The sequence below is a fragment of the Microtus oregoni genome, unplaced genomic scaffold, assembly GCF_018167655.1.
Source record: "Microtus oregoni isolate MIOR12 unplaced genomic scaffold, Mior012 000007F_ref0000211, whole genome shotgun sequence".
Taxonomy (NCBI): Eukaryota; Metazoa; Chordata; class Mammalia; order Rodentia; family Cricetidae; genus Microtus; species Microtus oregoni.
Window position 1 is genome coordinate 57,352,884 of NW_024543066.1, and position 143,319 is coordinate 57,496,202.

Genomic DNA, 143,319 nt, shown 5'->3' on the forward strand with positions numbered 1-143,319 from the left:
GAGTGGTGGCTTACACCTGTAATCATAGCACTCAAAAGCGTGAAGCAAGAGGAACACCACAGACCCAGGGTGAGATCTTGCTTCAAAAAAGAATAATTAATTTTAGAAAAGTTTAAACTGAAAGAAGAGGTCCTCAGATCACACAAACTAGAAAGTAAGGGCAGAGGAGATGGCCCCGTGGATAAAGGAGCCCATGGTCAGTCCAAGGAGTCAACTCCCAAGTGTGTGTGTGGGGGGGGGGGGGAGAGGAAGGGAGAGAGAGAGAGAGAGAGAGAGAGAGAGAGAGAGAGAGAATAAGTTGTTAAGCCCATGCAATGGTGCATGCCTGTGTTCCAAACACTGAAGAAGTAGATGAAGGGTTTCAAGGTCAGCCTCAGCTACATACTAAGTTCAGGGCCAACCTGGGCTACATGAAACAAATGTCTCCAACACTCATAGTCTAACAGTCAAGAGAGCAAAAGACAAAACAATACTAACAATTAAATCACAATGAGAGATGAGCCAGAGGCCTGCACAAGCTGCTAGGAGAAGCCTTCAAGCACCTGGACGTAAGGACATAGGGAAGATGTGGCTATTCACCAGATGAGTTCACAACACAGAGCATGATGGTGGGGGACACTGAGGTCTGCAAGACCATCAGTGTGGGGTGAGAATGTGCAGCTCCGTAGGACTGGAGCAGAGCACACAGGGCAGGAGGACAGGAGAGTCAGATGGGGGGGGGGCGCTCTGGAGACGATATTGTTTGTGCCTGGGAACTGGAGTTTCAGTCCTCGGAACGTAGGGGGTCTTTGAATGCCTCTTTGAGCAGATTATCCAAAGGTTCTCCCACTTGCCCTTCAGGACGTTCATGCTGCAGGACTTACAAGAAAAGAACTGGGTAGATCATTCAGAAGCAATCGCAGGAATGCAGGAGAATTAATGGGATTCAAACTAGGGCCATAGCAGTGGGGATATAAGGAAGGGGACATGGGAGAGGAAAGACTCGGAGCCTGGGAGGATATCGGGTGCCCTGGAACAGGGAGGAAGCAATGGTCCTCAGTCCCCTGAGACGAGGCACAAGGAAGAGGAGGTGTGCAGAAGACAGTTTTCTTGGAGCCAGGTAGACCTGAGGGGCTTGTGATAGGTCCAAGAGGAGCTGTCTAGCCTTTGTTTGGACACGGCCACAGCACAGGTTTGCGAGCCTTTGGCTCTGGGTGGCAACAAATCACCGATGACAAAGGGAGAGCGTCCAGTGAGCTGAGTGCTGATAGCAGAGCCCAGGAAATCCGCCCTTGAAGTAGCAGGCTCAAAGAGGAAAGAGAGCAATGAACAGCTAAGAGAAGTCAGAGACTTGGGGCACCTAGACAGAGTGGAGCCTGGGTAGTCGGCGAAGCCGTCTTCGGCATCGGATATGGGCCGTTCATTGTTTGCAGAGTATGGCCCACCTCAGAGCTCAGTTTACCCTCACAGTAAGAGTGTAAACAGAAATCATCCCGAGAAACTAGGTTCAGATAACAGCAGACTACGGACTCACTGCTAATTAACCCAAGAATTGAACCTTGAACCCAAATGTTCTGACCAAAGCCGGGCCCCTCTCTTTCCTCTGTCGATCAAGTTCTCCCTACCTTCTGGGCCCGGCAGAGGCAGCGGTTCCCATAGCCCAAGAGGCAGCATACTTAGGTGGGAAACCCCTCTGCACGTCTGCTCGCACAGCCTTTCCGTCTTGTGAAAAGCTGAAGCTTTTCGCTGCTCTGAATTCTCCTCGTCCAAGCCCTAGCTGGAGTCTTCCTCCAGTGTCCCTGAAGATTCCAACTAGAACTAACATTTCCCTTTTCTAAATTCCTGAGACCAACGCAGTTCCAGAGGACTCCTGATGAGTCACGCGCTTGTGTAACCCCCCCCCCCCCCTCGATGTGAGTAGAACCTGTGACTTGCTTCTGGGCAATAAAATACGCCAAAGGTGATGGTTGTGTCACACCCATGGTTCTGCTGAGTTATGTAATGTTCCTTCTTAGCAAGACTGGCCCTTCTGGCTTTTTGGAAGGCTGAGAGCCACCTAGGGAGAAAGCCACACATGTGAAGCCTCAGAGAACTCCAGGACCCGAGCGGCTCTTGGGGACAGCACGAATAAATAAATAAATAAATAAATAAATAAATAGGCCCCTCCATCTTATACGTTTATGAAAGTCTGCTAACAAGCACACGAACACGTAGAAGAGGATCCAAGCTCCACAAAGCAACCTTGACTATAGCCAAGTGAGATCTGAGTAGAGGGCCCATGTGCTTTAAGCTGCTGAATCTGTAGTAACTGGTTACACAGCAAAAGAAAAATCAATCTAACCCCTACTGCATTTATGGTCAGCCCAACTCGGTTTAGGACACAACAGCAAGTATTTCGCTGTGTTCTACTTTCCCAAGCCGATGGTAGGCTTCTGGGAAGTAATGAACTGGCCCCGTGCGGTTAGAGCATTTGTTCTTGCAGAGGACCCGGGTTTGATGGCCAGCACCCACGTAGTGCCCCATAACCATCTATAACCCCAGTTCCAGAGGATCCCAAACCTTCTTCTGACATCCAAGGGCTCCAGACACGAGAGCGCTGTACAGACAGACCTACAGGAGAAACTCAGATACAGGAAGGAAAGCGAGCAAGCTTTCTTCAGCGTTCTCCTGTCTCACACCTAATATGCCAACCCAACCATTGACAAAACAAAGCAAACAAACACACAAAAACAACTACCTTGACTAGGCTTTTTGAAGTTTTTGTTTCTTGGGGTTTGTTTGGTTGTTTGGTGCTTTGAGACAGGGTTTCTCTATGTAGCTTTGGAACCTGTCCTGGAACTTGCTCTGTAGACCAGGCTGGCCTCAAACTTGCAAAGATCCCCCTGCCTCTGCCTCCCAAGTGCTGGGATTAAAGGCGTGCACCACCATCACCCGGCTTTACCACAACTAGTTTTAGTCAAGACTTTCTTCTGGGACTTAGAGAAGACCTGACACTGTATGTACAGCTTCCAGTGAATACCAGAGTCGAATTGAAGCTCTGCAAATACAAAGGGTAACGGCAAGAAGGGTGGATTTGGGTAAGCTGCCATATGGTGCCACCTCATCTTCATGTAGAAGCTTCAATTTGCAGGACACTTACAAAAAAATAGCTTAATTTTTAAAAATGAAGTACATATTACAACAGGGTAGCTTTGCTCAGGCTTTCCTCAGTCGACTTCCTGTTGCCTCCGAGTCAAGATGTAAGGACTGTCAGCTCCAGCACCACATCTGCCTGCATGCCGCCATGCTCCCTGATGTGATGAAGCCACCCCAATTAAATGTTTCCTTTATAAGAGTTGCCAAGGTCATGGTGTCTCTTCACAGCAATAAAAACCCTAAGACAGAAATTGGTACCAGAAGTGGGGTACAGCTGTGATAGGCCTGACCATGTGTGTGGAATTTGGATTTCGGTACTTTTGGGAAAGTAGTGGAATGCTTTAAGTGCTGCTTAAAGGACCATATTAGTCGGAGTATGGAAGACAGTGGCGCTGTTAATGATTTGAACTGTCAGGAGCAAGCTCAAGAGGTTTCAGAGGAGAATTTTAGTATGTTGCCTAGAAATCGTTTTTGTGATATTTGGGTGAAGATAATGACTGCCTTTTGCTCTTGTACAAAAAGTCTGCCTGTGGCTAAAGTGAAGAGTTTTAGATTAATTCCCATGGCAGAAGAAATCTCAAAACAGCTCAGTGCAATCTCTGTCGTGTGGTTTTAGTGGTAACTCTAACTAAGTAGAGCCAGCTGAGCAGGGTAAATTACAAGATATAAATTTTAAGGAGAAAAAGTAGAATGGTTCAAGGAGATAAACAGATGAAATGAAATACAGGGAACAGTGGCCTAAAGGCCAGATCCCACCCAGGGAAACTTCTAACTTGTGGAATGAAATATAGAAGAGTTTGGAGCCAGGTGTGTTGGCACACCTTTAATCCCAGCGCTAGGAAGGCAGAGGCTGGCAGATCTCTGAGTTTGAGGACTGCCTGGTCTAAATAGCAAGTTCAAGGACAGCCAAGTTTAGGCAGTGAAGGGCAACAGAAAGCTGTGAAGATGTAGTTAAACAGCCCCAGCAAGCAGTAGAACTTGGCAGCTTCAGCCATGTGGTTCTGACTTTAGAGTTAAGGACAAAGAAAGGAGTTATGGAATAAAGCCCCTGAGGCCAGGCACCTGTCAGTGGTATTCTTGAATGAAGGCCTAGCAGAGAGGCCATTTTGTGAAACTGTGAAGGTGAAGCCTGGATCACCTGGGAGAACCTAAGATGTTAGAGATTCCCATCGTGGGATACCTGACGAGGAGAGCTGCTAACAGGAAGTGGAGCCAGCTCAAGGGAAAGAAGTGTGTTCCAGGACAGGCTCCAAAGCTACCCAGAGAAACTCTATCTCAAAAATAAACAAATAAGTAAATAAAATTAGAGAGCCTTTATCAGAAGGCAGAGGCAGGTGGATCTCAGTAAGTTTGAACCAGCCTGGTCTATATAGCAAAATTCAGGACAACCTGGGCTACACAGAGAAAACAGTGAAAATATCCAGATCTAAAACAAAAAAAAAAATTTGCTAAACTTGAAAACTGTGTTAGTTCATGGTTGTTTCTAACAGCCATTTATGCTGAATTTCACCCACCTTTATCTGAGAATGATAACTGTTTACCAGCATCAGCCATTGCTTGCTTTCCACCTTGTGCCATCTTTCCCTTTACTCAGATCCTCAGTTGGGTTTCATGGGCTTTCTAATGTCTTATTTATTTATTTATTTATTTATTTATTGGTTTTCCAGACAAGGTTTCTCTGTGAAACAGCTTTTGTTGTTCTAGAATTCACTCTGTAGACCAAGTTGGCCTCATACTCACAGAGAGCCACCTGCCTCTGCCTCCTAATTGCTGGAGTTAAAGACTTGTGCCACCATGCCCAGCCTTATTTATTCTTTTAATGTATTTACTGGCAGTAGACCTGGCTGGCCTGGAACTGACTGTGTGGACCAGGTTGATCTCAAACTCATGTTGAATCTCCTACCTCTACCTCTTGAGTGCTAGGATGTTGTGGTCTGAATAAGAATGATCCCCAGAAACTCATATGTTTAAATACTTGGTCCCCAGTTGGTGGAACTGTTTGGGAAAGATTAGGAGGTGTGGCTTTGTTAGAGGAAGTGAGTCACTGGGGGTGGGCTTTGAGATTCTAGTTCCTAGTTCTCTTTCTGCCTTGAGGTTGTGTCTCAAGAGTGCTTGCTGGATGGTGGTGGTGCATGCCTTTAATTCCAACACTTAGGAGGCAGAGACAGGAGGATCTCTGTGAGTTCAAGGCCATTCTGGTCTACAGAGCAAGTGCCAGGGCAGTCAAGGCTACACAGAGAAACCCTATCTCAAAAAACAAAACAAAAAACAAGATGTAAGGGCTGGAGAGATGGCTCAGAGGTTAGGAGCATTGCCTGCTCTTCCAAAGGTCCTTAGTTCAGTTCCCGGCAACCACATGGTGGCTCACAACCATCTGTAATGAGATCTGTGCCCTCTTCTGGCCTGCGGGCATATACACTGACAGAATATTGTATACATAATAAATAAATATTAAAAAAAAAACAAGATGTAAGCTCTCAGCCATTATACCAGTGCTGGTGTAGGAGGTCCTTCTGTTTATGTGTTGCTTTCATTGGTTGAATAAAGAAACTGCCTTGGCCTTTTGATAGGGCAGAACTTAGGTAGACGGAGTAGACAGAACTGAACGCTGGGAAGAAGAGCAGACAGAGAGCCGCCATGGAGCTGCCAGGTCAGACATGCTGAATCTTTCTTGGTAAGCCAAGACTTCATGGTGATATACAGATTATTAGAAATGGGTTAAATCAAGATGTGAGAGTTAGCCAACAAGAGGCTAGAGATAATGGGCCAGGTAGTGATTTAATCAATACAATTTCTGTATGGTTATTTCGGATGTAAGCTAGCAGGGTGGTCAGGACCAAAAAAAGGCCCTCTCTCCTTGTAACACAGTGCCATGCCTGCCTGCCTGCTGTCATGCTCTCCACTATCATGGTCATGGACTCCAACCCTCTGAAACTGTAAGCCTCAAATAAACTCTTTTATGAGTTGTCTTTGTCATGGTGTTTTGTCATAACAGTAGAAAAGTAACCAAGACATGTGGTGTATTATTATTATGATTATTATACATTTATTCTATTTTGACTTATGTGTATTTGTGTGAATCTCTACGTGACTATATGCATGGATACAGTGCCAACAGAGACCAGAGTCATTAAATATCCCTGTAGCTAGAGTTACAAGTGATTGTGAGTCACATGACATGAGTGGTAGGAATTGAATCCAGATCCTCTGTAAGAACATATGCATCTTAACCACTGAGTCATCTCTCTAGCCCTAGGGTTGTTTATTATTATTACTGTTGTTGTTAATCTTATTTGAGATGGGTTCTCAATGGCTTCACATTCTTTGGCTGAAATCAATCTCCTGCCTCAGCCTCCCAGGTGCTGGGATTACAAGTGAGTGATAACATACCCAGTTACATTTCCAAAGTTGTTTTGACTAAAATGCAATTCAAGTTAAAAAAAAAACTAATAAAAGCACTGTAAGAGAATGTTGTACGCAGAATGGAATCAAATTCCCCTTGAAGATCACCTGCTCATTTATTCCTTTGTTTTTTTGTCCTCTTTCAACACAGCTGACTCACTTCATATCTATGCCAAAAAGTCATTGGGACAGGGAGGCAGAGAAGAAGTCTTGGAGCCGTAGAGAAGCCCAGGCACAAAGCCTGGTGGCTGTTCACAACTCTGGAAAAGTTTATTTACTGACAACATATATGTACTAATGTTTACAGTCCCTTAGAAGTGTGCACATGAGGCAAAGCTGTGTGTAGATGGAGCAGCGGGCTGCGTTTCCACTCGGCTCCCAGCTGCCTGGCTAGCTTATGCCCCGAAATAATTACACACAAATTGTATTCTTTTAAACACTGCTTGGCCCATTAGCTCTAGCTTCTTACTGGCTAATTCTCACATCTTGATTAACCCATTTCTAATAATGAGTGTAGCACCACGAGGTGGTGGCTTACTGGGAAGGATCTTAACCTGCATCCATCTTGGAGAGGAGAGCTATGGCGTCTGCCTCACTGCCTTCTTCCTCCCAGGATTCTGTTCTGTTTACTCTGCCTACCTAATTTTCTGTCCTATCAAAGGGCCAAGGCAGTTTCTTTATTAACCAATGAAAGTAACACATAGAAAGAAGACCCACCTACATCAGCTGTGAGAGCCACACTTTGAATAGCAGTGAGGATCTGACCCGACACACTCAGGGACCTTGATAACACTCCAGACGACACTACTGAAACCAGCTTGTGCCCCATACCCAGGGCTGGGCAAAAGGCCTATCCGGCTCCAGTCTATAAACCTGGAATAAGAGATTGTCTATTTACTTCAATCCAGTAATTCCAGGCAATTTTCCTAGAAAATACCATTGACTAAGTCCTCCCCAACCCCTTAAACCCAAGCCCGGGAGCTCACTAAGTTCTTTTGGTTGTTGTTTGTTTGTTTTTTGAGACAGGGTTTCTCTGTGTAGCCCTGGCTGTCCTGGAACGCACTTTGTAGATCATGCTGGCCTCAAACTCACAGAGATCCGCCTACCTCTGCCTCTCAAGTGCTAGGATTAAAGGCATGCACCTCTACTGCCCAGTTTTTGGTTGTGAGCCACCTCATGGGTTCTGGACATTGAATGCAGGTCTTCAGGAGGTGCAGCCAGTGCTTTTAACCACTGAGCCATCTCTGCAGCCCCTGAAAGTTCATTCAGCCCTCTTCTGGAGTTGAAATAGGTTTCAATTAGCTTGTTTGGCTTTCCGAGGCCATGTGGCCCTGGCTGGCCCGGAAATCACTATGTCACCACTAATCCGGCGCTTGGCTTTGGTTCGTGAGACAGATTCTTACTACATAGCGTAGGCTGACTCTGAACTCATAATCAAGGCATCTCCCAGCTGCCTGGGATTACAGGTGCCAGACACCCTACCCAGCTCCGTCATTTCTAAATGACATGTGCCCTCCAGTGCACAGACACTAAATATCAGCACCCAGTTCTCTCCATTCAGCTCCGGGTGCCAGGCAAGTGCCCCAGGGCTCGCTCCAGGAGTGATTATCTTTTTTTCAGTGATCCAGGACAGCCACCTTGTAAAACATTCTGCTAGTCCAGAGGAGCTCACTGCAGTTCCTCCACCGGCCTCTAGGTGTGGACCAATGCTGGGACGAGGAGACTAATAGCCCCTGCCATTTAGGACTTCTCTGCCTAGGCTAGAGGCAAACAGGGACCCAGAATCGGAGACTGGGTACCAGGCTGAGGGAGCATCGAAGAGGATGATTAGCACTGTCTGGCAGACTCGGGGGTTGGGGCGGGGATTCACCAACAGGTATCAGCTTTTTTGTTTTTGAAACAAAGTCTCACATATACCAGGCTAGCATCAAGCTCACGGAGTTTGGCTTTATGCAGTACTGGGGACTGAACCCAGGGCTTTGTGCATGCCAGGCAAGCACTCTCTCATCTCAGTTGAACTGCATCCACAGCCCCTTGTTTTCTGAGACAGGGTTTCCTGTTGCCCAAGCTAGCCTCCAACTTAGTACGTAGCCAAGACTCACTATGAAATCCCGATTCTACCGCCTTCGCTTCTCAAGTGCTGGGATTACAGGCATGCATCACTATTGAGTAGGATTGTTTGTTTTTAACATTAGTTACTCACTTGGTAGGGGGTATTCCTGCCATGTGCATCTGTGGAGGTCAGAAGGCAACCTTTGAGAATCGCTTCTCTCTACCATCTGGGTCCCAGGAATTGAGCCCAAGTTGGCAGCCTTGGCAGCACTTGCCCTGCTAGCTGCCTTGCTGGCCCAGGGTTTTAAAGGTCGACTTTCAGAGTCAGTTCTGTCCATCATAAGGGTACCCAGGATCACACTCAGGTCACTAGCCTTGGCCACAGATTTCTCACCCTGCCCCCACCCCAACCCTGAACCACCTCTCCTGGCCTCTGATTATGGGTTGGAAAAGACAAAAAACAAATGGCAGAAAAAGGTGTGGGGAGGTATATGGTGTATCCTAAAACAGCCTGCACAGTAGCAGAAGTCCAGAAATCAGAGCTAGTGAGGTTTATTCTCAGCTGTTGCATCTCCATGGCCTGCGGGTGTGTGTGTGTGTGTGTGTGTGTGTGTGTGTGTGTGTGTGTGTGTGAGACACTCAGCCCTGTTGCTGAGTGAGCAACATTATCTCTCAATACAGCTGTCACATTCTTAAGGCTGTTCTGTGGGTCTCTACGAAATCCCAAGTCTACCAAGGCCGTGTAGCCGTGGACAACTTCGTGGAGTTGAATCTCTCTGCTTTTACATGGGCTCCAGGCATTGAACGCAGGTGGTTTTGAACAGGTGCTTATGATTTCTTCCTTTATTTGGGAAGGGACATGCACATGTGGAGGGCATTTGTGATTTGACCCACTATCTCAACCTGGACCTCCCTTTTCAAAAAAACGTAGTTTTGTTTTGTTTTGTTTTGTTTTGTTTTTAAGATGGGGTTTCTCTGTGTAGCCGTGGCTGTCCTGGAACTTACTATGTAAGCCAGGCTGGCCTCAAATTCACAGAGATCCGCCTGCCTCTGCCTCCTGAGTGCTGGGATTAAAGGTGTGCACTGCTACCACCCGACTTAAGAAAAACAAAGTATTTTATTTTTATGTGTTTTTTTTGTTTTCCTTATTATTTATTATGTGTACAGTTTTTTTCTGACTACATGTACACTTGCAGGCCAGAAGAGGGAATTACAGATGGTTGTGAGCCACCATGTGGTTGCTGGGAACTGAACTCAGGACGTCTGGAAGAGCAGTCAGTGCTCTTAACCTCTGAGCCATTTCTCTAGCCCTTTTATGTGTGTTTTTTGGGGTATGTGTGTGTGTGTGCATGTGTGTTTGCACACATGAGTGTGACTGCCCATGGAGGCCACTAGAAGGTGTTGGATCCCCTAGCGCTGCCGTTACAGGCAGTTGTGAGCCACCCTACATGGATGCTCTCGACCTCTGGGTCACCACTCCAGCCCCCAACCTTAATCTCTCAACCCTCTGACCTTCACTCCCTCCCGTGCTGGTGCAAGTGTTACAATTATGTGTGTGCCACGGTGCCACCACGTCCCGCTTGAATCCTCAGGCCACCTGTGATTACACAGAATGTGATAGTTGGTGATTGGAACTCAGACAACCTGCTATTTGAGAGAAGTGGAACCTAGGGTTCAGTTAGTGAAATGGCCGACCCACATCCCCGGGTGAGCCACGCCAACACCCAGCCCTCCTTAGCACCCACACTGAGCATGCTCGGGCTGTGATCTTCATCCGGTGAGCACATGAGACTCCCGGCCACACCATCCTCTCTAGAGAAAAGGGGGAGAGAGTGTGGCTTGACAGAGCTTTCTGGAAAACTCCAAAACAGAGTCTTTCCTGAGCAATAATTTTTTTGTTTTGTTTTGTGTTTTTTCAAGACAGGGTTTCTCTGTAGCTTTGGAGCTTGTCCTGGAACTAGCTCTTGTAGACCAGGCTGGCCTTGAACTCAAAGACCTGCCTGCCTCTCGAGTGCTAGGATCAAAGGTGTGCGCCACCACCGCCCAGCAACCAAGAACTTATTTAACGTGATCAAATGAAATGACATTCCTCCAGAATCCCTAAGAAGAGGAGATTAAACACCAAGCCTTATAAAAGAAAATTTTTCTTTTCTTTTTTTCCTACTGTGTAGCCTTAGCTGCCTTGGAACTCGCCTCTGCCTTCTTAGTGCTGGAATTACAGGCGTGTGCCACCACCGCCTGGCATATATGAGATTTTTAGTTGCTCTTTTGAGACAGGGTATCATATAACCCAGCTCTCTTCAGACCTGCTACATAGCTGGGGGTGTCCTTGAATTGCATGTCCTCCTGCCTCTGTCTCAACAACCCACCTGGTAGTAGGGCTACAGGCCTGTCCCATCCTGTCTAGCTATAAATGAGATCTTAAAATCAGCTTTCGTTTTTACCGAAATGTTTACCAGCCTCAAGAATGTTCCAGCAGTCTACCTCTGGTGACACAAATAAGCAATCAAACCAAGGGCAGGGAGACTTGTTCAGTTTGTAAACAATATTTACTCTCCTATAATCCAATTTCTTCTCAGGCCTGGCCTTTGTTCTTCTGGTAATGGACCTAATTTGCAAAAAAAAATCCCTCATTTAATCTTAATTCAACTGCTGCCCTTTGCTTAAAAATAAAATATAAAAAATTAAATTAGGTATTTACAGCATGGAAGCTCCTGAGACCTCTCGTTTGTTCTACAGGGCTCACAGGGATCACCTGCACAGGTGCTCAATGGCATGCTGCCCTCTGCTGGTTTCAACCTGGAGGTGCAGAGTCCCACTTGGCTCACAAAACTCTTAATGGCAAGGGACTTTAGTCAGCAACACCAACCCACCAGGAGTCCAGAGGGCTATGGACTTTCAAGAAAGGACACACTGAGGTTAGAGAGTGAGCCAGGCAAAAAGCAGCACTCACTAGAGGGTAGGGAAGGTGAAATGGTCACCTCTTCGAATTAGGAAAAGCACAATGACACTTAAGATCTTGGGACTTGAGGGCTGGAGAAATGGTTCACTGGGTAAGAGTGCTTCCTGCCTTGGCAGAGTGCGGGGAGTTGGGTTCTCAGCATCCATGTCAGGGGATCATAGCCGCGTGTAACTCCAGTTCCAAGGAGATCCAATGTCCCCTTCTGGCCGCACCTGCACACACACACACACACACGCACGCACGCACGTACGCACGCATGCACGCATACACGCACACAATCTTCAAAAAGACAAAATGCAGGGCTGGAGAGATGGCTCAGTGGTTAAGAGCATTGCCTGCTCTTCCAAAGGTTCTGAGTTCAATTCCCAGCAACCACATGATGGCTCACAACCATCTGTAATGAGGTCCGGTGCCCTCTTCTGGCCTGCAGACATACACACAGACAGAATATTGTATACAGAATAAATAAATAAAAATAAATAAATAAATAAATATTTTTAAAAAAGACAAAACGCAAGGGACTGGAGAGATGACTCTTCCAGCGCACCCAGGCTCCATCGGGTCCGAAGGGATCTGTCATCCTCTTCTGGCCTCTGAGGACACCGCAGACATGCATGCAAGCAAAACACTAACACACATAAAATGGAAATAAATATAACCTCAAAGGAAAAAAATTTAATGTGGACTCTCTGGGGATGCAGTTTGGTACTAAAGCCCCGCCCAGAATGTGTGAAGTCTGGGTTCAGTCTCCAGCACCCCCACACCTCCACACCTCCCACACAAAGAATTGTGAACTCAGGTGAGTCAGGTGATCCGAGAGGCTCAGGAGGGACTTGGGGAAAGCAGAGTGCCTGTGCCCTCGCTCCATCCATACTGTCTACCTGTGCACCCTTCTGCCTGTGCCCTAGTTCCATCCATACTGTCTATCTACCTGTGCACCCTTCGACATGAGACCTGCTCTCTTATGCCTCGATTTCTTCATCTGCTTCCAAGGGAAGGTACTCCAAGCTACACTAGCTCAAGGTCGGGACTTTTCTCCAGCTCATTCTAGGATACTCTTCCTAGAACAAGAACAAAGCCCAAGCCCGGCGGTGGTGGCACACGCCTTTAATCCCAGCACTTGGCAGGCAGAGGCAGGCGGATCTCTGTGAGTTCGAGACCAGCCTGGTCTACAAGAGCTAGTTCCAGGACAGGCTCCAAAACCACAGAGAAACCCTGTCTCCGGAAAAAAAAAAAAAGCCCATACTGTGGATCTTGATTCTGTCCCAACTCTAACCTAAAGTAGCACACACCTGCCCATGCCCACCTGTACCCACACCCACCCTTACCTGCACCCACCTTTGTGCCCCATTTCCTTAAAATTAGATTATTTGTTTCCTCAGTTTTGAAAAATAATGTGTGACTACTTGCCTGACGGCACACAAATATCTCCTGGCACTGCTTAGATTAATAGCAATTTAGGGACATATTCTCTGAATTTCCCTTCTAAGCCTACAGCCAAGCCATATATATATATATATATATATATATATATATATATATATATATTTTGGTTTTTCGAGACAGGGTTTCTCTGTGGTTTTGGAGCCTGTCCTGGAACTAGCTCTTGTAGACCAGGCTGGTCTCGAACTCACAGAGATCCGCCTGCCTCTGCCTCCCGAGTGCTGGGATTAAAGGCGTGCGCCACCACTGCCCGGCCAAGCCCTATATATTAAATGCCCAGAAATATTTATTCACCATAAATCATATAGTGTCCATAGTGTGCCAGACATGCCCCATGCTACACATATTCCTTGCATATGAATTTTTTGAATATTTTTATGTTTTTTTAACTTTATGTGCATTGGTGTGAAGGTGTCAGATCCCCTGCAACTGGATCTTCATACGGTTGTGAGCTGCCATGTGGGTGCTGGGAATTGAACCCGGATCCTCTGGAAGAGCAGTCAGTACTCTTAACCACTAAGCCATCTCTCCAGCCCCTATGAATTTTTTAAAAAAGATTTATTTATATGTGTGGGTGCTTTTGCCTACATGTTTACTTGTGTTCACATGTGTGCAGTACCCACAGGAGCCAAAAAAAAAAGGCATCAGATAATCTGAACTGGAGTTACAGATGACTGTGAGCCTCCATGTGGGCTCTAGGAACTGAACACTGGCCCTCTGCAAGAGCAAGTGCTATGAACCACAGAGGCATCTCTTTGTTCAGACCATTGCTTCAGCTATGAGGGAGGAAAGCAAGGACTGCACGCACGGGTAGGGCCAGACTGCTTGTGCCCTCGCTCCATCCATACTGTCTACCTGTGCACCCTTCTGCCTGTGCCCTCGCTCCATCCATACTATCTATCTGTGCACCCTTCTGCCTGTGCCCTAGCTCCATCCATACTATCTATCTGTGCACCCTTCTGCCTGTGCCCTAGCTCCATCCATACTGTCTACCTGTGCACCCTTCTGCCTGTGCCCTAGTTCCATCCATACTGTCTACCTGTGCACCCTTCTGCCTGTGCCCTAGTTCCATCCATACTGTCTACCTGTGCACCCTTCTGCCTGTGCCCTCGCTCCATCCATACTGTCTACCTGTGCACCCTTCTGCCTGTGCCCTCGCTCCATCCATACTGTCTACCTGTGCACCCTTCTGCCTGTGCCCTCGCTCCATCCATACTGTCTATCTACCTGTGCACCCTTCGACATGAGACCTGCTCTCTTATGCCTCGATTTCTTCATCTGTCGAATGAGAAACGATGGTGCCTACTTCACTGTAAGCACAGAGTACATGTTCTTACTGAGAGAGCATTGTCATCTTGGTTTTACAGATGGAGAAATTAAAGCTTAGAGTTTAAATAACTTTTCCAACCAGCATGGCTAGTAACGAAGATATTGGATGATAAATAAGAGCCGAAGCCCATGACAGCTCTCTGAGCTCCATGCTACAAGATCTCACTGTTGCTGGATGACCAAATGCAAGGACGAGTGACAGAAAAGACCTTTATTGCTGGTGCCTGCCTTTTGACTCTTGCATAAGGAGGATATTGGGACACACAATTTACCTGTTTCTCATTCCCTGCAATTAACTAAGAGAGTAGACAAAAATTCTTTATCACTTTTTTATGTGTATTACATGTATGTGCACTATCTGCATGTCTAGTACCCTCAGAGGCCAGAAGAGGGCGTGAGATCCCCTGGAACTGGAGCTGCAGACAGTTGAAAGCCACCATGTGATTGCTGGGACTCAAACTCAGGTCCTCTTGAAGAGCAGCCAGTACTCTTAACTAGTTAGCCACATTTCCAGTCCAACAACATTTTTTAAGATAATCTATTTTTATTTTATGTGCATTGACCACATGTGAGATTTTTCAAAATTTAAAGATTTTTCAATTTATCAACTTTGGCATGTTGACAAACCAGACATAATTAGATTATGAAATGGAAAGAGGAGTTGAAAATGTCTGGTTTGATGAGCAGAGAAACTGAAGTCTGATGCGATAGCCCACACCTATTGTCTCAGCACATAGGAGATTGACACGGAAGAATGGGGAGGGAGGAGAGAAGGGGAAGGAGTAAGGAGGAACTATAAAAAGGGACAGAATAGATGAAAGATGATTACAGATTTCCTGACCCCAAGATTCTACAGCCAAGAAGAGAAGTCCACTTTTTTTTTAAGATTTATTTATTTATTATGTATACAGTATTGTCTGTCTGCAGGCCAGAAGAGGGCACCAGATCTTATTACAGATGGTTGTGAGCCACCATCTGGTTGCTGGGAATTGAACTCAGGACCTTTGGAAGAGCAGGCAGTACTCTTAATCACTGAGCCATCTCTCCAGCCCCGAAGTCCACTTTTTTTACTGACCAATGTTTTGCAAGAATTTTCCCCAATAACATAGTTTACATAGCATGTCAGTTAAAACATAAACCACACTGAAAGTTACAGGTCAGACAGAAGGGTCAGGCTGGGCCAAGAACCCCAGTGACAGGGAGGACAGGGCTGGCCCTGCGACAGCTCAAGTCGTAAGGACTCTGATTCCCTTTCCTTCAGTGCTCTGAGGACCAATGCCCTGTTGGGAAATGAATTATCCTGCCACCATCAATCCTCAATCTCTTCTTCCACAGGGCTCCAGGGAAAGAGATCTAGCAGAAGGCCACACATCTTAGAGCCCAAAGTCGGCCTCAGTGAGTCAGGAAGTGCTTACCTTTAAAGGCCCACCTCTTCCATCCTCAGCCTGGAGAAGCATTTCCCTTGGGAAAGGGGATATAGTTGCCTCTCCAACTTTTTAGTTCCAAGGTCGTGTGCTTATAATCGGGACAGAAGAAACAATTGCTCCCTGTGAAGCTGGAGTTCTAAATCAAAGCGTGGAAAAGAGGCCAAGGGCCCTAGGCGAACATCTGTCATTGAGTCATAGCCTGAACAGACTCAGGGCCTAGCTCAACAGCCTGGTTCTGAGGAATGGGAGAACTTGGATCACACCAGCCCCCCACACAACTGCTGCTCAGAGCCAGAGGCTGACTTGAGAGGGGACACTGCTTCTCCATTCCAGAGGGCGCTAGCCTCCTCTGGTAAAGTGAGTCACCCTGTCAAGCAGAGTGTCCTCACAATGTGGAAACACTTCATGTGTGGAATGCGGAACAGCGAACGGCTGACAGTGATTTAAAACAAGGACAAAGCCAGGCGTGGGGTGCACACCTGAAATCCCAGCACTTGGAGTGGGGGCGCTAAGGCAGGAAGATGGCAACTTTGAGGCTAGCCTCAGCTACATAATGAGATCCAAGAGAGACAGAGATGAAGACACACAAAGAAAAATGGACAAATCATCTTTGAACCTTAGAAACCTGTCTGGCCTGGAAGTCACTATGTAGACCAGGCTGGCCTTAAACCCACAGAAATCAACCTGCCTCTGCCTCCCAAGTGCTGGGGCTAAAGGTATGCACCACTACGCTCTGGGGTCTTCTCCTTTATTTAGTTTGGTAAACTTGTATTTTGAGACAGGTCTTCCTAAGTTGCTGAGGCCGCCCTTACATTTCCAGTCCTCCCGCCACATCACCAGGCAGCTGAGGTTATCCTGCTCCGTGGGGTGAAACAGTGCGTGCGCCGGGCACTTTTCTTCTCAGACAGAAAAATGAAGACCTGGAATACGGGCAGCTGTTGTGAAGGCTGGGAACGAGCGCTCCCGTGAGCTTCTTTCCCACACCAGGTCTGCAGTCCACATTTATAGGAGGCTGGCAATGACGGCTGCATGTCTGGGCAGCTCTTACCGCCCTCATGGTAAAAGTCCTGGAGAGGCAGAACTCGCCTCCCTCCGGCAGCACACAGGAGTTGGCTTAAAACACCGCAAAACACAGGCAATAAAAGTGGCTGAACTCAGGAGCTTGCCATCTCCTCAGCCCTGACATCTCTAATTGGAAGCTGTCAAGATGCTGAGTGGCTGCCCTGCCATACTCCAGCATCCTGTTTGGCCTTTCAGCAGCAGCCCACAGTGGCATACAAAGCCAAAGACGTCCCCAACACTTTATTTGTATAAATAAATCGTAGAGCCTTGCTCTTGATCTCCAGAACGTCTTCTTCCCAGCTCCTATCTGCACGCCACATCTCTGCTCCTCCCTGCGGGAGAGCCTCCCTTTCCTGCAGGCAGCACACTCATTCAGCACCTCCAATCCAGGCCAGTCTTCTTGGCACCCTTGCCAACCCCACCCTGCTTCCAGCCTGTTCATATTCTGGGACAAGCAGTCTGGATATACCTGTGCCAAGCAAGACTGCCAGGGCAAGAGCAACCCGGGAGTCAGGAGCAAATCCAGATGTGGGGTGGAATGTTTCCAGGGCCTTTGGGTACCCGTGTGGTCAATCGGCTGAGGAAGCAGGGGAAGAAAAGTTACATTCTCAACTGAAAAAGAAAGGGGAACCAGAGGGGCCAGGCAACAGGAGGGTGTTGTTTCCCATTTCCTTGGCCCAGAAGGGTTTGTGTAAATTCAGCTATGTCTTATTTGGCCCTGCAGCCAACTGGCTTCCTGACAGAAGGGGTGGGAGGGAGTCACTATACTAACCCAGTGCTATCCAGAGATTGCCAGAAACGAATAAGCCCTTGCAGAGCTGCAGTCAGTCTTTCCAGGGATCTGCTCACCTCTGCAAAGGCGCAGGTTGCTCATGTTCCTCTGCCGTGACTGGCATCCCCCATAACCCTGTGCAGTGCTGTTTCAAATCAGGGCACAGAATGGCTAAGTTCAGGGATCCCACAAGGTCATTGCCCCCAAACGGGGTCAAAGCTAGGGTTAGGTCAAAACGGGGCCTGGTGACTGTAGCTTTTCTAAATACCACACCACCCATACATCAGAGTCTGAGGGAGCTGTATTACATCTTTCAGATGGTGACAACAGGATACCACCTTCTTTCATCCTCTCCAAGGCGTAGGAGACCAGGCCAGGCCCATGGGGCAAAGAGATATGTTAGCATAATTTATTGAAGTCACCAGACAATGACTGTGTCACAGACAGGAAAAGAATTTGAAGGGGCATGGAGATGGTGTTCAACACCCTCATTCTGTAGAGACTGAAGTCTCAGGACACTGTAGAGACCACACCAGGCCCTGGGCCTGGTCCTGACACATAGAAACACACAGACTTAAGGCTCCTGGTTGTGAGCTAAGGAGATTTAAGACTAAAGCTGTCCCAGTGGTCCCACGTTCAGGTGCTGGAGTGCTGTTGACACTACTGGAGGACACTACAGGAAACACACTGAGCTGCAGGGACACTCGGGACTGGAATTGAAACTGTTCTGGGTGGAGAGATTAGAAGATCCCACCCCTGCCCCTGAAACAGTCATGATTCCCCTGTTCCCCGGGCAGCACACACTTGGGGACAGACACTAGCCTCCTGAATTACAAACTGACTCAGGAGGGAGAAATGAAAAGCAGCAGCTAGAGGGAAGGAGCCAACAGAATGCTCTCCCCACGTTCAGGTATGCCCAAACACCTCTGCAGAAGACTGCGGAACACTGGTATTAAATCAGCTATGAGATGCAAGCAAAACCAATAATAACTTAGCAAAATAAATACAGTGACAGTTTTGCTGGGACTGATGAAGAAGTGGTTCTTAGCTCCAGGTCAGGAAGACTGAGGTGTGCCTTTTGGGACACCACAGGGGAAAACCTGAAGACTGGGAGCTTCCACAGGGGAGTGAGGTCGCAAGAACTATTCATGGTCCTTAAGAACCTGCTAAAACCTGCTCCCTGAGGGTAGATTACTTTGTCCCTAGAAAGGCAAGGCTGTCTAGTTTCGGCTCTCTGGTTAAGACTGGGCCTGGCCAGCTACCCCACACTGGCTGTCAGTGGGAGGCCCAGGAGAGCGTGGCACAGGGTGGAGCCGAGTAGAAAAACAAACAGTTTGTTGCTAAGAACTGAGCCTTGTTTGCAGAAGGAACTTCATTCCCTCAGGACACTCTCCAGTCGCTGTACAGCTGTGCTTCCAACTTTTGGGGGCTGAGACAAATTTTGTCACTTCTCTGGAGGTGATGAGGGCCTGGCTTCGGGGCAGCGAGACTCCAGTGTACACAGCAGGGAAGCGGTTACCCAGAAAGACAGTAACTGGGAGAAAGAATATTGTCCTGTTCCTGCTAGCAGGAGAATGTCTTCCCAAGGCCTGCAGTGTCCCGAGGAGACAGACACTTCTGTTCCATCTGCCAGCAAGCAGAGGATAGGAGCCTGGGGCATGAGCCCAAGACCTGGGGCTACCAGGGTTCGGTCGGGAAGTCAGTCGGTATCAATGGCCTACAGAGGTGGTGGGCTTCTCTGCAGGTCTGAGCGACAGCAAGGGCATCCCAGCGTCTCCCGCAGCTCAGGTTTCCACCACTCGGATGAGAGGCATAGGCTTAGGGCTGGGGGGCTTGGATATCCTGACACTGGAGAGAGAGGAGTGAACACTGAGGCGGCGCTATTGCCTCCCACCCCACAGCCGCCCTCCCCCGACCCAAGGCACCTCTGGTGCTGGCTCATCTCCCGAGGTCTACCTGGAGGAGCAGCTGTGACACAACATATCTATCTGACATGATGGCTGATAAGGATGGATAAGGATGGGTAGTTAAACAACCGAGGGTGGACACAGCTGACATTCTTTTTTTTTTTTTTTTTTTTTTTTTTCTGGTTTTTTTCGAGACAGGGTTTCTCTGTGGCTTTGGAGCCTGTCCTGGAACTAGCTCTGTAGACCAGGCTGGTCTCGAAATCGCAGAGATCCGCCTGCCTCTGCCTCCCGAGTGCTGGGATTAAAGGTGTGCGCCACCATCGCCCGGCACAGCTGACATTCTTGATCTTCTTCCTAGACTGGGGCCTTTCTGTGAATCTCTTAGGAACAAAAGACCCTCCTCTAGAAATGTACAAATATATGTACAAATTTGCAATACGTAAATATTATAAATAAATTTTACTCGCACTCTTAGGGGCTCATATACTTCCACAAGCCATGCGTGGTCCTGGGCTAGAGAGTGGCCTGCCGGATGATGTCAGATTGGAGACTGGGGCAGAAGGCTGGGTTTCTGTCTTCCTTGCCTCAGCACTGAAGGCTTTACAAAGCTCCTCCTCTCTCTCCATCCTGCCTGGGCCCACGCTCAGCATGTACTCACCTGCCCAGATTCTCCGTCTTGGCGCGGGTCTGCGTGCTGAAGTTCCCATGACTGACCTGCTTCTCTATTAGATGCTCCATGCGGTCATGCATCTCCAGGTTCTGAAAGGCGAGCATGGTTACAGCGGGCCTCTCTGGCTTGCCACATGCCCCCATTAATTTGCATGGATGCTCCCGCTAACTCCATGACTACCAGCACCTCTCTCTTCATCTTCATCACAAGACACCACTCTCTGTCTCCAATGCTGGCTCCTCACTAAGGCAGCAACACTGCTCACTTCTGGCTTCTCCTCCGTATACATTTCCTATCCAGAGTTTGTCTCCAGCTGACATAGTCATATGCCTTCAACAACAGCCTAGTTTTTAAATATCTGTAGTTTCTTTGCTATTGTTTTGACTTCTCCTTTTTATTTCTCTGTATGTCTGTGTGAGTGCACACCACATGCACACAGGTAGGTGCCTTCGGAGTCTAGAAGGAAGTGCCAGATGCCCAGTGCTGAATGTACAGGTGGCTGTGGCTTGCCAGATGTGGGTGCTAGGAACTAAACTTAAGTCCAAGCTCTTAACCCCGGAACCATCTCTCCAGTCCTTACAATTTTGTTTTTCTCCAACATATTTTATCTTAACTCTAGACGATACTTTCTCTAAATATCGTTTCCCATCTGCCTTCCCTATTACAGGGACATCACACAGTGGACTGCAAAGTGATCTGCAGGTGGTCAACAGACGGGAAGGGCTTAGCAGCCAAGTGGAAATAGACCAGGAAGTCACCCTGATGCTGACTGAGCCCATCACCAGAACTGTGAGGAGATGCTAACTATAGAACGTGCCCTCTTCCTTCAAAGCCCGGCTCCACTGTCAGCGAAGTTCTTATGGTCAAGATGTGCCACGGTGGGTGGTTTGTACCATGAGGCTCTGCCCTTCGGCAGGGACAGGTCTTGCCACTGTTAGCTGCTTACAATCCAACTGACCATAGAGCAACACTCTCAGATACTCGGTTCAAAGCAGCTGCTAGATAGAACCAAGCCCCTTCCTGTGCCCAGGCTTCTCCATAACTCAATTCCATATTGGGGCTCTCCCACACACAGACCTCAGCCTATCCTGTTGGAGCTCCTCTATACACAGACCTCAGCCTGTCCTCTCCCACACACAGAGCTCAGTCTGTCCTGTTGGGGTCTTTCCCATATACAAACCTCAGCCTCCAAATAGGCAATTTTCTCCTTGAGTTCTTGAATGGTGGCGTCCTTGGACTGGATCACAGCTTTTGAATTCTGGAGCTGCAAAGACATAAGAAACATGGAGTTTTTTTTCTGCAGAAACTCAGTTCACACTCACCAAACTCCACCCTGGCTAGAGGAAAGCCAGCAGAGTCAAAAGGACAGCTTGCTCCACTCAAGGCTTCACTGATGTTTCTCTAAGAATGAACACAGAAGCAAGGATGGCAGAGTGAGAAGTGCCATCCTTAAATCCAAAGTGCACAGCAGATGATGCAAAACCTAGTCCTTTGAGTTCTGCAGAGTGAAATTATTTATTCATTCGTCTAGGAAACATTCTTTGAGTGCTTATCATATCATAGCTGCTGTTCAGGACAATAAGAAATGGCAGAAAACAAGACACATGTAAAAGGAGCTGACCCAAAGGGAGGAAATGACCTTACACTAAAAAGGAGAACCTTATGCTAAAACTCAGGCAGAAGAGTGAGGCCGGGAGCTGCAGGAGGTATGAGACGGTGATCTTCACAGATAACTGGTTTGTTAGGACTCCATTACTCATTTGCCAGCAAAGAGTTAGAGCGTAGGTGAGAGCAGCTTCTTACCTTTCGCAGTGGGAAACGAGATGCAAATACAATGTCAGGGAAGGACAGGAGCGCAATACCTGAACTCTATGTGCGTCCCATGCTGCTCACGGGATGCACAATTTTAAACTCAGCTGCTCAGGGGACAGGTAATGAAAGCACAAGCTTGGGGTGAACACAGGACAGGTAAAATGGGACACCCCCCCTTACCTGCTCTATCATCTGCCGAACTTTCCGCTGCTGGCTCTTGAGCATGTCATCCAAGTGGTGGATCTTCTCCCGAAACCCAGCCACTTCCTTTTCAAGAGCAGCAGTCCTGGGGACAAAGACCAGGAGGCGAGGTGAAGTCACACTGCCACCAAGTGTGAACCCCTCTGGCCTCCGTGGCCTGCCCTTTAGAGATGTCTAGTCCAAGGACGAGGCAGTATAGGTCATGTGCACGCCACTAGGGGGCAGAGTGCTGTGCTTCGGCTGTTCTGTTTTCCGAGACCATGACCACACTGAGTAGCCTGAAACCTGTCAGGCTAGCTCTGCACTCACAGGTGTTGTCTTGCCTCAGTCTCCCAAGGTGCGAGGATTACAGACACGCATCAGCATGCCTTATCAGAGGTAGGTTTCTGGTTTTTTATTAACATTATTACTAAACTTTTTCAGTATTAAAGTCAGGAGAAAGTTGGCTGCCCTGCGTGTTATAAGTTTCTGATTGCCCTAAAAATTTAAGTAGGAACTTACATTATTCTAATCAAACAAAGTTAAGATCCTCAATAAGAAATATTTGCTCTTATTACATTTTTAAAAAATTTCTAAGAATTTTTAAAAATTCTATGTGCAGTAGTGTTTTACCTACATGTATGTCTGTCGGATCCCCTGGAATTGGAGTTACAGACAGGTGTGAGGAGCCATGTGGTTGCTGGGAACTGAACCCAGGTCCTCTGGAAGAAGTCAGTGTCTGAGCCACTTCTCCAGCTCCTCGGTCAATTTTGTTTGTTTGTTTTTGTTTTTTCAAGACAAGGTTTCTCTGTGTAGCCCTGCTGTCCTGGAACTTGCTCTGTAGGCCAGGCTGGCCTCGAACTCATGATCCTCCTGCCTCTGCCTCCTTCAGCAAATCCTACTGGCGTGTGCCACCACAACTGGCTGTTCTTAATTCTTAACAGAGTATTCCTCAAATCCTTATAAATTTCCAAGCCCAGGAGCAATGGGCCATGTTTCACTATACAGTATTTGGCCATGTGTTCCTAGCTCCTGACAAGATGCCTAGAATCTCCAGAAACACCAAGTGTGTCTTAGGTACAATAAGGGAATGTTGGCTGGGGTTTGTACATAGTTGCAGGATGGGGCTAGTTAAACTTCAATCCTTCTCCAACCTCAGGGGGAGAGACCAACCCTGCCTGCATGCTGGACAAAGTGTTCAAAGACCTCCTGGGTCCAGAAACTCATAGGCACGCACGTCAAGAGGACAGCGTATGCTAACTCCCTGGGAACAGGTGCGGCGCACTCTGGACCTCAACGCATGTGCCGCTTCATCCGTTCACCTGAACCCTTTACAAACCTGACAGCATTGTTTTTCGTCAGCTCCAGGAGCCACTACAACAAATTCCTGACCTGAGGAAGCAACTGGGAAGCACCCCACCTGATGCATAGGTAATGGGAAGGTGGTACATGGTGTCCTTGAGCATGCTCATTTTGACTGTCAGCTGAGGGAGGTAGAACTGAGCTCTTGACGCGTGGGGCCCAAATCAACTCTGGATAGTCTTAGACTAGGATTAGATTGTGGGACCCATGATCAGTGTCAAGAGAGAGGTAGAAAATTGCCTGATGTCGCAATGCTGTGAGCAGAGGGAATTTTCCTTAGTTTTAAGAATGCCCAGAGGATCCAGAAGAGCCACAGGCACTGGCTACCCCAAGTTCTGCCCGAAGACAAGTGCACACTGCTGGAAAGTGGGGAGTACTCGGGCTGAGGTGGAGCCACCACGCACCTGTGCCCCATAGCCTTCTAAGTCCCACTCTCGGTTCTCCACACTAGGGCACGCAGAGGTCAAACACCATTCCAGAGCCTTAGTCTGGGATTACCTCACGCTGTTTCTCTTGTTCTTCTCTTAGTCTGCCCTGAGTATGTCCCACACAAGGTGGAATGGTTATAGAAGTCCACCTCATGGGCTTCCGATCCTCGTTAGTATTTGCATATGTCCTCTGCATCCTCCCTTACACTTTACCTATACATCACTTAGGATACCTAATACAACCACTGCACATTGTTGGTTTGGGGGACCAATGGCAACCAAGTAGAACATTATGCCATGTTTGCTTGATGCTCCTGGGAGGCCTGCTCTTTTCTGAGGGGAGACAGAGAGGGGGTTGGATCTGGGGGAGGGGGAGGTAGGAAGAGGAGAGACTCGGCAAAGGAAGTCAGGATGTAATATATGTGAGAATAGAAAAAAATATAAAAAAAGATTTGATAGGAGAAAAAAACTGATGTAGAAAATTTTAGCAAAAAAAAAAAAAGACTCAATATTCAGTAGACACGATTTCCAATTTCCCATTTTTTGCTTTTGTTTTTTTTCCCTTGAGACAGGGTCTTACTATGTAGTCCTGGGTGACCTAGATCTTCCTATGTAGACCTTGTTGGCCTCGACTTAATAGAGATCCACCTGTACCTACCTCCTGAGTGCTAGGATCAAAGGCGTGAGCCACCACTCCCAGCTTCAACTGTTCTTCTAAAGTTACTTTGCTATGAACGCAAACCAGAAAGGGCGCTACAATAAAAAGATGCCCGAATTTTCCATGCTGGGAAGGTTGTCCAGCATGTCTTTAGGACAGCCCAGGTTGTCCTAAAGAAGAGAAAATATCCCTATTTTCAGATGGGGGCTGTGACTCTGCTGATCTTGGCCCTTCAGGTTATGTCTGTTGAGTCTGAAAAGGGTCACTTACACAAGGGTGATCAGACCTGAGATCTAACTGTTTTTGTTTATTGTTCATTTATTTTTGAGCCAAACCTTGTTACAATGCCCAGGCTGGCCAAGATCTCATGGTCCTTCCTCCTCTGCCTCCTGAGAACCTGGGGTAACAGGTACAGACCACACCACTACTGCACCCAGAAAGAGTTTAGTTAGAGACAGAATTTACTCTGCAGCACAAGCTGGCCTTGAACTCCCAGCAATCCTCCTCAGTCTTCCAAGTGCTAGGATTATGGGCATGTGCCACCATGCCCTGTCAACATCTTACCGGTCCTGATGATTCAGGAGGCAGTCTTTGCTCTGTGGGTCCTACTGACCTGACGCCTCTGAGCCCCTCTCCTCAGAGGACATTTGTCAAACCCTCTAACCTTGGAGGCAGAAAACTCTCAGTAATCCCTACAGCTCTCCAAGGACAGCAGGTAGTTCTTAGTTTCTATCTGAACTGCTTAGAGCAACAGTAAGTCCTCATGGAGCTATCCGTTCTGTCACTGAAAGACTGGAGAAACTACAGGATCTTCCGGAGCTTCCCGTGTGTCTGCTCTAGGAGTGAGAAACCTGGAGTGGCTCACAGTGAAAACCCCTCTAGTGGCGCTGCAACAGCCATGCTTCTTCAGCTCTGCCTGACCTTAGCTCTAAAGCCATAAAACCCTTTTCTTTAGGTCACTGCCCACATGTTAAATGAGCTCCCCGAAGAAGGCAGCCTTCCGAACAGTATCTGCCTGGGTGGGGCTCCAGCCTATGTGAGCACACTGAGTTGGAACTGGAAGATCTGACCTCAGCGCCAGCTTCCTCCTAGCCCTGGCAGCAGGCTGCACCACCCGCCCTCTCTTTCCTACACCCAACCTTACAGTGAGCAAGGGCCCTTACTTTTCTTTTTCTGCTTGGCAGTCGGAGTTCTTGGTTCGCAGCTCCTCTAGGGCCAGCTCCCCTTCCCTGACTCTTGATAGTAAGGCTTGATGCTCCTAGAGGGGAACAAAAGAGGCATGTAGCAGGAAAGGACAGCAACAGAATCTGTGCTTGGGGTGAAATGGGTACCTGAACAGCAACTTGGCTGCCACTGGACCTGGGCCTGCTGCCAAAGAGCAGCAAGCCAGGCTGGTTTGCTGGGTGCCCTCCCCTGTCAAGGACAGCCTTTCCCACTTTCAGCACAGAAACTTCCCAGCCTCACCCAGCCGCTGTAGGGAGAACTAGGCCTGTGTTGTGCAAACCCACCTGCCAGCCCTGGCGGCCAGTCCTGGGTGAACCAGGTAGAGCGACTGGCTGCTAAGAAGCGTCTTCAGAAACCCAAAGGGGGCATCTGTATAAGAACAGGTCTAAAGTGGGAACAGTTCTCCTGCAGTGGAAGAAGACGGAGGCTGGATGTCCGACTTTCCATTCTTAAAGTGCTGGAAGGGATGGGAGGGGGTGTGCACGGCTGCTGGAAAGGGACACCACTGAGCTACTGAGCTAACGGGAAAAGAAGCCTTACGTCCATTTCGGCCCCAAACATCACCATTACCGTCTCCATCCCCAACAAGCGCCTCTGTAGCTCCCCGACTTCTGCCGACTTCTGTTCCACTCTGTCTTCTTCTCTCTGAAGGGCCACATTACTCTGCTCTGCCTCTCGCTGATACTGGCTGAGTGTAACCTGTGATGTGTGTTGAAGGGCAGAAGAGAAAAGGTAAACACAGATAAGCCTCAGAAAGAGAACCTGGGGAGGCTTCAGAGCCCTGATGGGACAAAGGAAGCCACTATGGAGCATGTTGTCACTCCCATCTCCACCAGGACTACCGTGGAGAGTACCTGGCCCTCACACACGGTTCATCAAGATCCCCTGGCTGACCCCTTCAACACCTCCATGGCCCTCCAGTGCTGACCAGCTTAACCCAAAGCTATGACTTCCCTGCTAATCAGAAGCAAACAGCCCAGGAGATACACTTCTAGCCTGCCATTTCCCCACATCTCCGCCTCCACACCAAGGCCAACACGCTGCCTGCACAGGTGCTGCAATGCAGCATGCAGAATCTGCCTAGCAGATGAGAAGTCTCACAGATATCCCTTCTAAACACCCTCCTAGCCCCAAGCAGGTTTTCAGGTTCGGCATGGCCCCGAGCACAGTGCGAGTTCACATCGCACAGACCTGGGGTCCTTCCACATTTCCAAAGAGCCATGGAGTTCCTTGCATGCAGCAAGTTCATTTAGTCCAATACTCGCCCTGGCACAAACAAAGCTAGAGAATGCCAGGGCCCGTGCTACCACCGGGAACTTCAGCATCCATTTCTCTGCTTCCCTTCACCCAGGATGCCTCACTACTTGGTAAAAGAGGATCTAGATAACCTCTGGAGGACCCGGTGAGTCAGGGAAGAGAAAGCCCAATGCAGAAGTGTGTGACGGGACCTGTCCGCATAACTCACCTGCCCTAACCAAGAAAATTCACTGCAAATTCCTCCTGAAGCAGGCAGCCAGTAGACCAGGAGTCCATACTCCACGACAGGCAATACTTATGAAAATGGTCAGTCTTGCCCTTCATACCCCCAGGTTCAGAAAAGCAGACTGGACAAATAGTCTTCATCAGGAGAGGTTAAGAAACACCCTCAAAAATAAGAATTAGCCTGAAACAGGCCAGCTTCTTGAGCAGGAGCTTAGAAAAAGGGCTCTCTTCTCAGTACATAAGCACCATGCTCAGACTGATGTGTGCCAGAGCACAGATAACACAGCCATGATCTAAACCTCCAATGTCCATCACAGAATCACAAAGATGCAAAAACAAACCTACAAAAACCAACAGGCCCAAAAGGGGGAAACCAAACAAATCAGACTTGTTTTCCAAATCTGTCACAGCAGCTCAGCCTGCCCTGTTCATGTAGGAGGAACCTGACCTAAGGGGCACCTGCTGTACTGGGTGAAGAACTATCCACTATCCCAAACTGGCTGCTACTGTCTCAGGCCGGCCTTTGGAGCAGTAGGCTCCACCATGCAGTCAGAAATCACAAGCTTGTCTGGAATGCCACAACTTCTCACGGTCTCCCAAGTCCTAAACCTGCTTAGGGCTACAGCTTCAGCCTCCTTTCCAGAGAATAGAGGAAATGGGTGGTCATCAACTGATACATAAATAACCAGATTATCTAAACTGGCTCACAGGACAGAGACTGGGAACCCCTTTACCAAAGGGCTGCTTTGCTCATAAACTGGTCTTAAAATTGCCCTAAGTCAAACTATGTTTAACAGGAAAGTCTGCTTAGAAACTCAGCACTGAGAAACACTAAGTCTGTCTCCCTCTTCTAAACCCATTGTAGCAAGCACTCGCAAACACCCCACACGGTCATTCATGAATCCATCCAACAGAACCTGAACCCAGCTCTAAGGAAAGCTATGTCATGGCTCAGTTTCCTTAACCCCAAGACAAGTCATCATCCTCAGTGCTGTTCTCCTTCATCCTCGATCTTCTTCTCAAAACCCCCCGAGTTTAGGGTCGGTAGATGGCTCAGAAGGTAAAGGTGGCTGCCATCGAGCCTGGAGATTTGAGTTTGATGCCAGGGATCTATGTGGTGGAAGGGAAGAACCAACTCCAGCAAAGAGAAACCCAATTTCCATGTATGCACTGTGACAACCACCCATCCACAATATAAAAAAACAACTCTTTTTCTCTATGGAAAAGCTCCCAGTGTGCCTGCAGCAAACACAATCCTATCATACCATATCTATCTGTGAGCAGTAACAGGTAACAGAAGGGAGACTGCACACAGAATAGACAGAGAGCTGCCCAGCACACAGCATTCTACACCCCAAGGATTTTCCACATTGAACTGAAGACTCACACACTCTTACTAGAAAGGGGCTTTTCCTGTTCATAGATTTTGTATTTTTTTAATCCTCTAAAACAATCTAGATTATTTGGGAGGGGCTGATGAGATGGCTCAGCAGGGCAAACGTAGTTCAGTCCCCAGGACCCACATGGAAGAAAGAGAAAACTGACTCCTATAAGCTGTTCTCTGACCTCCATACACAAGCCAGGACAGCAAAGTGTCCTCTGCTTGCTGCGCAAATCAACAGCTGGCTGACCAAACAAATAACACACACACACACACACACAATGTTCCTCACTGATACCACGCCTGCCTAGTGTGCATTCAATCTCCAGGACCACACACACACACACATCCAGCACTTGGGAAGGTAAAGAATCAGGAATTTAACCTGGGCTACATGAGATTTGTCTCAAAAACAACAGCGGCTGGAGATAGCTCAGTGGATTAAAGAGCTTGCTGCTCTTCCAGAGGACCCAGGCTCGATTCCCATCACCCATCTGGTAGCTCAGAACCATCTAAAACTCCAGTTCCAGGGGCTCTATTCTCGCTTCTGACCTCCTCAAGCATCAGGCATGAATGTGGCAGACATACATGCAGACAAAACAGCCAAACACATAAAATAAATAAGAAAAGAATTAACTATAACAATAATAAAGGTGGCAAAGCCCTGTGTGTCCACCAGCCTGGTTATCTTCTTGACAACCCAGACTTATTCACTCAGCCTCCACTTATAAAAGACCTACCTTATGCCATGTATTACACCAGGCACTGGAGTTCTGTGAACAGGACAGCAACAGTGCCTGCCAACAAGGAGCCTCGGAAGCTGTGATTCTTATTATGGTACACACAGCAATGACTCTTGCTGGCCCCCATCCGGGACTACTACTCCACTTCAGTAGAACAGAGAATCAAGAGCCAACCTTCAAGGGCTAGCCATGTGGCCCCGAGGTAGAGCATTGCCTAACAAGCAGAAGGAAGGCATAGGCCTCAGCACAGAAGGGAAAGAAAAAGAAAAGACCTGACCTTTAAACTACGGCCAGATGTGGACAGCAAACACTTTAACTAACATCCAGGGAAAGCAGAGGCAGACAGGAGGTGAGCAAGGCTTCAAAGCATTGCATTGTTGGCTGCCGTTCACCCAGAGAAACAAACTCCATGCTGAGAAAGTCGCTGGCACTTCATCCAGGAGCCAGTCCTGAGGGCACCTTCTCTCCAGATCCCACATCTTACCTCGAAAGCCACACGGTCTGACTGGTGTCGCTGCTCGGCCTCCTGCAGCTTGGCAAGCAATTCCCGCACGGTCTTCTTCAAGCTCTCGACATCTTCGCTCATGCAGGTGTCAGCCTAGAACAGGAACAGAGAAAGGAAAGGAAGCTGCCCATCTATGACTTGGTAAGAGAAGGCCGCCTTCCTGCCCAACGCTGGGATTTGCACCACCTGCAGGGACCACCCTGACAAAAGAAGGAGCATCACACAGGGTCCACAAAAACATTCTCCCTTAACCCCTAAGAGACTTGGCCAGGCTCAAATCACTCAAGGATTTAAGATAAAGTTATTTTTAAACACATTAAGGGAATAGTTTCTTCTCAAACGCTTACTTTTTAAACACGTATCTTGTATGTTGGGGTGGCGGTGTATGTGTGGAGCACTGAACACATACAGAAGTTGGAAGACCACTTGTTGGAGGTGTTCCCTCCTTCCTCCCTGTGGGTCTCAGTGACTTCAGGGCAGAGTTACCTGATCATCTCACTGGCTTGGGAATGACTTCTCAGAGGTGGGGGGAGGGGTGCTGTCTTTATGGACATGCCTTCCTCCCGATTAGACTGCTTTGCTGTTGCTCTGACTTAAGGTTTCATTCGGTAGTCCAGGTTGATCTGGAACTCACTATATACAGCCCAGTCTGACCTCAGTTTCGTGGCATTCCAGCCTCAGCCTTCCTTGGCTAGGATTAAAGGTATAAACTACCAGTCCTGGGTTCAGAGTAAAGCTCTCTGAGAACAATGACCTTGCTCCCAAGGACAGCCCCAAAGCCCAAGGGCACATCTTTAGCCGCACCGGCACCATGACTCACACAGAATCAGCACAGAAAGGGCTTACTGCTGCATAGGCAGGTTTAGAGAAAAGCGTGAAGCGCATGGATCTGATGCGATGAAGAAAGGCGGCCCTCTGAGGTGACGGCTAGCTGTCCCTCCCAGACACACCCAGCCGTGGGCTGCTGGTGAGGCTGAGCAGGCGTGCAGGGTCTCGCTCTCACTTCTGCTGCTCCTGAGTCTGACAGACTCTCCCAGTCTTAAACACTAGGAAGCAGCAAGACCTTCATCCTGGCACAGAACTCTCAGCCGGGTGCAGGGAGGTATCCCCTGCCTTTTCATTCTTCCTGGCTCCTGCAGGCCTCCATTTCTACGTGTGAGAGTGGGGAAGACTCCTCACCACACCCTGCCTCACAGGCTGTCTCCAGAGCTGGCAAGGCAGTACCTGGTGGGGGTTGGAGCTTCTAAGAAGAATATAGGCAGCTATTGCTAGGTGTTACTATAATTATTACCAGTAACTTATTTGTCAAATACGGTGACCCATGGGGAAGGAACAGTCTGGACATTAATTAAGTCACTTTGTCGAGTCCTCACTAGCCTTACCAACAGGCTCCTGGGATACAACCCTGACACATTTACTTCAACTATCTTCTCAGAAGACCTTTTCAATGACATGGAGATTTTTTTACATTAGTTAAAACATGTCAGAGGTTCAGCTCTGTAGCAGGCTGCTTGCTTAACATGTGTAAGAGGTTAAGTACTAGAGAGAGAAAGAAAGAGGGGGAGGAAGGGAGAAAGAGAGATTTTATCATGTAATACAATATAAAACAACAATAAAAGGCAGTTATAAAACTACACATGAGAGGAACAAATAACAAACTACGCTTCAAGCTGACATTGTTCCTCCTGCTTCGGTCTCCCATGTCCTGAGATTACAGGAATGTGCTATCATGTGCTATCATCATGTGCCATCATCATGTGCCATCATGCGCTATCATGTGCCATTATCATGCGCCATTATCATGCGCCATTATCATGTGCTATCATCATGTGCCATCATCATGTGCCATCACGTGCCATCATCATATGCTATCATCATGTGCCATCATGTACTATCATGTGCTATCATCATATGCCATCATCATGTGCCATCATCATATGCTATCATCATATGCTATCATCATGTGCCATCATCATGTGCCATCATCATGTGCCATCACATGCCATCATCATATGCTATCATCATGTGCCATCATGTACTATCATATGCTATCATCATGTGCCATCATCATATGCTATCATCATGTGCCATCATGTACTATCATATGCTATCATCATGTGCCATCATCATGTGCCATCATCATATGCTATCATCATGTGCCATAATGTGTCATGCATGGCTCAACACATCAGATTTTCATATAGTAATACAAACAGACCCTAAAAATGCATTTTGAGCAAAATGATTTAAAAGACATAAGTCCATCATGTAAACTGAAATCACTTTACAGTAATTTTATTTAAAGTCATATAATAAGTATTTTCTAGTTAGTGGGAAAAGAAGAAAAAACAGTACAATCAGCGAGAGGCCTCGATGGGCCTGATATGCGGTGAGTAATGGATGAATGTCATTCATTTCTATACGCGAAGGCCAAAGAGCCCAACCCCAAAAAACTGTTCTTGGGGCTGGGTGTGCACTTTAGTGGTAGAGGCCATGACTGTTGAAGAGACCCAGGTGCAAGCCTCAGTATCAAACAGACAGAAGCCCCTAAAAACAGGACAAACAAAGAAAAGCCACCACCACAGAAACAGAAGCAAACAAGGAAATGCAGAGTGCCATGCAATCTCAAAACTGTAACTGAGTATTTGCATGACTGAGAAGGCAGAGAACGTTTCACGAAAGTATAACTTTTCCCCTTTGGAGATGAGACTGGACAGAGAGACAGGAAAAGTGAGGGGTCAGGGGAAGAGAAAGAAACCCCATATTTCTGGAATCTGGCGGGGAGACAAAACTGTGAACACTGATAAAGCCAGGAGTGGTTAGACACACTGGTTTTCCTAAGAGGAGTTAAACAAAGATGCTAACAATAGCAAATGAACTGAGCTCACTTGGGGACAAAACATTTGTAAACATGACCACATTATCACTCCTCTGTCATCCCAAACACCCAGACAATATCCCTCATAAATCTCCTCACAGGAGAGAACCATCTCCTCCCAGCTGTCTTCTGACCTTCACGCACATGTGGGGGCATTCACATGTTCGTGCACACACACACTCGAGTGCACACACACAACAAATAAATAAATGTTAAAAAAAACTGTTTTAAACCACTTGACAATTTCATTAACAAAAAGAAATTCTTTCAGACTAGAAATAAATCAGCTCATATATTTTTATTTAATTTTTAAACTTAAAACTTAAGTTTTGCTTAGTCTTCAAACCGTGTTGTAAGTTAAGTCTTTCTAGCAGTGTAATCTAGAAAGCCGCAAGATCACAAACCGCCACTGTAAAGACGGTGATGGCCCCTCTAGCGAAACCCGTGTGCAGCCGTTTCCCTAAGCTCTCCCTCTTTTGTGGCCCACACGGAATCTGAAACGTGTACTATCCCTTATCTTTATTAATAAACTGCCAACTTTGCTTCACTCTGACCCGCCCTAGAGTTAGTGTAGTCAAGAATCTGGCTTTCTTCCTTGTGGCAATCCCTAAGGTGAGGTGAAGCCCTCAGGATGCTCACAGGCTACTGCTGCCACTGATGCAGAGACTAAAACTCTGAAAAATTTCTCCTTTACTTTTCTGTTTCTGAATTCCCAGATTTTCTATAGTTAGCATATCTTATTGTGGTAGTTTGAATGTAACTGACCCCATAAACTCATAGGGAGTGCACTACTAGGAGGTGTGGCTTTGTGAGAGTGGGTGTGGCCTTGCTGGAGGAAGTGTGTCACTGAGGGGAAGGCTTTGAGGGCTCATATATGCCCAAGCCATGCCCAGTGCCTCAGTCTACTTCCTGCTGCCTTCTGATCAAGATGTAGCCAGCACCATGTCTGCCTGCAGGTCATGTTGGTAATGGATTGAACCTGAGAAATTATAAGTCACCACCTCAGTTAAATGTTTTCCTTACAAGAGTTGCTGTGGTCATGGTGCCTCTTCATGGCAACAGAAACCCTAACTAAGACACAAGGTACAAGTCTCGTTTTTTAAAAAGCACAGCAGCTGAGGAGAATGAAGCTCATGAAATAACATGGAAAAACTTAAATAAAACCAGGTGGTGTGGTGCACACCTTTAATTCCAGCACTCAGGATGCAGAGGCAGGAGGATCTCTGTGAGTTCCAGGACAGCCTATCTACAGTGTGAGTTCCAGGGCCACTACACAGAGAAACCCTGCCTCAAAAACAAAAAACAACAACAAAAGGCTTAAATAAAAAGCCAGGAGGCTGGGAAAATGCCTCAGGAGTAAGAGCGCTTTACATAGCATATAAGAGGAGAAGTGAACAGAAGTAATGTCTAACATGATCCTAGATTTGAGAAATATAGGTACATGTTTGCTTATGCATGTGCATTTATTTAAATGAGTGTCTGTGCACAGAAAATAATGGTACTTATGCCCAGAAGTAATGGTGCATGCATGCCTTTACTCTTAGTACTTGGGAGGTAGAGGCAGGTGGATCTCTGTGAGTTCGAGGCCAGCCTGGTCTACAAGAGCTAGTTCCAGGACAGGCTCCAAAGCTACAGAGAAACCCTGTCTTGGGAAAAAAAGAAGAGAAAGAAAAAGAAAGAAAAGAATGGTACTCAACTTTAGATAAATATTAGATTCACTTAAAAAAACATGATGCTCGGAGCTAGAGAGCTATTCCAGCTCAGAGGTTACAAGCACTGACTGCTCTTCAAGAGGTCCTGAGTTCAATTCCCAGCAACCACATGGTGGCTCACAACCATCTGAAATGAGATCTGGTGCCCTCTTCTGGTGTGCATGCATAAATGGAGGCAGAATGTTGTATACATAAGAAATAAATCTTAAAAAAAAAAAAAAAACCAGAAACATGATGCTGGCACTACGGAGATGGCTCAGCAGTTAAGAGATCCTCCTGCTCTACCAGAGGATCCAAGTTCAGTTCCCAGCACCCACATGATGGCTCAAAACTGTAACACTAAGTCCAGGGGATCCAACAGCCTCCTCTGCCCTACAGGGCACCAGGTACACATGTGGTATACATATACACATGCTTGCAAAACACTCATGAACATTTAAAAACAATTACTCTACATCTCCAGGAATGGGACCCAGGCATCACCTCCTTTAAAGCTTGTAAGTCTCACCCAAGGGGCAGCCAAGCAAAGTCATTCTCTTGGAGGACCCGCCCGCTCCAGTCTGCTGGCAGTGGCTACTCCTAAGCAGCCAGCTTGCAGAACTTCCACTTTTCCTGTCTCTGTTAGATTTTTATACCAAATGAGGTATGAGGTGGAACGGCTGGGGGCAGGAAATGCTCCCTGCCGGTTAAGCTCAGTTCACCATGGTCTCCCCTGCTACCTACCTCAGGTGGGCTGCTGTAGAGAGACGTGGGACCATTTGGCTTTTCTAGTACCACCTGTGTAGAGAAGAAAAAAATCCAGATTAAAAACAATTGAGCAACCTGGCAAACAATTCTGATGCATTACATTTCTAAGATGTCAAACCCTACAGAGCAGTGAGGTGGACCACAGTCTACAGAGCAGTGAGGTGGACCACAGTCTACAGAGCAGTGAGGAGGCTCAGAGTCTACAGAGCAGTGAGGTGGACCACAGTCTACAGAGCAGTGAGGTGGACCACAGTCTACAGAGCAGTGAGGTGGACCACAGTCTACAGAGCAGTGAGGAGGCTCAGGGTCTACAGAGCAGTGAGGAGGCTCAGGGTCACTTGCCACCAAACCACCTGAGTTCAGTCCCCAGAAACACCTGGCAGGAGAGAACTGACTCCAGAAATTTGTCCCGACATCCACATGTGTGTCATGGCATGAGTGCATGCATACACACACATACACACACTCAACATGTGTGCAGGTTCACATGCAAAATAAATGTAAAAATATTCTTTTTATCTTTTATGGAAGAGAAGGGAAAGGGAGAAGGGAAAGAAATAGGAAAAAGAAGAGAAGGAGGGAGCCTGGGAGGGGAAAGATTCCTGGTGCTCCAAGGCAAACAGAAAGTAGAGGGTGGGCTGCAAGATGGCCTTGAGAGGGAACTGTAACATGTAGGGTGGGTGAGACAGACCTCAGGCTAAAGCCTGCAAGGACTGGAAAAGGTCTGAGGTGCATCCCTCCCAGGAATACAAGTTGCTGCTTGCCATGCACACTGAGGTTTCCTTTCCATGGAGATTCTGACAAGTTTTGACAAAGACTAACCAAGAGAGGAAAAGCTTTTGCTACTGCTCATCACATGATCTCAACAAGGGGCCTGGGATTGGGGTCTAGCTCTGACTGTGCACAAAAATTCTGGTGGCACTGGACAAGGTGCCTCCCACCAGCCAGGTGTGATATCAGGCCTCGATGGTGCTGCCTTTAGCCAAAAAAAAAAAAAAAAAAAAAAAAAAAAAAGGAAACCTGGAAACATCCAGCCCAGCCCGTGAAATCAGTGGAAACAAGGAGGAGCCCTTTTGGCACCAGCGGCTCAGAATAAGGAGGGGGCTGCTGCTGGAGAAAGATCATCTGACCCAAACTCAGGTCTCAGGAGCCAGAGTGAGACCTCAAGAGGAGCTCGCTCTGCTTCTGAGGCCACTCCTGTTCTGGAGCTTTGAGAAAGCTGGATAGCAGAATCCCACACTACTCTCCCAGAGAAGATTTACAGTGTTTGCTCCTAGATTGCTGATGTCTCTGCTTCCTACATCTTGGTCAGGCTAAGGATACAGGGACAGGATGGAGTTTCCTAGCCCAGCGTTGAGATAACTGCATACACAAATAGCAGACTGGATCAAGACTTCCACTTTGGGACTGGAGAGACCCACAAGTCCCAGCACCCCTATGGCAGCTCATAACCACCTGTGACTTCAGTCCCAGGGATCTGACACTCTTGGCCTTCCGGAACACTGGGTGAAGACATGGTACATATACACACAGACAGGCAAAGACTCACACACATAAAATAAAAATAATAAATGTTAGTTGGGTGTGGTAGTTCACACCTTTAATCCCAGCACTTGGGAGCCAGAGGCTAGAGGATCTCTGTGAGTTCCAGGCCATCTTGGTCTACATAGTGAGTTCTAAGACAGCTAGGGCTGCATAGAAAAATCTTGGCTCAAAATAAAAAAAATACAGAAATAATAAATATATATATATATATATATATATATATATATATATGACTTCCATTTCTACTTAGGCTCACCCAAATTTGGCAAGAGCAACTTACAAGAAGTTTGGATACCTAGGATGTCCAAGGCTACATGCTGGAGCCCTATTTCTGTGAGTTCTCAGGAAGCCAGAGCCTCTCTGCGCTCTCCCTTCCTGGTCATGCCTGAGAGTCAGCACCATTCCCAAGTACCTGGATCTCCTGCCGCTGTAGAGGGTCTCCTGGACTCCTGTCAAGCTTGCTACTTATATCCTCCCGGAGCTTCTGCAGGCAGTTCCTGGCCTGGGGAAAAGAAGGCCAAGACACTTGAGGCTCAGGGCAGGGAAAGCAAACCTTGGTCACATCCCCGACCCATACTACTTCAGTCTGACATTGTGATACACAGTGCCTGCGGACAGGAATTGTGCTTGGGTGAGGTGACAACCCAGTCTCTCCAGTGCAAGCAACAAGATAAATTAACTCCTCCCCTGGCAGCACTGGCATGCTGGCTGAAGAGACAAGTAAGATGCACAGTGTGGAATCCAGCGATGAGTGCTAAGGAGGAGACCAGCCAGGCAGGGGCTGGGAAACACTGGGGAAGGTGGTGGACCACACAGCCAAACAGCCATACAGTTGGCGTGGTGAGGGATACTTGATTATTTGTTGATTAATGGATTAGATCCAAAGGTCAAGAGTGCTATTTGATAGCACTAGGGAAACAGAGGCCTGCATAAAGAGTTCCAGGACAGCCAGGGCTCCACAGAGCTCCTGTCTCAGAAAACAAATAACAAGTAAAAATAAATAGATAATACATAGACACACAGGAGGCCATGGGCACTGCAGTGACACAACGGGAGCAGGAATGAAGGGAGCCCCCAGATTTCAGGCTCAGGGACTCTGGGTGTCCCTCCCTCCCAGGAATCGGGCCGCACCTCCTGGATGTACTGGACCTCACTCTTCAGCTGGTCGATGTTCTTCTCGTGGATCATCTTGTCTCCAGGCCTCCCTTTCAGGTACACCTGCAATGAGGACGGCACTGTTTAGCTAAGAAACACGCAGCCGCACTCCCAGGAAGAAGGAGCATACTGTGAGCACCAGCTTACCCAGAGACAAATTGGTGACTCAGCTCAGAAGAGTTGGAAATGCATTTCCACTACTCTGTGTAGGCAGAGCTGGGGACCAGACTCAGGTCTTCATACAAGCTAGACAAGCACTACCAACTCAGCTACAGCCCAGCCCCAAAATGTAGTGCTCTTGGACCTATTTAATCTGCTTCTAGGAATTTATCCTAACAACAAAGTCAGCTAAATGACACACAACCATACCAGCACACACACAATCACACCATGTGACTTGATGGAAAAGTGGCCAGAAGGATGCACGCTGAGCCAGTCACTCAGTCCCCACAGGAAGAGGTCTGAAGAAGGACTGAAGGCTCTGCTCGGCACAGCCTTTTCCAGCAGTGAAACAGCTCTGACCGCTAGCATACGTACACTCAGTGGCATCTATGCTCAGCCAAGTATTAGACATGGATACAAAAGAAAAACAGACAAAATGTGCAACAATGGATAATGAATTCAATAAGTCATAGCGTTTAGTGGAATATTATGCTGCCATTAAAATGCTGATAGGTCTAGACACAGAAGGTGTTACAATGTGTCATTCAGTGTGGGAGGAGGAGGAGATGATGGAACAGCGCTTACTAACATTCTCTTTTTTTAAGAGATACATGTATGTATCGAGGAGGGTATACAGTAAGATGTTTACAATGGTTATCCTGCTAGACTATGAGGTAGCTTCGTCTTCTTCAAGAGGCATGCAATTACTCTGGGTAAGGAAAATAAATAAAGTAATTAAAGGCATTCCGTTTGGAAGGGAAGAAGTGAAGCAATGCCTATTTGCAGATGACATAACCTAGCGTAGAGAGCCGTCTAAAATCCCCAGGGAACGCTGCAGCTAGAGCAGCGAGGCTGAAGGACACCACCTCAATGTACAAACAGGTCGTCTTCCTACATCCTAGCAGTCAGCAATCCAAAGATGAAACCTTGGCAGGGGCTGGAGAGTTGTGGCTCAATGGTTAGGAGCACTTCTCTGAAACCATGAGGACAAGATTCAGGTTCCAGCCCCAGGTAGCACACTGGCTTTGCCATAAGTGCTGTGACCCCAGCTTCAAGTGAGGCAGAGACGGAAAGGTCTCCAGGGCTCGGGAGCTTCCAGAGTAGCTGAGAAAGGACAGGCCTCGGGGGGGAAAAGGCCAACAGTGACAGTGACTTTGGCCTTTGCACATGCACACAGCACACATGTACACACATAACTCTCCCCCAACATGTACACACAAATAAATATAGTAATAAACAAAATTCCATTTGCAGCTGGCTGTGGCAGCACACACTTGTAATTCTAGTACCTGAGAGGTTGAGGCAGGAGTTCCAGGCTAGTCCAAACTACAAAGTGAAATCCTATCTTAAAAATAAAAATAGGGGGCTGGAGAGATGGCTCAGAGGTTAAGAGCACTGACTGCTCTTCCAGAGGGCCTGAGTTCAATTCCCAGCAACCACATGGTGGCTCACAGTTATCTGTACTGAGATCTGGTGCCCTCTTCTGGCATGCGGGCATACATGGAGGCAGAATGTTGTATACATAATAAATAAATAAGTAAAAAAAAAAAAAGAAAAAGAAAAAAGAAATGGTTTCATAAATAAATAAATAAAAATAGGGGTGCTGAAGAGATGGTTCAGAGGTAAAGAGCACTGGCTCAACTCTATATTATGTTCTAAAGTTATTTTTAATTTTTTAAATACATTTTTAATTTAAAAACTATTTATTTATTTATATGTGCATTGGAGTTTTGCCAGCAAGCATGTCTGTCTGTACACCACATGTGCCTGGTACCCTGCAAGGTATTAGATTCCCTGACATGAAGTTACAGACAATTGTAAGCTACCAAGCAGGTTCTGGGACTCAAACCCGGGTCCTTGGGAAGAGCACCCTATGCTTTTAACCTCTAAGCCAGTTCCCTAGCCACACATCTTTAAACTTTTAATTATGTGTATTATGTATATCTGTATAGGAAACTGTTGTGAGAAATTTGTTTGCACTGAAACTCTGCGACTGCCCATAAAGTTTACTTTGAACCAGAGTGCAAAGTTAGCCATCAGCTGACCAGAATTAGCCATTGGAGAACCCAGGACACATATAGGGAGACACAGGAAGTAGGAGGGAGTGGCTTAAAAGATTCACAGGCCCTGTTGGATCAGAGAAGGAGAGAAAGAGGAGGCCACTGGTCACTTCTCTACCAATCAGGTTTTTATCCCAATATTTAACTCCCGAGTTTTTATTAATAATAGAACAATGTAAGTCTGGAGACTGTGCACACGAGTGCAGTTGCCTGTGGAGGCCCAGAAGAGGGCATCAGACTCCCTGGTGAGGAGTAACAGGCAGTTTTGAGTCACCCGACATGGGTGCTGGGAACCCAACTCAGGTCCTATACAAGCACAGCAAGTGCTTTTAACCACTGAGTCAACTCCCCAGCCTCTAATAAAGTTATTTTTAAAAAAGAAGGAAAACTGTTCGTGCCCATGCCTGGGGCCAGGCTCAGCCAAAGCCACTGCAAGGGTGTACTCTGGTGGTAGAACCGCTGCAGGAGATGACCAGGAGCTAGCTAGCATCTCCCTGATCTCTCCAGCCGGTGTATGAGCTGTTAATCACATACCTGCAGGATGGGGGAGCAGAGAGGAAAAGGGGACGTGAACAAAGCTCACCTTAATAATCTCTTCGTGCCCATCATGGGACTCCACCAGTTCTGAAGCCAAAGCATGCCCAGAGGAGCGATCAGACACCATGGCGTAAGTCTTCCTGCCCGCCTGCCAGAGAGACAGAAGTGACTCAGAAACCACACAGCAACCAGGACCTTCTGCCTTCAACCCACACAGAGACCTACAGGAAGCTTCAGTCTGATTTCTTTGCCCCCCAAGAGCAGCCACACAGCAACAAGGACACAGGGCAGGGGACGTTAGTAGAAAACTTGGGTTAGCTTTTATTTTACAGGGGTCTCCCACTTCCCAAAGCACAAGGCTGGGTTAGCTGGGTGTGTCTGCAGGAGATGCTTGCAGGCTTGCAGCAACAGATGTGGCTCCAGGCAACACCAGGGTGAAGGAAGGGTCAGGAGCAATGAAGAGCTGGCTGAGAGGAGGCCTTGCCCCAGCAGACACCGTGATACCTTCTGGGCTATGTGCTCAAGTTCATCTCCTGTCAGTTCACCCTGGAGGGTCAGCCTGAGAACGTCCACACTGCCCTAGTAATGACAACAGCAACAGAGACCCCTTAGTGGAGAGGCCTTGACAAAGACAAGTCCAGAGAAATGCTCTCGACTTGTCCAGTATCAGGTCTCCCTGGGTGCTGGCATGTCTCTGACCTGAGAAAGACGATAGGCACATGGTTCCACAGATCACAGGAGCACAGGGTATTGATTCTCCTTCCCCAGAGAACAGAGAAATTATCCCCAGACTATCATCTCCAAGCCAAAATTCTTGCTTGTTTGTTTGTTCGGAGACTGGGTCTCATCCTGTCCAGGATAGCCTTGAACTGCTGATTTTCCTGCTGTCCCCTGTGCTTAGATTACAGGTGGACACCAATGCACTCTGCTCTTGAACCCAGAACTTCAACCCCTGATAAACAGCCAGAAACTTTTGAAGCCTAGGATATCCTTCTGAAACCAAACAATAAGTCAGACCCTGAATCTCAATTTGGGAGTGGACACACACACATGTACATACACAAACATACAAAAAGACCCACATGCGCACACACATATATACACACATATACACACGCACACACACAGACACACACTCACTCACACTCAATTCCAGCACTTAACAGGCGGAGGCAGGAAGATTGTCAATTTGAGGCTAGCCTAGAGTACACAAGTGAGACATTTCCAAAAAACAAAACAAGCAAACGACAAACAAAGAAACAAAAACCTGAATACAACCAAGCCTCTATTAGCCATATGGAAATGATCCAAATTACAGAAGGCAAGATAACAGGCATTTACTCTGAGATCACAGTAATTTCAAAGGACGAAGGCGACTTTGCTAACTCAGGATGGATTAAACACCTGTGAGGACAACTAAAAACCTCAGAGAGGAAAACAAAAGTGAGAGAAAAGCAGGCGGCTAGAAATTTAGGATGCATGGGGACTTAGCCACTCTGGGCCTCAGTTCAAATGGGGAAAGACAGGGGCTGACAGTCAGAGGGAGACAGCGTGAGGGTGGAGAATAGAGATGGAAACTCCTATTCTCTTCCTTTCTGATTTTCTTGTAGTGCTGGGATGGAACCCAGGCTACTTGCCCATGTTAGACTCCACCCAGCTACACCACAGACCCCAAGAGAAGATGGGGGTGCTGGGCATCCCAAGGAGGAAAGTGACCTTGAGCTAGTGCCAGAAGGCACAAACAGCTAGATCTGCGTTTGAGGCCAGACTGGTCTACATAGCAAGCTTCAGGCCACAGAGGTAGAGGGTAAGACCCTGTCTCAAAATAAATAAATTAAACCAATATGAAAAACAACAAAGAAGCAGACACATCAAGACGGCTCTGCAAGTAAAGGCCATTTGCCACCAAGCCTGGTGACCATGATAAATGGAAAAAAAAGATTAAGAGTGTAGATTATAGTGTTGTGTGTGTGCAGGTCGAAGCCCAGGGTTAACATCAGGTATTTTCCTCGCCCCCTCCCGTCTGGCAAGGTCTTACTACATAGCTCTGGCTGTCTTGAAACTCACTATATAGAGCGGGCTGTTCTTGAACTCACAGGGGTCTGCCTAAATCCACTTTATTTCTTTTAATTAATTAATTTATTTATTTATTAAAGATTTCTGCCTCCTCCCCGCCACCGCCTCCCATTTCCACTTTATTTCTTGAGACAAAGTTACTCACTGAACCTGAGCTCACCAATTTGGCTAGGCTGGAAAGCCAGCAAAGCGCTCCCACATCCTCCTGTCTCTGTCCTAGTACTGAGATTACAGGCACGTGCTGCCACCAAGAGTCAAACTCGGGTCCTCAAGATTGCACTTTACCCCAGCCCCAGAAGTCTGTTTGCTTAGAAAGGATTTCTTCATTTTTATTTTATATGAATAAGTGCTTTTCTTGTAGATATGGAAGTGCAGCATTTGTGTGCAATGCCCTTGAGGGCCAGAAGAGGGCACCAAATCATCGGAACTGGAGTTACAGACAGTTGAGTCTCCATGTGGGTGGTGGGAACCAAAGCAGTCAGTGCTCTTAGACTCTGAGCATCTCTCCTGCCTCCCTGCCCACTCTCACCACAAAAATGGTAACTGTGTGAAGCCATGCATAAGCTGCTTAGCTAGATCGCATTGTTCCACACTAAACACATACTTCAAATAATACAATTTTATCTGTTCTTTTAAAAAAGGTATGTTAGGTGTGGTGACACATACCTTTTTGAGACTAGTTCTCATTATGTAACATAGAATTTGCTATGTAGACCAAGCTGGCCTTGGCCTCAGAGATCTGCCTGTCTTTGTACTAGGATTAGAGGCATGCACCACCAATCTTAGTCAAGAAAATTAAGACAATTGTTAGGTACATGTTAATCTTAGCAGTTAGTAAGGAGGAGAGTGGACTGTAAACTGTGATGGTTCTAATTAGGGTCTAATCAGCTTGACACAATCCAGAATCACCTGGGAAAGGAGGCTCACTGAGAAACTGTCTAGATTATGCCAGGCAATGGTGGCATATGCCTTTGGTCCCAGCACTCAGGAGGCAGAGGCAAGAAGATCTCTGAATTTGAGGCCAGCCTGGTCTTCGAAGTGAGTTCTACGATAGCCAGGGATACACAGAGAAGCCTTGTTTCAAAGAAGCCCAAAACAATGAGAACAGCAACACTATGGTACTTATGTGCTGGAGAAGAAGCCACCTTGGTAGGATGCTGACTAGGATGGATGAAGTTCCAAGTCAGTTTTCAACACTTCATAAGACCTGGTAGGGTTGCGGACACCTGTAATCCTAGCACCCGAGAAGTAGAGGCAAGAGGATCACAAGCTCCACCCTGGGCTACACAGTAAAATCTTGTTTCAAACGACCCCCTACCAAAAGATAATGAAACAGATATCCCTAAAATCCCCATAGCTATCAAAAGAAAAAACTAATACTATGAACAACTCTAAATATAAATTTGATCATTTATAATAAATAGACCAATTCCTAAAATAGAGAAAAAGAACATCTATCACTACAAGTCACTCACTCCCAAATGAATGGAGACTGTAGCTCATAAGGAAATCAGGTTTATAGTCTGAACTCTCCAGGCCTGGACGGCTCCACTGAATCAGCTCATGGACTGGAGAGGCAGTGCCAGGTCTATGCAATCTCACCCAGAGAATGGAAGACTGTTCTGCTGTGGGAGCTCCTTCTGCTCCTTCAGCCAATAGCCTTTAAGATACCAGTCCACGTGGGCGTGTCTCTTATACTGTAAATGCAGCCGTAAAGCATGCCCTTGCTCTCTGACAGGAATCTTAAAGGCTATTGGCTGAAGGAGGGGAAGGAGCTCCCACAGCACTGCTCACTTGATGAAGCTAGTGTAACCGAGTACAGACAAAGACAGAAATCGATGTGCCTGTGTGCATGCGGGGGGGGGGGGGGGGGGGGGAGATACAAACACACAACACAGGACGACTTACGGACACCAGTATCTTTCACAAATATAATTTATTCTCTAATATTTTGTTATAGGCAGGACAAGAACATGAAGAGGCATTTTACTAATGAAGGGATACAGATGGTAAATAAGTACATATAAATAATTGTAAGCACATGTAAATTAAGATCACACTGAGCACCACTACATACCCGCCAGAATTACTGAAATAGCACCCATTTTGACAGTACATATACTAAAATCGGATCAGGGCCCGTGAGGTGGCTCAGGAGTAAGGGTGCTTGCTGCCAAGCCTGAAGGCCCGAGTTCAGTCCCCAGCACTCACGTGGTAGAGACAAAGAAACCACTCTAGCAAGCTGATCTCTGTATTTGCATACACTGTGGCATATCTGTGCACAGACTCATACAAAAATCTCAAGTTCAAGGCCAGCCTGGACTACAATAAGACTGTGTCTCAATATAACAAGGGAAAAATCCTTAAGAGTTATGGAAGATCTTGTCTGGCATGGTCAAGGCCTTGCATCCAATCTCCAGCATCACCCACTCCCCAAAGCCTCCCTTCAACAGGCAAATTGTTACATTTGGTGGGTTTTTGCTTATTAAAAAAAACTTAAGTTATGGGTATGGGTGTCCTACCTGCCTACATCTGTGCACCATGTGCATGCCCAGTGACCAAGGAGGCCAGAGAGGCTGTTGGGTCTCCGTGAACAGGACTTACAGGTGATTGAGAGCCACCATGTAGGTGCTGGGAATCAAACCCAGGTCCTCTGGAAGAGCAGCCAGTGTTCTAACTGCTGTGAACTGCTAATTTTGTAAATCTATTAAATTAGAACATTACTTCGCAATAAAAGGGGACAAGTACTGATACCTATACTAGCAATCTCCAGAGAATTATGAGTAGGAACAAAAACAATAAAAAGGTAGATGCTGGGCCGGAGAGATTGCTCAGTGGTTAAGAGCATTGCCTGCTCTTCCAAAGGTCCTGAGTTCAATTCCCGGCAACCACATGGTGGCTCACAACCATCTGTAATGAGGTCTGGTGCCCTCTTCTGTCCTGCAGACATACGCACAGACAGAATATTGTATAAATAATAATAAATATTTTTTTTAAAAAAGGTAGACGCCATACAACTCCATTTATGTAATATTCTCGAATGAACAGGAAAGAAACGAAGACACCCTCTCCCTGTAAGCAGCCTGAGGTGACCTATGAAAATGGTTCACTATTTTCTTGACCCAGAAAACCCTACACAATTATACAATTCAAGAGTTTTAAATCTTTGAATTCCCTTTTTTTTTTTTTTTTTTTTTTGGTTTTTCAAGACAGGGTTTCTCTGTAGCTTTAGAGCCTGTCCTGGAACTAGCTCTTGTAGACCAGGCTGGCCTCGAACTCACAGAGATTCACCTACCTCTGCCTCCCAAGTGCTGGGATTAAAGATGTGCGCCACCACCGCCTGGCTTTATATTCACTTTAAGAACATCCATGTAAGCTGGGCAATGTGTGAGCAGGGAAAGCTCAGGTGGTTTCCACGCCCGTATCCTGCAATACAGTGTACTGGGGTCTGAGCTGAGGTATACGGATAGGGAATCCTATCTATTTTTTATATTTATTTTTATTTTATGTGCATTGGGGTTTTGCCTGCGTGTATGTCTCTGTGAGGGTGTCAGATCTTAGAGTTACAGACAGTTGTGAGCTGCCCTGTGGGTGATGGGGATTGAACCCAGGTCCTCCGGGAGAGCAGTCAGTGATCTTAATTGCTGAGCCATCTCTCCAGCCCCCCATCATCTATTTTTTTAAGGCAGGATCTCACCTGGTGGCCTACCCTGTCTTTGAACTTGTAGTCCTGTTGCCTCAGCCAAAACCGTATTTAATGCTCACTAACACTCTATTTAATGGATAGACTAATTTATTCAGACCAACCCCTATGTAGGTTGTCAGTTTACAGCTTATTCTCCATCTCTGTCTCTCTCTCTCTCACACACACACACATAAACACAAACAGGTTTTTTTTTTTTTTAAGAAAATATTGGGGCTGGAGAGAAGGCTCAGTGATTAAGAGCACTGGTTTGGTTCTTAGCACGCACATGGCAGCTCACAACCACTCGTACATAACTCTAGTTCCAGGGATCCAAGGCCTTCTTCTGGCCTCCATGGTAGTCATTCAGATACATGGTGCAATACATACACATACGTACATATATACATATATATACACATACACATACATAAGCACGCAGTCAAAACACATATGCATGATATAAAGTAAGTAAGCCATAAAGAAATCTTTATTTGATAGATCAAAATGATCTGTAACAGTCCCTGGGTCACTCTTACATCTCCTTAGAGAAAAGGAATAGCATTTGGGACAGTTGCAACGATACCCCACCCCACTTCAATCTCTTTGGAGAATTCCTACTCAGCCTTCAAGGATCAACTTGAAAGTTAGGGTTATATTTCAGTTGGCAGAATGCTTGCCTTCCATGCACAAGGCCCCGGGTTCAATTCCCAGCACCATATACACCAGGTGTAAAGGTGCACACTTGTAACTCCAGCATTTGGGGGGCTGAACAGAGTAAGATTAGAAGTTCAAGGTCAACTACACAGTAAACCCAAGGCCCAGCTGGGCCACATGAGACCCTGTCTTTAAAATAAAATAAAATTAATTAATAGGCTGGGTGAGATGGCGTATGTCTTTAACTTTTGTTTTGTTTTTTAGAGACAGGGTTTCTCTGTGTGGCCCTGGCTGCCCTGGAATTCGCTCTGTAAACCAGGCTGTCCTCAAACTCAGAGGTTCTCCTGCTTCTGCCCTCCCCCCTCCACCCCAAGTGCTGAGAAAAAAGGCATGCATTAGCACTGCCTGGCCTACATTTTTATTTTTAATCATTTTTAATTTTTATTTAATGTTATGGATGAGTGTTTTGCCTACATGTATGCAAGTATATCATCTGTATGCAGTGCCCAAGCAGGCCAGAAAAGGGTGTCAGATCCTCTGGAACTGTAATTACAGAGGCTGGCGAGCGGCTATGTGGATGATAAGAATCAAGCCCAGGTCCTCTAGAAGTGCTCCTAACTACAGAGCCATCTTTCTAGACTAGGTACCGGCTGGAATCCCAGTACTCAGGAAACAGAGGCAAACAGATCTCTGTGAGTTTAAAGTGAGCGTTCCAGGCCATCCAAAGCTGTAGAGTAAAACCTTGTCTCAAAAATTAAAATAAACTGGGTGGTGGTAGCACATGCCTTTAATCCCAGCACTCAGGAGACAGAGGCAGGTGGATCTCTCTGAGTTTGAGGCCAGCCTGGTCTACAAGAGCTAGTTCCAGGAGAGACTCCAAAACTACAGAGAAACCCTGTCTTGAAAAACCAAAAATAAAATAAAATATAAATTTAGAATAAAATAACCACAGAAAGGGCAGCAGAATGTAGCACCAGGACTGGGAGGAAGCTGTGAGGTGCTGTCTTCAGGACACGACAAGGCCTTTGCGCTCATGAACGCCCTGCAACCACAAGATCAGTCAGCAATCCACCAGGCAGCAGGCAGTATTACTCAGGTTCACTCATCTGCAGGATGGGGGGCTTGAAAGTAGGGGGAGAAGGCTGGAGAGATGGATGGCTCAGAGGTTAGAGCATTGGCTGCTCTTCCAGAGGACACAGTTAAATTCCCAGCACCTACATGGCAGCTCATAACTGTCTATAAGTCCAGTTCCGGGGGAAACTGACACCCTCACACAGACATTCATGCAGACAAAACACCAATGCACATCAAATAAAAAGAAAACATAATAAAAGAGTGGGGGAAGACCATGTTAGGTCTTATTTATATAACCCTTTTATACCCTTTCCTTTGCTCCTCTTCTCTCAGAGACCTTGAATACATGAACAGCTGATTAGGCAGTGACCGGCTCAGAGTACCTGATGTGAAGACACATTGAGAGAATTCAGGTGATCCAGCCAGGGATCTTCCCAAGTCTCTTTCTTTTGAGAAACACAGACCCCTTACCTTCACCCTCACCCCTAACAGAGTTTCTCTGTGGAGCCCTGCCTGTCTTGGAACTCACTCTATAAACCAGGCTGGCCTTGAACTCTGAGATCCACCTGCCTCTGCTTTTTGAGTGCTGGGATTAAAAGTGTTCGCCACCACAACCTGGCCAGACTCTCTGATCTGGAAAAAGCAGTCAGGCACACTAGACAAAGTCAACAGAGAATGGCGGAGGAGTATCATGAGAAAGATCAGCAACAGCCCAGGAAGGCGGGCCTAAGAAGAAAACGGCCCGTGGATATACAAAGGATGCTCAGTTGGGCACACCTGCAAGCCAGAAAAGCAGCGGGGTCAGGGCCAGCCTGGCTACATAATGAGACTCAAAGTACATGGGAAGGGGCATGCTAGAGAGGTGGCTCAGAGGTTAGAGCACTGGCTGCTCCTGGTTCAGTTCCCAGCACCCTCAGAGGGGCTCACAAATGTCTATAACCTCACTTCCAGGACATCCGACGCCCTCTTCTGACCTCCATAGGTACTGCAAGCATGTGGTACACAGTCTACACATAAGGCAAAACACCTACCTACATAAAATAAAATAAAAATTTTAGAAAATGTTAAACTACAAAAAGGCCACAAAGCAGTTCACACTTATGATCCTGTGATGGTCTGAATAAGTATGATTCCCACAGTGTCTGAATGCTTGGTCCAGAGGGAAAGAGCACTATTAGGAGGTGTGGTCTTGTTGGAGGAAGTAGGCTTTGAGGTCTCCTATGCTCAAGCTACGCCCAGTGTGGTTCTCCTGCTGCCTGCAGATCAACAGAACTCTCAGCTCCCTCTCCAGCACCATGTCTGAACCTCTGAACTGTAAGCAAGCCCCAGTTAAATGTTTTCCTTTCTAAGAGGTGCCGTGGTCATGATGTCTCACAGCAAATAAAACCCCAACTACGACAGATTCCCTAACCCTTGAGAGACTAACAAGAATTTAAATCCAGCCTGGGCTATACAGTGTGTTCAAGGAAGCTTGGGCTCTTAAATTAAAAAGAAAAAAAAATAGACACTAATTCACAAAACATGGCTTTTCATTTAAGTACACGAACACACAGTAATTGTCAACTCCTACACACAGCAATTACTATGAGTGGGACCCTACTGGGCTCTAGGCCAAGGACTTTACATGTGCTAACTCATTTAAGCCTAACAACAGCATGCAGTAGGCACCACGGTTCCAATTTTACAAACAGGTTCACAAGTGAAGAGTCTCGTCATGCAACTACTCAGAGACAAATCCCAAGACCTGAGGCTCCTGTCTGGGCTTCTAACCAAGAGGCCACACGGCATTCGTTCTAAGCAAACACACATTTGTTCTGAACACACACAGTGGGGGGGGGGGGCGAGGAGGAGCAGAGGCTCAAGGTCATCCTGACTACACACAAGTTTGAGGCTAGCCTGGACTATGAGACCCTGGAAGGGAAAGGAGAGTGGGGGAGGGGCACGAGGGCCTTTTTCCCCATATATTTCTGTGGTTTTGGGTTTACATGTGTGCGCGTCTATTGTGTGTGTTCGCGTAGGTGAGCATGGAGGCTGAAGGTCAACCTCAGGTGTCACTCCTCAGTAGCCATTATTCTTTCTAGACAGAGTCTGTCCTTGACCTGGATCTCACAGAGTAGGCCAGACTGCTGACCAGTGAAGTGTAGGAACCCTTCTGTCTCTCCCTCCCAGCATGGGGATTTCAAGGACCCCGCCACCAGGTCCTCATTGTGCCCAGCAAGCAATTTACTGCCTGAGCCATCTCCCCAACCCCTCTGTGGAAATGTTGCCTAACACCCCCATAGTAAAATTATAGTGAGAAGAAGGGAAGCAAGGTCCTAAGGCTAGTTAGAATTGAGCCATGTGAATCCCATCTGGCGTCCGCTCATCCTGCAAGCGCTCGCTCTCTGGACCCTGATTACAGTCTGTAGACCGCAGGTGACCATACCCACGCTGCTCAGTTTGGGCAGAGTAGGAGCTGTGTGAGGGCAATGCACAGGCACTCAGTGTATGGAGGCAGCACGGTACCCAAGCAGTCAAGGGAGGAGGGCATCTAACAGACGGTCTACACAATCCTGGAGGGAGAGGCCCAGGGTTCTCTGCGGACGCTACAGAGCCACAGACCTCATCCCACAACTCCAAAACAGTGCCAAGGATGGAAACCCTAGGGCTCCTCTCTGCTTGCTGAGAACAGCTGTCCTCTGGAACTACAGTGACCACAGGGCTGCGTTCAGGCAGAAAAGACCTTTAGAAACCACCCCAAAGTGTTGGGTAGGATGGAGGATGGTCCCCTCTGGGGCCTCTGCAAGGCTACAGGGGAATTGGGAGTCTTCTCGAGGGGCAAAAGCAGGACTAATCATAAGGTGAGCAGGCCTCTAACCTCATAAACACTTTCCGGAGAAGCCCAGCGACCTCCAATTACAACAGCCTCTGAGCCCTGTTCAAACAAACCTGCGGTGTGACTCACTCCTCAGAGCAGGGAGGGGGTAAACACATAGCTAAGGGCTTAGCAGATCAAGAGGCTCAGAGAGGTGATAGGAGATAAACAGGGGGGGCCCCAGGGGTTCTCACACCACAAGCTTACTGAGTGGGAAAAGATCCATGGGAACAGCCTGCTTTCCTAGAACCCACTCTTCAGGCGGCTACGGAGCCACTAGTTCTGGGAGTGGGGAGGTCCAGGGTAAAATGCCTGGGTCAGAAAGGGAAGGGAAACAGAAATGGTCTCTGAGCTGAAAACCTCGAAGTCACCTTCACCTTGTACCCAACTCCTGCAGGCTGATGTAATCTCACAAGCTGCTGCTGCAGCGGCCATCTTAGCCACTGCTATCCCCATCTGTGGATTGTCCAGCTTATGTCCACCCGAAAACTGAGAATGCCACCTTCTCCTAACACTGGCTCCTGAGAGGCCAACAAGAGGGAAGAGGGAAGAGGGAAGAGGACGGGATGGAATGGGATGGCTGGGTGCCCACACTCTCTCAGGGAAGGTCGCCAATTCACTGGGTGAGTAGGCTTGGTGTGCCTAGTCCTCCAGGAGACAGACTCCCTTCCCTCCTCCTCACAGGTAAACCAACAAAACAGGAGGGGAGCACCTCTCATCTGGCAGCCTACCCGCAGCATGGACTGGACAAGCGCCACAATGGGACTCACCTGACTGGGGAAAGAAAATGAGGACACTTGGAGCAACACATTTCTCATGATCTGCAGCCCCACACCGGTGCCTGGCAGTGACAGTATGGGACACCTGCCTCAAGTGCAGCCAGGCCGGGTAAAGGGGGACTCCCCAGACCGGATACCAAAGGCTGAGGCTTCCCTGGTCTGGACGCCTTGCTTGTGATTGGTTTCCTGCTCTCACAGGCTTCTTTCATTCATCATCTCCACCCTGCTCTACCCACCCCACATTCTCCTCTCTTCCTGCTTCTGCTGCCCAGCCTTAAATCTGGGCCAAGTCTTCCTGGCACACATCCATTCTCCCAACGAAGCCTGCCACCCCTAAGAAACAGGTGTTTCACAAGACTGCACCGTGACCCAAAGAGGCACATGCCATAATTACCAGCAGGCGGGGAAGCTTGTCCCACCCGATCGGAGCACTAGCCCTGGAACCGAAACCATCTGGTGCACGCTCCACCCCGGAGAAATGCGGGCAAGGTTGGTGCCACATGCCTACTGGTTAAGTAACCTTCCTCTCTCACATCTTCCCCTCCCAAACCAGGCAAGAAAGCCAAGCTCTCCCCGAATCCTTGTTGGGCTTGGGGACTCACTGAAAAGGTACAGCGGGCAGCAAAAGGAGTAGGAAATGGTGTGAGGAGAAACTCACACTGGAGTCTGGGGCAGGGGCAGGGGCCGGAAGAAATAGTCCTCAAACTTGAAAGATTCCTCCACCCAAGAGTTTCTTCCCCACCCAGGTGTCACAGAGACAGGACTTTCAGCATTTCAAAATTCGTCCCATTGGAGAAAGCACCAATGAGCACAGATCTTAAGTGGCTTCAAACTCACTATGTAGCCCAGGATGAACTTCTAATCTGCATTCTAATCTAACCTCCCCAGTGCTGGGCCACCATGGCACGTTTATGTGGTTCTGGGAACTGAACTCAGGGACTTCACGCTGGGTGAGCACTCTAACAACAAAGCCATGCCCCTGGCCTCTCAATCCTCTTTGAAAATAAGAATACTCAAACAATTCCATTCCCAGGTATAAAAGGAAAATAAGTCTACATAAAGTTATAAAACTCCCTAGCACCAATACTTACAACAGCCGAAGACTAGAAAGAACCCAGAGGTCCGCCATTTATCCTATGATGAACACGCCACAGGATACCAGAGTTAACATGGAGCATCAGTCAGTGTCGTATGTGTACGAGCCTTTCAGCAGCACACAACTTGAAAGACAGTCAGAAGGCCCACAGACTGCATGACTTCATTTATGGGAAATGTAAAAATGAATAAGAAATTCATAGGCAAACAAAACAGACTAGTAGTTGCCTGGGGTTGGGGAGACTCAGAGGAATGGGGAGTGAGTGGCTGCCAATAAATAAAGATTTCATTATGAAGTGAGCAAAAGGCTCCAAAAGTGGTCCAGCAATGATCGTGTATCTCTGAATACACCAAAACCACAGAACTATATACCTTAAACTGGTGAACCGTTGGCATGATGGTTTTAATAAAGTTTATAAAATGGTTAAAATTCATGGTTCGCTTACAATAAACCACACCCCAATTTTAAAAATATTTATCTTTGTGTCACGTACATGAGTATTTTACCTACATGGATATTTGCGTACCACACAAGCACCTGGTGCCCACAGAGGCCAGAGGAGGGCATCAGATCCCCTGGAGCTGCAGTTACGGGTAATAGTGAGCTGCCCTGTGGGTGCTGGGAACTGAACCCAGGTCATCTATTAAGAGGGGCCAGTGCTCTTAACTCTGAGCCATCTCTTACAGTTCAAGCATTGACTAAAGAAGAAGTAGGCCCAATCATTAAACAATTTTGGCTTCTGAAGTCTTACAGGAAGCATCTAATAGACAGTAAAAACAAAGGTTCATCCTACAGCAGATAAACAAGTTCCAAATCTTTCCAAGACCAAAAAAACCCCTCAAGTGTGGTAGCATAGGCCTTTAACTCTGGAGCCCAGGAAGGAAAAACTGGGAGGACACAGGTGCGCATTCTCTCTCTGCGCGGCTCCCGCCAGACAGATAGGAAGTCGGACCTCCCACTCTTGTAGCGTGAGTTTCCCCTTATAACCATTAAAATATAATTGTTATTCTTGAGCTGGCCTGGTTATTTATTGTACCGACCTAATTCGCAACAGATCTCTGTGGGTTAAAGGCTAGTCTGGTCTATAGAGCAAGTTCTAGGACAGTCAGGGCTAGAAAGAAAGAGAGCCTGTGTCAAAACAAGAAAAGAAATAAAGAAGGAAGGAAAGAAGAAAGGAAGAAGGGAGGGAGAAGGTTAGGGGAAAGCACAGTATATAAGGAAGGGTAACACAGAGATAAAAAAAAAAAATAGCCCAGAGTTCACCAGCTCCTTTGGCCACGAGAAATGGAAAAATGAAAAGGGCCATTAACTCTCAATACCACTATGAAGGCCCAGCCCTGCTGACTCGCAAAAGTCACTCAGCTCTCCACCTTGGGTCACCCGGTCTCCCTCCTACTCTTGGCTCTCTACACTGGCAGAGACCTGGAACATCAAGGAAAGGGAAAGGAACAGGTAAGAATAAGCAAATGTGGCCGTGCACACCTTTAATCCTAGAACCCGGGAGGCAGAGGCAGGTGGATCTCTAAGTTTGAGACCAGCCTGGTGTACAGAGTGAGTTCCAAGACAGCAAGGGCTACATAGAAATCCTGTCTCAAAAAAACAAAAACAGGGCTGGAGAGATGGCTCAGCGGTTAAGAGCACTAGCTGCTCTTCCAGAGGTCCTGAGTTCAATTCCCAGCAACTATATGGTGACTCACAACCATCTATAATGAGATCTGGTGCCCTCTTCTGGTATGCGCCAGGCACACATGCAGACAGAACACTATATACACAATAATAAAAATCTTGAAAAAAAAATGAAGAAGAAGCACATGCCTATATGAAGAGATGAAAACTTGACCAAAGTCAGACAAGGTGTAGTGGAACATGCTTTCAATCATAGCACTTTGGAGAGTGAGGCAGGAGGACCACAGCAAATCTGAGGCCATCCTGGGCTACCTTAGTTCTAGGTCAGCCTGGGTACAGTATGAGACCCTGCCTCAAAAAGGGAGTGGAGCGGAAGAAGTGGAGATGGTTCCATGGGTGAAATGCTTGCTGTACAAGCAGAGTACAGATCCCCAGAGACTGAGAAAGAAATCCTGATGTTAGTTAGCATCTGGCCTCTATGTATACCTGCACTCACACATAGATACACACAATCCTAGTTCCTCCATCCCTAGGCTTGGGTGCCCAGGTGCAGTTAAAACAATTCAGTCCACACCAGTGGCAAACACAAAATAAGAGCTAACATCTGACCGCTTACCACGTGCCAAGCGCTGTCTTTAATGTTTCATACACGTTATCTTACTTAATCCCCATAATGATCTTATGAGAAGGTACAATTGCTGTCTCTTCTTACATATTAGGAAACTGAGAATGAAGAAATTAATTACCAAAGTACTTAGTCAGACTTACAAAGTTATGCTGCCTTTCTTTTAAAACAAAAAACTTTTTAAATTATTAATTATTTGTTTACTTTGAGACAAGTTCTCATGTATCCCAGGCTGGCCTTGAACTCCCTATGTACCAAAAATGACCTTGTACTTCTCATCTCCCTGACTAATTTTCTGAGTGCTGGGATTATAAGCATGTGCACTACACCCAGTTTGTATAGCGCTGGTGAGCCGATCCAGGGCCTTGTGCATGCCAGGCAAGCAATCCAGCAGCCCCAGAGCCACGCTCTTAACTGCAATGCTATTAATAGAAATCACAGGTTAACTAAAAACTGTGGTTACACTGCAATCACAAGAAAGGGCTGTCTAAAAAATAGGAGACAATTAACCTCCTTATAATTCCTACAAGTCAACAGGTATTTAAAACTGATAGAAAACAAACAAAACCAGGAGGCACAGCTCTGTGGTGGAGCACTTGCTTAGTGCTCACGAGGCCCCAGGTTCAATTCTCTGTACCTCTAGTGTTTTCTCGGTGGGTATTGGGGGTGGTTGGGCTGGGGGTGTAGCTCAACTAGAAGAAAGCTTGCCTGGCATGTCCAAAGTCCTGGTTTTGACCCCCCGCACCACATAAATCGGGCATGTTGTCAAATGATCGTAACCTTAGCATCCAGGAGGTGAAGGCAAGAAGGAAGGTCAGAAGTTTAAAGACATCACTACTGGGCTTGAGGACACCCCAAGTACAAGCAACTCTGAGGAAAGGGGGAGGGAGGAAGAAGAGGAAAAGGAGCTAACTAAATGGCTTAGCAAAGAGGTGTCTGATGCGGAACCTGACAAGACCCGCATGGCAGGAGAGAACTGATTTCCCTGTCTCCTGACCTCCATACATGTGCCATGGCAAATTCCCACCCCTGCCCAAGCAAACGAATGAACGTAATTTTCAAAACAGAAAAAAATTACTATAAGCATTTTATTTAGAAACAGAGGTTCGCACCAGACAAAACAGGTAAGAGTTGAAAGTGGCCACTTTCCATGCAGCAGAACTTAAAGTAGAGAACAACTGTATTTTTTCAAAACCCATCTGATATTAGTTTCATTTTATAAATCACATACAAGAGCAGGCTAAAACCCCAGCACTTGGGAGGTGGACACAGGAGGACCAGGAACTTTCATGTTAGCTTAGGGTTGCATGAGACCTTGCCTCAAAATGCCAGAAACCAAAAAAAAAAAAAAAAAAAAGGAAGATATTCTTTAAATGTTATTTATTGATTTTATATGTATAAATGTTTTCCTTCATGTATGTATGTAAATCACACATGCCTGGTGCCCATTAGAAAAGGGCACGTGATCCCCTGGAACTGAAGTTGTGGGTAGTGGTAAGTCACGCACTACATGGGTGTTGAGAATCAAATCAACTAGAGCCCTGAACTACGAAGCCATCTCTCTATCCCGCATAGTCTTTTCATTTAAAAGGTCGGGGGGGAGGGGGGGCTGGAGAGATGGCTCAGCTGTTAAAGACTAGGCCTGCAACTAAAAATATAAAAAAGTCAAAGAGAGGGAGGGAGTGAGGGAGACAGCAGGGACGGAGGGAGGAAGGTAGGCAGGCACCCGTGCCGGGTCTAAGGCACGAACACGTTCTTTACACGCAGCCTCCATGTCCTCCACTGGTGACAGCATGTGGGTTTTGCACCCCATCCTTCACTGGGCAATCTTGTAAAGCTGCCAGCCCAGGAGCCCTGCTCTGTCCTAGTTAGGGAGAATGCCAGGAAACAATGGCTCCCTGGATCTCAGAAGAATGGCAGAAGGGCCTAAGACAGCTGGAACCACCCAGAAGAAGAAAGTATCCGTGTTCCTGTCCAGGAATCCCTTCGCTAGGACTTTCTAAGCTCTCCTTTACCTCTGTGCACCGTTCCTTCTCTCCTAATAAGTTCATCTCAAAGTAGCTAGGTCACTGTATTGTTTACTATAAGCAAAGGAAGGCAGTGGAAATGTCTAATGAGTTTGGTATTCATTTGTACTTTCTATGCCAATATAATTTACCAAGGACACTTTCAAACAAACATTTTTAACATCAAAATATATTTATAACCAGACAGACACAGTGGGCTGCACCTTTAATCCCTTCAGACACACATGTAACTGAAGCAACATTTTTGTCCAAAGACTACTCTTGCCAACAACACTCTAGGGATGTAAGCTCCTTTTTTTTTTTTTAATGCTGCTTCTCTTCCACTATATATTTTTTTTTGTTTTGTTTTGAGACAAGGTCTTGCAAGCTATGCAGTCATAACTAGCCTGATTCACTATGTAGACCAGGCCTCAAATTCCCAGAGGTCCATCTATTTCTGTCTTCAAGTTCCAAGATTAAATGCATGTACCACAATGCCCAGCCTTACCTCTATGTTCTTGTTTGTTTGCTTAGTGACAGGAATATAGACAGCTTATTAAGGAAGAGAAAGGCACTCCCAAAAACACATAGGTGGGGTACAGTGCCGGAATGGACGGAAGCTCAAAAGCTTTCTGCCCCACTATGTTGATTTCAGACCCACTAGCGGCTAAAGGCTCTGAAAGACTGTGCCTTTACAAATGTCCAGCCAGAACAGCACTACAGTGTGTTAACTGTACTTTCTCATCAAAGTGTGAAGCATGGGAGACACATGGTCCCAAGATTCTGACTCCAAATGTCTACACTCCCAAATCCTGGAGGCCTGTTTTCCTGATGGGGGTGGGGTCAGTTAGTCGAATGCTTGCCTGGCATGCCCACAGCCCTGGGTTCGACCCCAGCACCCATACGTCAGGCATCCATTGACTCATTTATTTACTCATACCTTTTGCATCCTCACTGAGCACACCGTTCAATGCTATGAGTCCACGACAGGTTCCCAGGAACTGAGCAGGGCCATAAATTCTATCTGCAGATTGGCTCAGTCAGAGGCGAGGAATCCAGGACAAACCCTGTCTCCTGACTGATTGATTGTTTACCATCTGTCCTTCCTCCTCAAGAACCCAGGAATGTCTCCAAGAGCAAATCGAGGCAAGGGTTTCTTCATTCCCAGCTCTAGAGCAAAGTGAGTCTCGAGTCTAGCCTGTCTCCTCCGTGATACAAAGCTCTCTAGTCAGCTCTAAACGTACCTAGACCCAGAACTAATTCCTTGCTATTCTACATCTCTGCTCTCTGTCTCACAAAACAAGCAACAAAAGTATCAAGGGACAGCAGTAGATCCTTCTGTGTTCTGGTTCTCTGTATAGGACGTGGGTCTTTTTCTACATCAAGCAAAGAGACGCCCATGACCCCTCACGCTTCTTCATTCCACATTCTTTCCCTGACTCAACCATTCCAAAACAGCAAAAGCATGGAGAACTTGAGATTGGTTGGCTGTTGGTTTTGTTTTTTCCATTTGGTCAGCATCTCTTACCTGGAAGGAAAGGCTGGGTTTGGGCAGTGTCAAGACTTGTAATGTGGCAGAAACATTCATACTTCTAGGCAAAAATGTCAAGGGGACGGTGAGCAGACGTCAGTGATCAGCTGTATTCTAAACTTCAAATGAGCACCTATTCTACAACTATCCTTTGAAGAAGAGCCATAATCCTGCTGTGGCTGGGTTAGCTTTGCCTCAGGGACATGCTGAGACAGGCAGAAGCAAAGGAATCAGATGGGGGGGGGGCACACCCCCCCCCCATCACCTTGGCTCTCATATCACTCTCCCACAATAGCTTGGAAATAAATTAATTAGCACAGATCTACGGTGTATTTGGATCCCCCAGCAACGCCTAGAAACATTCAGCATCAAATTACCGGCCTTTCCCTCTGGAGAGAGAAAAATCATGCGGTCAGCTGAGGGTGCTGGGTGGGGAGGGCATAGGGGAACAGGGAAAACTGGCTTGCTCTGGAGAACGCTCACCTCTGCGCCTCTCTCTCTCTCTCTCTCTCTCTCTCTCGCTCGCTCGCTCTCTCGCTCTCTCGCTCTCTCGCTCTGTCTGTCTCAAGACATCCCTTTCATCCCCTCCCGAGGCTTGGCAATTGGACACGGAAGCAAAACCCAGGAAGCTACTGGTTGGTCGAAAGAGGGAGGGGATCATTAAAGCAAAACGAAAAAATAAATTCGAAAGAGGTGACAGTCACACGGAAAGCTCTATCCATCCTCTTAGCGAAAGGTAGAATCTCTGAACAATTCCGGAGTTGCCTGAAATCAGCCGGCCCTCCCACGCTCTCGCCTCTTAGTTCCCTGCCCTACCATTTCACCTTCTGCCTCATTTTTCTAGTTAAAGGATCACCTGAAGCACCATAAAAGTCTTTGAAGGGCTTCTGAGGTCATCGGGACATACGGACAAGCCTAACCCTCCTGGACCGGCACAGTATCCGAAACGGCGCAGGAATTCGGTCCCTTGAGCGTCTCCCACGACCCAATCCAGCTGCCCACGAGACATCTAAGTAAAGCGCCCGGTCCCAGGGCCGGGGCTGCAGTGTCCTCGCCAAGGGCAGGCACTCCCCAGTCCGGGAGCCGCCAGGGTTTCGTCCCGCATCTCCCACGCCACCGTCCGCCGCAAGGCAAAGGAAGAAAGCGCACGGGGCGACGCCGGCCTGACCGCACCAAGCCGGGCGTCAGGTGAGGCACGGGAGCGGCTGGACTGGACAGCCCGATGCCGCGGCGGGAAGGCGGGGTGAGCGAGACGACCTACCGCGGTCTGGCCCTCCGGGTGCACGTCCACTAAGGTACACCAGTTCCGCGTCCCGTTCATCTTTCCGCGGAGGTCGCACGGGAGTCCTCAACTCCGAGGTCCGGCGGCAACTGGGCGGGCACGCACGGAACCGCCCCCTGGTATAGGCGCGTCGGGGGCGGAACTGGAGCTGGGCCACGCCCAACGCGGTATTTGTCAATGGGTTGAGCGGAAGAGAGGGGGCGGTGCCAAGAGGCTTCAGGTCTCGCCTACTAGCGCTATCGCAGATTTACAAAAAGGTGGGGCTTGGGAGTGAAGGCAGGGTGGCCGCTGGGTAGGAGGAGGTGGTGAGTACGAGTCTGTGGTGGAATCTCAGCATTCTTCATTAGTCTTGTCTCCTTTCAGCTCTCCAGGATCGGTGCAGGGAAAGAATCTGTCTGGCCCTCTGTAAAAGTGAGTTGGGGCCGGCACATGCTTCTATGGTCTCTCCTCTCTCTAAACGTAAGCCAACCTGTAGGGTTTTTAGAGCTGAGTAAATCTTTCCTCTGTGGCAAATAGGTAGCAAGCACCAAGGGCCAGCTCACCAGGACTAGTCTAAGCCAGTTTGGCAGGTGCTTTTACCTGGCAAGCCGCCCAGGCCGGAGTCAAAACCAGCTAAGCTCTGGGTGGGGCTTGTTTTCCAGAAGCTACCCTAATATGGTGGGGAGAGGCGGGACAAATCGCCTTAAAAGGAATTTGCGCCCTAGAGAAAAGATGAGTCTCAACAGCACCAGAGGCATTTGCTTCTTTTGAGGACTGAACGCTGGTAGATGGCTATCCCACTGACTGATCCAGAGGGACAGGCCGTGTGTAAAGGCTGACCAGCTTGAGTAGGCAGAACTACTACATTCGTTTTGGTGAACAGCTGGCTCCTTCGTGTGAATTGGAATTGCACTGAGTCACTGGATAGTAAGAAATGGATGCAAAGCTCTATACCTGAAAGATAAAAGCTGGGGCTATCAGTGACCCAGGATAAGAGAAAAACCTGGTTCTGGTCTCTTCTCTACCCCTCAAAGGCACTTGTGGTGGTTTGGTGTGAAAGTCCCCCATGAGCTGTCATTTGACACTTGGTTCCCAGTTGAAGGCACTGTTGGGAGGGTGAGGAAGTGTAGTCTTTCTGGAGGAATTATATCACTGGGGCAGGCTTTGAGAGTTCAAAGACTTCCACACCATTCCCAGTTTGCTCTCTACTTTCCTTTGTGTGTATGTGAGCAATCAACTTCCTGCCTGCCTGCCACTGCCTGCCATCATGACGGTGACACTCTTATCCTTCTTGAACCCTAAGCCCAAATAAACACTTCTCTGTCTAGGTTGCCTTGTGGTGTCTGGTCACAGCAATGGAAAGTAGCCACTGCAGCGTTCCTTGTTCTTCCCAGAGGTTGTTAAGAAAGAGTACTTCTACTTTTAAGTAGTCCATGTTTCCTAGATCCCTGATCAGTTATGAGAGACATCTAAAATAAAGTCTCATTTTAAAGTACAGTTTAAATGACTTCTTGAAATAGGGCCTGCTTAGGAGCTAAAGGCACCTGCTGCCAAGCCTCACGACTTGAGTTCAATCCCCAGGACCCACACTGTGGAAAGGAGTCTCAAATTTATTATCTGACCTCCACAGTTGTGTGCGTGCATGCATGCATGTATACGTGACTGCTATAACACACCAAACACACACACACACACACACACACACAATGTTAAAAAAAAAAAAAACAACAAACTGGGGGCTGGAGAGATGGCTCAGAGGTTAAGAGCATTGCCTGCTCCTCCAAAGGTCTTGAGTTCAATTCCCAGAAACCACATGGTGGCTCACAACCCAACCATCTGTAATGAGGTCTGGTGCCCTCTTCTGGCCTGCAGACATACACACAGAATATTGTATAAATAATAAATAAACAAACAAACAACAAACTTTTGAGTAGGCCCCCAAATTAGCCAGGAAAATAAAGACAGGAATTTCAGTATAGATATGCCATTTAAATATTTAATTTAAAATAAACCAAGACAATCTGATTTGCAGGATTTTTTTTTTAATTCATGAAATTACAAGTGATTGATGAGAACAGAACTTACTTTGGAAATAAGAGGTGAACCATCCCCATCCATTACCTTCACCCACCAGAGCTTGGCACACCCCAGAACTCAGGAATACATTCTCCAGTGCCCCTTCCCATCTCTACTGGGAGTCATCTTCTAACCCCAGACAAAGATCTGAATCAGGAATCTCACTTCCTGAGAAAAGCAAAGATCTGTTGGTTCCCATGGAGGCTGGGGACATCTGGTCAGAGAAGCCACTAGGAGGCCACAGGGACTAGATGTTTGCTTTTAGGACCTGTGTAAACAGTCCTGTGGTTCCCAGACAGGGGGTGGGCGAGAAGGAAGATGGAACCCTGAGGAGAACCAGTCCCCACCACCTTACCCAGGCTTCGGAAGCCCTTCTCCCGGGAGCTGGCTGGCAGAGCAGCCTGTGGGGAAGGACAGGCTGGCCCCAGCGAGGAAAGGCTGGTCTCTGGAGAGGTATGAGTACAGGCTTAGGAAAGGCAAGGGCAGCATCCCCATCTCACACTGCTAAGGCACTGAGAGTAAAGCAGCAAGGCCGGGATGGTAAAGACGGAGAGACGACAGGTCCCCTGGACCCAGTGACGTGGAGAGAACAAAACCATTGCGACTGAAGAGATGCTAGGGACTACTCGTGGGTCCATGACTGTGCAAAAAGTATCCAAAGTGGGTAGAGCCACACCTGCATGTCCATTACCCATAATGCTCCCTCCCCTGCTCCAGAGTGGGAGGAATAAAGGTTGCAGGGATCCAGGGAGCAGAACATTGGGTATTTCCCTGAGCCATATGGTTAAATATTAAAGAAATAAAGCTTTACATACATGGCAATATCCATCCCTCCCTGTCCTCTGCAGTCCCCCTCAGTGGATATGTTGGCCATTAGTCCCGCTGTACGGGAGATGACAGAGAGGTCAGAACCTACATGAAGGGCTCAGCAGGCCTAGCCACTCTTCCAGAGGCAGGGACAAGCCCACCACCAGCTCATTGCTAATGTTTTATCACCCTTACTCTGACCCCTCCCAGTCTTAAGTCTGAATCAGGTCACCCATAGAAAAAAACAAATGACTCAGGCAGGCAGGACAGAGCAAAGCAGAGCAGGGGTGGCTGAGACAGGCTTCAAGCCCGTATGGTCCTTAACAGAGCATGCGCTAACAGGAGCTGGTCTGCAGGTTGCTCTCTGTGAGCAGGGATGCAATGGATGAGGGGTCGTAGACGCTGTCAAATTCCTCATCAGAGCTCAGCCCCTCTTGTTTGAGGGCCGCCTCAGCAGCTGAGCGGGAAGCTTTCCGCCTGAGTCAGAGAGAGAAGGGGCAGGACTGAGACCATCACCCTTCCACGCTAAGACCTAAAGCTAGCACACGGTCCCCTCCTCACCAGGGATCTAGGGAGACAAAGGGAATGGTGGGAGCTAAGATACTAAGACCTGACTAGTCTACCTTCTAGGCAGGGATAAAGAACTACATAGTTCTTCTTATCCAGCTTGGAAGGGTCCATTCCCTACCCCCCATGAGCATGGTGCAGAGCAAGGTACAGAAAGGTGGCCATACCAGGCTTCCTTTTCCAAGGCTTTGATCCGGGCCTGGAGCTGTTCATTGATTTCATGCTGTTCCTCCAGCTCACGCTGTGCCTTCTTCCTCAGGCCGTCCAGCCGCTCAATTTCCTCTTCGGCTTCATCCACCTGCCGCTTCAAAGCCTTCACCTTCAGGCTTAGCTAAACAGGACAGGGTGTCCTCACATTAGGAAAGCTTACTCCAAGGGCTGGAACCTCCCCTGCAATGTTCTGACAAGGGACAATCCCCCTCACCCATGCTGTGACTTTATGTAAATCCTCTAGCCTCAGGGAATTGTTGAGAGGCAGGTTAGGGAGCTAAGGAGACAGTTCAGCCAATAAAGGAAATAGATTGTCATGTAATCTCCCTAGGACACACTAGCCAGCCAGCCTAACCTATTTGGCAAGTTCCAGACCAGTGATAGATTTTGTTTCAAGAAAGAAAAAGATGGAAGGTGGACCGATGAACAACACCCATGGCTGTCCTCCAGCCTCCACACACGTGCACATTTGTGCACATGAATACACACATACACCTACACACAAGCACAACCCAAAGGTTATTTGGGGATTTGGTGAATTCATGACATATAACCCTTAGAGAAACTAGCACACGCAATACAAAGGCTATAACTACCCTAGGCTAGACCTCTCAAACTAATCTCTGTCCTAACACAAGCTAATTCTAAATGCAGAAGACTTATGGGGACAGTGGCCTTCAAGAGAGCACCTAACGTATTTCCCTGTGGCTGCTTGTCCACAGGGTGCCATGCGCTCACCCCTGTGGCTGCGTGTCCACAGGGTGCCAGGCCCTTACCCCTGTGGCTGTGCGTCCACAGGGTGCTGTGCCCTCACCTGGTCTTTCTGGTCGTTCACCCCTGTGGCTGCTGTCCACAGGTGCCATCCCTCACCCCTGTGGCTGCTGTCCACAGGTGCCATCCCTCACCCCTGTGGCTGCTGTCCACAGGTGCCGTCCCTCACCCCTGTGGCTGCTGTCCACAGGTGCCGTGCCCTCACCTGGTCTTTCTGGTCGTTGACATGCTGCCGCTCATCATCGATCTGAATAGAGAGCTCTTTAACTCTCCGTTCTAGTTTTCGATTGGTGGACTGCAGAACTGTCTTCTCTCTAAGAAAGAACAGGAAAGCGCGGTCTCTAGCTTTCCCATCTCTAAGGAAGCCTTTACTTAGCACTGACCACCTCCGAGGACTTTCCTGTTACGAGCCTCACCAGCTGGTCGGGAGGATTCTAGGGAAGTCCCAAAGACCCAGGGGTCATTCCCATCCCAGAATTTCCACAACTCTGCTCTAGATCAGGAGCAAGGGGCGGGGAGAGGGATGACTGACAGGTTCGTATCACCTCTCCTCAGCTTGCAGCCGCTCTTGTAACAGTTGATACTGGGACTCAAGCTGAGAGAAGCTGGCGCTGGGTTTCTGGAAGCCTTCGGAGCTGGCCAAGCGGGTCTTCAAGTCCTTGTTCTGAGAGAGATGGGAAGATCCCATGGTTAGCATTCCGGATGGTCCTCTGTCTGGCCTCCTGAGTCTATCCCCAGACTCCTTCTCACCTGTCTCTCCAAGGAGATTTTGTCACACTCCAAGTCCTGCCGAGCAGACCTCTCCTGCATGAGCTCAGTCCTCAGCTGATCCACCTGTTAGAGATGAGGGAGAATTAGACTCGGGGAAGATCACAGCTAAACCTGCAAAGTAAGTCAACAGAACCAGATCCCTGGAAGACACTCTCTGAACCCCGAGTCCCTCAAATTCTCAGGCAATTAAGTACTCTCCTCCTAGAATTCCCAGCACCCTATTCTCAATGTCCTAACTAGATTAGAAAAGGCCATCATACATCATACATGAAGCTACCTGTCATTGCCCCTTCCTCATCACATTGGATTGTATCCCAGAAAATCAGTTTCCTGCAAGCGGTTCCCAAAAGGCTACTGCAGAATCTGTGAAAGTGAAGTCTGAATTGCACTGGAGAACCTAAGATGTCTCAGGCACCGGGAATGCGGGACATTTGCAGTGGGAAGATACAGGCGCCGAGAGGAGCTGATGGGAGAAGAGAGAGGCTATGCATGCTACAAGCAGCAAAGCTGCGGGGCAAGGACTGTCCAAGACCAGTAGAGTCAAATGATGTCACCAGGAGCCCTGGACGCTGGATGTGGGTGCAGAGCTTACAATTAAAACACTGCTTTGAGTCTCAGAACAGATTTTGAACTTTGGACTTCTGAACAGTATCGGAACTGGAAGACTACAGGAACTTTTAAAATTGGACTGAACGCATTTGCATTATGATATTGATAGGGGTTTTATGGAGGGGAACAGTGGGATACTATAAATTAAAGTGATGTTTGGAAGCGTGCGTGCTGGCGCACACCTTTAATCCCAACACTCAGGAGGCATAGGAAGGTGGATCTCTGTGAGTTTGAGGCCAGCCTGGGCTACAGAGCATGTTCCAAGGCCAGCCAGACTATATAAAGACCCTGTCTCAAAAAACAACAAAAACAAACAAAAAAGTGACATGATGGGTGTCAGGTTAAAAGAAGAGGTTTTAACTGTTCAAATGGGAGGAACAATTTAAAGAAGGCTCCCGAAATCCCACAACCAGGACTCCTGAATTGAAATAGTCCTCACTAGGGTCAGCGCAGCCTGGACCACCAGGGCTTTCCGCAGACTCCAATTCTTGGCTTCCTGTCTGCCTCTTCCCAAGCAGAGGAGAGCCTGAAGGCCTGAAGCAGATGCCTTGCCAGAACCCCCAGGTTATGAAAGGAGAGCAGAGCTATCTTTGAGAGCTGGGGTGTTACGGTGGGGAGTAGTCACCTGGTCGCGGCCACGGTTCACACGCTCGGTTAACAGTTCCACCGTGTTCTTTTCTTCATCTAACTCTGCCTCCAGCCGTGAGACTTTCTCCTGAAGCAGAAGGATAAAAGGTCAAGTCTGTACCAAATTTTGGGCCCTCGGACACCAAACGCAGATCAAGACCCCCATCAAAACTTCAGTTCCACAGATTTTTCCCCTTGCACATTCCAGAAACCTTCCGCTTGCTCCTGCTTGCTCAAAACCACCACGGAGCCAGCGCCCTCTGCTGACCAGGAAGGCGAACGCTAGAGAAAAACTGAAGCTCCTGTTCCCCAGCGGAGGCCAGGATGGAAACCCTCAGAAGCAGCATTCCCAAAGTGTGGGGAAATTTAGGCGGCCCAGTAGTACCATACAGAAGTAAGAGCATGGATTCGGGTCAGCCTCCTAGGCCTGGACACCAGACCTCCCACGTTCTGGTGCAGGACCTACTGCACTGGAAAGTGACTTATCTCTGCACCTCAGGTCTCCTTATCTGTGAAATGGAGACCATCTACCTCCCAGGGAGATTCTGAGGATGAGTCTTACGTGCCACGCCCACAGTGCATTATATGCTTGTTGCTATTATTCTTACACAAGCACAGCAAACTGGAGGCTACCATTCACTCTAAGGGAGGAAAGCCATGCTCAACTCCAGCTAGCTAGTGACATGCAGAACTCAGGTCTAAGAGGGTCATGCTAACACTGTCCAAATGCAAAACATGACAGAAATCCAATTTTTTTTACATGACATCTATAAATTTCTCAACATCTACATTTAGTTCATAGCTTAAAAAAAAACTTCTTGAGTTTTATTATCTACACAGAAAAAGGCTCCGGAAACATTGGCTCCTTTTCCTGCTCAAAATTCATCGCGCTAGCCCCAAACCACCCTCTCTCCCCACCCAGCCTGTCTGTGCCTGTACCTCGAGGCTCTTCAGTTGTCGAGTCTTGTCATCCTGGGTGCGCTTCTTGTTCTCGGCCTCCTGCTCCAGCCCCTGCAGTCGCTGGGCCAGCAGCTCTTTGTCCAGCCGGGCTGTGTCCCGCTCAGCCTGGGCTGTCTGCAGGGCCTGCCGCAGCCTTTGCAGCTGGGTCCAAAGACAATACACAACAGCTCAGCCTAGTTGAAATGTAGGGGTAGAAGGTGGGAGCGGTCTGCCCATGGGAAGAAATACTCCACCACGGACATTCTTTAGCGCCAGGCTGGGACCACAGCTTGGTGGCAAAGCGCTTGCCCTGAGCTGCCAGCTCATGGTGAGAAACAATCACTTCTAGTTCACTTTCCTCATTGCCTTAAAACTCACTGCACAAATGGGAATCACTTGGGAGTTTTACTGGGGAGTAGGCACAACTGTGCCTATTTAAAGAGGTTTTAAAAACCACCAGTCTGCCAGCACTGGGGAGGCAGAAGCAGGAGTTTGAGGCCAGCCTGGTCTACAAAGCAAGTTCCAGGGCAGCCAGGACTGTCCTACAGAGAAACCCTATCTCAAAAAAACAGAAAATAGACAAAAACAAAAAAGTTACCAATCCTGTCAGGCATGGTAGTGCATGCCTTAAATCCTTTAGCACTTAGGAGACAGACAAACAGATCTCTGTGAGTGTGAGGCTAGCCATGGTGAGACCCTATCTCAAAAAAAAAAAAAAAAAAAAAATCCTAGGTCCCAGATTATGACCTAAGTAATAAAAAATTATATTGAGACATTAACATTTTTAAAAATCTTGGACAAGTGGTGGTGGCACACACCTTACACACCTTTAATCCCGACATTAGGGAGGCAGAGGCAGGCGGATCTCTGTGAGTTTAAGGCCAGCCTGGTCTACAGACTGAGTTCCAGGACAGTCAGAGATATACGGAGAAACCCTGTCTTGAAAACCAAACAAATAAACAAAAACAAAAACAACCAACCAAACAAAAGCAAAAAAAAAAAATTTCAAGATTTTTAAAAACCTTCCCAGGTGACTCTGATGTGCGGCATCCCCTTCTGTCTGTCATCATGTGAACAACCCCCCCCCCCCACTCCAGTGGTTATACCCAAGTCTGAGTCCCAGCACTCAGTGAGGGGCAGTGACCTTCAAACCAAGGACACTTTTCTGTCACTTAGGCTCCTACCTCATCCTGAAGCCGGCTCAGCCCCCCTGAATTCTTTTCAGCCTCACTGGCCCAATCCTTGGCCTGGCGCTGGGCATCAGCTACTTCCCTCCGGGCCTTTTCCTTGTAATCTTCCATCTGGGACTGGAGCTGCTGCAGGGCTAGCTTGGAGTCATCCCCAATCTGCTCCAGCTAAAATGCAGGGGAAAGTGTTTACTCACACCGCACCTCTACACCAAATGTTCTCTCCTGTGTGCAGTCCCAGCTCCCAGAAGTCTCCTAAGAGCTTCCTCTCTGCCAGGCAGCCCTCTCCAGCTTTCCTGGTCTACATCCCTCGTATGGTGAGTGTTCAAATGTCTGAACAAGGGACTGAAGAGATGCCTCAGTGGTTAAGAGCACTGCCTGCCCCTCCAGGGGACCCAGGTTCAGTTCCCAGCACCCACAGGGCAGCTCACTGCTGTCTATAACTCCGGTTCCAGTTCTGTTCTCATACAGGCAAACATGCAGGCAAAACGTGAATGCACATAAAATAAAAAATTAAAAACAAAAAACAAATGTCTGGATAGACCATAGCTTTATCACTTATCTCGGGTCTCATTTTCTCATCTATAAGATGGGATAGCAGGGCTGGAGCGATGACTCAGTGGTTAGAGCACTGGCTGCTCTTCCAGGACTCGGGTTCAATTCCCAGCACCCACGTGGCAGCTCACAAATGTCTGTAACTCCAAGATCTGGTACCCTCACACAGACACACATGTGGGCAAAACAGCAATGCAAATAAAACAAAAGTAAATAAATTATTTTTTAAAAAAAGATGGGATAACAACAGTACCTACATTGTTAATACTTATAATAGTGGTTGATACTAAGTAACCCTTCAATGACCATGTTTCTGCAAACTTGCTGGGACATGGTTATAAGATATACCACTAAAAAAGAAACTCTGCCTACTGAACTATGACAAGCCCTTAAGTACTATTTTCAGAGAAAATAAAATGTTTGTTTTTCTCAGTTGACATTGCTAATAGTTGACCTTGCTTTGTAAAAATAAGATTGTGAGGAAGAACCTTACCAGCAGAAGTAATTTGATTTCTTTATTTCACTTGCTTCTTCCTCTCCCCACAATTTAAATAAAAAATAAGATGACTCTTATGCTTAGGTCTTTGAGACTTCTAAAGGAAACTCCAAGAATGAAGACCCCAGGGCAAAACCACTGATATGTAAGTGGGATATCACATTGGGGCTGGGCATGGTAGCACACAACTATACAGTTCAATCCTAGTTTTAGCTACATGAGATCTGTCTCAAAAAAAAAAGAAAAAGAAAAAAAAAAAGCCAGGCGGTGGTGGCGCACGCCTTTAATCCCAGCACTCGGGAGGCAGAGGCAGGCGGATCTCTGTGAGTTCGAGGCCGGCCTGGTCTACAAGAGCTAGTTCCAGGACAGGCACCAAAGCTACAGAGAAACCCTGTCTCGAAAAACCATAAAAAAAAATAAAATATAGGGCTGGAGAGATGGCTCAGTGGTTAAGAGCATTGCCTGCTCTTCCAAAAGGTCCTGAGTTCAATTCCCAGCAACCACATGGTGGCTCACAACCATCTGTAAAGAAGTCTGGCGCCCTCTTCTGGCCTTCAGGCATACACATAGAATATTGTATACATAATAAATAAATATTTAAAAAAAAAAACAAAAAAATAAAATATAAATAAAAAAATAAAAAAAAAAATAAAAAGGGATGAGAGATGGCTCAGTTAAAATAACACTGATCTTCCAGAGGATCTGAGTTCAGTTTCTGGCACCCACAATGGAGACTTGCCCTCTTCTGACCTCCTTGGGTACTGCACTCACATGCACAAAGATAAACCCTGACATAGACACAGGTATATAAACCCAATTTTAAAATAACAGTAAGCGTCAAGTATGGTGGCACACACTCTTAATCCCAGCACTTGGGTGGCAGAGGCAGGTGGATCTCTGTGGGTTCAAGGCCAGCCTGGTCCACATAGTAACTTCCAGGACAGCCAGGGTTACACAGAAAGACCCTTTCTCAAAAAATAGAACAAGATAATAATATAAGCTTTTTAAATATAAGCTTTTTTTTAAAAAAAAAAAAAAAAGGAAGATTTGGCCCAATCCTCTCTTGAGGAAAATGAACGTCACACAACCTACCCACTTCCAGGGCTAGTTTCTGCAGGCTTAACGCCTTTTCCTACGGGTCCAGGCAACCTGTGTTTACCTCTTTGTTGAGTCTGTCCACAGTCTTGTTCAACAAACGCTTTTGCTCCTCCAGCTCTGCCTTGCTCTTCCGGAGAGCCTCCCGCTGCCTCCCCTCTTCCTCTAGGGCCCGGTTCAGTGCTTGCTGTTCCTGCCCAAGGCGTGCCAGCCCCCGCTGGGCCTCTTCCAGCCGGACCTCCAGAGCCCGCTTGGCAGCTGCCAGGCTCCCCTCCTCCTCCTGGGCAGCATTCAAAGCCTCCTCTAGCTGCTGTTTCTCTACCTGTGAAGAGGGGACGGTTGGGCTGAGAGAAGGCAAAACTTAGGCAGGAGGAGGGGAAAGTTGGGGAGTTACTAATGAAAAAGATAGTGCTGGCTGTGGTGGCACACCTCTAACCCCAGAGCTTGTGAGGAGAAAGCAGGCAGACCTCTGTGAGTTTGAGGCCAGCCTGGTCTACATAGTGAGTTCCAGGCCAGGTGGGGCCATATAGCGAGACCCAGTCTCAAAAACAACAAAGAGAAGGCAGTGCAAACAGGCTGGAGGAACGAGCAAAAAAATCAAAGCACAGAACAAGCAAAGGGAAGGGAGGCAGGAGACAAAAATATCAGTGCAAAGTCTGAAACCACCAAGTCGCTTCAGGAAACAAACAGGTGTGGGCAATGGAGCAGCCCATGAAGGCCGCACACTGAGAAGGGGAGCCCAGGGCATGCTGGCACACTAAAACCAATGGCTGAGTACTGAAAAAGGCTTGACGGTATGGTGTAGGGCGGTCCAGGAGACCGAGTGCTTACCTCCAGTCGGCGCACTTTGTCCCGAAGTCGTGCCTCCGCTGCTTCCCCACCCTCCGCCAGGCCTCGGGCCTCCTTCAGCTGCTGCTCCAGACCCAGGATGCGCCTTCGGAACTCATCGTTTTCCTCCTGGGTCTCCCGGAGTGTAGTTTCCACTGTTGCCCGACGCTGCCCCAGCACCATGGCCTCTGCCTCTGACGCCAGCTTAGCCTGCGGACAGTGGGAGAACTGGCTCAGACCGTGGGGCTCAGGTGGGTAAACATGCCTATCCAGGAAAACGGGCCACCTAAGCACCCACCAGAAGCTCACAAGAGCCAGGCATAGAGGGGGAGCCCCAGCCAGGGACTCCTCATAACCCTACCCCTACGTAGATGCAGCCTCCCCTGCCATAATCTGCTATTCACCACACGCACGAGCCTCCAGAACAGCTCAGTACATACCCATCACAGGTAGCTTTGCAGGCTCTGGTTTCTCAGCCCTCCTGACCCCTCAGCCTCCACCTCTGAGCCCTGGGCCCACTCCCCTTGCCTTAGACGCCTCTTCACAGTCCTGCCGCAGTTGCTGCAGGGTCTTTTGTAGCTGGAAGTTCTGTTGTTCCAGGTCTCGGCCTCGATCAGCCTCGGCCCTCAGCACTGCCAGCTGCTTCTCTAATTCCTGGTCCCGCTGTCGCCCAACGACCTCCTGGCTCTGCCGCTCTGCCTGGAGCTCTTTAAGTTCCCCCTGGGTGCGTCTCAGCTCCTAAGGGAACGAAAACAGCGAGGACAGCTAAGAAAATAGGACTCTCGTACATCATGGAAAGGAGTATACATGCTAAGCCGCTTGAGAGAAGAATTCAGATTCACAAACACTGAGCACAGGACAAAGCAAGCTTGTTCTTAGTGACATGCACATGAAACTGACAGTTCTCACAAAAATTTGTTCATAAATACTCATAGGAAGATCAGTCACTGTGTCAAGCACAGAATTTCCTAAATTTGGAAAATGAACAAAATACACAAAATCAAGAATAGGACATTGTACAGCCGTAAAGCTGGGTAAAGCCAGATGTGGTGGTGCACACCTATAATCCAACACACAGAAGGCAGAGCCAGAAAACTCACGCATTCGAGGCACCCTTGCTGTACATAGTAAGTTCCAGACAAGCCTGGACTATGTGAGACCCTATCTCTAAAACCTAGTATCACGTAAACAAACAAAAAGATGAAGGCACTTGGTACCACACAGTTGAATCTTGAAAAAAATTACACCAGATGAAAAAGATGAAGGCCAGAAATCAAAAGCTACAAGTAACAGAATTGCAATGATATGAAATATCCAGCTTATACAAATCTGGAGAGAAAAGGCCATCGGGGCATGGAGAGAATGGCTGCTAAGGAGCATGGGATGCTTTGGGGGAGGTTAAAATATTCTGTAACTAGGTAATGGTAATGGCTTCGCCGTACAATGACTATACTAAAAACTGCCGAACTGTTGACTAGGAGAAATTTGGGGCCAAATGTGGTGGTGCATTAATCCCGGCAAGAGGAAAGCAGAAGCAAGCAGATCTCTGTGAGTTCAAGGCCAGCAAAGTCTACATAGTGTGACCATGTGTATAAACAGAGGAATTTTATAGCACATAAGATATAACACGCTTTTCAGCTTTCAATTCGGAAGAGGCTATGGTGCAACTTTCTTCAATCGTCCGTAATCCGGGTTTATCTTACACCGGCCACCTCCACCATGCTGACAAGTTTGACCCTAAGGAGATCAAAGTCGTGTACTTGTGGTACACCAGAAGTGAGGTCGGCGCTACATCTGCCCTGGCCCCCAAGATAGGCCCCCTGGGTCTGTCTCCAAAAAAAGGTGGTGATGGCATTGCCAAGGAAACCAGTGACTGGAAAGGTCTGAGGATTACGGTGAAACGGACCATCCAGGACAGACAGGTCCAGACTGAGGTGGTGCCCTCTGGCCTGATCATCAAAGCCCTCAAGGAGCCATCAAGAGACAGAAAGAGGCAGAAGAACATTAAACACTTTCGACAAGATGATCAACAGAACTTTCTGGAACTATTAAAGCAATCCTGGGTTCTGCACAGTTTATGGGCTGCAATGTGGACCCCGCCACCCTCAAGACATCGTTGATGACATCAACAGTGGTGCAGTGGAATGCCCAGCAAGTTAAGAAGGAGCAAGAGAAAATATTTCAATAAAAGACCATCTGCTAATCAAAATAAAAAAAATAAATAATAGGCCGGGCGGTGGTGGCGCACGCCTTTAATCCCAGCACTTGGGAGGCAGAGGCAGGCATATCTCTGTGAGTTTGAGACCAGCCTGGTCTACAAGAGCTAGTTCCAGGACAGGCTCTAAAACCACAAAGAAACCCTGAAAATAAATAAATAAATAAATGAATATTAAAAAAATAAAATAAAAAGATATAACACTGAGAAACTATGAGGAGGAAGAATGAACTCATGACTAAAACAGGACTGGCCATCTAAAAAAAATATACCAAAAATGTGAACGAATAAATACTATTGCATCTTAAATTTCTTTTAAAAAGGAGGTAAAATATCAATTATGGTTCCCTCTAGGCACTTTTGAAATTTATAACTAGCTAGGCAAGACTGACGGGCAGAGCATGCAGTACTCTAGTGTACACACTAACGAAACTCATCGCAAAGAAAAGGGAACACAGCTGCTATCTGTTTTGTGCTGGACTTGGTTAGTCTGCTACCCTAACTCATATTTTTGTTAAATACTAGATAAAATTACCTCCTCTTTGAGGCATAATAATGAATGAGATCATCTGGAGAACTGTCAAGCGGCCACGACAGCTGATACAGCCATAGGTTTCAGACTCTCCTCGGTATCTGTAACTTCACAAATGTCATCCCCAAATAATTAACTGTACTCTTTTGTTTGGTTTGTTGTTTGTTTTTATTTGGTTTTTTTTTGGAGGTTTTTTAAATATTTATTTACTTATTTATTACGTATACAATATTCTGTCTGTGTGTATGCCTGCAGGCCATAAGAGAGCACCAGACCCCATTACAGATGGTTGTGAGCCACCATGTGGTTGCTGGGAATTGAACTCAGGACCTTTGGAAGAGTAGGCAGTGATCTTAACCTCTGAGTCATCTCTCCAGCACCCCCCCCAGGGGGGGGGTCTTTTTGGAGGGAAGATTTGAGGCAGAGTCTCTGGAGCCCTGACTGTCCTGGAACTCAATATGTAGATCAGGCTGACCTCGAACTCATAGAGGTCCACCTGCCTCTGCCTCCCCAGTGCTGGGATTAAAGGTGAGCCACCACCTGGCCTATTAACTGTTTTTCTTATCCTTCATATACTACAATACCAAGAGTATGAAACTGGGTTTAAATTTTATGACTTTCTCATGACCCTTTTATGGACCATATCCATGCATGAAAAAAGGACTGACTTTCTAAAGAAGATCAAAGGGAAGTGTGTGTCACTGTCCTGCCAGCAAGACTGTGGCTTGGGAAACTGGGAGATGCAATCAAACACTGGGCCCCCTAAGTTCCATGTCCAGACTCTGCTTTACCAAATAGCCTTCGGATTACACTTTGGTTTCCAAAGGTCAGCCAGCCAGGCTGACCCAGCATTCCAGCCCAGGGATTATATTTCTCAAGGTAAACTAATAAGCAGACATTCTAACAAAACATTTGCTTTGTCACGTAGTTAATGAATTCCTTCCTGGAAGAGCAGTTTTTGAAGTGCTAACCAAATTAAGGCTCTGAGCCTGCAAAAATGACCCTGGAGTTTTACAAATCCACATGTATTTAGCTTCCTATGATGTCTTCTAAAAGGCAGCCAGCAGCTTCTGCCTATATACCCCAACCTGGCTGCTGATAGTCTTTTTCTTTAGGAAACTCTATAGCCAACGAGGAGACCAGTCCTGAAGAACTGGACAGCCAAAACTGAGCTGCTAGGATGAAGCCTGAAAACCCCACTCCTGGACACAGCCCCACTAGCCCGGGCAGAGGTGCATCAGTGAGGCAGGAGTCATCCCGACCTGCAGTCAGGCCCCAGGTCCAAGTACCTTTTTGAGCTCCTCAACCTGGTGAGTATCTCTTGTACCAGCCCGGGCCTGCTCCAAGTCCCTCTGTAAGATCTCCATCTTCTCCCCAAGTTCCTCTTCCATCTCCTCCTTCTCCATCCGCAGCTGCAGAAGTCTGAGCCCAGCAAGGTTAGAAACAAAGAATAGAAGATCAAGGTGAGACTTCCCACGTGGGGAGATTAAAAGGACAAAGGGAACAGCCCTCTGGAGGCCATCGCCACAGGCACCACTCTCAAGGAATAGATCTGGAAAATGCCAGCTTTGGAAAGAGTATATGGGAGAGCCCCGTGGGAGGGAAAGGCAGTGGGGTAAAGAGTCAGGTTAAATGCCCCCGAGAAAAGCAGGAAGGTCTTATCTTACTCCTGCTTGGTGGCTCTCAGCTCCTCCTTGTTTTTCTGGAACATACTCTGCCAATGACCTGTCTCCTCTGAGGTCTCCTCCAGCTCCCTTTGCAGCTCCCGGACCAGGGAAGACATCTTCTGCCTCTCAGCTTCCAATGCAGCATGGTCCTACGGAAGGAGGCAAATGGGCACCCAAGATACCTTCACGTAAAGGTAGAAGAGGAAGCTGAGGCCCAGAGAGCATCACAGAGTGACAGTGTGACCCCTGGCCGTGTGAAGCTAAGACGTGACAGTCAGCCTCCCTGTGATCTGCAGGAAGCCCCCCCCTCCAGTATTTCCCCATGGATTTGGCCACACATCCTTATGCTATTTCTAGCCTGTAACTCCTCTCTGCTCTGGTAGGTTTCCTAACCATCTCATGTGTCCTTTAGGAAGGTCCCTAACTACAACCATGAAAAGTTCAAAAATACACGAATAAGGCAGCCCCATTCCCTGGCAGTGTCGTCCTCTCCCAGGCCCAGTTCTTGTCACATGCCTGGGTCGCATCTTGCATGCTCCGGCGAAGCTGCTCCGTGTCTCTCTGGTATTGCAGCCGGACATGTTCCACTTCCTGGTCATGGGAGGCTACCTCCTCCTTCAGGGCCCCCTTCAGGGCTGTCAGCTCCCGTTCCCTCATCCTTAGCTGGTCCTCAACTCGTTGTTTTCCCTCTAAGACCTCTTCCAGAAGTTCCCGGGTCTCTAACAAGTCCTGGAGAAAGGGAAGGTGGAAGCTCGGGCGGGGGACCATGTTAGGATTCATTCTGTCTATTAAAAACTCAACCACGAGACTGGAGAGAAGGCTCAGCAGTTAAGAGCACTGTCTGCTTTTCCAGAGGTCCTGAGTTCAATTCCTAGCAACCACATGGTGGCTCACAACCATTTGTAATGAGATCTGGAGCCCTCTTCTGGCCTTCAAAGGTACAAGCAGATAGAACACTATATACAAAATAAATAAATCCTTAAAAAAAAAAAACTTGCCGGGCAGCAGTGGTGCACACCTTTAATCCCAGCACTTGAGAGGCAGAGGCAGGTGGATCTCTGTGAGTTCGAGGCCAGCCTGGTCTACAAGAGCTAGTTCCAGGACAGGCTCCAAAGCTACAGAGAAACCTTGTCTAGGAAAAACCAAACAAAAACAAAAACAAAAAACTCAACCACTTAGCCAAAAATACTTATGAGATCTTGACAGGATGGCATATGCTTCTAACCCCAGTATCTAGAAGACAAAGGCAGAAGAATCACAAGCTGAAAACCAGAATGGACAACTTCATAAAGTCCCACCTCCAAAAAAGAAAGAAACTATACTTTGTATTAGTATAGTATTAGGTGCTTTTTGCCCTCTAAACTGCCTGGAGTCTAAAGCAGAGCTGTCATCTGGTCTCTAACCTCACACCACCTTTGAGTGTGCCTGAAAGCACACTGAAGAGCACTGGTGAACACCTGCCTGCTTTCCGCACTTCAAACAGTGGATGAGCAGACCTGGGGATGCTGCAGGGACCGAGGCTAACACACACACACACACACACACACACACACCTTCCTACCTTTACGAGAATCTCCTTTGCAGGCTCAGGACTCTGGCCCTGCTTCAGTTTGATCTGTAGCTCCTTCACCTGGGTCTCCAGCCCATGCCGTAATCCTTCTTCCTGGCCCAGGAGGAGCTTCATGTTCTGAAGCCTATCAAGAGATGATAGCATGGATACTATGCTCTGCAGTTGCTGGCTTACCATCCATCCATCCATTTAAACTTCCTTTAAATCTCTATTTTTTGCACATTTGGTTTTGCTATGATGGAATAGAAGGACCTTGTCAAATTGGGCAAGCATTTCATCAATAAACTACACCGTGTTCCTATTCAAATTTTTTTCCCTTTATTATATTTTTATTTATTTACTGTGTATATATGTGTGAGGGAAACGTCTGAGAGGTAGCCAGACGACAACTTGCAGGAGTCATTTTTCTCTTTCCAACCTGTGTGTCCTAGGGACGAAATTCAGGTCCTCCAGTTCTGTGGTAAACACCTTTACCAGCTGAGCCATCTCCAGGCCCTTGCTCAAACCTCTTGTTTTCTTTTTCTTTTTTTGTTTTGGTTCTTTGAGACAGAGTTTCTCTGTGTAACAAACAGTCCTGGCTGTCCTATAAGTCACTCTGTAGACCAGGCTGGCCTTGAACTGAAAGATCCTGCCTCTGTCCCCCACACGCTGGGATTAAAGGTGTGTGCCACAACTGCCCAGCTCCCTTGTTCAAATCTTTTTTTTTTTTTTTTTTTTTTTTTTGGGTTTTTCGAGACAGGGTTTCTCTGTAGCTTTGGAGCCTGTCCTGGAACTCCCTTTGTAGACCAGGCTGGCCTCGAACTCACAGAGATCCGCCTGCCTCTGCCTCCCGAGTGCTGGGATTAAAGGACCTGTTCAAATCTTAATGAACATTTATTCCCAACTACTTCAATGAAAACTGAGACCTGCTCCTTGGTGAGCGAGTCTGCAGCACTCGCGCCATCAAGAGCTACAGTTTACGCATGCACACACACACTCCACTTCTCTACCCTCTGTTCCCTGTCTCTGGAGCGAAGATTCTGGAGAGGAGGGCCCTGCCTGCACAGCTCACTGATGTTCCTCAGGAGCCTACACCAGAGCCTGTCACATAGACAACATCAGTCACAGACAGAAGACATCCGCTACACTAGTGAGTAAATCCTCACAGTGACCCTGTAAGGTAGCTGATGTTTTTAAGGCCATTTGACAAACTCAGAACCTCAGGCATGCCCACGAGCCCATCTCCAGATCATGCGCTATCGCCATTACCCAGAAAGGGAGAAAGAAAACAGTCTCCGCCCCCTTCGCATCTGCCTCCTACAGACCCTGAGGAAGGAGCTCTAGGCCCAGCCCAGGCCTTGAAGCTGACCCCAGTGCTCCCCCAGCGGCACTCACTCCTTGGCGCTCTGCTGCGCCTCCCCTTTCTTCCTCTCCAGCAGCTCCTGCAGTCGGTTACACTCCTCTGCCTTCTCCTCCAGCTGCCTCTCTAGCCCAACCCTGGATGGTTCCAGCTTCTGCCGCTTCTGGGAAAGAAATGGAGAACAGGAAAAGCTTGTAGACAGATCCGGAATAGCTCCAAATGGCAGCACATGCCTATAATCCTGACACTTGGGAGGCAGAAGCAGGAACTTCAAGGCTAGCCTGAACTACACGGTGAATTCCAGGCACTTAGGGTTAGAATGAAATCTTGTCTCAAAAAAAAAAAAAAAAAGTCTCCTAAGTGTTCTAGTAATAATAGCCATGAGTCAGAATTACTCAGTGAAGTTGATTCCTGATTCTCAGTCCTCAGACACTGAGAAATGCTTGTTTTAGGCTGTTAAGTTTTGGAGTGATCTGTTTTGCAACAAATAAAGAGTATATTATTATCTTCACTTAGTGATCAGGAAATGGGATTTGAATACTTGAAGAACTTAACTGAGATTAGTTACACAGCCAACAATTACTAGAATCAAAGTTGGAATCCATTAAGTTTGATTCCACATAACCATTAATCTGCACCGATTTCTCCTTAACAAGGGGATTACAAACCAACAGGAGCTGAGCTCCTAACTATGTACAGGGCAATACTGGAAGTAGCATTTATAATGGGGCTGGGGCCGGGCCGGGGGTTGGGGAGGGGTGGGGGGGAGGGGCATGGTAGAGTGCCTGCCTAACATACACAATCCCTGGGTTCCATCTCCAGCAAGGCATAAACTGTGCCTAGTTTATGGTGATGGACATGTGAATCCCAAATTTAGGAAGTAGGGGCAAGAGGGTTGGCTGGGCGGCGGTGGTGTGCACGCCTTTAATCCCAGCACACAGGTGATATCTGTAAATTTGAGGCCATCTTGATCTACCGAGTGAGTTGCAGGGTGGCCAGGGCTATATAGAGAAACCCTGTTTCAGAAAAACAAACAAAAAAATAAAATAAGAAGTTCTCGGTCATTCTTGGCTAACGTAGTAAGTTCAGAGCCAGTCCTTTTGGGACCCTGTCCTCCAATCCTAAAAAGAAAAGTAAAAAAAAGTGTCCATATGTTTTAGAGGAGAGTGGCTTCATCATCTCACCCTTCTCTGCAACTCACTGCCACAGCAAGTCCCCTAACCGCCTCATCTTCAGATTTCTCAGAGAAGATCCTCCGACATACTTTTCTTTGCACAGTCACTGTAATGATTATGTATTTACCCAGAGCAGTATCTGCCATAAAAATTACATTCGATAAATGACATTATCGTCACCATCGTAAGTATGATGAGAAAAAGACGACTCGAGACACATAGGATGTAAGCAGTTTTGGGTTTTTTGTTTGTTTGTTTTTGCTTTTTGAGACAGGGTTTCTGTGTGTGGCTTTGGAGCCTGTCCTGGAACTCGCTCTGTAGAGCAGGCTGGCCTCGAACTCACAGAGATCCACCTGCCTCTGCCTCCCAAATGCTGGGATTAAAGGCGTGCGCCACCACCGCCTGACCTTTTCTGTTTTTGAGACATGGTTTCATGTGACCCAGTCTGACTTCAAACCTGATAAACAGCCAGAGAGGACCCTGAACTCCTGATCCTCCTGCCTCTACTTCCTGAGTGTTGGGCTTACAGGTACCACCACAACTGATTGTGTTCAGTACTAGGGATTGAACCTGGGACACTCGGTGCGTGCAAAGTGAGCATTCTATCAGATGAGTTACACCCCTGGAGAGAGAACAATAGCAAGTTTCTCAAGCTTCCTCTGAGCAGTCAATAGCAGACCCCAGACATGGACACCAAGGGATAATGAAAAGGAAGTAGTTAGATCTCCTACATGCTCCCCACCCATGAAGTCTCAGAGAACGTCAAAGGCCTTGCTGGGACTAGGATACCAACTTATTGTCTCACATAATACAGACAGGACCACTCAGAAGAGCCAGCCTAGCTGGGCATGAGTCCAGCAGAGCGAGGAAGATCTCTGTGAGTACGAGGCCCAAACAAGGATACTCATACTCAGTAAGATGCCCCTCCCCTCCAGTCTAGCTCATCCCTGGACATCACCTTCCCTGTGGTCCTTCACTCCTCCCACTGCACTGCCTTACCTTCACCTCTTCATCCAGCTTCTTCTGGAGCTCCTCCACTTTTCGGGTAAGTTCATTCTGCCCTGCCAGGGCCTTCGTAGAAGCAGGAGAAACCATCTGCCAGAGGTATGGGGGAACAAGCAGGTGGAAAGTAAGCCCACATCCAGATCCCTGGAGGCCCTCAAGGTGCTAGTCCTGACCCCAAAAGGTCACTCACCCCCAGAGGCTGCATCTGCTCCAACACCAAACTGACCTTCCTCCTCACAGAGACTTCACTTTCTGAGCTTCTGGGGGACAAAAGGACCAAAGCAAGGGTGAACAGAGGGGAGGAGAGACCAGGAAAGAGGAGGGGAAAGAAGCCATAGGGACAAGAAAGGAAGTGTACGCTCCCACTACTAGGTGGACCCCACTCACCCCTCCCTGAGGATGCCATAGATGGTGGCCTTTACATGGTCCACACTGCCTGGTGCAGTCTCCCGCTGGTCTCGGAGAAGGTCTGGAGTTGATTTGAACTGGAGGGAAAATGAAGGGGGAAAAAAGGAAAGAAAGAAGAGAAGAAGGGAGAAAAGATCAGGCCAGAGTATTATGTGGTTCAAATGAAGCACAGGCAGTTGGAAGACGAACAACACTGCTCAGGCCTGAGGAACGCCCACTCCCCCAAAAAGCCCAAGCAGGGTAGATCTCTGCACTATTGCTGTACATCAGACTTTTCTCAGTAACCAGCTGTGACCTGTGTCACAAGTAATCTGTCATTAACGCCAACAGATGTGCTGGATTTGTAAATGCACACAGCTCTAGAAGGCACATGTCTCCCACTCAGTCCTGAGTTAAAAAGGAGAAAGACTAGCAGGGGAGCTTCCCATACCCTGCAGCCTGCATCAACAGTGCTAGACCTAGCAAATATCTGTGTGCTGATGGCCGCAGAACGGCTCACTCCCTGTGCTCGCTTCCATTCTCCTTAGAATTGCACCATGAAAGTAGGCTGTGCATGTGGACATTGAGTGGACAAGATGGGGAACAAAAGGCAGACTTTTGGCCCTGTGCTATCTGAATTAGAAAAGGATTCGTGGGCGGATGCAAAGCTGGGGTTGGCAGTGGGGAGGGATGCCATCTGACCTGCACCATGGTGGGATCCTGTGCTTTCTCCCGCGTTTCCTCAAAACTCTGCAGGACCCAGTCTTGGGTCTGCCGGGACCGGCTAAAGCTGCTGAGAGGGCTCTGGCTCTGAGGCGGCTGCTTTGAGCTGTCCACGTGGTTGTCATACTTTGTCTCAGGGGTCCAGTGGTTGGAGGACTGGCGGTCCCGATCCTCGCGGGTATCCCTTGAGAGCCGGCTGTCCAGACTCTGGCTCCGCTTGCGCTGTTCGTGGGGAAGTGTCCGCGTGCGGCGTCCAGTGCGTCCGCGGACCTGGCCCCCGGTTTGACTATCAAACTTGTTGATGAGTGAGTCCACTGAAGACAAGGGGGCGGTGTCAATGGTGTTAACCGGGGGCTTCTTTGGAGGGGTTAGCTCCAACAAGCTGGCGCTCCGATTGTTAGGACCCACCGAAGCAAGCCCTGTGAGGGAGGCTTGTGACTGGGACCGGAGCAGTCTTCCGTTCCAGTGGTCCCTGGGCTCCTCATCAGATGTGCTGCTCTGAGAAGGGGCGGGAAACCCCTTGACTTGAGAGTAGGGGTTCTCAGGGAGTTCTGAATCAGAGCTCAGTGCTCCTGGGGACCCTCGGTGGTTGGAGCCCTTAATTTGAACCCCGAAGGAGTCGCTGCCTTTCTCTCCACTGTTAAGCACCACAAAGGGCTGTCCGGCAATGCCCTGCACGCGCACAGCGACCCCATAGGTACTGGCTCTTGCATCCTTAGCAGGACGACGCCCAGTGCGACGAAGGGTGCCCACCTCAGTAGCACCCTCTGGCTCTGTGATAAAGCGAATTTGTACTCCATGGTCTACAGGGCCCCGAGGATCAGCCATCATGTGTGCCTGCTCCACATGTAGGAGGGGTCCTAGAATATGAAGAAAACAGTTTTAGTTGAGGAGCCTGAAGTAGAAAGCCAGTTTTAGGGAACACTGCGTTCTACAAAAAACAGTTCTCATATTTTATCTGAGCAGCAGAAATGCAGTATACGGAGTCTATCCCTGGTTTCTGACTGCAACCTCTCCCAAGTGACGCTAATACTCGTGGTCCACTTTGAAAAAGCTAGGACGGTAGTTCGTGAATAGACAGCTTGCCTAGTATGTACAAGGTTTCTCAACATAGGAAAAAAAATAAAAATAAAACAGATAACATACTTTGAGACCCAGAAATCCAACAATGATTCATTTCCTTTATGCAGTCCTGGGGATTGCGGCTTAGTACGACTTTGAAGATGCAGCACAGATAGCACAGATAGCCAGCGGTCTCTACCACGCAAAGGCAGACCCCTAACCTACTTATCTGATTCTTCCACCCCCTTGAAAAAAGCCTCCTACTGCAGAGTTTATTAAAATAAAGAATGACAAAATGGGCACCCATTTCCAGGAAGACAAATTGCTACTGACAGCAGCGATGTGTCTGGGGTGAAGGTCCTGAGGGCTGGACACACAGACGGGTTTACTCTCTGGACTTTCCCTGTGTAGTTTCCTGTCTCTTCTGAACTTGATACCATGTAGACTAGTGCCTATCTCAGAAAGGACTCTGGGCTGGGTTGTGACTCAGTGGTATAGCATTTCTCTAACATGTGTGAGATCTGGATTCAATCCACAACACCAAGACAGAAAAGTAAGAGGAGGGAGGACTTAAAAAAGATTTTTTTTTTTTTGAGACTGTGTCTTACGTGGTCCAAAGCTGGCCTCACACCCTTTACGCAGCTGAAGATGACCTTGAATTCTGATCCTTCTGTTTCCACTTGAGCACTGGTATTACAAGGGTGAACTCCTGGGCAGTCTGGGATGGATGAGGGCTTTCTGTTCCAGGCCAGCATTCTACCAACAGAGCTTCGCTCCCACCCTTTCCACATAGGTTTCAGTGTGCCAGCCCAAGGACCCAGAGCAGGCAAGCTGTGGGACAGAGCCAGGGCTATCCACAGGCCAACTTCCTGGTCCACACTGCCCAAGCATAGCCTCAGTAAATGGAATGCCTTCCAGGTGTGCTCTGGTTCCTGGAACTGGGAAGGGAGGTTTTGGTCCAAGCAAATTAAACAACAAATGCAGCTTCCTCACTTCTGCTGGTCTCTACTGGAGCCCAGCACCAAGCTGGAGGGAGGAACCTCAGGTGTGCCAGACAGAAAAACAATCATACCCAATCCAACCGCCCTGTGGGGCGCTGGGCCAAGGAAACTTGGCAAGGTCCCTCTCAGAGATAGTAGACGCTCTAGGAAGCCAGAAACCAGGGCAGCTGAAGGGAGGAGATGGGCAGGAGGAGCAGAATACAGGTGGGACAGGAATGGGGAGAACCGGACACTGAGGGCATTTTTAGCAATCCTAGACCTTCCCAAATGGAGGGAGAAACCCTTTATTGAGAACGACTGACTTTGGGGATCCTGGGGCTGTGACTGACAGGAAGGCACCTCCTCCACGACACAGCCCACACACACTTTTAACGCAGAATATTTAAGTTTGTGAGTGCAGTGGGGAGAAGCTCTCCACATTACTCAAGAAAAAGAAGCACCAGAGAAGTGGTTCTCACCCTGTGGTTGGCGACCCTTTGGGAGTCAAAGGGCCCTTTCACAGGGGTCACCTAAGACATTACGGTTTATAGCAGTAGTAAAATTACAGTTAAGAAGTAGCAATGAAAATGCTTTCATTGTCTGTCCCCACAGCGTGAGGCTCTGCATTAAAGGGTTGCAGCATTGAGAAGCTCGAGAACCATTGCTCTAGAGTCAGCACGTGTGAGTCTGAGACAAGAGGATTACCAGGAGTTCAAGATCAGCTTCAGCTGCACAGTGAGACTTTGCCTCAATAAAAATACATAATAAACAAGCTGATTGCCTTCTTTTTTCTCCACATGCAATAATTTTATAATGTTTACCTTTTTTTTTTTTTCTTTTTTTTTGAGAAAGGGTCTATGTAGCCTACCTAGGCTGCTCCTGAACTTACTAAGGAGCTGAGGAAATTAAGGTTCTTTCTTTGGGAGTCTTAAGTTTCATCAATATAAGAATTTATGGACACAGAAGGAAGCTTACAAACAAGAGTTTGAGAAAAAGCAATAGGACAGGCAAACTGTCAATCACAGCAGATGCCAGGAGGAGGGAAATGCAAAGAAGTTGCCAGAAGTAGAACAAGGGAAAGGCATGCATTTAAGAAAGCAGGCAGGTTAGTAATGGAGGTCAGCAACCAACCTTACAAGGCAGACAAGCAGCTGCATGGCAGACGGGGAAGGGGCTTCAGAGGAAAAGAGAAAGCCCCGTGTGTATGGAAAAGCATGCCCAAGTTTGGCAGATAGCGAAAAGAAAAAGAAATAGCGGTGCTTCTCTCGCTAGGAAAAGCAGAGTTTCTTGCAGAGATCCCATCATTTACATATATTCCCAGCATGTTTACCTCAGTTTACCTCCACACACTTACTGAAGAGAATAGTTCCTGTCTCTACCACTAAATAATGAGCTCCTCCAGGGCAAAGACCAAGACTCCCAGCTACCCTCCGCCTGGAACTTGGAGAATGTAAATGAATACTCTTTGAAGGCTGTGTCCTGACCAAGGCAGACTCTCCCAGCAGCAGAGAGATATGCCCGTGGATGTCTCAGAGCATTCCTTGTGCCTTAGTAAGGAGACATCTTCCTGGTCTGGACTCTGCCCCATAGATGTACCTAAACTGCCAGCTCCCAGAAGTCACATGATTTATTCATGATGAAGTTCTGCCCTGTCAGTGTATCTGCAGATCTGGACAAGGAGCTCCCATGTAGGCACAGCAAAGTGTCCACCCCTTGGCCCAGGGTACCAGCCAATGTAGGGGTGCTATCCAGTGCTCCCCTAGGTTCCAAAGACACACCCCCACCCTCAACTACTCTGAGTTCCAGGACATGTGGGTCAGGGGCCAGGACGGAGAGATCTTTAGGGTGGGTCAGAAAACAGAGCTCTAAATGATTCAACACGGAAAACCCGAAACCTACCCGCCTTCAGTTACAGAGGACAGTGGGGTGGGGCCAAGAGAGCAGGGCACTCCAGGGCCTTGCATAAGCCCTAGGCAGGTAAACAATGATCGCGACCAACAACGCGAAGCCCAGGGCCTGTGCTCTCACCAGATGCCTGACCCTCTTTTCCCTCTCTCCTGGCACATGCCCAGGGCATTTCTCACCAACTGTACTGTGGGAAAATACCAGGCCAGAAGTTAATTCAGCGCCATCTGTCTGCCTCTGCCATCCCTGTCTGAACCCAGGGAGAAGGCACGGTACACCTGTACCAGACAGCCACTTCTCCCTGAGTTACTCATTAGCCTGCCCTGCCCCAATTCCATCACCTCTGGCCCAGCCATTCGCAGCTGGCTTCCAACCAGGAGTGACAGGGTCCCTGGACTTCTGGCAGGAAGTGGGGGGTGGGGTGGTTTCGGGTGTGTGGAGGAAGGGCTGACGTACACAGGGCCAGGCGATATGCTAGATGCTGAATAACAGCAGTCAGACGGGGAAGAACTAAAAGAACATGGATCAGAACCACCTCAGTTGTAATAAAAAAAAAAAAGCAAACAAATGGTCAAAATTAAAAAGGCAAGTTCAGCGACTTATCATTGATAAGAAGGCTCCTTGTAGGCCCAAACAGAACACCCCCCTAAGGGGACTCCAGGCTAGGTCCACTAAAAAGCAGAAACCTGAGAGCCAAGCTGGAGCTGCTTGGCCAGTGGGGGTAAAAAACACAATGAAGAACTGGGCCCTTGCAAACTGGCTGGACTGGTTTGAGAGGCAAAGGGAAGGGAGGGCCTGGAAGGCTACCCTGGGAGCGGGCAAAGCAGACCAGAGTAGTTCCCCACCACAGCGGTGGGATGAGGCCAGGAGTGGAGCTCTCCCCAGCCTACCCGCCAGGGCCGAGGCTCTGGAGGCGGAGGCAGAGGTGGGGAGGGAGGAGGAGGCAGGAGTTACAGATGCACCTGGAACACGGTGACAGGCCAGTTTGTGACAGGAAGACTTTGTCTCCCTCCACCACTCCCTCTCTGGCTCCCAAAGTTGCATTCCTGGTCTTGCACTTACCTTCATCAACTCCCAGGCACTTGGCTCTCCCCTCCCCTCCCACGAGGGTAAAGGCAGGCAAGTCTGCCTGGGAACCACAGGAAGCCAGAATCCTCTTAGAATCAGGCAAATCTCTGAGCTGACAGCCCCCAGAGCCAGATCCATACTCCCAAATACCAGGGAAAGGAAGGTGCCCTGGACCATGTAAGCAGCTTGTCTACAAACATAGCGGTTGCTAATTATTTCCCAATTACAGCAACTGTCTTCAGACAGAGCATCAAAGGGGCCAAACTAAGGTTGACTTTGCCTCCACTGCCGCCTAGGGCAAGGAAATTCACCTCAGAAGTTGTCTGGGGCCCAGTATATACCTCTCATGTGGCCTGGGAATTTGGAGATGGCATTCCCCGAGTCTTCTGGGCTCCTAGGGGGTTCTGCCTGTCTCTCTGCACCACTAGTGCCTACAGTGACTTATCATAGATCAGGAATCGGGACTCCTGCTAGGGTTCCAGGGAATCAAGAGGATTCTGTAATGCAGCAAGAAAATTAGCTGCACTCCCAAATCTCGCCAGTGTCCCCCAATCCAGAACTAAAGGAAGAAATATATATTCTCTGGAAAGGAAGGGTTGACATCAACCTCAGGGAAGAAGACAACTTATAGGTGGGTGTGGTGACACACGCTTGTAACCCCAGCGCTGTGCGGTGCCTGCAATCAGTTCAAGGTCAGCCTCCTCAGTACAACTTCAAGGCCAGCATGGACTACGTGAAACCCAGTATTCAATCAATTCACGATCCACTCCCCCGAAAAAGCAAACATTTTCAGTCATTTTGAGGGTCCGGGGATTTATGATTCTTGATGCCCCTCTCTTAGAGAACACACATAGTTCTTTCTAGAGGAAGAAGGAAAAATTCTCCCTGGCATGAATAGAAAGGCAGAAAAAACCTTAAATAATCTCACACCTAGCAAGGAGATGGGGGTGCCCTCATATCCCGACCTTAGCGTCTTACTGGCAACCGTTTTCACCTGTGGGCAAACGGTCAGAGAACGACACCACATTTCAGAGCACTTCCAAAGCCAGAGGACCGTGTCAGAGGCCAGCAAGGACTGGCGGGGCGGGGGGGGGTGAGTCACCCCCACACCAGCACCTGCTGATATCGCCACCGCAGTCTCTGAACCCACGGCGGCACTTCCATTCGCTCCAATACGACTAACCCTCTCCCGCCCCGACGCTGGTTTCCAAGAGAAATTCTGCCCCAAGGGCCAGCGCCTGACCTCCAGAGATCATAGCGCTGAAACGCTCGATGCCCTGGGAATAACCTTACCCTCAGGTGCCCCACACCTGGCACGGTACCAGTCACTTACTTCTGGCACCGGAGCAGGGGCCAAGCTCTTAGTTCTGCCACCGCACTCTGACCGCCCCTCCTCCTAAACTCAGCACCTGTGCCGAGGAGGAGGCGGGCATCTGGCGCCTCCACCCCGCCCCTCAGGCATACTCCTGCGGGCCCACCCACCTCACAGGTGTCCTCGCTCCCCGCAGGCTCACTCACCCGAGTCGGGCTCGGTGCTCCCGGGCTCACACACCCCGCAGGGGCTCGCGCTCCGTCAGCCCGCGCAGCACGCGCGGCTGCAGCCCAGCCCCTCCGAGATCTGAGCGCCCTCCTCTCCCCCCGCCCACCAACCTGTTACTCCCCAGGAGCTCCGCCCCCATTGGCCGTCACCTCCCGCTCCGCCTCACCCCTCCTCCTATTGGTCGGCTTCCCGCAAAGGGCGGGGCAGCCACCGCGGGAACCCAGAGCCGGGGTCCCCAGCCCGGTGGGAGGGAGGGGCGGCGGGGTCACGTGGGCTGGTGGGGCGCCAAGGGGCCTGAGAGGCCATTTTGGGGGCGTCGGGGCTTTGCGGACCGGTGTGTCTGAGCGCCAGAGCATCCCCTGGGCTCTGTGGGAAGCGCCTCCCGCGTGCTCTTCTCTACGCAAATCTCGGTCCACGGCCCTTTCCGCCCTTCATCTCCCTCCGCCTAAGCAGGAATACCATTCTGTCACTTTCTGCAGAAAATTTCTTCATAGTCTCCAGACGTCAGCGCGCCCTGCATTTCTGCTCGCCTGCCTTATCGGCAACCCGAACCAGAACTCCAGTCTTGGGTTTCTGGCCTCCATGATCATTTTGCAACCTTTTTCTCTGTAATATTTATCATCTAATTTACATCATTCTAAAAATCATTTTCATCCTTTTGTCTCCCTATGATAAGCTCCGCCACAGCAGAAATCTTTTTCTTTTGTTTCGTTCACTTCATCTCAAACGCCTGTAACAGAGGCCAGCACATGTTTGGGTCTTAATAAATATGTGTAGAATGAATGAATGACTGGAGACCGAGTGCTGTAAATTTACAGCCATCAGAATGACCTTCGGTATGAGCAGAAAGGGACTCAATCACAGATTGTAAATCCGTCTCTTTTGAAAGCCTGTCAATAAGTAGGGCTTTTGGCCCCACTAGACCAAAAGAGTCTGGGGTGCTTTGCCTGTAAACTGAGGGCAGTTAACCTTAAAGCCGGCTCCTCGTGTTAACCGCTGAGGTACGTTAAAAGAAGATTGGCTTAGCTTACCTTGCTGGGCTCTGAATAGTTCTCTCCTTTATTTGTTCAGTAAATATTTAGTGTAATATATTTAGGTTTGAAGAGGAATCTTCGATACAGCCAGCATTCCCGTGGCGTTTGCTGTAGCTTATTTCCTCCCCCTCCCCCAGTCCTCAGAAGCTGGGCGTGGACCCTGGAGGGGAAAGTCCACCTACCTGTTCTGTAGCTGGGTTGCTAGGTCTCCGCATTCCAAAGGAAGCTTTCTAGGAGGGATAGAGCCCTAAGGAGGAACAGCGAGAGAAGGCGCGGTTTGGGCGACCTTCTGCGGAGCTGGTGTCCCTCCTGGATCAGGTTACTTCCAGACCAAAGGGTGGTTTGGAAAGGAGATCTTAGAAATAAATAAAGATGATAGACAGACAGACAGATAGACAGACAGATAGGACAGGTGAATTGTCCCAGTTACTGGAAAAATTAAGGTAAATTAACTCTCTAGGTAACCCCTTAACTATACTGAGTGTATTTGTACTGAACAAATAATAGGAGAAAAAGAGGGGACCTCTGAGTCACCCACAGAAACCTTTCCTTGGAGGAAGCACTCAGGCGGACCATCAGCCTCAGGTCAAAAAAAAAAAAAAAAAGCCCCACCCACCCAAGTCCTCTGGCCAGAATTCAAACGGGAAGTTAGCCAGGTGCACAGCCTTTAATCCTAGCAGAGACAGGTGGATCTCTGAGTTTGAGGCTAGCCTGGTCTACATAGAGAGTTCCAAGCAATGTATTCCAAAGATACATTAAGGGGGGCAGCATCAAAGGTATGACCCCCTTTTCTGGAGGATCAGGTGTGGAAGGACAGAACTGAAGAAATGGAGTCAGGTGACTTTAGACACCAGGCGGCTGGACCTGCCACGGAGAAGGGTGATTCTCTCTCTTTGAGACTGACATTTTGGAGCTATTGGAATTATTGACAAGCCTAACAAAAGAGTATGATAGAGGCAGAAAGACACAAATGATGTGCTTATGGGAAGTCTCCTTTCAACCCAAATAAAGGCAAACTTAGTCTGAACCTTTAGAAAACAGGTAAGATTATATTTCCAGGGATCATTTCTATACTTCATTTCTAGAGAAATTTCTCTAAATGTGTAGAAAAAGAAAACAGGTATGTTAGTGGGGTTGTGGTTGAGAAGAGTGCTTGCCTAGCATGTTCTGGGGATTTGGCTCAGTAGAAAAGGATTTGCCTATCATGTCCAAGACTCTAGGTTCAACCAGTTGAAGGAAGGGTGTCATGGGGGCGCACTTGCCTAGAAAATAAATAGGTGAAGGAGAAAGCTGGGTGAGTGGAAATAAGAAAATGGACAAAGTGTTTGGGTGGAAGCATCACCCCAGCCGCTGACATTCATACACCCAAAGAGTCTGGAATGTTTGGGTTAAGCCTCACCCCAACCCCTGGTGCCTCTGTACCCAAATAATCTGGAATGTTGGGGTTAAGGCTTCACCCCAGCCCCTGGCATCCATATATCCAAAGAGTCTGGAATGTCTGGGTGGATAGTTCCATCCCAAGCCCCCTCCCCTGAGATGCTCAAGACCATGCCCACAGGGTATTTAAACTGCCCTCAGAACAAACAACATGTTCCTGGTCTTCCTTCCCAGCCTCCTCTCTGGGGGCTGGAAGGCCACCCGGGAGGGAGCATTGGTATCCATTAAACCCCAGGCTTTTTCTAATTCAGTTTGATTCGGTCTGATTCAGATTATTGCATCAGCGGAGAGGTTTATTGGGACACAAAAACTTTTCAGCCAGGAGCAGAAAAACGTGTTGATTGAGGGGACTAGAATGGGAGGGAACCTATAGAGTGAGCAAAGAACAGGGAAATAGCAGAAGATAAGAGACCTTAATAGAATGGCGGTGGTGGAATACGCCAGGGCTACACAGAGAAATTCTGTTTTGAAAAAAACAAGATACACTGTATGGTTTATATGTAGCTCAAGCTGGCCCTCTCAGTCCTCCAATCTCAGCCTCAGAGTGTGAGATTGCAATATAGTACACCAAGACACCCTACTTGAGGCTTTTGAGCAAGACAGTGGCCTGGAGGAAGACTAATCCCGGTCTGCCTGACAGATGCAATGGCAAAGGTTGATGGAGGTGGCCAGCCCTGTGCAGTAGAGAGCAGTGCAAAGGGAGAGGGACTGTTAACACCCAGATGGGGGAGAAAAACCATGGGCCAAGCCATCGTGGCCAAATCAACTAAAGCAAGCTTCTATATGCATGTACGTGGACTGCCTTCCATTAAGGTGGGGTTCAAAGGTCAGCGTTGTATAAGAGTTGTATAAGATAAAGACAGGGCTTTTATAGCTCAGGGGTAGAGAGTTTCCAAATGGACAATTTGGTGGACAAGTTAGGCAGAGTTACAGGAACATAACATAAGCATAACAAATTAGTCCCTCCTGAAACAAAGACATCGCTGCAAAGTGGGTGTAATAACGGGTGGCCATAACAAGGTAGTCATAGGCGGTCACATAACCTTTTGAAACAAAGGTAGGGTTGCAAGCTGGTTATAAACATCTTTTTGAAACAAAGACATGATCACCATTCCGGGAACAGGCATTCAGAACCATTTGCAGTTAAGGTTGCAGGTGGGTCCTAGCCCAATCCTTGAAAAAGAGAGATTTAATCATAAACAGGAATGAACCTAGTTTGTCTTTACTATAAGATGGATTTTAAGCCTAAGATGGAGGCAGACTGGTTCTTCAGGACAGGTAACCACTACTTTGAGGCATTTTCTACAAATTTCTTGTTATTTAAGTCTTGAATTTTCATATTTTATTATGGTTATTATTTATTTAATTTTTGGAGACAGAGTCTCCCTATGTAGCCAAGGGGAAACTCAAACTCACCAAGTAGCTCAGGCAGGCCTTGAATTCCTGACACTCCTCCTGCTTCTCCCCCGCAGGTACTTAGATTACAGGTGTGAACCATCATGCCCTCCTAAATCATTTGTCTGTAACAATAATAACTTATACTAACACCTGGGCTTTTCCTGATTGAGTTGAATTTCTATTCTGGGTGTGGTTAGGAAGTTAAAAAAAAAAAGTCACTGATGAGCCAGGCATGGTGGTTTATGCCTATAACCTTACTATGCAGGAGACTGAAGCAACGTGATTGCCACAAATTCAAGGCCAGCCTGGGTTATGTAGTGAGTTCTAGGCTAACCTAGGCTATAGAGTGAGAATGTGGTGGTTTGAATAAAAATGGCCTCTACAGGCTCATATATTTGAATACTTAGTCCCCACTTAGTGAAACAAACAGGGAAGGATTTGGAGGTATGGTCTTGTAGGAGGAAATGTGTCACGGGGGTGGGGGGCAGGATTTAAAATTTCAAGACTCTGGTCACTCTCTGTAAAACACAACATTCACCCTTCACACTAAGCTGTATGTGCTACGGTATGCGAGCCGAGAACATGTGCATACTGACAGACAAACACATGGGGACATGGGTCATCCTTGATACAAGAATGCCAAAAATGTCATCTTTATTGTGCTCAGGGGCAGCTTATATAGGGCTCTGACCACACCCCAGCTGTCAGAATCCACTCCCCTGCCAGGCTGCTCAGAGCAGAGGAGAACAAGTTGTTTCCAGAAAATTCAGGGTCTGGTGGTCTGCAGTCCCCAACAACTCCCAGTATCTCTCCCTCTCTCTGCCTCATGCTTACATGTTGTGGAATGTTATTTTAACTGGGCAAAGACGTGTTACATTTGTTTATGCTGCAGACTATTACTTTTACTGTGTAAAGGTGTGTTACTTTTGTTTATACTCCCTTTGCTTAATTATGTAGAGATATGTTGCATTTGTTTCACTTGCCTGCCTAAGACACCTGATTGGTCTAATAAAAAGTTGAACAGCCAATAGCCAGGCCGGAGAAAGGATAGGTGGGACTGCCGGACAGAGACAATAAATAGGGAAAGAAATGGGGGGGCTGGAGAGATGGCTCAGAGGTTAAGAGCATTGCCTGCTCTACCAAAGGTCCTGAGTTCAATTCCCGGCAACCACATGGTGGCTCACAACCATCTGTAATGGGGTCTGGTGCCCTCTTCTGGCCTGCAGGCATACACACAGACAGAATATTGTATACATAATAAATAAATAAATATTTAAAAAAAAAAAAAAAAAAAAAAAAAAAAAAGAAATGGAGGAATGGCAGAAGAAGGAAGAGAGGACAAGGGAGAAAGAAAGGGACACCCTGGTAAGAAGCAAGCAGGCCCTAGCCAGCAGACATGAGAAGCAGTGAGAACAGGATATACAGAAAGAAAGTAAAAAGCCCTGAGTCAAGGGTCAATAAAGAGAAACAGGTTAATTTAAAAGCGCTATCCAGAAACGAACTAAATTAAGACCGAGCATTCAAAACTGAAAAGTGTCTGTGTCATGATTTGGTGGCCCAGAAGAAAACTCCTGGTACACTTACACATCAGGATGCCAGCTCTTAACTGCTCCATCATGGTGCCTGCCTTGCCTGCGCCATGGTCCTCACCATGATGGTCAGAGACTCACCCTCTGAAACTGTAAGACCCAAATAAGCTCTTTCTTCTATTAGTTGCCTTGGTCATGGTGTCTTATAGCAACTTATAGAAATGTAACTAAGACAGGCTCTGTCTGGAAAAATGTGGAGGGAGGGAATTGGGAGGAAGGGGAAAAAAGGAGAGGGAGGGAAGGGGGGGAAAGGAGTGGTCACAGTAACACTTCATATACTCTCCCACCTTCGGGGTCTAGGATGTCCCCACAGGCATTTCCTTCTTCTGACCCACTTCTCAGTTCTCAGCACAGCGTGGGAAGCAGAGCCATGGTTGTTTGTGACAGCACCAAGCAGAGCTCTAAGTGTGGAGTCAAGAGACCTGTGTTCTGACTGATTCGAGCTTTCCTCCAGGAGAGCTATAGTCCAGCCAAACCATCGCAGTTCTAACTTACTGTAACTTTTCTCCAGGAGAGCCATAGTTCAGTCAAACCATCGCAGTTCTAACGTATTCTAACTTTCCTCCAGGAGAGCTATATAGTCCAGCTTCCTCTGAGAAGTATGATGGCCCAAACTGGGTGTGGTAGCACATTCCCTCAGTTCCAGCACTCAGGAGGAAGAGGCATGTGGGTCTTTGTGAATTCCAGCTGAGTCAGAGCTACACACTGAGATTCTATCTCAAAAAAAAAATTCATATTTATTTATTTACTTACTTATTTATTTATTTATTTTTCAAGACAGGGTTTCTCTTTGTTGCCCTTGCTGTCCTGGAACTCATATCCATATTTTTATTCATTTGTTTATTTACTTTTGGTGTCATGGCCATCCCCCTGCCTGTTTCCTGAGTGCTAGCAGGACAGTTTGTGCAAGCTCACCAAGCTCATATTCATATTGTTCTTATGAACTCTGCGGGGCCTGTGTGTCACGTTCTTTCCTAGCTCCTCCTTCAGCTAGCAGTATGAGTAAACACAACCAGAACAACTCTTTGGAACAAAGAACTCCAAGCCACTTTTTCTACCCTAAGCCCTGTCAAGGGGGAGACCCACCTGGAAGCCCTTGCATTGCCTCACATCCTCCAACGACTTTGTCCTCCAACACTTCCCCAGGCATCTCTAATACCCTGGGCACCCAGATCCAGTATCTTCAAAGTTTCCAGTACAGGTTGAAAATAAGGGGTCCTCTGAAAGGAAAAGGTATAGCAAGAAGCCATCTATCTCCAGTTCTGATGGAATGAGAAGGAACCAGCTCTTTCCCACATCATTTTTTTCAGAGTTGTTAAAACAACATTCTGAGCAGAGAGCCAGCTTTTCCCCACACACCCAAACAACAGCTGATTCCACCTCCGTCTCTCTCCTTCTGTCAGTGAAGGAGACAAGCTTGGCAGCTTAAACCCATACACACATTCCCAAAGCCTCAGGATTCCTCCAGCCTTCCCTTTGCACCGGTCAAAGAGCGTTAGCGGAATCATGGCTTGCTTGATTTGCTTGTGTCTGAATCCTTTTCAAAGTTTATGTTTTATAGTTACAGAGACAAGACGGCATGCAGAAATAATACTGCACTGGGCTGAGGCGGTGATAACCCAGGCACTAAAGCATTCACTTTGCAAGTGTGAGTCCCTAAATTCGATCCCAATATCCAGATAAACAGCTGGGTACAGTGGTGTGTATACTTGTAACACCAGAGATGGCAATATGGGAGTCAGAGACAGGCAGACGGCTGGCACTCACTGACCAGCCAGCCTGGCCTACGTGGTGCTCCAGGTGTTCCTGGGCAGTGAGAGACTTTGTCTCAAAAGAAAAAAGGTGAGGCTTCCTCAAGAACCACACCCAAAGAGGTTCTCGAAGCTCCACATCCATTAGCACACATGTGCACATACACAAATAACACACATACACACACACACACACACACACACACACAACACAAAAGGGGTGGGAGGGCACTAGATTTAGAGAGGAAACACCTGACAGAGCAGCAGAGAGAATCTGCCTGGGGCTGGAGAGATGGCTCAAAGGTTAAGAGCACTGATTGCCCTTCCAGAGGTCCTGAGTTCAATTCCCAGCAACCATGGTGATTCACAACCATCTATAATGAGATCTGGCACCCTCTTCTGCCCTGCACTGTATACATAATAAATAAATCTTAAAAAAAATTAAAAAAAAAAAGGAGAGAGAGAATCTGCCCTCCGGCTCCAACTTCACTGGATTTGGGATCTACTACAGTGTCAGAGCTAAGGCAGATGCGGTCCCAGACCTCTCTCTAGTCAACGAGCACAGCGTGGTTGCCAGGGACCTGGTGGTTTCTGCCCACCCCTGGACTCCTCTAAAGGGTTCTCTTTGCTCTGGAGTCCATTGGTAGGATCTGCATTGGCTTGAGGTGCACCTGCCTTCCCTTGTCCATTTCCATGATGGGTATCAGGTCTGCACCACTGCCTGAAGGCCCACTCTGTTTCTGCGTCCGCCCTGACCTACACAGACATTACTGTCCAAACACCTTTTTCAGTCATCATTTTGTCTCAGCACCTGCTTCCAAAGACCACCTGATTGGATCCAGTTGTTTTGGGAGTGGTCTGCCTGGTGAGTTCCAGGACAGCTCCTGGTACGCACTTATGTCTCAGCTACTCCAGGAGACTGAGGCAGGAGGATGCCTAAACACCAAGAAACAGTTCAAGGTCAGGCTAGCCAACACAATAAGATTCCAGAAAACAAAAAACAAAAAGTCTCCTGAACAGTGAAGTACAGATAGTCTCTGGGAGGAAGCTGGCCCACAGGAGAGCCCTGTCTCTGAAGAGAAGTGGGAGAGCATTTGCTGCAACAATTCAGGCACACAGGCTAGGCTAGGCGGAGAGATAGCAGGAACACTGAGACCATGGAACTGGCTGGCTGTTACTCAGTTGCTTTGAGCCTTGCCAGGAGATAATGAAAAGCCGAGAGCAGTTAACAAACACTGGAAATTAACTGTGAGGGCCAGAGGCCTCTTTGATGGCTTACAAAGAGGCCCTTATCTCCCTTCAGCAGTGAGAGAGTGAAAAACATCTAAGACCAAATTCCTGGCTCCAGGGTTCCCAGAAGCTCATCCGCAAGGAAGCTCAGGGCCCTGGCTGGGAAAACCAGGAAGCCAATGCAGAGGAGGAAGATCTATGAGGACACCAAAAAGATTTTGGCTCCTGTCTGTTAGGAGCTAGCTCTCCCTCCATGGGCGATAGAGACATTTTCCAAGACCTCTTCTACTCAGTCTCCTCCAGCCCACAAGAATCCTAATTAAGGCTACCTTGCTGCTTAGTCCAGCAAGGCTATAATGGGCCCTGTAAGGGAAGAAAGGGACTAAACCTCAAAATATGGTGATTAAAACGGAGAAGTGCTAGGTCCCCTGAAGGCTGTGAAAACAGGCTCTCCACCCTAAGTGTTAGTCTCAAGCTCTGGACAAATGCTTGAGGTGCCTATTTAACATAGCAAAGTAGATGCTGGCTGCCAAGTTCTCTCCTGGTATCTACCTGTAAGGGAGTCATCCTGGCTGGCACACCCCGCCCCCTATGGTAAACTCTTCAACCCAGGGACAGAGCGCACTTCCCTTCCCTCAGATTCTCTGATTCCTGTACAACCCTTTTGATTAAGAAGTAAGTCACTTGGTCCACACCCCAACCCCCTCTCATGGCCTGGTTCAGTCCAGATGCCTCTGGCTGTTCTGTCCCTCACCACTGGCTGTTCTGTCCCTCATCTCTACAGTTTTCAGCTCTTCCAACACACCTAGGAGCATCCTGTCCTTTGTTTGTTCACTAAGGCCCTGAGGTTGGATTTTATATATATCTTTTATATAATTTATTTTATTTTAATGTGTATGTGTGTGTGCCTGAACACCTACTGTATGTCTGTTTGTGTACCTGAAGTGACGTCAGATGCCCTAGAACTGGGGTCACAGATGGCTGTGAGTGGCCATGCGGGTGCCAGGTTGAGATGGCTCTTCACTGCCAAGCCATCTCTCCAGCATCCCAGGGACTGAACTTTGATGGGCTTAATTTAGAGAATGAAATATGAGTGCATAAGGGAGAACTGATATTGGTGTAGACGTCACTTTCTTTTGTTGTTGGGGCTTTTGTTTGTTTTTGGTTTTGAGGCAGGGTTTTGGGTAACCCAGACTGGCCTCAAGTTCACTATGTATCTAAACATGGCCTTGAAATTCTGATCCTCCTGCCTCTACTTCTCAGTGGCTGGGATTGACAGACATGCACTGTCACACCACCAACCCTGGTTGGGGGAACATCACTTTCTTGGGATCCCATTAACATCCTGGTAAGGACATGCCTCAGCGACTCCAGCAAACAGAAGAAGCCGCGAGCCCTCGCTGAGAGAAAGTCAAATACCTGAACTGCCTCGTAACAGGGGAAAGAAAAGACTAAATGCACCACTGAAGTCTACAAACCAGATTTGCTCTTAAGAGGCCAGAAGCCTTATCAAAGAATGTTCCATAGACAGCCTGTAGAACCCCGATTACTAAGTGCTCCAGGAATGTGCTGGAAAGAGAAGTATCAACAGCACCGAGAAGCTCGTCGTAGCCTCCGTCTACAAGCAGGAGCAAAGAGGGGAGGCACTATCACAGCCCAGCGCTTTTGTACCAGCAGAGATGGTATGGTGTAGTGGAAGCTGGTCACAGCATTCAATGACCAGAAGCCTGGGGATGGGGCTGACGATTACCGTAGTGATTAGTAAGGCCGAGTGACAGCCGAAAGGTTTGACACTAGGAATGGGAAGAGACGGTTAATAGAACACGGCATCCCTCACAGCAAAACAGATACTGCTGGATAGTCCTGGAAGTGCTTGCTACCAAAACCCGAGGACCTTGGTTTGGATCCTTAGCACCCAGAAAAAAGGAAAACAAAAGCATGTACAGTGGTGGACTGGTGGTATAGTGATGGGCATAGCTGCTTTCCCAGAACCCAGGCACACACCTCTTATCCCAGCACTGGGCGAGGCAGGGAGCGCTCCTGAGGCTTGCTGGTCAGTCAGAAGAGCTTCAGTGACAGATGTGTCTCAAAATAGAAGGTGAAAGAACAATCGAGGGGTACCTGACATCAACCTCAGGCCTCCATACGCGTGTACCCTCAACCCGCAAATTAAAAAGAAAAGCAAGAAAGGATGGATGGGCAGAAAGCTAAGGAGAGATCATGGGTTATCATTTTTTGCATTTTTTAAATCATACCCCTTTGATTAGTTTCCTGACCTGAGTCACTTTTTGGATCCCAAACTCATTGATGGGTGGGCTGTTCCTGAAGACCAGAAACACCAATACTGTGTGAGCAACACACTACTGATTCAATTATCACCCTTCCAGAATGGGGCTTGTGATATTTGATTATACACAGAGCAGAGGGCACACAGGCACTTTGAGGATTATTGAACACAGAATCTAAACTGTCACTGATACCTAGAGTCTTACTGGGCAAGGTAACAACACCCTAGCCAAAGGCCAGCTGCTGGTGAGGCCACCCTACTTAGAACAGTCTTGTTAGGACATCCTGTGGGTGGCATCATACTAATGAGTCAGGCTGAGCAAAAGTAGTTGATGTTGTAAAATATATGATCCCTGAGCAGTAATTGGGACCTTCGATGTCAGTCAAGTTCTTTTTTTTTTTTAAAGTGATCTTTAAATGTTTTTTTTTAAATTATTTATTTATTATGTATACAATATTCTGTCTGTATGCCTGAAGGCCAGAAGAGGGCGCCAGACCTCTTTACAGATGGTTGTGAGCCACCATGTGGTTGCTGGGAATTGAACTCAGGACCTTTGGAAGAGCAGGCAATGCTCTTAACCACTGAGCCATCTCTCCAGCCCGTCAGTCAAGTTCTTAAGAATCCAGTGCTGGGCTGGAGAGCTGGCTCAGAGGTTAAGAGCATTGACTGTTCTTCCAGAGGTCCTGAGTTCAATTCCCAGCAACCACATGGTGGCTCACAACCATCTGTAATGGGGTCTGGTGCCCTCTACTGGCCTATAGGGATATATGTAGACAGAATACTGTATACATGATAAGTTCCAGTGCTTATGGGACATGCTGGGATATCTGTTCCAAAGTAAAAGACAATTCTACCAGGTTGTGGTACATGCCTGTTATCCCAACACTTGGGGGGCAGAGGCAGGGGGATCTCTGTTATTTCCAGATTATCCACAGCTACATGGAGAGACCCTATCTCAAACAAAGACAAACCTTTGGCCCCCTGCCACAAAGAATTCACAGTACCTGGTAGGGCCCCTAAGGTCCTGACGGCAACTCTTTTCTCACCAGAAACACTGCTCTGACCCCATATCCTGGGTCACCCAAAAGACTGTCTCTCTGGTACCAGGAAAACGGCTCTGGCTTGGCAAATTGAGTTCAATTCCCAGAACCCGCATAAAGGTGGATGGAGAGAACCCTTCATAAATTTGTCCGCTGACTTCCACACAGGTGCCATGGCATGCATGCATGCTCATACAAGAACATTACTGTTAGGGTGGAGCTCAGTCCCCATCCTCCTCCCCCACCCCCTCACCCCCACTCCAAACCCTGCCCAGTCTCAGAAAGCCCGTGAAACAGTGGTTCCTCTCATGGAGGTGCGCAGGAAACACCTACAGGCTATTTAAAAAGCCGTCCCCCGACTTGCCACATGGTTCTCCCCAGGGGTTTTCTCCTCCCCGGTGCCCCAGACCATCCAGGAGTTGCTTTGCTCATTAAAGCTGGGCTTTTTTTTAAATCCCAGCACTTGAGAGGCAGAGGCAGGCAGATCTCTGAGTCTGAGGCCAGCCTGCTCTACGGAGTGAGTCCAGGACAGCCAGGGCTACACAGAGAAACCCTGTCTCAAAAAAAACAAACAAAAAAAATAGAACAAAAAAATTCTAATCCCCTAAGGCTCAAACTCTTTCTAGCAAGAGTCACACACTGAAATACAGTCTCTGTCTGCTGCTTGGGCACTTTGAACTCTGTGTACATAGGGATTGCCAGGCAAGAAGGAAAACTACCATGTGGTCAAGGGTAAGGCCTCTCATCTGAAGGGGAAAAGGCAGGACTGCTCTTACATTAGTTAGAGAAAGGAATGTGTGGGGAACACACTTAGGCACCGTCTTGGCACTCTTTTGCCTAACTATGATCATGAAAGGCAACATAAACAGGAAGTTCAGACCTTAGGTCCCTCAGGAGCTAGAGCTCAGGCCCTGGCATCTGACACACCGTTGAGGCAGTAGCTGGGATAAGGAGAATTTAGAGAAGTTAAATGAGGAAGCTAGGCATGGTGGCATATGCCTATACTCCCAGCATTTAGGAAACTGAGGCAGGAGGATTACTAAAAGTTTGAGACCATCCTGGGCTACATAGTAAGTTCCAGGCTAGCCTCAGTAATGTGTGATACCCAGCCATTGCCCCTCCACAAAAATAAATAAAGAAATAAGAAAGAAAGAAAGAAAGAAAGAAAGGAAGGAAGGAAGGAAGAAAGAAAGAAAGAAAGAGGAGAAATGAGTGTCAGTCACAATCCACTCTCTTTCTTGATCTCTCACCTAGGTTTTCCCACAGGAAGAGAGAACCAGGAAACCATTATCAAATATGTATGGAGAAGTGAACTCTCTTGACACGAGGGTGCATGAGAGTAACCACAGCAAGGTCCAGACTGGATTACCTGCAAGAACATAACTTTTGGGCCAGCAAGATGTCTTAACAGCTTGACAATTTAGATTCAATCCTCAGATCCCACATGGTAGGAGAGAACAGACTCCTGCAAGCTGTCCTCTGACCACCTCACATGTACCATGGTGTGCACACACTCGAACTCACACACACAAAGTCAATAAGTGTGAAGAAAAAGAAGAAGAGGAAAAGGAGGAGGAGGAGGAGGAGGAGGAGGAGGAGGAGGAGGAGGAGGGAGATGTGCCAGGCATGGTGGTACACACTAATCCCAGCGCTCAGGAGGCAGAGAGAGGCAGGAGAATCTCTGTGAATTTGAGACTAGCCTGGTCTACAAAGTGAGTTCCATGACAGTCAGAGCTACACAGAGAAACTGTGTTCCAAAAAACAACAACAAAAAGAGAGAGAGAGAGAGAGAGGTGTGTTTTGGGGTTGGGTTTGGGTAGAATTACACTTGTAATTCTAGCACTTCGTTGTTTGAGGCAGGAAGGCTGTGAAGCCACACACACACACACACACACACACACACACACAGTACCCTTTGTTCAGCTGAGAGGAATGTCCGTATCTCACCTTTTCCAGAGCAACTCTGCCCGCTCTGTCGCCTTTAAGTCAAGATGGCATTCTTCCTACTCACACCTAAGAAATGGGTCTGCACACCCAGGCCTGGCTGTTTCTGAAGACTGTGAGACTATGCTGGGAACTTCCCACGGGGTTGACTGAGACCTTGTCTGAGACCTTGTTAGATCTACAAGATTCGTCTCCACCTTGTCCAGCCACTTCTGCTTTTAGCTGCCATTTCATGACCCCTAGTAATGCTCTTGTTGTGTTCCAGTGAGAGAGTAATGTGACTCAAAAGATGGGGGGGAGGGGAAGGAAAGAAAATCACATATATGGCTTTGTTTTTGTTTTATTTATTTATTTATTTGTTTGTTTATTTCTGAGACTGGGTTTCTCAGTGTAATCCTGGCTGTCCTGGAACTTGCTCTGTAGACCAACTCAGAAATCTGTCTGCCTCCCAAGTGCTGGGATTAAACTTGTGTGTCACCACTCCAGGCTAAAACTACGTACATGTGTATACATACAATGCAATTATTAATACATATGTGTACACATAGTTTTAGGGGTTGGCTATATTCTAGTGGTAGGGATTTTGTCTACATGTATAAGGTCCCGAATCCAATCCCTAGCACCAGGAGAAAAGATGTGTATGTAGATGAGGGCTAAAAGAAAAGAGGCACAATAACAAGAAATCTGGCAGAGCAAAAAGACTATAAATGAGCTTTTAATGCCCGGCAGTGGTGGCACACACCCTTAATCTCAGCACTGGGGACGCAGAGGCAGGCGGATCTCAGTGAGTTCAAGGCCAGCCTGGTCTACAGATTGGGTTCCAGGACAGGACCCAAAGCTACAGAGAAACCTGTCTCAAAAATAAAACTTTTTATTGTTGGAATTATATAAAAATAAAAACAGGGAGGACTGGTGAGATTGCTCAGGGGTTAGAGCATTGACTGTTCTTCCAGAGGACCTGTGTTTGGTTCCCAGCACCCATATGAGTACCTACAACTGACCATAACTCCATTTCCAGGGGATTTTGTGCCCTCTTCTGGTGTCTGTAAACACCACATGCAGTGCACAAATACCTATACACATGTAATAAAATTAAAGAAACTTGGGGGGCATGTACCTAGGAACTTAAAAAAAATATTTAAAGATAAAAACAAGGGCATTATTTGATGTACTATCTTCTGTCCCTTTTGGTTGTTTGCTTGTTTTTTCCCCCTATATAGCCCGGTCATAGAGATTAGCCTGTCCCTGCCTCCCAAATGCTGGGACTAAAGGTGTGAGCCTCCACTGCCCTGCAGCTTTTCGTTTGTTTTATTGTTGTTGTTTTGAGAAAATGGAAGTCTGGTCTTTGTCTGGTCTGAATTTGTGGTTCTCCTGTTTTGGTGGAAGGCCACTCATTTGTTTCCTGACAGCCCAGACCTGAGACAACCACTCAGCAACTATATTAATTACAAAACTGCTTTGCCCAATGACTCTAGCATATTCCTAGCAAGCTCTTACATCTTAAATTAACCCATTTCTATTATTTTATATTTTACCACAAGGCTTATGGTTTACTGGCAAGGTTTTGGCGCATCTGTCTCCTGCAGTGGCTACTTGGTATCTCACTGACTCCACCTACTTTCTCCCAGCATTCAGTTTAGTTTTCTTGCCTAGCTCTATTCTGCCCTATCACAGGGTGAAGTAGCTTCTTTAATCATTAACCAATAAAAGTAACGCATATGTAGAAGGACCTCCCACATCACTCTGCAGTGCCTCTCAAAGTGCTGGGATCCTAGTCGTGCCTCACCAATCAAATAAATAAATAAACAAAAACAAATAAATAAATGCCTCCCAGCATGTATGCTCATTTAAATCCCTGGACCAACCCTCTCTATGTGTACACACATGCACACTTAAAAAAATAATAAAAACTGCCAGTTGTGGTAGAGCATGCCTTTAATTCCAGAGTTTGGGAGTCAGAAGCAAGAGGACCTCTGAGTTCAAGACCGGTTTACACAGAGAGTCCCAGAACATTCCGGATTACATTGAGAGACCCTGTCTCAAAAGAAAACAATAAATGAGGGCTGGAGAGATGGCTCAGAGGTTAAGAATACTCCCTGGCTGTTCTTCCAGAGGTCCTGAGTTCAATTCCCAGCAACCACATGGTCGCTCACAACCATCTATAATGAAGTATGGTGCCTTCTTCTGACCTATAGGGATATATGCAGGCAGAATACTGTATACATAATAAATAAATCTTTTAAAAAGGAAACAATAAATAAATAAATTGCAGTGGCGTACCTCCTTAATCTCAGCACTCAAGAGGGAGAGACAAGTAGATCTCTGTGAGCTGAGGCCTGCCTGGTCTGCATAGAGAGTGCCAAGCCAGCCACAGCTACACACAAACCCCCCATCTGGGTAGGGAGTGTTGGGGGCAGGGAGATAAAATGAGAAATCATCTTTAAAATATTGACTGAGAGCCTAGATATAAAGTTAGTCAAGAAACACAAATGTGTTTATGAAGCACCGTTCACTTCTCCGGGACCATTTATTTGCTTTAGTTTTCTTTAGTTGCTTCAACAAATCAAACCCACAAATTTATTATCATACATCTCTGGCCAAAAATCCCAAAACTTCACTTTCAGCAGGGCTTGGTGTTTCTGGAGGTTCTCCTGGACAGGTTTCCTGCATTCCTTGACTCTTGGCCCTTTTAAAGGTCTTTAAAGCTGTCAAGGTAGCTTTGTTAAATGAAGTAGGAGGTCATTAGCCTCAGACTGTCTCCACACTCCTGTGAGTAGCTGCACAGTGAGGAGCTGTAACCTAGTTTAGTGTGTAAGCAAACTGAATCCTGAATGTGGAGTACACAGTCCAGTCTCAGCTAATCACAGGCTACCAACATGTCACACCATATCCAAACAAGGCAGACACCTGCTCCTGGCCAATCAGCTGATTTTTCGTGTTTGCTTCCGCGAGTAGCCTATAAAAGCTTGAATGTTTCCTACTCCTGAGTGCTTACTTATTCCTAAATTGGTCTTTGCTCAGATAAACTCTGCTAAATTTAATTTGTCTGAGAGTTTCAGGAGCATCTAGAAAACTTCGCTGAGTGTGGAGCTCCTTGCTCCTTCCGGGAAAACCTCCCCATCTCAAGATCCTTTTATCTTTCTAGATGGGGCTTCAGAAGGATTGCCTTGAATTTACCACGTTTCCCAGACTGGCAGTGAATTTGTGGCAATCCTCCTGCCTCAGCCTGTTGTGTGATGTTTTACTCTTTTGGCATTTTGGGGGAGGGGCACCACCCAGCTCCTAAATAAATCACACACACAGAGGCTTACGGTTACTGCGCCTGTCTTAGCTTGGTTTATTTCTTGCCAGTTTTTCTTTTGTTATCACTACTACCTTTTGCCTCTGGGCTTTTAGCTTTCCCTGTTTTTCTGTGTGCCTTAGTTTACTTCTTCCTCTGTGGCTTGCTCAGTGACTGCTGGCAAGCCCCTGATGTTCTCCTCCCCTTGTTCTCTCGTTATTCCTCCTCTTCCTCGGTTCTCCTTCTGTTTATACTCTGCCTGCCAGCCCTGCCTATCCTTGCTCCCCTCGCTATTGCCTGTTAAGCTCTTCACTAGGACCATACGAATCACAGCTTCACAGAGTTAACAAATGCAGCATCACCCCTTAAAATAATACTCTCCAGCATCGGCCTCTCAAACGCTGGGATTATAGACACAAACTATCGCACCTATCTTCAAAGTCCTTAACTTCATCACCCTGGACAATACCTTTGTCCTGTAAGGTAACAGACGAAGACCCTGGGTTTAGGTAGTGACATCTTTGAGGACAATATTTTGTGTTAGTGCTGTAATTTCAACTCCTGGCTCAGTGTGTGGGTGAACCTTGAAATCACAACATTTGGGAGGCTGAGGCAGGACAGCTGTGGGGGTTCAATGTTAGCTTCTTTCTTAAGAACTTCTTTTTCTTCTTCCTCTTCTTCTTTGTTTTTTTTTTTTTTTTTGTTTGTTTGGTTGGTTTTTGTTTATTTGAATCAGGTCTCACTATGCATCCCTGGCTGGTCTGGAACTCACAGAGGTCCCATGGAGATTGCATTATAAAGGTAGATAATACTTTCAGAACTTTCAGAGACTGATAGAGTGCAATGAAATGAATGCTCTTAGATCAGAAGGACTAGATATGGGGGGGGGCTGGGGGTGCTGTCACTTTGTGGAGATGACTTTTGAGCCTCAGCCTGAAAGATTTGAAGATGACAACAGGCCCCTTTGATCCTATGCCCCCTGTAATTGTTTGTACATTTGACTAAGTTTAGGCCTGTTGATTCAAGATGTTAGTTTTACCCAGGGTTCAGCTTTACCCTCCTCAGTCGTGAAAGAGCTATGGGAAACAGACAAGTTCCAACATACAAAGTGAACAATGACTTATTACCCCATCTCCTCGGGAAGCTGAGTTCCTTGAGCCTTTTTGAATTTCGAGTCAAAACCAAGAAGCAGCAGGGCACCCCTAATCTCAGCACTTAGGAGACTGAAGCAGGAGGATTGCTACAAGTTTGAAGTGAGGCTGGTCTACATATTGAGACCTTGCCTCAAAAACCAAAGCAAACAATGAAAAAGATGGGTGTTCAGCTGCCTAGTATGACAACCTACGTTTGTCCCCCAGACTAACATGGTGGAAGGAGAGACTCAGCTCCTGCAGGTTGTCCTGGGACCACCCCATGTGCGTCACGGCACACATCATCCCACAAATAAATACGTAAATGTAATGATTTAAAACCCTTTTTTAGCTGAGCACTGGTAGTGCATACCTTTAAAAACCCAACCCTGAGAAGGCAGAGGCAGACAGAGCTTTGTGAGTTCAAAGTCAGCTTGGTCTACAGAGTGAGCTCCAGAACAGGCAAGGTTACACAGAGAAATCCTGTCTTGAAAAACAACAATCACAACAAAAGCAAAACTGTTTTAAAATGAGAACTTTTTGTTTTGGAGTGTGACAGAGCAGCCAGGCTGGAGAGATGCTCGGTAGTAAAGAATACTAGCTGCTCTTGTGGAGGACGCGAGTTCAGGTCCCATCACCCACATTGCAACACAAGCACCATCATCTGTAATTCCAGTTCCAAAGGATCCCATACCCCATTCTGGCCTCTTTGGGTACTCCATGCATGTGGTGCAGGGACGTACACACAGATAAAACACTCACACACAGAAAAATAAATAAATCTAGAGAGAGGGAGAGAGAGAGAGAGAGAGAGAGAGAGAGAGAGCTAATCTGTTTTGGGATTAAAAACAGAACCCAAACCAGGCAACTGTGGTTGCAGGAGGATCTGTGGGTTCAAGGACAGCCTGGTCCTGAGTTCCAGGACATCCAGGGCAGTTACACAGAGAAACCCTGTCTTGAAAAATCAAAATTAATAAATGTATACTAAAGAATTAAAAACAGAACCCAGAAGTGTTTGTGTTTGTAGTCTGGCATAAAACCCTAAAGACCACAATAATGGAGACCCAACCAGGAGTCTTTTAAATCCTTGGCCACTGGAGTTTGGGAGGAACAATTTATAAAAACTCTTTAGAACATCTAAAGTAAGCTTTCTTCAGCCAAGCTTTGATTGCTTGCTACATCCTGGGCACAGGAGAACTGGGAACTGGGCCCTGGCCCTTCTAGGAAGTGGGTGGACAACGCTGGTCTTTAAATACTCTATAGTCACATCAAAGCTGAGCAATGGAACCAGGGGTGCCAAACAGCAGTGTGTCTGCCTTCCCCAGGCAAATGTCGTCCTTCGACAGGGCTGTGGAAGGGAGGGCTTCCTGTAGATTAAAGAAAAGATTGGGATCAAGGAAGAGACTAACCAGCTAAATGAAAAATTACAAAAAGTTTACAAAAGGAACACAACATTCTCGCCCCGATAACAAAATACATTTTGTCTCGGGTTCTCATCCGAGGGGAGGGAGAGGTCCTTTATCCTGGGATGTGGTAGAAATTCCACAATGACATGCTTTGTGTCTTGTCTCTCTGGGCGGACTTTGTTCCCCCAAATAATTGCTTAATTTTAGGGCTGTGGTGTAGTTCGGTGGCAGAGCACTTGTCTGCCATGGGAGACACCCTCACGTTCTTCCTTCGCACCAGAAGAAAAAAAAATCTTATTTCAAAACAAATTTCCATTTGAGCAAAACATGAATTAGGTGCATTCTTACATGCAAATAAGCGTATATAAATTAAATAGCCTAGCTGTGTGATTTAAAATTTTTACAGTTTTATCCCCGCTTTGGACAATAGTTTATTTAGGTAGGATTGACATATGGAAAACTTCAAGTGTAAAGCATACTGTGGGAAAGTTCCTATGTGTATCCATCTATGGAATCCCTCCTACACGCCAGATAACAGCGGAGAATCTAGAGGTGCAGGGTGGATCTGTTCTCCCTGGATTTTGACCTCTTGTCAGCTCACAAATTTGTATTCTCAGTAATGAAACAAGATGAGTCACTTACAAAACATTTTCCTGACAACGTAGTCAGTTAAGAAAAGCAGCTTCCTACCCACCCACTTGGCAGGTGCTCGGCTGCTCATTAACCGCAATCTTGACAACACACTGTCATTTCTCTCTGTTCTCCGAACACAGGGCTCGGCTGGAAGGCAGAGGGCTGAGAGAGCGCTCAGTGGGAATCCCGGGCCAGCTCCAGGCTGCTCTGTGTGGAAGCAGGAGAGATTTCTGCCATTGGCTCCCCAATAGCTCTGGCTCTTGCTGGAGGCTGTTAGGGATGAGGTCTTCCTGTCTCCAGCTCAATACTCCCCTGGACTAGGAGAAGAGGACCTCTACCATGCTGCCAGCACACCCTTCTAGCATCTAGATTTAAGTCCAGTGCTTCTTCGTGATTCAACAGTATTTACTGAATTCCTACCGGATGTCACACTGTTTCAGGCTCAAGGTATAGAGCAGAAGTCAAAACAGGCCAGGGTAGCACACGCCCTCAATCCCAGCACTCGGGAGGCAGAGGCAGGCGGATCTTTGTGAGTTCGAGAACATCCTGGTCTACTGACCTAGTTCCAGGACTGGCTCCAAAGCTACTGAGAAACCCTGTCTCGAAAGCAAAATAAAAACAACAAAACCAGAAGTCAAAGCAGACAGTGCTGCCTGCCTGCCCGCCTGAACTGAGCTTTTGGGCTTCCCTTTGTGGGGAAACTAAAAGCTTGACTCATGATTCCACCTGCCAATGGCAACTTGTGGGTTATTCCCAGGTGTCTGTCCTCGTTCCTCTTTGGCCTTCTGACAGCTGCTGTGTCTACGATCTTCTCCAGCTCTAAGTTCTCCCGGAACCATCTGTGGGTGCTTCTCCCTGTTCCCTAACCATGGACGTCTTTCCTTTGTCTGTCCCTGGTTCCTTTCCCTCAGGGACTCGTTCACTTTCATGTTTTTGCTTCCAAATCAAGATAACTCTCAACTCCCTCTACCCCGACTTCTCACCCATAACCCAAACCTGTTTCCCACTGTCTCCAGACTGCCCACCTGTGCATCTCCTCTCTCATTAGAGCAACTTCCCCAGTACGTCTGCTCTCTGTCCCAAAGTTCCTGTCTCCTCCTCTTAACCCCCAGGCACCCAAATATGGGACTCTTTTGTTAGAATTGTACTAGAGACTATCAATTAGGAAAACCAGATGGGCAGTGTGGCTCACACCTGTAACATCAGAGGCCTGCTATGAGGTATAACGGCCTGAGCTACGGAGTGGAGCTCAGTCTTAAAATATCAAACCAGAGGGGCAGGAGAGATGGCTCAGTAGCCTGGGCTACGGAATGGACCCTGTCTTAAAATATCAAACCAGAGGGGCTGGAGAGATGGCTCAATAGCTAAGTGCACTTGCTGTTCGAGAGGACTTCCCAGGTTCACTTTTCAGCACCCACATGGTGGCTCACAAGAATCTGAGATTCCGGTTCTAGGGAATCTGATACCCTCTTCTGACTTCCTTGGGCACCAGCATGCATGTGGCACACACACATACATACATATATACATACAGGCAAAACATGCATATACATAAAATAAATAAAATCCAACAACAACAAAATCAACTATAACAATGATTAAGATGACAAAGTCCTATGAGTTCTTTCTTTTAAACCAATGATTTCTTTTTTTTTAAATTTATTTATCCAAAAAAAATTATTTATCCATTTATTATGTATACAATATTCTGTCTGCATGTATGCCGGCAAGCCAAAGGAGGGCGCCAGATCTCATCACATGGTTGTGAGCCAACATGTGGTTGCTGGGAATTGAACACAGGACCTTTGGAAGAGCAGGCAGTGCTCTTAACCGCTGAGCCATCTCTCCAGCCCCCTATGAGTTCTTTCTTTAACAACATGGATTTATGCACTCATTTAGTTCATGTTTATGAAGTACCTACCCACAGTTCCAGAAGATCCACCTCCCTCTGTTGACCTCTGAAGGCACCAGGCAGGCATGTGGTACACACACATACATGAAAGCAAAACACCATGCCCATAAATCAAAATGATGATAAGAAGAGGAACCAAACCAGGGCTGAAGAGATGACTCAGCAACTAAAAGAGCTTGCTGCTCAATCACGAGGACGGGAATTTGGATCCCAGCACCTACATCTAGCAGCTTACAGAGGGGCTTTAATTATAGTTCTAAGAGATCCAACACCCTAATCTGGCCTCAGAGGGCACCTACATGCGTCTGAACATATACCTCCCCAGCATGCACACACACACATACATGAAATAAAAACTAAATGTAAAAATCAAAGAACAAAACCAAACCAAGCTGGCAACCATCTGCTAGCTGCCCTGAATATGGAACAGTTAAGACACACGAATACTCGAATGCTGTGCAACTGTGTGGACTATGAGAAATAGTCCCAGGCTTGGGCAAAGCGGGTCGGGACGTAACATGGACTTCAGAGGAAGATTTGCCACTGATAGACTTAGGTCGGGCTGTAGGGCACGAGGAGAGGGAAGAAGGGTGACTCTGGGAGCCTAGAGGAGAGGAAGGGGGCAGCATGGGCCTGGCAGCTCTGACTCAAGCTCCGCCTGATTCTGAGTCCTGGAACAGGGCTGGCACAGAAGGGTTTTGCTCTGGCCCCTCAGTGAAATGATGGAAAATGGCAACTATACAAGCAGCAGGATTTCATCTCACAGCTGAGCAGTCGCAACAAATATAAATATAAGTAAGTAAAGTGAAACACCGTGATGTCGTGGATAGGACCCTGGGACAGAAAGAAGACACTGAGTTAGCAATGAAGTGGGATGGAGAGACGCTCAGGGGCTGTGAGCACTGGCTGAGCTTCTGGTGGACCCACATTTGACTCATGGCGCCCGCACAACAGCTCAAAACCGTCTGTAGCTCCAGTCTCGAGGAATCCAGGGCTGTCTTCTGGTCTCCACAGGCACCAAACCCACAGGGATGCTTAGATCATAGACGCAGGCACAACACCCGAACACCTAACACTTTAATAAGGAAATGAAGTCTGGCCTTTATAGTAGTAATTGTTTACAATGTGCCGTACTATTAAGATTAAGGTATAAATAATAGGAAAACTGAGCTGGGCATGGTTACATGTGCTGTAATACCAGCATTTGGGAGGCAGGGAAAGGAGAATTTTCATGGATTCAGGGCAAGATTGGAATAAATAATGAGGTCCTGTCTAAAGGACACACACCACAGATGATAATAACCTGGGGTGGTGGCCTATGCATATAATCCCAGAACTTGCTGGGTAGAGGTAGTACTGTCAGGAGTTCAAGGTCATCCTCAACTACTGGGAGTTTGAGCCTAGCCTGGACTATCTGCTCTGGTTCCTAATGAATGTTTTTTGGGGGACTAGGGATTTTGAGACAGGGTTTGTCTGTGCAGCTTTGACTGTCTAGGAACTCACACTGTAGACCAGGCTGGCTTCAAACTCACAGAGATCCACCTGCCTTTGCCTTCCGAGTGCTGGGATTAAATGTGTGTACCACCACCACAAGGCTCCTAATGTACTGTTGATTGTAAGACTTAGTTACCCTAAACTCAAGGGGAGGGAGGGAAGGACCTGTCACGGAGCCTGTTCTAGGCACTGTTGTTGCCAAGTTCACAGTAGCTCAGTAGTGGAGTACCTGTCTATCATGCTCAAGGCCTTGGGTATAATTCCTGGTACCACTAACACCGCCATCAGCTAAAGCCAAGCAATCTAACAGGAAAATGGACGGAGGAAAGAAACAAGATGAGTTTATCCCTACCCGTGGCCTCATGAAAAGAACACAGGCCATACAGAATAGGGCAAAACATTCCATTCACGTATAATCAAACAGATGCAAATCAGAACGGCTACAAGATATTTTTTTTCTTTTTGTCTATTAGGTTGGCAAGGTTTGGAAATTTCTGGAGTTAGCACAGTGTGACATAATAGGCACTCTCAAATATTCTTGGTAGGAGTGAAAATCACAATCTTTTTGGTTAGCAACAATCCAATAACTATCATTTGAGATACAATTATCTTTTGACTCAGTGACAAATTCCATTTCTAGAATAGTGGATGAAAATAATTTTGAGGCATGACAAGATGCACACTACGCATGAAGAGACATGACGCTTTTAGCCTAAGTCGTCCCCCCCCCTTTTTTTTGGTTTTTCAAGACAGGGTTTCTCTGTAGTTTTTGGAGCCTGTCCTGGAACTAGCTCTTGTAGACCAGGCTGGTTTCAAACTCACAGAGATCTGCCTGCCTCTGCCTCCCGAGTGCTGGGATTAAAGGTGTGCGCCACCACCACCCAGCTTAATTTCCCCTTTTTTAAAGACAAGATTTATTTTTGCTTTATGTGTCTGGGTGTTTTATTGCATGTACGTCTGTGTACCATGTGCGTGCCTGTGAAAGTCAGAAAATGGTATCAGATGCCTTGGAACTGGAGTTACAGACAGTAGTGAGCAGCCACGAGGGTGCTGGGAACCAAACCTAGGTCCTCTGCAAGAGTAACAAGTCCTCTTAATTGCTGAGCCATCTTGCAGTCCCCCTTCCTTTTATTTTTTATTTTATTTTAGATGATGCATCTTTATATGGTGCTGGCTACACAGACTAGACTCCTTGAGCCTGTTCTGATCCTGCTGTCGGCCTCTAAAGTGCTGGGGTCGCAAGGTGTGTGCTGCCACACCAAGCTCAATAATTTCTAAACAAAACAAAAATCTATGAGTGAAATGAGGGTCATAATAGAAGAGCACATTCTGAACCCCTCTACTGTGGGTTCCAGGCTGTAAGAAGGAAGCAGACTTTCATGTGTCAGTACGAGAAGATCTTCAGAGTCCTTTAAAGAAGAAAAGACAGGGGGCTGGAGAGATGGCTCAGCGGTTAAGAGCATTGCCTGCTCTTCCAAAGGTCCTCAGTTCAATTCCCAGCAACCACATGGTGGCTCACAACCATTTGTAATGAGGTCTGGTGCCCTCTTCTGGCCTTGTTGTAATAGGAGCGGTGGGCTGCGTCTCCAGCACCCGGCCGCCCGTACGGCTAGCTTTACCTGAAATAATTACATGGAAACTGTATTCTTTTAAACACTGCCTGGCCCATTAGTTCCAGTTTCTTATTGACTAGCTCTTACAAATCGATCTAACCCATTTCTAATAATCTGTGTAGCTCCACAAGCTGGCTTACCAGGAAAGATCTTAACCTATGTCTGTCTGGAGTGGGAGAATCATGGCAACTCCTTGACTCAGCTTCTTTCTCCCAGCATTCTGTTCTGTTTACTCCGCCTACCTAATTTTATGTCCTATTAAAGGGCCAAGGCAGTCTCTTTATTTAACCAATGAAATTAACACAAAACAGAAGACTCTCCCCCCATCGTGGCCTTCAGGCATACACACAGAAAGAATATTGTATACATAATAAATAAATAAATATTTTTAAAAAAAGAAGACAGGGCCGGGTGATGGTGGCGCACGCCTTTAATCCCAGCACTCGGGAGGCAGAGGCAGGCAGATCTCTGTGAGTTCGAGACCAGACTGGTCTACAGAGCTAGTTCCAGGACAGGCTCCAAAGCCACAGAGAAACCCTGTCTCGAAAAACCAAAAAAAAAAAAAAAAAAAAAAAAAGAAGACAGAACAGAAGACAAGAGAACCAAAGTTCAGTGATATTTGTATGATCTCATTCATGAAACTAAAGCTAGACCAGAATAATTTCATAGTTTATATCTCAGTGCAAAATTAACTGACAGGAGCCCTTGTTCACGAGAGTTCCTATACCATAACACTGGTAAAGCCCTGAGACAAGCCTCGGACCCTTTCACGTGGGGCTTCTGTGCAATGACACAGGTCACGTGCCCATGAAGCCCGGCCCCTCTCCATACACGGTTGGTTCTTATTATTTGATTCCGTATTTGCTAATTCATCTAACTTACTAAAATTAATTTTTAAACGCCCCAAACGAGTGCTTGATTGGTCATTAATAGACATGCTCAGAGCAGAAGAGAAATGTCACTGGCTATTACATTACCAGCTGAGGTCAGATGAGGCAACTTGGCTTCTCATTTCGGCCCCTGGCTTACTCCATAAATAAGCATCTCTTTCTCTGAGGTATTATATTTAGTGTGACACATGCTTGGCAGGGTTGTTATTTAAAATGATCCTCACCATCCTGTGGAAGCGATGTCTAGAGTTCCTGAACCCACTGTGAGGTCAGTGTTAGAGAACCAACAAAATGCATGGCAGAGGGAGTCTAAGTGGACACAGGCATAGGACAGCTTCCATTCTGGTCAGTTGGAAGTGCTTGCGCCTTGTGATCCCAGCAAGGCTAACCTGAGCTACAGAATGAGACCTTGTCTCAAAGTTAATTGAAATTGTATTACAATATTTGTGTGTGTGTGTGTGTGTGTGTGTGTGTGTGTAGGTACATGTGTGCTGTAGCAAGTGTGTGGCCGTCAGACGGAGTCTGTTCTCTTTTTCACCCTTTGGGTTTCAGGGATCAAATGCAGGTTACCAAGCTAGGAGGCCAACACCTTTACCTGCTGAGCCTCCTCAACAGCCATAATTAATTTTATGACCAGAGGTTTTTAAGAATCTAATCCTAAGTAGGTGTGGTGAGCTCCCAAAAGGCAAAGGTAGGCAGATCTAAGTTCAAGGATAGCCTGGTCTACCCCGTGAGTTCTAGGCCAGTCAAGGCTACAAAATGAGATACTGTCTCAAAAACAAAAACAAACAAAATATCAAAAGCCCCCAAACAAAACAAAACAAAAACAAAAAAACAAAAAAGAAAAGAAAAAAGAATCTAATCCCAAATTTTCTCTAAGAGGAAAAGTTGCTAATTTATAAAGTCTTGGAAGCATATTTGCTGAGCAGAAATGCTGCTTGTAGTGTTGACACCAAGGCTCCTGGCCGATGGCTCAGTCAGCAAAGTTCTTGCTGAGCAAGTGTGAGAGCCTGGATTGGGATCTCCAGTCACCTACATTAAACTCACATCTGGTGGTCCGCTTCCATAATGCTAGCACTGGGATCATGTGTGCGGACAGGTGGGCAGGACCTTGGAGTTTGCTGGTCAGACAGTCTAGCCAAACTGGTGAGCTCCAAGGTCAATGAGAGACCTTGTTCCAAAAGAAAAAAAAAAAGGTGTAAGGATTGGAGATGCTCCCTGAGTAAGGGGGGCTTACTGCAAAGCTTGAGGCCTCAGCTTTAGATTTCCAGCACCTACTTTAAAAGGTGACATGACCACCAATGCTTGTGCCTCAGTGCGGGGACACTGAGACAAGAGGAACTCTGGGGCTTGCTGAGCAGCTAGGCTACCGCCGACCAAACACACAGGCTCACTCTCTGTCTGTCTGTCTCTCTCTGTCTCTCTCACACACACACTCTTACACACACACTCTCACACACACATATATACACACACACGCATACACACACACTCACGATAGGCAAACTCCAGGTTCAGAGGGAGCCCCAAACCAAACACACACACACACACACACACACACACACTCACACACACTCACTGAGGAAGACATTGACTGTCAACCTCTGGTCTCTGCAAACATATGCAGCATATCTCATATGCACACATACTCTACGTCAGCTCTGAGTATGTATGTGCTTGAGAGTATGTGTATTTTCAGAACTGGACTGGGAGTAAGAAAGAAAATTTGTTTTCATCATAAATATTTAATAAAATAATAATTTTAAAATACTATTGATAATTATTTTAGGGCTTTTTTTTTTTTGAGAAAAAGTTTCTCTGTGTAGTCCTGGCTGTCCTAGAACTCTCCCTTATAGACCAGCCTGGCTTCAAACTCAGAGATTCATCTGCCTCTGCCTCCTAAATGCTGGGATTGAAGATGTGTGCCACCCCCACCTTTTTTTTAATACAAGGTCTCACTAAGTAGTTCTGATTGTCCTGGAACTCATTGTGTAGACCAAGCTGGCTTTGAATTCAGAGATTCACCTGCCTCTGGCCCCTAAGATTAAAGGTATACACCACCATGCCCCACTGTATTAACCCCATTTTAAGTGAAGAAACATGTATGTGTGTGTGATCCTAGGATTGAACCCAGAGCCTTGTACATGGTGGGCAGGTGCTCTGCCTTTTGACCTCACTGAATAGGACATTCTTCAGCGACAGATCCCGAGAGAGAGGACCAGGAACTCAGAAGACAAGGGAATAGCTAAGTTTGGAACGGGAGGTCTTGCACAAGCTATGTCTTATGTCAAGCAAGCTTATTAAGAAGTCCAGCAGCTTATACACTATTTCCAGTGGGGAAATGGGACAGACTCAGCAGGAAATATCATATAGTGGGACCAAGTCAGAGGGAAGTTAATCAAACAATGTTGCACAGAGGGAACATGGAATATCTCAAGAACATTACAGATTGAGCACATAGCAGCCTTGGGACTGATAACCAAAGCTCCAGACAGTGGGAAGCCCTGTGGTCTCAGGATCTGTAGCCACAGCTCCCCCAGGGCCCTGGCCCCAGGCCATTACCGGTCTTGCTGAAGATTGCTGTATTTAGAGAAGGAACTGTGTTTTTGCTCCAGACATCATCAAGGCCTCAGGGAAAGCCTGGGTCAGCCCAGCCCTCAACAGCCATTGAACTGTTGTTCAAGCCCCTAGGTGAAGAAACAAGTACCCTGCCCGAGGCCACACAGAGAATAGGATTGAGAGTCTGGCTCTAGAATCTGCTTTTAGTCTCAGGTCATTCCGTCCCTTGATTGCTCAAGGGAGGGAGGGGCGAATTTCCTCTCATGAGAACCCCATATAAATCATCCTTTTAAAAATCTTATCAACTGCCTAGAATTTTCTGGGCCTCACTTTTATTACAGGCTGTCTTGACACTCCTAGCCCTGTAAATGAACTTGGGACTCAGAAGTTGGGCCCTGACAAGCAGTGGTAGAGTGTACATCTAGCATGTGTGAAACCCTGGGCTGGGTCGCCAGTATAAAAAAAAAGAAAGAGGGAGAGAGAGAAAAAGAAGCAGGCCTCGAGCATAGTCCCTTCCTTGAATGTCCCTTCTCTTCTGGTAACCTCGAGTCTACAGCGAGCCCTATGGCCACAAGAGGGCGAGAGGAACGAAGCTCCTCTGTTCGGTATACTCGCTAATGCACGAGAGTGAGTGGTGCTGGGCGGGTTCATTTGCTCATTCGTCTCCATCGTCTCGCTACCCTGCATCAGGTTCTTCTGGGATGCTGTGCGGACATGCTCACTTTCAAACATCGCGCAGTGTTTGAATCTTGCCCTACTTAGCATGTGGAGGTCAGGGGTCAAGTCACTTCTCTCTGGGTCCTGGGGATTGAAGCCGGGCTTAGACTTGGTGACCAGTGTTTTTACCCACTGAGCCATCTTGCTGGCCTCCTACTATGAGACTTTAAACAAGTTGAAGCTTTCTGAGCCACAACCAGGCCTCTGACCACGACTGTGTTATTGCTAATACATGAGTGGCGAACATTGAGCATTTAGTGTATGCCACGCAGTTCTAGCAAACTGTGAATATGGACATGTGCAATTTTCACCTGTATGAGCAGGAGCTACTACTGTCTTCATTTTACAGATAAAGGAACCAAGGAATACGAAAGTGAATTAACTTAGCTACTGTTGACACCTAGCTTGTAAGGAACAATCTGTCCCACTTTTGTGCACTGTCACAAAGATAAAAAGAAGAAATATGTGTACAATGCCTGACAGGAAGGCATCCTGCAAACACCCCAAGCATAAGAAGGATCTTTGTAAACCCTACTAAGATTAGGTTTGGACAAATTAAAAAACAAATCTAATCAAGAATAGGTTAGGGGCAGAGGGATGACTCAGTGGTTAAGAGCACTTACTGCTTATGGGAGCTGGAGAGATGGCTCAGAGGTTAAGAGCACTGGTTGCTCTTCCAGAAGTTCTGAGTTCAATTCCCAGCAACCACATGGTGGCTTACAACCATCTATAATGAGATCTGGTGCCCTTTTCTGGCCTGCAGATATATATGCAGTATAGAACACTGTACACATTATTAATAAATAAATCTTTTAAAAAAAGAGCACTGTCTGCTCTCCTAGAGGACCAGGTTCAAATTCCAGTACCAATATGGCAGCTCACAACTGCCTGTAACTCCAATTCCAGGGGATCTGACCCCTCTTCTCCTCGAGCACCAGGCACACATGGTGCACAGACTTGTATGCAGGCAAAACATCACATCCCTAAAAATAAAAATGAACATTACCACTGACAGAATTTTTAAATTGATTTTATTGAGCTATACATTTTTCTCTGCTCCTCTTCCTTCCTCTCCCTTTCCCATGGCCCCCATGCTCCCAATTTACTCAGGAGATCTTGTCTTTTTCCACTTTCCATCCTACGTATGTCTCTCTTAGGGTCCTCATTGTTGTCTAGTTTCTCTGGGATTGTGAATTATAGGCTGGTTTTCTTTCCTTTATGTTTAAAAACCACCTATGAGTGAGTATATGTGATAATTGTTCTTCAGGGTCTGGTCACCTCACTCAATATATTTTCTAGTTCCATCCATTTGTCTGCAAATTTCAAGATGTTATTATTTTTTTCTGCTATGTAGTAAGTACTCCATTGTGTAAATGTACCAAATTTTCCTTGTCCATTCTTTGGTCAAGGAACATTTAGGCTGTTTCCAGTTTCTGGCTATGACAAACAAAGCTGCTATGAACATAGTTGAGCACATGTCCTTGTAGCATGATTGAGCATCCTTTGGATATGTACCCAAAAGTGGTATTGCTGAGTCTTGAGGAAGGTTGTTTCCTAATTTTCTGAGAAATCGCCACACTGACATCCAAAGGGGTTGTACCAGCTTGCATTCCCACCAGCAATGCAGGAATGTTTCCTTTACCCCACAACCTCTCCAGCATAAGTTGTCACCAGTGTTTTTTATCTTGGCCATTCTTACAGGTGTAAGATGGAATCTCAGAGTTATTTTAATTTGCATTTCTTTGATGACTAAGGATGTTGAGCATTTTCTTAAGTGTCTTTCAGCCATTTTAGATTCCTCTGTTGAGAGTTCTCTGTTTAGATCTGTATCCCATTTTTTATTGGATTATTTGCTCTTTTGATGATTGATTTCTTGAGTTTTTCGTATATTTTGGAGATCAGACCTCTGTCTGATGTGGGGTTAGAGAAGATCTTTTCCCATTCTGTTGTCTGCCATTTTGTCTTATTGACCATGTCCTTTGCTTTACAGACGCTTCTCAGTTTCAGGAGGTCCCATTCAGTAATTGTTTCTTTCAGTGTCTGTGCTACTGGGGTTATACTTAGGGAGTGGTCTCCTGTGCCAATGTGTTCAAGTGTGCTTCCCACTTTCTCTTCTATGAGGTTCAGTGTGGCTGGCTTTATGTTGAGGTCTTTGATCCATTTTGACTTGAGTTTTGTGCATGGTGATAGATATGGGTCTATTTTCATTCTTCTACATGTTGATATCTAGTTATGCCAGCACCATTTGTTAAATATGCTTTCTTTTTTCCATTTGATATTATTTGCTTCTTTATCAAATATCAGTTGTTCAAAGGTGTGTGGATTAATATCTGGGTCTTCGATTCAGTTCCATTGGTCCTCCTGTCTGTTTTTATGCCAATACCAGGCTGTTTTCAGTAGCTCTGTAGTAGAGTTTGAAGTCAGGGATTGTGATGCCTCCAGAAGTTCCTTTATTGTACAGGATTGTTTCGGCCATCCTGGGTTTTTTGCTTTTCCATATGAAGTTGAGAACTGTTCTTTTGAGGTCTGTGAAGAATTTTTCTGGGATTAGATGGGCATTGCATTGAATCTGTAGGTTGCTTTTGGTAAGATTGCCATTTTTACTATGTTAATTCTACCTACCCAAGAGCATGGGAGATCTTTCCACTTTCTGGTGTCTTCTTTAATTTCGTTCTTCAAAGATTTAAAGCTCTTGTCATACAGGTCTTCTACTTGTTTGGTTAAAGTTACTCTGAAATATTTTCTGCTATTTATAGCTATTGTGAAGGGTGATATTTCTCTGATTTCTTTCTCAGCCCATTTATCATCTGTGTAAAGGAGGACTACTGATTTTTTTTTTGTTGTTGTTGTTGTTCCTGTCCTGGAACTAGCTCTTGTAGACCAGGCTGGCCTCGAATTCACAGAGATCCGTCTGCCTCTGCCTGATTTTTTTTTTTTTAGTTAATCTTGTATCCTGATAAATTCTGAAAGTGTTTATGAATTATAGAAGTTCCTTGGTAGAATTTTGGAGTCACTTATGTAAACCATTATATCATCAGCAAATAGTGAGAGTTTGACTTTTTCTTTTCCAATTTGTACCCCCTTGATCTCCTTTTGTTGTCTTATTACTCATGCTAGGACCTCCGTAACTATATTGAATAGATATGGAGAGAGTGGACACCTTTGTCTTGTTCCTCATTTCGGTGGAATCACTGGGAGTTTCTCTCCATTTAGTTTGATGTTGGCTGTTGGCTTGCTGTGTATAGCCTTTATTATGCTTAGGTATGTTCCTTGTATCCCTGCTTTCTCCAAGACCTTTATCATGAAGGGATGTTGTATTTTGTCGAAAGCTTTTTCAGCATCTAATGAGATGATCATGTGGTTTTTTTCCTTTCAGTTTGTTTAGATGGTGGATTACATTGACAGATTTTAATGTGTTGAACCATCCCTGCATCTCTGGGATGAAACCTACTTGACAATGGTGGATGATGCTTCTGATGTGTTCTTGGATTTGATTTGCCAGTGTTTTATTGAGTATTTTTGCATCAATGCTCATGAGTGAGACTGGTTTGTAATTCTATTTCTTGGTGATGAATGTCTTTATGTGGTTTGGGTATCAAGGTAATTGTAGCCACATAAAAAGAGTTTGGCAAATGTTTCTTCTGTTTCTATTGTGTGGAACAATTTGAGCAGTATTGGTATTAGTTCTTTGAAAATCTTGTAAAATTCTGAGCTGAAATCATCTGGTCCTGGGTTTTTTTTTTTGTTTTTTGTTTTTTTTTTTTTGGTTGGGAGACTTTTAATGACTATTTCTGTTTCTTTAGCAGTTATAGATCTATTTAATTTGCTTTTCTGGTCTTAATTTAATTTTTGTAAGTGATATTTATCCAGAAAGTTGTCCATTTCCTTTAAATGGAAGGAAATGTGGAGTACAGGTTTTCAAAATATGACCTGATGATTCTCTGTATTTCCTCCATGTCTGTTGTTATGTCCCCCTTTTCAATTCTGATTTTGTTAATTTGGATATTCTCTCTCTGCCTTTTGGTTAGTTTGGATAAAGGTTTGCCTATGTTGTTGATTTTCTCGAAGAATCAATTCTTTGTCTTATTGATTTTTTGAACTGTTTTTTTGTTTCTATTTTGTTGATTTCAGCTCTCAATTTGATTATTTTCTGCCATCTACTTCTCCTGGCTGAGTTTGCTTCTTTTTGTTATAAAGTTCTCAAATGTTCTGTTAATTCACTAGTGTGGGATTTTTCCAGCTTCTTTATGCTATGAACTTGCCTCTTAACACTGCTTTCATTGTGTCCCATAAATTGGGGTATGTTGTGTGGTCATTTTCATTGAATTATAGTAAGTCTTTAATTTCTTCCTATATTTCTTCCTTGATCCATTGATGATTCAGGTGAGCATTGTTTAATTTCCATGTGTTTGTGAGCTTTCTGGAATTAGATTTTTGTTGCATTCTAATTTTAAGCCATGGTGATCCAATAGATACATGGTGTTATTGCAATTTTTCTGTATCTGTTGAGGTTTGTTTTGTTACCTACTATGTGGTCAGTTTTGTTGTTGGTTTTTTTTTTATGTATACAATATTCTGTCTGTGTGTATGTCTGCAGGCCACAAGAGGGCACCAGACCTCATTACAGATGGTTGAGAACCACCATGTGGTTGATGGGAATTGAACTCAGGACCTTTGGAAGAGCAGGCGATGCTCTTAACCACTGAGCCATCTCTCCAGCCCCATATGTGGTTAGTTTTTGAGAAGGTTCCATGAGGTGCTGAGAAGAAGGTATATTCTTTTATGTTTGGATGGAATGTTCTATAGATGTCTATTAAGTCTATTTGAGTCATAACATCTTTTAGTTCCCTTATTTCTCCGTTAATTTTTTATCTGATAGCCCTGTTCAGTGGTGAGAATGGAGTGTTGAAGTCTCCCAGTATTAGTGTGTGGGGTTTAATGTGTGATTTAAGCTTTAGAAGTGTTTATTTTACATATGAGGGTGCCCTTGTATTTGGGGTATAGAGGTTCAGTATTGAGATATCCTCTAGATGGATTTTTCCTGTGACTAATATGAAATGTTCTTCTTTGTCTTTTTTGATTAATTTTAGTTTGAAGTCTCTTTGGTTAGATATTAGGATAGCTACACCCGCTTGTATCTTAGGTCCATTTGATTGGAATATTTTTTCTCAATTCTTTACTCTGACGTGTCTTTGAGGTTGAGGTGTGTTTCTTGTATGCAGTAGAAGGATGGATTCTGTTTTTGCATCCAATCTGTTAGCCTGTGTCTTTTTATAGGTGAGTTGAGTTCATTCATATTAAGGGATATTAATGACCAGTGATTGCTATCTCCTGTTAATTTAGTTTTCATTGTTGGTGATGTTATTTTGCGTGTTTTCCCTTCTTTGGGATTTGCTGCTGTGAGATCATCAATTGTCTGTGTTTTTGTTGATGTAGCCATCTTCCTTGGGTTGGAGTTTTACATCTAGTACTTTGTGTAGGGCTAGGTCTGTGGCTAGGTATTGTTTAAATCTGTCATGGAATATCTTGTTTTTCCTTCTATGGTGATTGAAAGTTTTCTGGGTATAGTAATCTGGGCTAGTATCCATGATCTCTTAATGTCTGCATAACGCTTGACCAGGACCTTCTAGCTTTCATTGTTTCCATTGAGAAGTTAGGTGTAATTCTTATAGGTCTGCCTCTATATGTTACTTGGCCTTTTTCCTTTGCAGCTCTTAATATTCTTTCTTTATTCTATATGTTTAGTGTTTTGATTATTATGTGGCGAGGGGACTTTTTTTTTTTTTATCCCATCTATTTGGTGTTCTGTAAGCTTCTTTTATCTTCATAGGCAACTCTTTCCTTAGGTTGGGAAAGTTTTCTTCTAAGATTTTTTTTTAGATATATTTTTTGTGCTTTTGAGTTATACTTCTTCTTCTACCACTATTATTCTTAGGTTTGGTCCTTTCATGATGTCCCATATTTTCTGAAAATTTTGGGGTAAGTTTTTTCTTTGACTGATGAGTCTATTTCCTCTATTGCATCTTCAGCACTTGAGATTCTCTATTCCATCTCTTGTATTCTGCTGTTTATACTTACATTTGTGGTTCCTGATCGTTTTCTCATGATTTCTATTTTTGTACTTCCTTTGGCTTGTGTTTTCTTTATTGTATCTATTTTAGTTTTCAAGTCTTGAATAGTTTCTTTCATATGTTTGATTGCATTTTCTTGGTTTTCTTTATTATTATTATTATTATTATTTTTTTTTTGGTTTTTCGAGACAGGGTTTCTCTGTGGTTTTGGAGCCTGTCCTGGAACTAGCTCTGTAGACCAGGCTGGTTTCGAACTCACAGAGATCCGCCTGCCTCTGCCTCCCAAGTGCTGGGATTAAAGGCGTGCGCCACCACTGCCCGGCTCTTGGTTTTCTTTAAAGGATTTGTTCATCTCTTCCAATTTTTTGTTTGTCTTTCCCTCCATTTCTTTAAGGGAAATTTCATTTCCTCTTTAAAGGCCTCAAACATTCTCCTAAAGTTATTTTTTTTCGGTCATTTTCTTTTGCTTCATCTATATTTGGTTTTTTAAGTCTTGCTGTTGTAGGGTCACTAGTTTTTACTGGTGTCATGTTATGCTTTGTGGTGTTGCGTGTGTTCTTACCGTGTCTACCCATCTTTTCCTCTGATTGTTGTAGTTGGGGCTGTCTGTGACTTTGGTGGTCAATCTTCCAGGTGCCAGTAGATCCAAGGTTCAGATGGTTGCTCCTCGTGGTGCAGTCAGGGTCATGGAGCCAATCACACCATTGTTCATTCCTGGAGGTTGCTTGGCACTCCTTGGGTTTATTCTGCTCCTGTGGAGTTTGCTGTCTCAGGCCTGCTCTGGCCTAGGTGGGCTCAATCCTGTTTCTGTAAATGTCACTGGTCTGAGTCTGCTCTTGGCTTGGACTTGGTCCTGCAAAGATCTCTGGCTCCAGCCTTCTCCCTCAGAGGTCCCAGACTCAAGTGCACCTGGACCACAGAGGTCCTGGCTCAGGCCTACTCCCTCGGAGGTCTCAGATTATGCCCAGACCCACAGAGGTCTCTGCTTCTGACTACTCCCTCAGCAGTTGCTCCCTTGTACCTGCTCCCGTGGAGTTTGCTGTCTCAGTGCTCATAGATACTTTCTAAAACCCTGACTGAATTTTTTTAAGCAAAATTAAAGAAATGTAAAGAAACTAAAGTGATTTCCTTCTCATGTAAATAAGTTTGGATTGGCCAGCATGGCAGAGTGCTTCTATCTTTTTTTTTTTAATTTATTTACTTATTATGTATACAATATTCAGTTTGTGTGTATGCCTGCAGGCCAGAAGAGGGCACCAGACCCCATTACAGATGGTTGTGAGCCACCATGTGGTTGCTGGGAATTGAACTCAGGACCTTTGGAAGAGCAGGCAGTGCTCTTAACCGCTGAGCCATCTCTCCAGCCCGAGTGCTTCTATCTTAACAGGGATTCAAGCTCCTTCCAGCTCTTCGCTGTTAGCTAGCTCATACCCACCAAGATCTGCAACTCCAGATTCCAGATCCATGCCTAGGCTAAGCAAGGTATCTCTCCATAGAGAATAGGGTCCACAAAGTCAGTTCATGTATTAGAGTTAGATCCTGGTCCCACTGCCGGTGGTCCCATATACTGCTCAACTATACCATTGTCACCCGTATTCAGGGGTCCGAGTTCAGTCCTATGCAGATTCCCCATTTGTCAGTGATCTTCCACTAGTTCAAGTCACCTGATTCTGCGGGTTTCCCCATCATGGTCTTGACCCCTTTGTTCATATTATCCCTCCTCCCTCACTTGGTTTGTACTCCAGGAGCTCGGCCCCGTGGTTAGTTGTGGATCTCTGCATCTGCTTCCATCTGTTTCTGGATGAGGGTTCTAGCTTCTCGGGGTTGTGGACTGAAGGTTGGTTACCCTTTGCTTTATGTCTGGTATCCACTTATGCATGAGTAAAAACTATATTTGTCTTTCTGGGTCTGGGTTACCTCACTCAGGATGTTTTTTTTTTTTCCTAGTTCTGCCCATTTGCCTGCAAATTTCAAGATGTCATTGCTTTTTACCACTGAGTAGTACTCCATTGTGTAAATGTACCACATTTTCTTATCCATTCTTTGGTTGAGGGACATCTAGATTGTTTCCAGGTTCTGGCTATTACGAATAATGCTGCTATGAACATAGTTGATCAAATGTCCTTGTGGGATGAGTGTACCTCCTTTGGGTACATGCCCAAAAAGTGGTATTGCTGGGTCTTGGGATAGATTAATTCCTGGGGGCTGGAGAGATGGCTCAGAGGTTAAGAGCATTGCCTGCTCTTCCAAAGGTCCTGAGTTCAATTTCCAGCAACCACATGGTGGCTCACAGCCATCTGTAATGGGGTCTGGTGCCCTCTTCTGGCCTGTAGACATACACACAGACAGAATGTTGTATAGATTAATTCCTAATTTTCTGAGAAATCGCCATACTGATTTCCACAGCAACTGTACAAGTTTATACTCCTAACATAAAAGGAGGAGTGTTTCCTTTACTCCAGTCCTGTCCAGCATAAACTATCATCAGTGCTTTTGATGCTATCCATTCTTATTGCTGTAAGATGTTATCTTAGAGTTGTTTTGATTTGCCTTTCCCTGATGACTAAGGATGTTGAACATTTCTTTATGTGTCTTTCAGCCATTTGAAATTCTTTGGTTGAAAATTCTCTGTTTTGATCTGTATCCCATTTTTAAAATGGATTATTTGATAATTTGAAGTTTAGTTTCTTGAGTTCTTTGTATATTTTGTAGATCAGACCTCTGTCAGATGTGAGGTTGGTGAAGCTCTTTTCCCTCTCTGTAGGCAGCCATTTTGTCTTATTGATCATGTCCTTTGCTTTACAGACGCTTCTCAGTTTCAGGAGATCCCATTTAGTAATTGTTTCTTTCAGTGTCTGTGCTACTGGGGTTATACTTAGGAAGTGGTCTCCTGTGCCAATGCGTTCAAGTGTATTTCCCTCTTTCTCTTCTATGAGGTTACGTGTGGCTGGCTTTTATGCTGAGGTCTTTAATCCATCTGGACTTGAGTTTTGTGTATGGTGATAGATATGGGTCTATTTTCATTCTTCTACATGTTGATATTCAGTTATGCCAGCACCACTTGTTATATATGCTTTCTTTCTTTTTTTTTTTTTATGAATGAGGCAATTTATTAACCCAGCATCCTTTGTCCTAATGCTTCCTGTTGGCAGCTGCCACCTGTCCGGTAATCCTGTCCAGATCTCTCTGTCCCTGAGGTGTTAGCTTGCGGCCCCCGTCCTGGTCCTTTTCCACCATTTTCAGTCCCTCCAGGGCTTGGAGAACGCGGCGGGCCACACTCTTGGAGCCTCTGCTGAAGTGGCTGGGCCTGACACCGTTTCTCTGCCGTCCTCCATAGATCTTGGTCATGGAGCCAACCCCAGCACCACCACGCAGGTACAGGTGCCGTGCTGTAGAGGCAGCTCGCGTGTAGAACCAGTTCTCATCATAGGGGGCAAGCTCTTTATGTTTGGCCAGCTTGACTGTGTCCACCCATTCGGGGACTTTCAGCTTCCCGGACTTTTTGAGGAAGGCTGCCAGAGCTCTGACGAACTCCTGCTGGTTAACGTCTTTTACAGTAACTCCAGGCATCGTGCGGCCTCCGCGCTGCTAGCCAGGGGAAAGGGCTATATATGCTTTCTTTTTTCCATTTTATACTTTTAGCTTCTTTGTCAAAAATCAGGTGTTCATAGGTGTGTCTGTTTGTGATTTGATTCTTCACCTTTCTGTTTTTATGCCAATACCTGTTGTGTGATGTTTTACCCTTTTGGTTTTTTGGGGAGCCACTCACTACCCAGCTCCCAAATAAATAACACATGGAGACTTAATCTTAGTTATGAATGCCTGACCTTAGCTTGGCTTGTTTCTTGCCTACTTTTCTTAACTTAAATTATCCTGACTACCTTTTGCCTCTGGGCTCTATTTCTATAAACCTTTCTTTTCTTTTTATTCCATAACTGGCTGGGTAGCTGGGTGGTTGAACCTCGATGTTCTCCTTTCCTTGTTCTCTTGCTCCTCTTTCTCCTCTTCCTTTCTCCTTTTATACTCTCTGCCTGTTAGGCCCACCTATCCTTGTTCCTGCCTTACTATTGGCCATCCATCTTTTTATTAGGACCATCAAGTGTTTTAGACAGGCACAGTAACACAGTTAAACAAATGCAACATAAACAAAAGTCACACACCTGAAAATAATATTCCCCAACAAATACCAAGCTGCTGCTTTTCATTACTGTAGCTTTATAGTAGAGCTTTAAGTCAGGGATGGTGATACCTCTAGATGTTCCTTTATTGTACAGGGTTGTTTTGGCTATCCTGGACTTTTTGTTTCTACTTATGAAATTTAATATTGTTCTTTCAAGGTCTGTGGAGAATTGTGCTGGGATTTTAATGGGGATTGCATTGAATCTGTAGATTGCTTTTGGTGTGATTGCCATTTCTACTATGTTAATCCTACCTGTCCATGAGCATGGGAGATCGTTCCATTTTCTGCTATCTTCTTCAGTTTCTTTCTTCAAAGACCTAAACAGGTCTTTCACTTGTTTGGTGTAAGTTGCCCCAGGATATTTTATTGTTTATTATTATAATATTTATAATATTATTATATTTCACAATACCTTATTGTGAAAGGTGGGTTGTTTTTTTTTTATTTCTTTCTCAGTCTGTTTAGCATCTGATTATAGGAGGGCTACTGACATTTCAGTTAATCTTGTATCCTGCTACATTCCTGAAGGTGTTTATCAGCTATAGGAGTTCCCTGTTAGAATTTTTGGGGTGACTTATGTATACTATGCTATCATCAGTAAATAGCAAAAGTTTGACTTCTTCCTTTCCAATTTGTATCACCTTGATCTCCTTTTGTTGTCTTATTACTCTAGCTAGAACTTCGAGCACTATATTGAATAAATGTGGAGAGAGTGGACAGCCTTGTCTTATTCCTGGTTTTAGTGGAATTGCTTTGAGTTTCTCTCTATTTAGTTTGATATTGGCTGTTGGTTTGCTACATATTGCCTTTATTATGTTTAGGAATGTTCCTTGTATCCTTAATATCTCCGAGATCTTTATCATGAAGGGGTGTTGGATTTTGTCGAAGACTTTTTCATCATCTAATGAGATGATTATGTGTTTTATTCCCTTTCCGTTTGTTTATATGATGGATTATGTTGATGAATTTTCGTATGTTGAAGCATCCTGCATTTTGGGATGAAGACTACTTGGTCATGGTAGATGATGTTTCTGATGTGTTCTTGGATTCTGTTGCCATTTTTTAATTGAGTATTTTTGCATCAATTTTCATGATGCATTATTGATCTGTAATTCTTTTTCTTAGTTGTGTCTTCATATGGTTTGGGTATCAGGATAACTGTAGCCTCGTAAAAAGAGTTCGGCAATGTTCCTCCTGTTTCTATTGTGTGGAACAATTTGAGTTGTATTGATTTTAGTTCTTTGAAATTCTGGTAGAATTTTGCACTGAAACCATCTGGCCCTGAACTTTTTTTTTTGGTTGGAAGGCTTTTGATGACTGTTTTTATTTCCTTATGGGTTATAGGTCTATTTAATTTGTTTATCTGGTCTTGATTTAATTTTGGTATGTGGTACTTACCCAGAAAATTGTCTATTTCCTTTAAAATTTCCAGTTTTGTGGAGTACAAGTTTTTGAAGTATGACCTAATAATTCTATGGATTTCCTCCATGTCTGTGGTTATGTCCCCCTTTTCATTTCTGCTTTTGTTAATTTGGATATTCTCTCTCTGCCTTTTGGTTACTTTGGATAAATAAAGGTTTGTCTATTTTGTTAATTTTCTCAAATAACCAACCCTTTGCCTCATTGATTCTTTGAATTATTTTCTTTGTTTCTTTTTTATTGATTTTAGCCCTCAATTTGATGATTTCCTGCTGTCTACTCCTTCTGGATGAGTTTGCTTCTTTTTTGTTCTAGAGTTTTCAGGTTTTCTGTTAATTCACTAGTGTGGGATTTTTCCTCTTTATGTAGGCATTTAGTACTATGAATTTTCCTCTTAACACTGCTTTCATCGTGTCCCATAAGTTTGGGTATGTTGTGCCGTAATTTTCATTGAATTTCAGGGAGTCTTTAATTTCTTTCTTAATTCTTCCTTGACCCAGTGGTGATTCAATTGAGTATTGTTCAATTTCCGTGAACTAACAGATGTTATGACTCAAATAGACTTAACAGACATCTATAGAACATTCCATCCAAACATAAAAGAACATACCTTCTTCTCAGCACCTCATAGAACCTTCTCAAAAACTGACCACATATGGGGCTGGAGAGATGGCTCAGCGGTTAAGAGCATTGCCTGCTCTTCCAAAGGTCCTGAGTTCAATTCCCAGCAACCACATTGTGGCTCACAACCATCTGTAATGGGGTCTGGTGCCCTCTTCTGGCCTTCAAGCATACACACAGACAGAAGATTGTATACATAATAAATAAATATTTTTAAAAGATAAATAAATAAAAAATTTCTCAGCAAATCTTTGAGGCGAGACTAAGGGCAAAGCAAGGTATTGGAATAGTATGTGGCAAACAGGATGTTCACTGCCTGAGGGTCAAAGGAAGGGGAATGTTTTAGTGTGTGTTGGTGCCTTAACATGAAGGCATTTCCTTAGCAGTTCTGCACTCTACAGAGTCTCTTTTCTCCATAAGATTCCACTCAGGAAAATGTTGGAAGGTCTTGTTAGGGTAAAAGCTTTTCTATTGTCTATTTATTTATTTATTGAAAGCAGATTTTTCTGGCCGGGCAGCACTGGGGAAGCAGAGGCAGGCCAATCTCTGTGAGTTCAAGGCCGGCCTGCTCTACAAAGTGAGTTCTAGGACAGCCAGGCCTACACAGAGAAACCCTGTCTTGAAAAAACAAAAACAAGGGGGCTGGAGAGATGGCTCAGTGATTAAGAGCATTGCCTGCTCTTCCAAAGGTCATGAGTTCAATTCCCAGCAACCACATGGTGGCTCACAACCATCTGTAATAAGGTCTGGTGCCCTCTTCTGGCCTGCAGACACACACACAAAATATTATATACATAATAAATAAATAAATATTAAAAAAATTGAAAAAAGAACAAAAAGAAAATATATTTTCTTTCATGCTATATGTTCTGATTACAGTTTCCCCTCCCCCAACTCCTCTTAGATCCGTCCCCACTCCCTGAAAATCTACACCCTTTCTTTCTCCCTATTTCTCATTAGAAAACAAAAACCAACTATAATAATAATAGGAAATAAAAACAAACAATCCGGAATAGGGCAAAACAAACAAACAAACAAACAACAGAAAAGAAAGTGCCAAGAAAAAAAACCCATAAGAAACACATATAGACACTGAGAAGCACATACAGAAAACCTATAAAAATAAAATCAGAAACAATAATGTATAAGCAAAAGATTTTGTTTAAAAAATTGTTCAGGCAAAGCATTATGAAAGAACAACCACAAAACTCCTCCAGAAACACCATTGAGTCATTTTATGTCGGCCAACTGCTGCTGGGCGTGGGACCTGCCCTTAAGTTTGCTCTAGGCACCCAGTGAGAGTGCTGCAGAAAACTAGTTTTTTCTTTGCAAGCAGTTATCAGTTGGCGTAGTTTCTGGGTTAGGGATGGGGGTGTGTGTCCATGTTTCCTCCCAGCATGGGGACTCCATCTAGCTTAGACCTGTGCAGTCTGCAGGCATGCTGCCTCAGTCTGTGTTCACGGGTGTCGGTGCTGTTGTGTCTAGAAAGCCTTGCTTCCTGGGTGTCCTCAGTTAGTGTTCAGGCATCTGTACTGGCCTGCCCTTGGGGTTCTGACAGGATGCACTGTAGACGGAGGCAGCTTGTTTGTTTCGCAGCTTCCCAGACTGAAAATAATCACACAGAAACTATATTAAGTAAAACACTGCTTGGCCTATTAGCTCAGGCTTCTTATTAACTAACTCTTACATCTTAAATTAACTCATTCCTATTATTTATATTTTATCATGAGGTTCGTGGTTTACTGGTAAGGTTTCTGTCTCCTTTGGTGGCTACATGGTGTCTCTCTGATTCTGCCTTCTTTTCTTTCCTCTTCTATCTGCTTGGAATTCCCGCCTTGCTCTATTCTGCACTGCAATAGGCCCAAAGTAGCTTCTTTATTAACCAATGGTATTCACAGCATACTGAGGGGACTCCCACATCAATACATCCTCAGCTGCAGCCACTTAGAACACCTCCTGTGCACATTCACTATGCTCCCTTTTAAATGGTTGGCCCTGCCGCCTCCCATCTCTCTTTCTCTTTCTTCCTCCCTCTCCTCCCCTCTTCCTCCTCCTATTCCTCCTCCTCTTCTTCTCTCTCTCTCTGCCTCTCTCTTCTCTTCTGCTGCTCCTGTCCCCAGAGGCTAGTCTCCCCTCTCCCCTTCCCCTTTTTTGCATTACCTTTCCCCTAATAAAAACCCCTCCATGTGAGTTCTGTCCTATGGCATCTCTCTCGAACGCGCTGCTGTTTAAATTACAAATCTTCCATCCCCAATGACTCTTAGAATCTGTTCCTCTTCCACCGAGTTCCTGAGACTTTTTAATTTAATTTAATTTTTTGGGGGACAGGGCCTCACTATATAGCTTTGTCTAGCCTGGAACTCACTCTGTAGACCAGGCTGACTTCAAACTCATCTCACAGAGCCCCACCTGTATCTGCCTCCTGGGATCAAAGGTGTGCACCATCAAACCTGGCTTAGGTTCAAAGTTATTAAAATAATATAGTAGCTGTGTAGGAGCTGCTTTGTATGCAGCGGGTACCTAACAAATACAGGTGATTTTTTTTGTTGGCCCATTAGCTAGTTTTTTAGGACAGGGTCTCCTTTGTAACCTTCAACTCCAGATCTCCTTGCTTCTGTCTCCTGAGGGTTGGGGTCTTAAGCCCACATGTAGCCACTCTCCACTCCCAGCATGCTGTGGATTCTGAAGCTGAACTCCCCAGCCTTACTAGAGCCAAAACTTCCCTAGGTCAAACTTGAGTCAAGGAACATCTGATTTCCTTCTCTCTTCCCCACCTTCTCTTTCAGACAAATTTCAATATATTTCATATATGCACTTACAGGGTTTGCTTTCATTAAAATAATTAAAATGTGATTTTGTGATATAAAGAATCAGCTTCTTTCTATGGAAAATCATATCAGTTTAGATGATTGTCTCAGCTCCGGTTCCTGCTGCTGAGACAAACCACCCAGATGAAAACATTTGGGCTCACAGTCCCAGGTCACACTCCGTCATAGCAAGGAAGTCACAGAGGCGACAGCCTGAGGGAGCCGCCACCTCTCACATCGTCAGGAGCTACCATGAGCACATGCAAAGCTCAGCTCACTTTCTCCATTCTATGCAGCCCACGACCCGTCCAGGGCAGGGCCCACACATTAAGATGTGACTTCCCATGTAAGTTAAGGTAATCAAGAAAATCCCACAGGTTTGCCCAGAGGCCTCTCTCCCTGGTGATCCTAGAGTCTCTTAAATTGACAACTAATACGATGATCTTTAATATGCCACTTGAGATATATTTACTAATAATTTTTTAATTAATTAATTATGTATACAATATTCTGTGTGTCTGCCTGCAGGCCAGAAGAGGGCACCAGATCTCATTACAGATGGTTGTGAGCCACCATGTGGTAGCTGGGAATTGAACTCAGGACCTCTGGAAGAGCAGTCAGTGCTCTTAACCTCTGAGCCATCTCACCAGCCCTTTACTAATGATTTTTGATAAATACACTAAGTAATGATATTTGATAGATATACTTATTAATGATTTTTGATACATTTTGATAAATAAAGAATGAGTTGTCTCTAACAAATTATTCTGACAATAATTTTTATCATAAATGCCATCTACACACTGGGTGGTGGTGGTGCATGCCTTTAATCCCAGCACTCAGGAGGCAGAGGCAGGCAGATCTCTGTGAGTTTGAGACCAGTCTGGTCTCCAAGAGTTAGTTCCAGGACAGGCTCCAAAGCTACAGAGAAACCCTGTCTTGAAAAGCCAAAATAAATAAATTAATAAATAAACAAATTAATTTAAAAATGCCATCTAGAAATTTACATACTTTTCATTCTAGACAGAATCTTTCAGTTAAGGTATAACCAGTTTAATAATAATGTATATTATTAAAATATATATATTATCTATTCTAAATAGTCAAAATAATCAGTTGCTAGAATCCCTATAGGAGAGTAGATTTCAAATATCAAGATATTATTTTAGAAGCAATATATGCCACTTTTAAGTATGTTACAGCTTTTTGCTATTTTTTAAGTATGTGCTTTATTGAAACATAATTATGTAACATTCTCCTTCCCTTTCCTCCCTCCAGTACCTCCAAGCCACCCTCCCTTAAGCCCCTCCCATGTCCCCATCACTTTTAAGTTGATAGCCTCTTTTACTTTTATAATTACACACACACACACGTGTGTGTGTGTCCACAAATATATATAGCTACAACCTGCTGAATCTATTTTTGTTTTTGGCGTGTATACAGTTTCAAGTCTGACCACTCTGCAGTGAACAGTCAATAAGGGGGCTCATCCCTGGGAGAGGCGAATTCTCATTCTCCCAGCAGTCATAGCTGGCTGTAGTTCTTTGTCTAGGGGAGGGACACCATGAACACGTCCCCTTCCATGTTAACATGTCCATGGGTGGCCACTGTTCTAGCCTTGCTTATGCAGCCATCTCTAGGAGACTGCTTCACAGCAGACTTCCTGGTGTTCTGGATCTTACAATCTTTCTGCCCCTCTCTTCCATGAATTTCCTTGAGCCATGGAGATGGTGATTTGATTAGATGTAGCCACCTTCTTCCTTCCAGCATTCAGTTTAGTCATGCCCCATAGACCCCGCCCAGCTCTACACCGCCCTATCACAGGCCAAGGCAGTTTCTTTATTCATTAACCAATAAAAGCAACACATATACAGAAGGACCTCCCACACCTTTACATGGTAGCTCAGACTGGCCTGGAACTCATGTAGTAGTCCAAGGCTGACAGTCCTTCAGCCTCGGTTCTTTGGAGTGCTAGGATTGTAGGCATGCATCACCATGCCTGATCCTTTTTCCCCTTTTAACTTCTTGGACCCTAGAGTCCAATCACCCAGGAGGAGTCACCCCAAGAGACCATTTCTCACACCACAGCTGATGTAAAAGCATGGGGATATTATTATTTCTGTCATGACAGGGTCTTTCAGCATTCAAAAAGGCAGAAAGACCCCAAGTAGCTGGTACAGGCTATTTTTAAAGGAAAAAGCCACATAAGAAAGGGGTGTCTGGGGGGTTGTTCTTTAACTATTATGATTGGCTTATTCAAAAGGGCTATTACCAGTAATTGGCTGGAGAGTGGTTGCCAGATCAGATGAGGTAAAGGGAAAACATCTGATGGTCACTTTGCCCCTTTCCCAGGGCCTGAGTCAAAACATCAGTCACTGAGTCAACATCTATTCAAGAACTGAGTTCTATTTGGAGAACACTCACAAGGACTCAGGGAGATGATGGAACGTTCCCAACATTTCAGTACATGTGTGGGCAATTGTTAGGTCTTTGGTTCCCAGGGGAGTGGGGGAGCATTACTGCCGAGAGGCCTCAGAGTTGTCACAAATGGCTTTAAAGTCTACAAACCCAATGTTAATTGTGCCTTGACAAAAAAGTCCCTTCTTTGCTGTTTTCTTTGTTATTGTTGTTGGGTTTTTTGTTTGTTTTTTGTTAAAAATTCAAGACAGGATTTTTTTGTAGCTTTGGTGCCTGTCCTGGAACTGGCTCTGTAGACCAGACTGGCCTAGAACTCAAAGAGAACCACCTGTCTCTGCCTACCAAGTGCTGGGATTAAAGGTGTGTGCCCCCACCAACCAGCTTTTTTTTTTTTTTGAGACAAAATCTCATGGAACTTAGAAAAGCCTCCAACTTGATATGTACCTGAGGCTGGCCTTAAATTTCTGATCCCTCTGCCTCCATTTCCTAAGTGCTAGGATGGTAAGTGTACTCCTATGCGAGGCCATCTTAGTTAGAACTTCCATTCTTCTTCCTGTAGTCTTTTTTTAAAATATATTTATTTATTTATTATGTATACAATATTCTGTCTGCATGTATGTCTGCAGGCCAGAAGAGGGCACCAGACCTCATTACAGATGGTTGTGAGCCACCATGTGGTTGCTGGGAATTGAACTCAGGACCTTTGGAAGAGCAGCCAGTGCTCTTAACGCTAAGCCATTTCTCCAGCCCCCATGGCAACTCTTATAAAGGAAAACATTTAATTGGGGCTGATTTACAGGTTCAGAGGTTTAGCCCATTATTGGCTAAATAATGGTGGGAAGCAGGGCAGCATGCAGGCAGACATGATGCTGGAGAAAGAGCTGACAGTTCTACAAGTTGATCTGCAGGCAGCAGGAAGAGACAGTGAGCCACTGCCCTGGCTTGAGCTTCTGAAATTTAAAACCTACCCCACAATGACATACTTCCTCCAAGTTCATACCCATTCCAACAAGGCCGCCCCTCCCAATAGTGGCATTTCCCATGAGCCTGCCATTTTTATTCAAACCACCACAAACCACAATAAAAACAAAAGCTGGACATGGAGGTTATGATTGCAATCCCATGGTTGAAAACACAGGGATAGAGAGATCCCTGGTTTTCTTGGCAAGCCAGACTAGCTAACCGATGAGATACAGGTCAGTGAAAGACCTTGTCTCAAAAAGCTAGATACTGGTAGTGGTTTGGATAAGAATGTCCTCCCTCCCCTGTAGGCTCATAAATATGTTCAAATATGAATGCTTAGTCACCAAGGAGTGACATTATATGAAAGGAATAAGAAGTGTGGCCTTGGGCTGGAGAGATGGCTCAGCGGTTAAGAGCATTGCCTGCTCTTCCAAAGGTCCTGAGTTCAATTCCCAGCAACCACATGGTAGCTCACAACCATCTGAAATGAGATTTGATGCCCTCTTCTGGCCTGCAGGCAGACACACAGAATATTGTATACATAATAAATAAATAAATATTAAAAAAAAAAGAAGTGTGGCCTTGATGGAGGAAATGTGTCACTGGGTATAGGCAGAAGTTTCCTTGTCCCAACCACTTGCTCTCAAATAACCAGCAGTTACTTTCCAAAAAACTGACTTTGAGACTTAATATAAATTATAAACGCTTGGCCGATAGCTCAGGCTTACTCCTACCTAACTCAGATTTAAATTACCTATGCTTTTCCATGTGGCTTGTTACCTCATTTTCTGCACATTCTACTTCCTCAGCAGCTGGCCGGTGTCTCTCCTGACTCCACCCTTCTTCATCCCATCATTCCCAATTTGGCTTTCCCACCTAACTTCGTTCAGCTATTGGCCACACAGCTTGTTTTATTAAACCAATCGCAGCGACATATATTCACACAGTGTACAGAAGGATTATTCCACAGCCACTGGGCATGGGCCAAGCCCAGTGTCTCCCACTCTGACTCCTATCTCTCCAGCACCCTGTGTGCCTACATGCCACCATGCTTCCTGTCGTCATGATGATACTGGACCAAACCTCTGAGCCTGTAACCAAGCCCCAAATGTATGCTTCCTTTAATAAGAGTTGCCATGGAGCCAGGTGGTGGTGGTGCATGCCTTTAATCCCAGCACTTGGGAGGCAGAGGCATGCGGATCTCTGTGAGTTTGAGGCCAGCCTGGTCTACAGAGCTCGTTCCAAGACAGCCAGGACTGTTACAAAGAGAAACCCTGTCTTGAAACAAACTAGCAAACAACAACAACCCCTCCAAAAAAAAAAAAAACCCAAAACAAAACAAAACAAAAACCAACCCATATACATAAAATTAAAATAGATAAGCCTTCAAAACATAAAGTGCGAAACAATCAGGGCTATAACTCAGGGATATTATCTAGCATGTGCAAGACTCTGGATCTAGGCTTTTGTTAGAACTGACGTATCTTGAAGCATCTCCAAAGGCCAGCATTCAACACATCAACATATACTCGCTGATCAGTACATCAGGGATAGGCTGGGCTTGGCAATGCAGCACTTGGGAGGCAGGGGCAGGTGGATCTCTATGTACTCAAGGCCAACCTGGTCTATGTAACAAGGTCCAGGACAGGCAGTGTGAAATATAGTGAGACCCTGTCTCAAACCCAAACCACACATTTATCCATGATGACAGCCTTCAGTTTCAGTGGTGGGCGTTTTCATGAAAAGGAATGTGGTTTCAAAACTAGCCAGACCTGCACACTGCCCGTCATTTGATGAGGTTAACAGCACGTCTCCAGTTCTGCTTATTATCTAGAGTTACTGGGCTAGGAGTTTAGTTCACTTTCAGCTCAATTAGCTGCCCTGGAAACTGAGCAGCTCGGTAACTGAGCATTGTCTCAGGTATATTCTAAACCCAACTATTTAGACACATTAGCGCGAACACACCGAAGTCTGCGAAACTGGACCGGCAAGATGAGTAGGTGATTAAGAGCTCCTAGCTCTCTTTCAGAGGATGCGATTTCGGTTCTCGCAATGGCTCACAACCACCTGCAACTCCAACTCCAGGGGCTCCGTCATCTTTTGTGGGCACCTGTTTCCATGTGCTCATAACCCACACACAGACACATATTCACACATATGCACACATCTGTAATCCCACCACTCAGGAGGCCGAGGCAGGAGAATTGGGAGTTCAAGGAGAGTGTGGGCTTCATAGCTAGACCCTACAAGGGATTAGGGACACAGCTGGATGACAGAGCACTTGCCTTGACCCAAGGCCCTCCGTTCCACGCTCAATTAAAAAGAGCACTGAAGCGCTTCGGAAGTTGTGATTTCACTGTTGGCGGATGGCGCAGGATCTTGACAGTCTGAACGCCTGCTGAGCGCAGGGCACTGGAGCAGGAGGAAATGAGACTCGTGCCCCTGGACTTGGCTGTCAGGGCCAGTCTGATTCTGAACACCTGCACATCTTTGAACACATCAGCACTGCTCTTGAATCCCTCCCCTGCAGCTCACGCGCGCTGAGCTCGGCTGTCATGTCATATCAGGAAGAAGTACGATCTTATGAGCCAGTAGGGGTCTGGCATATTCTATCTTTCAGAACCTTTTTTTAATTAATTCACTAAAGTCTTACTCTAAGTAAACAGCTCAGTAAATCTCTTCAACAGGTATCCACGGTTTAATTGACAGCAGACAATAAACAGCTCCAAGAAGTGCTTCAGTCTTTCCCGCACACCCTAGAAACTCTATACAACTCAGGGCAGAGACAGAAGGAAAGCCAGACTTAGAGCCTCCAGCAAACCACGTGACCTGCAAGCCTCCTGGCACATACTTTCCATCGCATGATGGAATGGAAGCTGAGGCCCTAATCGCTTTTGACATCAATAGCTTGAATAACTTGTAGAAATTCTTTTCCCCTTGATCTTCATCAAGTGAGCTTAGCCTTTCTGTATTTAGACAAACTTCTCAGGTTGAACACTGACAAGAGGGAAGGGAGGTCCCACTGGCGGATTAAACACACTCTCCGCCCCCCAAGACGTTTAAGAGAACCACATTCGCAGGTCAAGGGTCCACATTTGGTAAAGGACTGCAGGGCTGTGGTCACCACACTAGGCCACGTCAATGAAATGGGTACTGTGCTAGCCTGTGCCCATCCTAACTCTCCTCTATGTGTGGGGTCCCCAGTGTGACAGCGTCACTCATCCAAACCAGGGCTTGTTATCTGACATACGAAAAGCATTCTGGAAGACATAACATAAACAATACTAGCTGCTGTCATTAAATTAATATATACCGTTTCCTGGGCTTTTAAAAATGCATAGCGCCGCGACGAGATGATCTCCATTTCACTAAAGAATAAAACAAGAGCTTTCTAATTTCCAAAGGTCCAGCCTATAGCACGGCACAGACTAGAAGAAGATGAAATCTTAACGCTGTTTCTAATGCAGTGAACAAGCATGTCAGATTGTTTAATCCGGAGTACCCAACAGCATCCCGAACTAAGCACACAAATGTCTGCTGACATCGCCAACCAGCAGAACGAGGCTGTTGTGTGCTTCACTAAGACAGCAAGAACCACACTACTTGGTTTTTCTTGCAAGAAAGCAAACGATCCTAAATCTGAATAGGAAGTATGTAAATTATTTATCAGTGAAATTTTAAAAACTGATATGTGCTACACTGGGCTCAGCTAGGTATAGAATCTTACAGCTCGAAACAACAGCCTATGTATGTTAGAAAGAAGTGAAGCAAATCCCAAAGCCATCGCCCACGCTCATCTCCTCCCAGGTTGTTTTAGGGAGTGCGGCTCCGTTTGGGAAAATTACCACCACCCAAAATCTTATTCTGGTGTCCGAGGGCGTGCAGACCACAGGGCCTGCTTGCCGGGTCTGAGGGCCTGTCACGACGTAATTTGCATGCCAATTAGTTTGAGCGAGAAAGAGGAAAATCTATATTCCAAATACTGTTTTTCTCCAAGTCACCTTATTTTCTGCACTTACGGTGGTTCCGTCCACACTGTCTAAGTAAGGCCTAGAGAGCATTAAGTAGAAATAATCAGTAAAAAAAAAAGATTGTCCTGGCAAAGCCCAGAGGACTCCAGGCTGGTGGAGATTCCCGCCCGCCTCCCTCCCTGCCCCCGGACCGGGGCCTCCCGGGTGCCGGAGCCGTGGAGCTGCGCTGGGCGGACGCCAGGGTTACCGCCCCGCACCGCCTGCCTCGGGCAGCGCCCCTCACCGCCGGCACGTCAGACGCCCTCTTTTTCCCTGAAAACTTTCTAGACGGTAGGGACTATTTTCTTCCAATGTAACCTTCCACCAAACTGGAGGGAAAAGTTACCCGAGGCTGGAGCGGGTCTGGGGTCCGGGGGGCGGGGGGGTTTGGGGGGACGGGGACCCGCGAGAACCAGGGTTTGAAAAACAGCTCTCTCTCTCTCTCTCTCTCTCTCTCTCTCTCTCTCTCTCTCTCTCTCTCTCTCTCTCTGTGTGTGTGTGTGTGTATGTGTGTCTCCCTCTCTCTTTCGTGAAGAGCCAGTTATGATTATTGTGTTAATTGTTAAATGTTCACGCCGATGCTGAATACTTAAGATATCTTAAAGGAAATTGACGGAGGGTAGATTCCGTTAGATAAATGGTTTTCTGCAGACTTGCAGGTCTTAGGTTGTCAAGTCCTGCTTCCAAGTCCTTAGTTTTCACCGATAGGGTAAGCCAGGTCTCCAAAGAATGGATTCTTGAATCCTTAAGACAAATGTCATATCTGCACGCTGCCCTTTCAGGCATTGCTAAATTGTCTCCATATTGTGGGTGGGTACACCTGCAGAAATATTTAATGATTAAGAAACTCCATTGGACTGGCGTTTGTCAAAATGGATGAAAGATCAATTTAAGGAGTGTTAGAAAGAGAGAGAGGAAAGAAAGATTACATATTTAGATCAGTGCTTTTTCATGAAACCTGAATTGCGAAATCATGAAAATGTGGAGTGAGTGCTGTGTGTTTGGAATCAAGATGGAGAATACAATAATAACAATAATAATTTTCTTTGCAGTGCTGACCTTGAACCAAGGTCCTTCACGTTCTAGGCAAGTGTCCCACGACTGAACTCTCTCTCTAGCCCTAGGATGTATGTCTGATGATGCATTGCTACTGGGGGGAGGAGGAGCCTGAAAAACACCATGCTACATAGTGCACTTAATATTTTTGGATGCTTAGATTTGAAAGGTTTAAAAAGGCATCTAGTTTATTTCTCTGCTTAGACAGTGTTTCATTTTAAGAATAGTACAGACTTAATTATCTTTTTTATCATCTTCCCATTTCAACATTTGCTCTAATTTTCTTCTCTAAAGCTATTATTTCAGTTAGGGAGGTTATAAATTGAAATAGAAAAGCGTTTCTTTCGCGCTCCCCACTTTTCTATAGCTCTTCTCTGTCAGTTGGACAAGGGACACATCCCAAATCATGTGCTCTCCCTCCACCCAACTAGTCCCAGAGAAGCCTGGGCTGCTGTGAATCTATCATCATCATCATCATCATCATCATCATCATCATCATCATTATATTTAGTTTTTTTTCTTTTTTTTTTTTTGAGATAAGGCCTCAAGTAGCTCAGGTTAGTCTCAGACTTGCTATGTAACCAAGGATGCCCTTGAACTCCTGAGTCTTGTGCTTTCTTCCTCCTGAGTACCACCATGCCTTGTTTAGGGATGTTGGGAATTGAACCCAGGGTTTTCTGTACACTAAGTAAGTAATCTATTAACTAAGCTATTACTCTATCCCTATTTTTAGATTTTTTTTTTTTGAGACAGGGTTTCTCTGTAGTTTTGGTTTCTGTCCCGGAACTAGCTCTTATAGACCAGGCTGGCCTCGAACTCCCAGAGATCCGCCTGCCTCTGCCTCCCGAGTGCTGGGATTAAAGGCGTGCGCCACCATCGCCCGGCCTTTTAGATGTATTTTTTTTATACATGTGTTTTGACTGCATGCATACACACACACACACACACACACACACACACACACACGCACACACGCACGCCTGCTGCCCAGGAAGGTCAGAAGAGGGCACTGAATCTACTGGAACTCGGGTTACAGATGGTTGTTAGCTATCATATGGAATTGACCCTCAGTCCTCTGAAAGAACTATCAGTTCTTTTAACCACTAAGCCATCCTTCCAACACCTCTACTCCTGTTTTTAAATGTTAACATTGCTGCAGATCAATCCCCTTTGAGGCAGGATAGAAAGGAGAAGTTAAGGGGATGAAAGGGAAAAGAGCCCCTCACCCTGGGCCTAGTTGAAGTTTCTGGCTGACTGAGAATCAAGAACCCCAGCACAATGAACACGATTTGCTGTGAGAATGACCTACATAGAGATGATTCTCCTTTTATAGGGAGATATTTGAAATAAACTTAAATAAAATAGGGGTTGGAGAGATGGCTCAATCATTAAGAACATTTACGCTTTTCCAGAGGACCTGAGTTCAGTTCCCAGCACCATATCAGACAGCTCACAGCCTCCTGTAACTCTAGTTCCAAGGGAACTGTTGTCTCCTGGTCTCAGCAGACACCGGCACATGCGGGCCACACACTCACACAGGGCCTCACACAAACAGATACACACAAGTCAAAAAATAATAAGAATGAAATCTTGTTTGTTTGCCGAGACGAGGTTTCTCTATATAACAGTCCTGGCTGTCCTGGAACTCACTCTGTAGACCAGGCTGGCCTCGAACTCACAGAGATCCACCTGCCTCTACCTCCCAAGTGCTGGGATTAAAGGCTTACGCCACCACTACCCAGATAA

The 143,319-nt window shown here is 46.4% G+C and overlaps 3 protein-coding genes and 2 pseudogenes across 7 annotated transcripts; 2 read left to right on the top strand and 3 right to left on the bottom strand.

Moving 5' to 3' along the window:
* Positions 1 to 15,244: 15,244 nt before the first annotated feature.
* LOC121450457 (tuftelin-like) lies at positions 15,245 to 60,094 on the bottom strand. Of its 2 annotated transcripts, XM_041655357.1 has the most exons (13): positions 59,979 to 60,038; positions 41,216 to 41,290; positions 40,758 to 40,859; positions 37,929 to 38,015; positions 37,210 to 37,299; positions 35,229 to 35,282; positions 29,895 to 30,008; positions 26,375 to 26,503; positions 25,744 to 25,838; positions 22,133 to 22,238; positions 21,321 to 21,404; positions 20,129 to 20,229; positions 15,245 to 19,411 (listed from the first exon to the last, which is right to left on the bottom strand). In XM_041655357.1, the coding sequence occupies exons 1-13, from the start codon at positions 60,036 to 60,038 to the stop codon at positions 19,348 to 19,350; spliced, it is 1,161 nt and encodes a 386-aa protein (XP_041511291.1). In that variant the 3' UTR covers positions 15,245 to 19,347. The 2 variants fall into 2 exon arrangements, with proteins under 2 accessions (XP_041511291.1, XP_041511290.1); XM_041655356.1 differs by lacking the exon at positions 41,216 to 41,290 and having other exon boundaries at positions 59,979 to 60,094.
* Positions 60,095 to 61,960: 1,866 nt separating this feature from the next.
* LOC121450456 (cingulin) lies at positions 61,961 to 89,731 on the bottom strand. Of its 4 annotated transcripts, none has more exons than XM_041655355.1 (21): positions 89,716 to 89,731; positions 82,109 to 82,989; positions 81,407 to 81,504; positions 81,210 to 81,279; positions 81,014 to 81,109; positions 78,875 to 79,002; positions 77,492 to 77,624; positions 76,447 to 76,659; positions 75,931 to 76,079; positions 75,553 to 75,685; positions 72,045 to 72,254; positions 71,520 to 71,726; positions 70,753 to 71,010; positions 68,540 to 68,710; positions 67,356 to 67,517; positions 66,415 to 66,504; positions 65,160 to 65,243; positions 64,955 to 65,073; positions 64,615 to 64,723; positions 63,596 to 63,759; positions 61,961 to 63,338 (listed from the first exon to the last, which is right to left on the bottom strand). In XM_041655355.1, exons 2-21 carry the CDS (start codon positions 82,958 to 82,960, stop codon positions 63,197 to 63,199), a joined length of 3,588 nt encoding a protein of 1,195 aa, XP_041511289.1. In that variant the 5' UTR covers positions 82,961 to 82,989; positions 89,716 to 89,731; the 3' UTR covers positions 61,961 to 63,196. The 4 variants fall into 4 exon arrangements, with proteins under 4 accessions (XP_041511289.1, XP_041511284.1, XP_041511285.1 ...); XM_041655350.1 differs by lacking the exon at positions 89,716 to 89,731 and adding an exon at positions 88,663 to 88,785; XM_041655351.1 differs by lacking the exon at positions 89,716 to 89,731 and adding an exon at positions 88,478 to 88,529.
* Positions 72,767 to 73,676, top strand: LOC121450632 (annotated as a pseudogene).
* Positions 89,732 to 90,761: 1,030 nt separating the features above from the next.
* Positions 90,762 to 90,872, top strand: LOC121451181 (annotated as a pseudogene).
* A 36,359-nt stretch (positions 90,873 to 127,231) lies between these two features.
* On the bottom strand, positions 127,232 to 127,700 carry LOC121450944 (40S ribosomal protein S19-like). The gene has a single exon (XM_041656356.1). The coding sequence runs from the start codon at positions 127,667 to 127,669 to the stop codon at positions 127,232 to 127,234; it is 438 nt and encodes a 145-aa protein (XP_041512290.1). The 5' UTR covers positions 127,670 to 127,700.
* Between the last annotated feature and the right edge of the window lie 15,619 nt (positions 127,701 to 143,319).

Coding starts and splice junctions, on each gene's coding strand:
- LOC121450944 (XM_041656356.1), bottom strand. CDS start 127,669: ATGCCTGGAGTTACTGTAAAAGACGTTAACCAGCAGGAGTTCGTCAGA.
- LOC121450456 (XM_041655355.1), bottom strand. CDS start 82,960: ATGATGGCTGATCCTCGGGGCCCTGTAGACCATGGAGTACAAATTCGC. Junction 71,727..72,044: donor ACTGTGAAGAGGCGTCTAAG/GCAAGGGGAGTG, acceptor CACTGTCCGCAG/GCTAAGCTGGCGTCAGAGGC. Junction 63,339..63,595: donor GCCTTGGAAAAGGAAGCCTG/GTATGGCCACCT, acceptor TCTCTGACTCAG/GCGGAAAGCTTCCCGCTCAG.
- LOC121450457 (XM_041655357.1), bottom strand. CDS start 60,038: ATGAACGGGACGCGGAACTGGTGTACCTTAGTGGACGTGCACCCGGAG. Junction 38,016..40,757: donor GGCACGAAGAGATTATTAAG/GTGAGCTTTGTT, acceptor TCCTCATTGCAG/GTGTACCTGAAAGGGAGGCC. Junction 20,230..21,320: donor TTGCCTATTTGGAGGCTGAG/GTTTGTATATGG, acceptor CTCGCCTTTCAG/AACCTGGAGATGCATGACCG.